The 125,971-nt window shown below is 46.2% G+C and overlaps 1 protein-coding gene across 1 annotated transcript; it reads left to right on the forward strand.

Annotated features, from left to right (window-relative positions):
• The first annotated feature begins 57,460 nt into the window (after nucleotides 1-57,460).
• NACC2 (NACC family member 2) lies at nucleotides 57,461-121,578 on the forward strand. The gene is made up of 5 exons (XM_054998328.1): nucleotides 57,461-58,356; nucleotides 82,928-83,095; nucleotides 96,465-96,570; nucleotides 97,071-97,168; nucleotides 114,844-121,578. The coding sequence occupies exons 1-5, from the start codon at nucleotides 57,492-57,494 to the stop codon at nucleotides 115,341-115,343; spliced, it is 1,737 nt and encodes a 578-aa protein (XP_054854303.1). The 5' UTR covers nucleotides 57,461-57,491; the 3' UTR covers nucleotides 115,344-121,578.
• The last annotated feature ends 4,393 nt before the right edge of the window (nucleotides 121,579-125,971 follow it).

Raw genomic sequence — 125,971 nt, forward strand, 5'->3', positions numbered from 1 at the left:
AATGGCTAGGCAGAGCGTGCATATTACTCGCATTCTGCAATCATTCCACTGGCTACCTATCAGTTACCAGGCTCAAGTTAAGGTTTTAGCTATCACATACAAAGTTCTTCATGGCTTTCTACAGGATCGCCTGATATTTACAGGCAGCTTCTCTCATCTGAACAGGACCTTCTGCAGGTAACACCCTGTAACTGAGCAGAATCAACATCTGCCTGCACATATGCATCCTCTGTTGTGGTCCCCACTTGAGGAATGGCCTATCCGATGAGGTCAGGAAGGCTCCCACTCTCCTGGTTTTCCACAACTATGCAAACCTGAATTATTCAGGAGGGCTTTTTGACCCAGGTAGGAGGACTGTACTATAACGAAATGGTTCGGAAAGATGTTTGGCTAAATGGACAAGGACTGTAGACTATACTACTGCATGCCACCCATTGCTGTATGTATCCTCCTACTAAGTAAGCTATGGATTGTTTAACATCTCATGTTTAATTGCATATGTTTTTTTTCCAGCATGGTTTAGCTCTGTTATCAGATTTCTGCTTGTTTTCAAATTTTATGTTATCCCAACCCTATTGAATTGTTTCTTGGATGTCCCATTTGTAGATCACATTGACTTACAGTATGCCTTTTGCATTGAGTCTCAGTGAGAAAGCCATAAAAATAAATTGCATCATGGAATCTGATATAAATCATGCATGGTATGTGTTATGTATCGCTTGAGTAGAACAAAGGCTCCTGAGGCCTAGAAAACTATTGGCGCTTGGGTGTCGGCGCGGCCAATCAGAACTGTTGCTTTGTAGTCCAATCGCTGTGCTCAGAAGTAGATACTTGTATATAGTTCATGCAAACGAAGGATTCTAGCTGCTTACGTTGTATTGGTTGTTGTAAAAGTGGGAGTGGTTACTGTTGAGCCTGAGTCGTCAGTCCGTCTGCTTCCAGTCTCCAATAAAGATGTTTATTATAATAAAGAGCTGTTCATCTCAATATACAATAGTATGTACGGTTAAAGGTTCTTTAAAAATGTGTGCCAGTACTTGCCTTGGGGACCCCATTTGGATGGCAGGCAGTATAGGAATGTTTTAAATAAATAAAGGAATTAACAGAAAACATAGTTCTTTTTCTATCGTAAATGCTCTTGTATAAACACACTTGCTTATATTACTAGAAATCCATAGAACAAGTTAGGGGGTACATGCTTCATATTCCGTTTTCAGTGAGATGCATGGACAGTTCTGTATTACGACAACTCAGTGAGACAAGCAGACTATAAATCACCAGTAAATACAGATACGAAAGCAGGCCAGACCAGCTTCGTGTCTCCAGTCTCTGCAAGATCCACAGCAGTGCAGAGCCTTTTCTTTGGCCAGATTTAATGTTGTGCCATCTGCAATCCTATATGGAAGATTTCAAAAGGTTCCGTATTCAGCTAGATATTTTCCCTGTAAGCTAGGTTGCATTTAAACAATCTCACATATTCTTCTCTATTTTTCCTTTTATGTAGAAATTTGTAGCACATATATTTCTGCAACGTGTTATTAAGCTGCGCTCTGATAAGATACCAAGAGCTATTCGGATGGTATATTTATTTATTTGTAACCCTAATGCAGTCTGTCTATCATCTCACCAGGTCGCCTTAAGCAAAACACTCTTAGCATCATCCCCTCCCATCTGCAACACGGACATGATAATACTGACCTCTCCAAGTTAAAACAACTCTGAAAGGGCAACATACATCAAGTCTCATGAAGGCTTTAAAGAACTGTATGAATGCGAAGAAGATATAATTTGCAAGACTCGTGCAAGTCATCAGACATTACTGTACAATGTTTTATTAGCCCATCTGTTCATGGACTAGTCATTTGTGGTCCACCGGCAACTTGCAAGGGAGAACTCCTAATTCCTTGCCCAGTTATGAAAAGTTCCTGCCTATTGTTCATTATGGAACTCGATCAGCGAATGTCCTAGCTGTTGATTATACTGTGTGGCACTTGCATTGTGTAATCCGCTTTGGATCTCAGTGAGAAAGGCAGATTATAAATGAATTCTTAAACAACAAAAACAATAGCAATAATGATGTCTCACTTGCTTCACTATATGTTCTGTTAGTCTTTCAGGTTCCACAAGATGGTTAGATTTTTTTAGAGCCGAGGGAAGTTGGCTCTGATCCATGAAGGTTAAAACTGAAATATGTGTGTGTGCGCGCTTCAGATGCCACTATCTATGCCTCTTTATTTTTTCTGCAACAGACTGCACATTCCTTCTGGAATAACTTTTCAACATGTGAAGTTTGGTCGCACATTTAGGCCTGCCATCACCCCTGCGCCCCCCAGTCCCACTCACCCAGACAGTAGGAGGGAAAGGCACGAGGAGATGGTGGCACGCACTCCCACACTCCCTTGTTGCGGGGCACGTTGAAGACGAGCTCAGAGACCACCATCCCTTTGGAGGCAGTTTTTACCGAGCTCGGCTTCAGCATGCACTGTGACTCCTGTGTCGCACTCATTTTCCAAGACGATGGAGGACACATGATGCGCTGAAGCTGAGCTCAGTGAAACTGCCTCCAAAGGGGTGATTTGCACAAAGTTAGGTGTGCACCTTGACTCCTCTGTTGTGCTGGAAAATGATATGTCTAGCGTGATGGGGGGGGGCATGGGAGCACATGCATGTGCGGGCAGTGAATACCCCTTTGCCCCCCTTCTCCCAGCATACTCACTTGGGCCCCTGGGGCCCCTGTCAACCCTACAACCAGAAGTGCCGTGGTCACTCTTTGGGAGACTGGCCGAGAGAGGGAGCAGCTAACGTTCTCACAAAGGCTCTGATTGGCTGCTGCGATGATCCATCTTGACCATAGAAGTGAAGGAAAGGAATGGCTCCATGGGAAAGTGGAAGTTCTTACAGAACTGGATACAACACAAGGGAGAAAAGGCTGTAGACCCTCGTCCATAAATGGTGGGTGCATAAATTTTGGGGGTGGGGGGGTAATGCAGTATAGCAGCACAGACAGCCGAAGCCACGCTGGCCTAAGAAGTCCCAGTATAGCATACCAGCCTATACTGCCTGAAAAAAAGTCCGAGTTAAAGGTCTGATTTCATTATTTAGCATAAATCACCCTGCAACACTTGAGCAAAGTCTGGGTTCAATAGTATTTTAGAGACCAACTAGATTTGCAAGGTGGAAGCTTTCAGGAGTCAGAGCTCCCTTTTTCAGATCCAGAGGGTGGAGGGGTGGGAGTAGGAGTCTTTGTAATCCAGGCAGAGGGTGCTACGGGTATTACAAATTACAGTTTCTGGCAGATAGCTATAACACATCGGGGTGATGGAGAATGGGTGTGAAGTACAATCGGCATCTGTAGTGTACGAAATATGTTCTGATTTAACCCTTGGGGTCTATTAATCTGAATTTGCAAATAGACAGTTTTGCAGTTGCAAGTTTCCTTTGAGGTTTCTCTGAATAGGTTGCCTGCCAACGCTTATGAGAGAGCAGTATCATTGTCCGGCATAGGATGCAAGTCATTAATGATGTGCTGAACTGGTTTGAGCTGGGAACTGTATATGACCAGCAGTGGCACTCTATTGTTGTTCTGTTTGGGCTTAACTTGTAGCAGGCCATCCCTTGGTATCAACTGGCTTTCTAGATCTGTTTTCTTACTACATCCAGTGGGTAAATTCAGACATTTCTGTGGTAGATCATGGTATAAGGTGGTTTTACTCTTCCTGGTGTTTAGAAAATGTACTTCTTGTGTAGATTCATGGGCAGTTTGATGGTGGAGCAAAATCTTAGGCCTCCAATTTTTTTTCTCAATCTCCCTTCACAATGATTCTGTAAGACTGGCACAAATGATCTGTCCGGCTTCGTATCCGGGGCAGGGAAGGGGCATGGTTGGAGGCTCTCCTTCCGTTTGGGGCTCTGTTTGCCATTGGCTTTATTTGGCTTGGGGGGCTTCTGTCTCTTCTCCAGTTTGGGGGAATGTTGTTTCAAAGACTCTCAGGCTTGGAAGGACAGGAACGCAAGCTCTCCAGAACTCTTCCTCGGGTTGGATGTTTATTATTAAGCCTCTCCAAAAGGATAGGGGAACGATTTTCAGGCCATAATCTTGCAGCTACACTGAAACATCATTGCCCCACCCCCTTCGGGGATGGTTTTTTTTAAATAACATGCATTTAGCCTGATGAAGACTTCTGGAGAACATGGCAGGTAGAAGGGCACGAATATAGTTTTCGCAAAAATTGGGAGTATTGGTATCATTTCAAAGATCCATTTCGAATAAAATTTGGAGGGGTTGGGAATATCAGACCTATTAGTTCCTAGGATGAAATAATAAACTCAGCTTCTGAAGTGGCTATTTTTTTAAAGAAAATGGCACCCCTAAGATCCAAGTTAATTGGACAAAGATGTATGATCCTATGAACCCCTGAAACAGGTGCCCCCCCCCCACCCCCAGACATCCTTGTCTTCATTGTTTCCTGTGGGGAAAATACCATGTTTCCTCCAGGTTGCCTCAATGGAACTCTTCAACCCATTGTGCTCAAAAGTGGAGGAAATGTAGTCTCCCCTCTCTAATAAAGACTCGCCAATTTTCCAAAATTTTAACAAAGGACATCTTCAATAGAGTGCCCCAGGGACCCTTCGATGGAATGCCCCCTAGGAAAATTATTCTACCTGCATGTTCTCCAAAACTGTTTGTTAAAAATATTTAGTAGCTGCCTTTCCACCTTAAGAGGAGCTGAAGGCAGCTTACAATATGAAACAAACATAAAAACACACTTAAAAACACTGTTAAAAACTACCCATACATTAAAAAGTGGCCAAACAAAAGCCATCCTACATTTAAAAACGGTTCAGCTGTCTCCTGAAGTTAGAAAATGAGGGAGCCACAACCAAGAAGGTCCTCTCCCGTGTTGTCACCCGCCTTATCTCAGAAGACAGGGGCATCCCAAGTGGGCTTCTGAAGATGCGCGCAGCGGTCAGGTAGGTTCTGGTCATGCTAGGTGGGATTGCAGGGACAGTGGGACAACGTCAGTCCAGCGACTGGGTTGCTTGAGTGACTGACCGACTTGGGCGAGTTCGACTAAAAAAAGAGTTGCCGCTTGCTGACATTCGCTGGGCTTGTCATTGAATTACTGGAGAAGGCTGCCTTGTGAAGAGGGCTGCTGAGTTTCTGGTTACTGTCCCGCAAGCAAGAGCCCATTACTTGTGGCCATGGGGGTGAGAGAGCTCCAGGGGCTTCTGGGAAAGGGATGTCATCATTGTGCTCTGTGAGGCATTCCAGCAGTGGTGCGTTCAAGGAAACTTCTGCCCGCTTCAGGGGCTTCTGCTCAGCTTTACTAGAAACCCCACAAACTAAAGGAAATACAGATAATGTTGCAAGCACATTTTGAGCCAAATAAGAGTTAAAGAATTTTTGTGCAATAACAACCTTCGAGTTATATACCACCCTTCAGGACAATTTCATGCCACACGCAGAGCGGTTTACAAAGTGTGTTATAATTATCCTTACAACAATCACCCTACAAGGTGGGTGGGGCTGAAAGAGCTCCCAGAAGCTGTGAGGGACCCAAAGTCACCCAGCTGGCTTCAAGCAGAGGAGTGGGGACTCAAACCCAGTTCTCCCGACTGGAGTCCTGCCGCCCTTCACCACTACAGCAAACCGCAGAGTGATTCTTAAGGGGCTCTCGCCCCCCCCCCGCCCCCACGAGAGCCCACAGGCAGCCCGTCGCCAAGGCTGCTGGCCAGCGGCAGGTGACCGTAGGGCAGCCCTTCCTCTCCTGCCAATCGCCCGGTAACGTCTCCCTCCACTGCTAGGCGCCTGGGAATCCTGACCAACAGTCCTAGAAGGAAAGGGAAGCTTATTCTCCCCACCAGCTGCCGTGTGAATTTCTGCTGGGTTTGGGTAGCATCTGTGGCTCGCGGTGCAATTCTTTTGGCGCCACAAGGGCAACTACTGTGGGCTTATCCATTCCGCGAGGACGTGGATTGACGCTCCGCAACCCGGGCCCACGTTTTGCGCAACAAGGGCAGCACCACCAAGTCGCAGGCAGAACGGCGACGTGTCGTGTGAACTGCGCAGCGCGCCAAGCTCCCCTGCCCCCGGGCAGCACCGGAGCCACGCGGGGCAGCCGAGGAGGGGCTGCAGCGCCCGGGGGCGGGAGGGGGCCTCTCCAGCGGCTGCTCCGGCGTCCCTGGGCGCCAACGGAGAGGGGCTGCCCGGCGGCGGCCGCCCGCCTCCCTCCCTCGCTCGCTCCGGGCCCCTGCAGGCGGGCCCCGGGCGGGAGCCCCGCCGCTCTCTCGGCCGCCCTGCGGCGCGGAGGGGCGGGCGGGCAGGCAGCGCCAGGGAAGCCGCCGCCTCCCCGCTCGCCCGCCCGCCCTCACTTCCTGCCGCCGGCCGGAGCCGCAGCCGGGAGGAGCCGGCGGGGAGGAGGCCGGGCGCGCCAGGCCCAGGGAGACCCACCGCCCCGCAGGTAACCCGGCGGAGAGCGCCGCCCCGGCCCCGCTGCCCCTCGGCCCTCCTCCTCCTCCTCCTCCCAGCCAGAGGCGGCCGCCGCCCCGGCCCCACCGCAGTCCCCGCCCCCGGCGCGCCCGCCCGCCGGGAGAGGCCGAGGAGCGGCTGCGGGCGGCCTCGGGGCCCGGCCTCGGGGAGCCCGGGGCGCTTCTTCCGCCCGCCCCGCCCCGCGGCTGGCGGCGGGAGCTGCGCGGGAGGCGGCGTCCCGAGTCGGCCGCCCTCCGCCGCGTCGCGTCCCCGGCGCAGGGCAGCGGCCGGCGCGGAGGGGCGAGGGCCGGCCCGGGCCGTGGGGCAGGCCCCTCGCGGCCGCAGCGCCCTCCCGCCGTGCCCCAGAGGCCCCTCGCGCGGCCTGGCGGCTTGTCCGGGCCCGCCCCTCCTCCGTGGGCAGCCGCCTGTTCCCTCTGCGGGGGCTCTGGAGGGCCGCTTCCCGCAGGAGAGCGACCTGCCCCCGGCGCGGGTTACGCGGCGCGCGGTTGCGGGAGGGCGCGTTGCTGGGCAGGCCCCCGGGGGTGGGGGGGGGGTCCCGGTTGCCGCCCGCCCGCCCGCGCGCGCGCGCGCGCGCTGCTCCTCGGAGTAATCCCCGCGGATGCGCGCTTCTGTGTTGGTAGCGGCCGAGGCGGCGGAGGACTTTCTGTACTTCCGCTTCTTCGTAGGAAAGGGAATCTTGGCAGGAGCCGCTTCCCGCAGCGTTTTTTCCCACGCAAAGGACTCGAGGCAGCTCACGAGCAGATGAGAGCCACGCACGAAAGCAGCCCTCATGAAAACACACACAAACAAACGAGTGCCCTTAATGTAAAAGGGAAGGTCAGCCAGCATCGGGCTAAAACAGCACAAAGCCCCGCAGAGAGCCGCTGTCAGGCGCGTTTCTGATACCGGGTGTCTTGCAAGCCTCATACCAGAGACTCGGAGGGGCCGCTCCACAGAGGTACCCACTAGGCCTCAGGCCTCCAAGAACATGCCAGGGTCTCTGGGGAAGGTCTTTTTTTAAAGATACAAACAACAACAGTAACAAATGCAACAAAAAGGGTGGCAGGTGTACAAGTAAGTTTCTATGGAAGGCCTCCAAATATGTAAAAATAAATCCATACGCAATTTTCGTCTGATGCCATACGTTTGTATGTTGATAAGTTTTAAGGTCCTTAATCCGTTGGATTAGGGGAGGTGTAATATATCAGTCTGGCAAATAGTTTAGAAGAATGTAATGTTCAAAAATCAATGAGTATTCTAAGACCAAATTAATATGAGTAATAATAATAATAACATTCGATTTATATACCTCCCTTCAGGACAACTTAATGCCACACTCACCGCGGTGTGCAAAGCGTGTTGTTGTTATCCTCACGAATAGTAACTTCTACCCCGAAAGACCCAAGAACTGGACACATCCAAACTGTTTTCTTAAGAGACGCGCCCTGCAAGTGACAACGCCAGCACTTAATCCGTTACTAAAAAGGCACTGAGGCATCCAACGTACTCTAAATGTCATTTTTTGCTGAATATGTCACTGGTGCTTAAGATCCATAGGCGGCATAACAGGTACAAACCCGGAGGCCGTATCCCATTGCTTTGGCAAAATGGGATGATCATCTAGCTCTTGAGGAAAGTCTTAAAGAACATGCCGTTTTCTACCCATATCATATAATGGTCAGAATGCTGGATGAGGACCAGGGGAAAATGGATTCCAATGTCCACTTGCTCTGAAGCTTGCTGAGCGCCCCTGGGCCAGTCAACTCTCTGTCGGCCTAGTTTACCTCACAGGGTTGTTGTAATGGTAAAACAGAGGAGGGGGAAACTGCCTATGCTACCCTCAGCTCCTTGGAGGAAGGCTGAAATAAAAAAGCACCAAATAAATAAATAACGAGAAGCATATTCAAGTGTTGCAGGAGGGCCAAAAAGCCACCCCTGCCAAACGTCCTCTTTTGTAAAACAGTTTGTGATACTGGAACTGCAGTGATAGAGTAGATGTCGTTTAAGGAACTGGGGGAACGTTGCAGGTCCATAGCTGTGTAAAGTCTCGTGAGAGGCTGGCGGCCGGATTTGCAATGGAGAAAATGAGGTTGAATTGGGTAACGTTTACAGTGCAGTCCTATGCAGAGTCACTCCAGTCTCAGCCCATGGATTACAGTGGCCTTAGACTAAGCTACCTCTGTTTAGGATTGCACTGTTAGACACTCACTTCTACGGAAAATTCATGATGGCTTTTTCATAGATTTTTCTGCATCCTACAATCTTAAAAAGATCTCTTTGCCTCTCAGAAAAAGGTCAAGATTAATTTGGAATGAAAATATTACTTGATTTTGATTTCTGGTCTCTCAGTATTTGATTTGCGCTGGCCTTAATGAGCTTGTATGTTTTTAGTTTAGGAATAACGGTAAACAGTCTTTTCTCTTGAGAAGAAAATTGTATAGTAGATGTCAAAACTGGTTTTGGGAGAGTAGTGTACGTTGATTTGTATGCTGTTCCAGCTGATCAAGAAGATCTAGGGCATAAGTATGCTCCCTTACTTTGTGTGTGTACGTATGCGGGCGCCCGAGTGTCCTTTGGTTTACAATGCGGCAAGCGCCTTTCCCAACACTGGGGGGGGGGGGGTCCTGAACGTGCTGTGTTTAAAAACGCATTTGGTGCCTTCAGGGACTCCTCCAAATGGCCTGGGCTTCTGTGGGAGAGTGAAGTGGCAGGAGTATACTATGAACTTCACTGTGGGAGGGTTTGCATCTCTGCAGCTACAGCAGAGTGTGGGAAAACTTAAAAATGACATGTCCGTTATATGCTGTTTCATTAAGTGGAATACTTGGGTGTTTCCTCCTTTTCAAAAGGCGTTTAGCAAGGCTAGATGGATTAACGTACTGGATGCTTGCCAAGGGGTTTTCGTCTGACCTGGGTAATTGATGCGTTGGTCGACATTTTTAGGTTTGCCAACTGAGATATTAAAAAGCAGTTGAGTTTTGTAAATAACACAGAATTTGTGTCAAAGCCACCTTTCTGAATTATACTGTCATGTACTTTCTAGGTCCATTTTGCACATTAATGTTTTATATTTATATCCTGTTTGTTCTGTGCTCTAAAAATGCTTTCCATACATCTGAATGAGTGCTTTATACAAAAATAGGGGTGTGCGCTTCGGGTTCCCAGTTCGGGAAAAAAACCTCGAACCAGGCCCGATTCGTAAAGATTTGGTATTTCTGAATCGGGGCCAGTATGATGGCCCTGATTTGGAAATACCGAATCAAAGCTTCCTAAAGCCATTCGGATTGCTTCAGGAAGCTTCAGGGCCGTTTTAAAGGGCACCCACCCTCCCACAACCGCCCCACACCTGATGGTGGAAGCAGCGGCCTTGCTTGCTCCCTTGCCAGCCACCACAGGGGTTGAAGTGATGGTGCGGGCGGCACCAGAGCTTGCTGCCACCCTGCCAGCCGCCATGGAGGCCGAAGTGGCGGTGAAGGTGCTCTCTGCTGCCCTGCTAGCCACTGCGGACGCCAAAGCAGCAGCCAGTGGCAGCGCAGGTGGTCGCTGCTGCTCTGCCGGCCACCACGTAGGCCGAAGTGGCAGTGCGGGCAGTGCTGGCGCTGGTGCTCGCTGCTGCCCTGCTAGCCGCCGCTGCCCTGCTCTGCCGGCCGCAGCATAGGCCGAAGTGGCGGCGCAGTCGCCGGCACTCGTTACTGCCCTGCCAGCCGCCGCGTAGGCCGAAGCGGCAGCCCACACCACCGCTCTGCCAGCTGCTGCAGAGGGTAAAGCCGCGGCACGGGCGGCAGAGGCACTGGCTGCAGCCTTCCCTGCTGCCCTGCTGGCCACAGCGGTGGCCCAGGCACCTGCTGCAGCCCTTGGGAAAGGTAAGTGGGGTTGGGGGGTTTGGGGATGGGGGGCTCGGGGGAGGTGGGGATCACTTCGGTATGCTCTGAACCATTTCAAAGCACAACGAAGCGATTTCCAAATACCTGAACCCGAAGCGGGTTATTCTGAATCGTTTTCCCGCTTCAGGTAAACTGAAAGCGGGAAATCGAAATATTTCCCCGCTGCACACCCCTATACAAAGGAGGCCCTGGATTCTGTGAGTTTCATTTTGATGGAACTTGCGTCCAGGTCAGATTGCCCAAATTCCAGTGTTAGTGGTGCTTGGATTAAAATTAATTAATTTAGAGTCTTTAGCTAATTAATTTAATCAGCCAAATTTCTATGATGCTTACAAAAATGAGGTGGTAGCAGCATGGACATTGTGACAGTAATCGTTTTTACAGATGGGCTTGAGATTGTGGCATGATATGCCTGAAGGCACAGAAGCTGGAAAAAAACTTCTCTTGCAGTTCGCCTCTTTCTAGGCAACAGCAGAAAATGGACCATCCAGGTGCCTTCTGAAGGCGGGCGACTGGGTGCGGGTGGCAGCTGCACGGTGCACAGGAGTGAGGGATCCCTCGCTAAGGCCAAATATGTGGCTACGGCTGTGGTGGAGTTAACCTGGACTGTCCCCAGAAAGGGCTTATGAGGCAGCTCAGTGCATATCTTGGGGGTTTCAGACATCCTGTGGCTAAACCTCTGCGTGGCGACATGCTGCCTCTGGCCATGTTGTGTGGAGACCACTGTCCTGTCAGCGAAGAAAGAAGGAGCCCTTCTTTCTACACACTGGAAGCTGTGAAAACGAAGTCCTGGTTGAGGTCAGTGATGTGGGTTTTCTGGGAATATTTTCCAGTTGAAATTAAAACATTCTGTGTATTTCAAAAAAACATCCATATAGCAAATTGGCCTTTAGACAAAAAGTGCAAATTAGTACAAACCTAGTTAAAAACTTAAAGCCACTGCAGAGTATGCACAAGTACATACAACTGTATATGTTACCCACTTGCAGGTAAACCTTAAGAAGGCATTGCTCGCATGAGCACAGGTGTCACGGTGAGAAATATTTCAAGAGGCAGGCTTGCATGTCTGTGAGTCCTAGGCCATGGAGGACTTCAGTCAGTAACCAGTGGAGCAACAGCAAAATATGCATAGCATGCATACTTGCCTGCTTTCTGATAGTGGTTGTGTTTTATGCCAGCTGGAGTTTCCAAGTTGTTTTTAAGGGCAGACGCATGGAGAGTACGTTGCCATAGTCTAGCCACGTGGTTACTGTGGCATGGATCTGCACGGCCTGCCAGAGGGAGGCATCCTTCTGGCTAAACCAAGATGGAAGAAAGCATTTTTCACAGCTGAATTAACTTGCTATCACCAGCGGTAAGGCTGTGTTAACTGAGTCAACTGAACCTATCGAACGTGGGAAGCAAAGTACCCCCCAAGACCTCAGCTCTTCACTAGCATCACATCTGTCTTGTGAGGATTTATTTCTAACTTGTTACCATACAGCAGTTTAACTAAGCCAGATCTGGCTCAGGAGATCTACCGCAGTCTCAGGTGATCTAGACAAAAAAAAAATCAACATATTTGATGCCACCAAAATCCAAATCCATGAATGATTTCTTGCAAATGTTTTATGTAAAGATTAAACATCTTCACATAATCACAAGAGTTGGAAGGGTCCATAGAGACCATCTAGTCCAACCCCCTGCCCAATGCAGGATGAGCCTAAAGCATCCCTGACAAATATTCATCCAGCCTCTTCTTGAAAACTGCCAGTGAGGGGGAGCTCACCACCTCCCTAGGCAGCTGATTCCACCTTTGAACTACTCTGACCATGAAAATGATTTTCCTAATATCCAGGAGGTACCTTTGTGCATGTAATTTAAGCCCATTGCTTTGGGTCCTACCCTCTGCTGCCAACTGGAACAGCTCCTTGCCCTCCTCCAAATGACAGCCTTTCAAATATTTAAAGAGAGAAATCATTCCCCCATCAATCCTCCAAACTAAACATTCCTAAGACCCTCAGCCTTTCCTCGTAGGGCCAAGAGCCAAGCTACAAGTGACGCCTGACACAGGTTGGACACTTGTCAGCTTCCCTCAAGTTTTGATGGGAAATGTAGGCATCCTGGTTTTACAGCTTGGCTCTCCATTACAGCTGCAAGACCAGGATGCCTACATTTCCCATCAAAACTTGAGGGAAGCTGACAAGTGTCCAACCTGTGTCAGGCGTCACTTGTAGCTTGGCTCTCAGTCTCCCGACCTCTTATCATTCTCATTGCTTTCTTCTGCACCCTCTCAATTTTGTCCACATCCTTTTTGTATTGAGGCTTCCAGAACTGCACACAGTACTCCAGGCGCAGCCTGACCAAGGCAATATATAGAGGGATTATGACCTCCTGCAATTTCGATGCAATGCCCCTTTTGATACAACCCAAGACTGACTTTGCTTTTTTTGCCACCACATCATAGTGACTGCTCATATTTAGTTTACAGTCCACTCTTACTCCAAGGTCTCTTTCGCATACACTACTACCCAGAAGTATATCCCCCATCCTGTATTTGTGCTTCATGTTTTTGTGGACCAGATGTAATACTCTGCACTTATCTATGTTGAATTGCATCCTGTTCACAACCACCCACTTCTCTAGAGTATTCAGGTCTTCCTGAATTTTAGCTCTATCTTCTTAGATGTTTGCCACTCCTCCCAGTTTGGTATCATCAGGAAATTTAATGAGTAGCCCATTTACCCCTTCATCCAGATCATTGATAAAAATATTGAAAAGTACTGGGTCTAAAACCGAGCCCTGCGGCACCCCACTGGACACCTCCCTCCAATCTGATGAAACGCCGTTGACTACCACTCTTTGGGTGCGGTCCTCTAACCAGTTCCCTATCCACCGACCGGTCCTATAGTCCAGTCCGCAGTTTTCCAGTTTACCCATTAGAATGTCATGGGGAACCTTATCAAAGGCTTTACTGAAATCCAGGTTAATCATGTCAACAGAGTTCCCACGATCCAGTAAGCTCATCTCTCGCTCAGAGAAGGAAACCAGGTTGGTCTGACAAGATCTATTGGGGACAGAACCATGTAGACTTCCCCGGATCACTAAGCAGTCCTTCAGATGCTTACAGATCGATCTATTTAAAATCTGTTCTAATATCTTCCCAGCAACAGAAGTCAGACTGACCGGCCTGTAGTTTCCCAGGTCATCCTTCTTCCCTTTCTTAAAGTTTGGGATAACAGTCACTCTTCTCCAATCTTGTGGCACATCCCCAGTCCTCCAGGAGGCCTTGAAGATGATGGGCTGAGGCTCTGCAAGTTCTCTAGAAAGTTCTTTCAGCACTCTTGGGTGCACCCCATCCGGCCCAGGGGATTTGTATTTGTTCATTGCAGCCAGGTGTCTCTTCACAACCTCTCTGTCAATGTCAACTAGCCCCCCAGCTGTCCGGTCATGTATATTACCATCTCTAGATGGGCTCAAGTTTTTCTTCTATTACCTTGCGAGATAAAAAACTGAGCCCTGTAGCACCTCGCAGAAAACTGATGGCAGCTGGTCTCTAATAGCAGCTCTCTGAGACTGGTCTGTAAGGAATGATTTTAATTTTTTTATTTTATTGCATGAATATCAACAATACAAAAGGAGTAGGGTAACAATCATAATAACGGTAACATTGAATTATTGTACACATGAAACTTAGCAAGAACATTATAAGAGCTGTATATAACTGTCAATATAAAGATACACTGAAGTAAAAAATTAGTATATTCTGTTAGGTTTCTTTCTCATTGAGTTGTATCATAGCAATAACAGATATGAGAATGCCAATAGTGATGTAGCTATATGGAGTTTCTCTTCTATGGGAATTGGGCTATGTATCAAATACAGCTTGGTATAGCAGGGTAGGGGCTTACAATTCTTTCTCAGTGATGTATTCATAAAATGAAAGTGTAAGGAATTATTTAAACGAGTCTAATGTACATCGCTTGATACCTATTTCTACCTTCAAACGTATTGGTATGACAGCATGTTAAAGGCTTGCAGTAAATCCAGTAATAGTAACAAAGAAATGCGCTCCTTGTCTGTATTCAAGCAAAGACCATCAATGAAAGCCACCAATGTCATCTCCATCCTACAGCCTAGCCAAAGCAGTTGTGCCATCTAAGAAGTCCTGGAGTGGAATCGCCACCAGAAAGGGCATATTAGAGTAATTGTATACTACATCATTCTTTTCCACAATGTTTTTTAATGGAATGGACAAATAATTGCCTTTCATAATAACCAAAGAAAGATTTTATTTTCATTTTACAATATTTATGCCCCATTTTCTGCCCTTACAGGGGCTACCAAGGTGGCTAACGAATTACAGCATACATAATAAAATTGCAAATAGTCCTTACAGGCCACACTAGTCAAGAAGATCCTGGATGCAGCATTACGAACCAATTGAAGTTTACAAATTCTCCTCAAGGGCAGCAGGCGGTAGAGTGCATTGAAGTAATCTAATCTAGATGTAACCGGGTCATGCACCACAGTGGCCAGATCTTTTGTGCCCAGATGGTTAAGCAGGCAGAGCTGGTAAAAGGCACTCCTGACCACAGCTGCCTGGTCAGACTTTCTGCTCACCAGTAGCACTTCCATCTTGTCCAGATTAAGCTTCAGCATATTAGTCTCCCTGCAATCAGCTGGAAACATGAGATAGAGCTGTATGCCATCTGCATATTGCTAGCAACTGAGCCCATATCTCTGGATGATGTCACCCAGCGGTTTCATGTTGATGTTAAAAGAGCATGGGGAAACAATGGAACCCCCTGTGAGACCTTGCAGGCCAAAAGCCAAGGTGCTGAGCAGCATTCCCTCAACACCACGTTCTGCAACCTATCTTCCAGGTAGAATTAGAAGTATTAAAAAATGGTGCCTCCCAATTCCAGCCCAGAAATGCAGTCCAGACGGCTACCATGGGTGATCATATCATAACTTCATAAAGCCCTCAGAGGTCCAGGAGAATCAACAGAGTTGCGCTCCCTCTGTCCATCTCCCAGTGCAGATCATCCCCAGGGTATCCAAGATTGTTTTCATTCCATAACCTGGTCTAAAACTAGTTTGGAATGGACCTAAACAATTTGCCTCAGTCAGGAAAGCTCAAAGAAGTCCAGCGACCTTCTTTTCAATCATGTTGCTCAGGAATGGAGCATTTGACTGAATAAGCTGAAAAGCATATTAAACTGCTGGACTGATTGGCATTCTGGCACCATCTACCTCATCACTGCTATTGTAGAGTCCAAGTCGGAACAGATGCAAAAGATTTTATCTGCAAGGTGCTGAGCAAAATGGTCACAGCGAGCCACAGAGCAATCCACCCCCACAGGCCTCTGACCGCGCAGAACAACTCTGCTGGTCTGTACTGTGAAATGGTGAAGGGAGATGCAATGTTAGCCGGGAAGTGTAGTATAGTGAAGTTTGAAAAGACAGAGCCCGCAAAGATTGCTCCTCAGAGGGATTGTTAATTTCATTTTCACCTCCCTGAAGGCTCAGTCAATTTCACCTCCCCTTAGGGGAGGCGAAGATGAAATTAAACCCTCTGAAGCGCAATCTTTAAAAAGACAGAGCCAGCAAAGATTGCTCCTCAGAGGGATTTTGTTAGTTTTAGCCCAGTTTTCCAGCCTGTCATCCTGAATCTTGATTCTGTCTTCTACTTTATTGCTACCCCTCCCAATTTAGTATTATCTGCAAATTTAAAGAGTATCCCTTCTGTTCCTTCATCCAAGTAGATTATAAAGATCTTGAACAACAAAGAGTCCAGGACAGATCCCCGAGGCACTCCACTTGTCACTCTTCTGGCACCTCATCTGTTCTCCAAGAGTTTTCAAAGACCAAGGCACTGTAATTACATCAGCAAGTTCCTTTAGTATCCTAGGATGTAATTTCTATTGCTCTGAGAACTTGATTTCATTCAAAGGAACTAAGTATTTACATACCACCCATATGTGTATCCTAGCAACTCCCTTCATCATAAATTCTTTTTTTTTTTGCCAGATTGAGAAGACCAAGGCAAAGTAGGAATTGCAAAGTTCTGTGCTCCCTTAATGCCATGCTAAAATTTCACTTTCCTCTCCCTGCAGGAGGCCTAATGCTTCCTTGTTCCTTTTCTTGCTTCAAACGTAACTAATGAACTTTTTTTGGTTGCGTCTAGCATCTCTTGCTAGTGTAAGCTCATACTAAGCTTTAGTCTTTCTAACACTCTCTATACAAGCATTGGCAATTTGTATTAATCCTTGGTTATATGGCCTCCTTCCATTTCATAAATGTGTCTTTTTAAAATCTCAGATCATTAGCAAGCTGTTTATGGAGTCACCCACCCTGGCTTCTTTAGGTTCCTCCCATTTTTCCTTTTCATAAAAATTGTTTGTGATTGTGCCTTCAATATCTTGCTTTTAAGAAATTCCCACTCCCTTTTCCTTAAGTATTTCTGACTGGGATTCTATCCAGCATAACTTTGAGCTATTTAAAATTAGCTTTTCTAAAATTCAAACTATATGTCTGACTGTGTTCAGCCTTTTCTTTTCCCATGATCTTAAATTCCAAAATTACATTGTCCTTTGTCCACTACTTTTGCCTCATCGGCCACTTCTTCTCTGTTGGTGAGAATCAGGTCCAAGATAGCAGATCCCTTTGTTTCCTCCTCCACCTTCTGGAAGATGAAGTTGTCAGCAAGACAAGTCAGGAATTTGTTAGATCTTTAATTTTTAGCAGCGATATGAGAATAATTGAAATCTTCCATGACCACTCTGTCCTGTCACTTTGAAAATTTTGTAATCTGGTGTAGGAGTGTATCATTCAAGTCCTCTGCCTGGCTGAGTGGTCTATACTAGACCCCCCAGCATAGCATAGCATAGCATAGCATAGCATAGCATTATTTCTTATTTTATTTTTTTCCCAGGGGCTCTCAACTGAACATGTTCAACCATGCTCAGATTCATGGATTTCCTCACAAGTATATACATCTTTGACATATAATGCTACTCCTCTTCCTTCCTTATCAGTCTGTTATAAGCAAGTTGTATCCCTCAGTCCTAATATTCCAACTCTGTGTTTCATCCAACCAAGTTTCAGTAATGCCTATTAGGTCAGCATCCCCTTCCTGTATTAGGACTTCAAGTTCCTTCTGCTTGTGTCCCACGCTCTGTGCATTAGTACAGAGACATCAGAACCCATGATCTGCATGCTCCAAGTGCTTCATTTTTGCCCTTATCTGCAAATTAATTGCATATGTATCCTTCCCTGCTCATCGTTAGTGCCCTTATCTCCCGTAATTGGCATCATGCTAGCTTTGGGTTTTTTGTCTCCACCCCCCACAGGGTTTTGTTTAAAGCCCTCCTTATCAGGTTTGTGAAGCTCTTGCCAAATACGTTTTTTCCTACCCTCGTGTGGCACAAACCGTCTTCAGGCAAAAGTACTTCATCCCAAAAGCATAGTCCATGATCCAAGAATTCAAAGATTTCCTGATGACACCATCTGCATAGCTGGTTATTTATTTCTAGTATTTTTCCCTCTCTTCCTAAGCCACAGCCATCAACGGGAAAAAGTGACGAACTCACAACCCGTGCTCCCAGGTACTTCACTTTTCCCTAGAGCCTCATAGCCTCTTAATATGATTAGGGTGGTGCTGAACAGTATCAATTGTTCCCACATGGATGAGCCAGGAGGGATAATAATCTGTGGGCTTGGTGAGTCTTTCCAGCCTCTCTGTCACATCCTGAACGCAAGTGCCTTGTAAACAACAGACCTCTTGAGAGGTCAGCACACTTCAGCCTCTATTCCTCTCTCTAGGGAGTCCCCAGTCCCCAGGAGGGGTGTGCATAATAGGAAAAAAATGAGCCAAAAATACACCCAGAAATAACTGTTTTGTTTTGATTAAGCAGCTTCTGGAACATTGAATGAAATCCGAGATACTAAATTGTAACAAGCTCCTCACACCAAAAAGTTTGTATGTTTTGTTTAATTCCTTGCATCAGCAGGCAGGCACTGGGCTCACTTCAAGGGGGGAGAGCCCTTACTTTATTAATTAACTCTGATGGAGGGAAGGAGGAAGCACAATGTGTAAGAATGCATCTCCCCTCCACCCAGTCGTTACCTGGGAAATGACATTGTTTCTCTGCAATCAGGTTCTCACAAATGGTGACCCTTCCCCTTCCTGCCTATCAGCTTTAGAAATGTTTGGAAGGGAGATTTCACGCATAGGCTGCAATTTGAAAGACCCTTCCCTGGGAGTAAGCACTGTTGAATAACGTGGGACTTACATCTGAGTAGACCTACTTGGCACATCTTGGTTTGTCTTGTCTTGTAGGGCTACCCAAGCACCTGTCTGTCTACCCCCATTAGGACACTTGGGATCACTGTGAAGAAAAGTGCTATGAGGGGGGTGTCTGTTCAATCAATCAAACTTGAAAAAAGCCCTGAACATCCTCAATCATACTCAGCAATTCTAAGACACTTCCCTAGGAGCAATCTCAGGGAAACTGAGCACCAAAGGGAATAGTTTATTGGCAATGTATTAAAAAAAGGAAGAAAAATCAGGATTGATCTTAATGCTGCTATCTCCCCCTGCCCCGCCACCTTTCCCTTAGCCAGCCAGTTGCTCACCATGTGCAACTCTTGACACTCGCCTTCTTCAGGATCTGTTGTTGTGTGTGTGGTGTAATTGAGGGAAAACTTGGTGGGTCAGTGGTTTAGAGGACGCACTGTGTTCTGTGTGATTTTGTTGCTGTTCAGTGCAATAACAGCTTCCTCAAAGAGCCTGGAAGCCTGCGTGGCAAAGCATGGGGCTGAAACTCACGGTACCGGAAAAAACCAAGCCAGGAATGCCTCATCTGGGAAAAAACAGTAATGTTGGATAGTTGGTGTGAAATCTGAAAATGAAACCATTTTTTCACTGTATGCCCCTCGTCACCCCCACACGTCTCCTCTTACTGGGGCAGGGGGCAGAGCAGAGTCCTCTTATCCACAGGGGCCTGAGAAACTTCCTTTGAACTCTGTAGAGCCTGGGGCAAGAGTCCTTGTTCCAGTAGTCCAGAGTCAGTATCTGAGGGGTGGGGGTGGGTGGGGGGTGGTTTATTGCTTAGCAGCAATAAAGTTCTTACACTGGGGACAGAAGACAGGAGTCAGTATCTGAGGGGTGGGGGGGTGGTTTACTGCTTAGCAATAAAGGCTCAGTATGCCTCCTGTTTTTCCTACTCTCGTGGATCACGTTCTTCCACTTGCCCTCTTCCTCTGTTTAGTGCGCTTCCTTTTTCCGAGTTACCTTCTCTTCCTCCTCCTCTTGTCCTACCAAGAGTGTTTCATGTGTTTGTTCCAAGAACTCTTCACTCTCTCCAGTAGAGCTGCCGGCTTACACTTGCTGCAAGTATCTGAAGAAGTGGGCTGTGGCTCACGAAAGCTCATACCCCACCACAAATTTTTGTTAGTCTTATAGGTGCTACTGGACTCTTGCTCTTTTCTACTGCTACAGGTAGACTAGCACAGCTACCTATCTTGATCTAACTTGCTACAAGTGTAACTTCCGTTACCTTCAGGTAAGAAGACAAACATGGCACAGACTTCACACGTCACTTGATTATTACATGTTTTTGGCCTGAATGCATGTTCCAAGGTCCCCCTCCTTTATATTTTGTTATAAAGTGATTGGGTGTACTGCCTCTAGCCTGGTGTTTGCATGAAAGCCTACAAAGGAATGCTAGTCCCTTGGAGTGGAAGAGGCAGAGATGTTTCTTGGATTAAAGTAGCTTGGGAAACTGTGCCACATTCACTGCACTTTGTGTGCAATTGGTATTGTTGGCAGGTATAAGTGATGTTTAAATTTTCTGTGGGGACCTGTCAATTTGATCAGAAGTCTGATGTGTTGTTTTCTCAGTCCCTACAATCAATATTCCTTTGTGCTTTTGTTGTTGCCATTTTTCCGTTTCCTTTCCTTTCCTATTGTAACATTGCAGAAACTCTCTGAAAGGAGATCATCCAAGGCTGGCTAGCTTGGACTCTTACCAGTCCTAAGAAAAAACACCTTTTTGTAAACAAAAAAGAGCCTACAACTTTTTTTTAGTTTTTGCTGTGTCCTGTCTTCTGTCCCCAGTGTAAGAACTCGGTCCAGTTATAGGCCAGGAACTTGCAAAGAGACTAATTGGCAAAGCTCCCTGATGCTGTATGTTCACTTTGAACCAAGTGAAGGCATGACTGCGTCTTTATTCACATAGCCACGTACAGCATTTGTGATGAGGTTCAGTTCTTCTCCATGGTGACTCACTGAGTCTAGGGACTCCATGTTGAGTTCTTATTTGAGACAAAAAGCAGGATATAAAATTTAAAATCAAACAACACTTAAGCACTCTTTAAAAACCCAGCAAAACATTTTCCCTTGACTGTCATATTTCAGTTGATTTAGGGAAAAAGAGGAAGATGCGTATTATTCTTTGGAGCTGGATCAAAGGAGCCAATGCCTGTTGGCAGACGAGAGAGAGAGAGAGAGAGAGAGAGAGAGATTGGCCCTGTTGCGGGGAGGTGGCGAGCCCCAGCATGTGTCTTTGATTCTGGATACGTGTGCCTCCTCTTGAGCCGTCCACTCCAGCAGACACCCTCTTGAAGCGCTACTGCTATCCACAGTTAAAGGGGAGAGAGGCAAGATTGAGCATTTGGCTGCCTGTGAAATGTTGGCGTTTTTTCAGCTCTGCGAAGGACAGGCAACTAAGCACTTGAACCCTTTTCATCACCCTGTAGGAAGATTAGGCCTGCCAGAGCTGGCTAGCTTACAAGCTTATGCACGGAGCCCACAAAATGGCTCTTCATGAAGACAATTCGTTTGAGGGTGGGAGGGGTGTAATCCTTCCTGCCTTCTCTCTTTGCATTATTTGTTAAATTCTGTTGCTTTGTTAAATTCAATTGTTAATCAAGGAGGACACAGAAGTCTTGAACAGGCAACTATTTTCAGTGTCGTAGGGAACAACACTTTGGCAAGTGATATATAGGCTGCTGTTACAGTGCAACATCTCTACTGTGGGGGAGGGGGAACAATTGCTTTTTTTAAAAGATACATGAAAACAAAGGAGTCTGTCTGCTTTAAAGCAGAGCTCTAACCAGTAAACCACATCTGTTTTTAAGATAGCTGTTGTCTTCCACATTTTAGCTCTTAGAGGATAACAGCTTTCTAACTGGAGGGCCAGAAATGTATTTTTATGCCAAATGTAGTGAACACCATGTATCCCAGCCAGTAATCACTTAGTGTAGACTTTTATTTAAACTCAATCTTGAAACCGTCAAATATACACAAATCACAGATATACAAATCATAAGTACCATATGTAAAAGATTACAGAAGCAGATAAGCATCCGTGTCATAATTCCGTTTCCTTTTCTGTCTTAGATCTAGAAGATAAAATGCCATTTTAAGAATTTCACCAAATCATGTCATGTCTGCATACCATTCATCCATGCCATTCATATATTCTCTGCTCTCCGTATTGATCTGATCACTGTATGGATATCCTGTGTGCCTGTGTGCTTTCATGTCATGCTCGTATAATGTAACCATTATAATCATGCCATCCTTGGTCTGCCTAAAAATGAAAGTACTAATGCTGAGAGAAAGTAGTCAGCTTGTTAGCTCTAAAAGTATGCTTGACCTTGCAGCTGTACTGTAACTTTCCACAGGAGACAGAGGGAGTTTGTTTCCTTGTAATCTTCTACCTTTCTCTGCCCAGACAAAGCTATTGTGTTCTCATGGGACTTTGGGATTTTCGCACCTAGTTGCTAACTGCTCGAGGGGATGGGGGAGTCATGCTCCTTATATCAAAGTGCAGATGTTTGTATCCCCATTCCTGCCAACTTACCCATCTATGGATGTACCCATGAACTTACTGGATCTCTAAAATAAAACCTTTTCATCCAATGCACTGGAGTGCTTGCTGTAAGGGGTTTTGGGGGTCTATCTGCCATGGACTGCTGTCCCTAGAACTGAAATTTTGGCAGGAATCCTCCTTGCCCTCTGTACCCGACACCTCTGGAGTTTGGCTACCGGCACCATGTTGATGGAGTTGAACCCGAGGACCACGAAGCCAGAGGACTCTACTAACCACCCAGACGTTTAGCTGGGACCAGGTGCAAATCCCGGAGGACATTCTAAAGCGCTGGTGCCAGCACCTCAACCGAGGCTGGAATATCTAATGGACGTAAATGTAGCAGAGATCTGTGGACTTGGAACTTTGGGGACCCTCCTGAGATACAGCAGAAGAGAGGGACAATGTACTGCCGTCATTCCCTCACAACAGAGGAGTACCTCAGTGAGGAGGAAATTGACCACTCAATGCTAGGGCCCATAGACCCCCCCCCCAAAGGCCCAGGAGATGGGCTCAACAGGGGGTATACCGATAGACCCCATGTGGACTAGGATCAGCAAGTATCATGCACGAGTTATTGGAGGATATACAAATGCTGGGGCCCCAGGGATTACACCCTGGTACCGCAAAGGAAGTAGACCCCTGGGACTTGTGCGAATTAGGCGCTGCGGCTGGGCTAAGCCCATCGGGGGGCCAGATGCCACAGCTGCCAGCACCAGAAGGGACGGTGGGTCTGGATAATGCCCTGCCGAGTAGACCCGCTGCAGAGGCTATGCAGAGCAGTTTCCTGTCTGCGGAATTACAATCCCTCGAAGCCCAAATGGGGAGGATGAGACACGAGTTGAGGAAACCACGCAAGGGGTGCAAAAAATGATGAGCCTCCCTGCAGGACCTTCTAAGCTCCCAAATGAGCAGCCAGTGGAACGACTACAATTACTGCCACTACCCCAAGCACCTCCACTGGGACCAGATGCAACTCCCCCTGTCACTACAGCAATGTGGAGTGCAATGGGGTTGACTTCCTCTGACCGGTGTGGACCAGTCCTACCCCCTGGCCATGACCCTCCTGCCAGTTCATCAGGGAGGGGAAAGGTACTACCAGCACCAGGGAACTTCGTGCCAGTTACTAGGACCCTGAAATCGCCTGTGGAAGGGCTGACGGGGATTGGAACTGCACCAGGAGTGGCGCCATTCTTGACAGAGACACGATCACAAACCACTGGGATTGGTGTGCTCAGAGGCACCACGCAACATGTGACTTCCCCCCCCCCCCGCTGACAACCCAACAGACAGTAACTGGTCAGCCGGGAAGTGGACAATATGTAACTACAACCCCGCTCATAGTAACGAGTGTGGGAGTACCGGTCATTCACACCGGGAATGGATTGCTGAGGAGCTCTCAGTACCAGGGAGCCCCCACCCTTCAACCCCCACACTCAACAGCGACTTCCGTCCTGATGGGAACAGGACTACAGACTGGCCACCCCTATTTGGGAGGTCGTACAGTATACCCCCCCCCCCTCAAGTAACATTGGGGGTCCAAGCACCACAACTTCAACCAGCCCCTTTTATTCCATCACAAAATGCTCCAGTTGGCCACAGGAACTATGCTGCATACCAAATGGCTCATGGGGTACCGAGAGACCAAAGGCAGCAGGGCCCTGCAATGGTCCCAATTCCAAGACAAGTGAGAGTCCAAAGAGTTGAGGTTCCACCGATGGGGGCGCCACAAGGGTGGTTCAAGTTAGAGGCCCGATTTGATGGGAACCCAGAAGACTTGGGGTTCTTCATTGTACAAGCCATGGAATTTTTCAAGGACTGGGGGCACTTGTTCCCAAACTAACATAGTAGGGTGAGCCACTTAGTATCCTGAATGGTACATAACCCTCTATGACATGGGAGCGCCCGAATTACATGAATTGAATGCCTTTGTGTATGCCTCAAGAGCCCAATTTGAAGATCCTGTGGATGAGGAGAGGGCCAGAACAAAGCTAAAGACAATAAGACAAGGGCAGAGACCCATCTGTAAATATGCAGCCGAGTTTAGGCAATATGTAGCCAAAGTACGGGACTATCATGAAGGGATTAAAATTGAATTTTTCTGTAATGGAATAAATGCTGATCCAGTAGCCAAAACGTTGGTGCAAGACGATCCCAGAACACTGCTGGGGTGGATCCAGTTGGCGTGTCAGGTTGAAAATCGGGAGCAAGTAGTGAAACTTGTGCGAATGCAGCAGCAAACTGGAGCTCGTAAACTGCTCTCAGTACCCAGAGGGAGAGGACTGATAGGGCCCAGGCACCCTGCACCCGAAACGGAGAGAGCCTTATGTTGGAGACAAGGCTTGTGCATGCAGTATGAAGGCACTGGACATTTTGCATCCCAATGCCCAGGGAGAAAAGAACCTGTGGGGAGAGGCCAGCCCCCTAGGAGAACGGTGGGGCCACCTAAAACCCCAAGCAGGAAAGCACCACCAAAATGCCGGCTTGGAAGCTACCAAACCGCCTGAGGAGGCGACGGAAAACCAGCTCGAATAGCCGTCGGGAAACGAGGAAGACCTGCCATGAAAAGAGCCCACCGGCAGGTCCCCCAAAAAGCACCACCAAGAAAAGTGAGAGAAAAAGGGGCTCTACTGTTTCTACCAGTGACTTTAGTTAACCCTCAAAAGGGAACCCACATACGAGTGCAGGCGTTGATTGACTCTGGTTGCACTCGGAACTTGATAGCCCCAGCACTGGTCACAGGATTGGGGCTTGATGTAATGGAACTAAATAAACCCATAGTGTTTGAGCAAATGGATGGATCTAACATGAAAGACCATGTCACCTATCAAACTGAACCAATCCCCATGGGCATGGGAAACCACTGGGACTCCAGAATCCTTATAGTTAGTGCTGTAGTTAACTACCCGCTGGTGTTAGGGAGCCAATGGCTGTGGGACCATGATCCCCACATTAAATGGAAGATGAGCAAGCTATATTTCTGTAGGGGGGGAAATTGTACCGTAGGGGGGGGGAATGCAGTTGACTGACCACAAATGAGGAGACGGACCTTGTTCTAAGTGAAGGAGGTGGTTCTTATGATCCTCTGAGTGTGAAGGTAAGGCTTAGTGCAAAACACACACCTCCCTGGAGAACGGCGAGATCCAGGCTCGTGTCAGGCTTCCTGGGGAAGTACAAAGTTTCATAAGTGCTAACTGACAAGCTGGGAACTTGGAGATTTGAAATGAACAGAGTACTATGGAAAGTTCCCATTTGTTGGTTATGCATGTTTTCTCGGTCATTTTTTCTATTTATACCTGTTAGCCCAAGCGTACTCAGGATTTGGAAATGGTTACAGATTTTCACAATAAGGCAGCTAACTAAACTGTAACTATGCCAGCATTTGTGAACCAGTCTAGCTACATAATTTCCACCTTGTCATCCTTTCAAAGATTTCTGTATCTTTTAAAGTTGTGTATTGATGTGTGTGTATTTATTATTCAGTGACCAGAATATTTATGTAGATTTCTGAAATTTGCTTCCTTATTTTTATCCTGCTTCCCCCCCTCCCCCCCAAGAAGCTCATGGCAGCTTACCTCCTTCTCCCCTCCACTCTCTATTTCTAAATCTTTGGAGGCTGGCCTATAGCTGGAGTTGCATTATATTGCACAATGAAACTATTTTTAATTGCAAAAAAAAAATCAAATATAAGAACTCTTCAGTTCCGCTTAAGAAATCAGCATTCCTTATGTGCATTGTATAAGAGGCTAGGGTATTGTCTGCTGAGAATAAGAATGAGTTCATGTAACATTTCCTTTTTAGTGTTTAAACTGTCCTAACATCATGCATTTGCTCTGAAGTTTTTGCTACTGAATACGAACATTTGGCTGAAGCTCTAACACTGAAGCTGTAGTTGTGATAATAATAAAAAGGGAATCTGAATTGAGACTTGTACAGCAACAGACATCTTACCTTGCACATACCAGAGTCCAGGAGGTATTTTCTAAATAAACTAGTGATGCTGTCCGATAATTCTCTGCTGTAGATAGTAGTTCTAATTAATTCGTCCAAAGGAATTTCTCACAACAAAATTCATGAAATAGCCTCCATTTAGACAAACCAAATGAAACAAAACAGTATGCAGTCTTTTCAGTTCTCCAGAGCAGTGTTTCCCAACCTGTGGGTTGGGAACCAAAACTGGTTTGCGAAGCCTCTAAAAGTGGGTCCCAGGCCAGCCATCCCTAATGGTGACCCTTTGCGGCCTTCTCTCCTCTCCTTTCCTCCCTTGCCACCTTTCCACATTCTCAACTCACCTTTTATGACAATAGTGAGGGGAGGAGAAAGGTGTCTGGCAACTAGTAACTTTAGAATAGTAGGTGGAAGAAGGGGGAGAGGCTGCAGAGTAGGCAGGAGCTGTTCAGTGCATAGAAAAGTGAGAGGAGAGAAAGGTGTGAACAAGTGGAGGCTCTGCCCTGATGCTGCTCCTTCAGCATCCCAGCCTCTTGTCCAGCCCTCTTCAGTGTCTCACTGCCCTCTGCCTGCTGTGGGAGATAAATTACACGGAGCCACTTGGCACCAGCCTCTTTGCCAACATCTGCCATCTTCCTGCATCCCCTCAACCCCTGGATGAGTCATCGTACAAAGTAAATCTGGACTTGTGAGTCACCATATCAAAAAGGTTGGGAACCACAGCTCTAGCTTCCGCAGCTGGATGTGGCTGAGGCGGGAGGGGGGGGAGGGGAGGGGGAGGGGGCGTGAGAGAGGTTACAAGCCCAGGGTTTTCCCCCGCCCCCCTCCCTTCTGGCCCCGTACCACTTTGATTTATCCTACATTATGCAAGCTTTTTTTTTTTTGCCTTGACTTATTTGGTACAGACACACACCCCGTTTTTTCTCCCTAGTTCTTTGAGCCCACATTTACCCTAATCTTTTTTCTGGAAGCTGGTTTTTAGTTGATTTTTTCCCCTTGTGTCATGGCTCTTTCTGTTTTCTTTGTCCTGCCCATTCCCACCCATCTCCAACCCACTTTTTGCTGACTGCATGTTCAACATCAGGGAACCATTCTTTCCCACCTTCCTGGTCTTGTTTTGATCTTTTTAAATGAGTTTGCTCTCACATTGGTATGTTACTGCCACTCCACTTCTGTCCATTGTCCACCAATGGCTCTAGCATATTCTTTCTGGAGGTTCAGAATCTGTGGATTTCTTCTGGATCTGACAGCCCTCTGATAGGTGTCTATCTAGTTAAATCAAAAAGAGTCCAGTAGCACCTTTAAGACTAACCAATTTTATTTTAGCATAAGCTTTCGAGAATCAAGTTCTCTTCTTCAGATGCCTGATACAGAGCTGTCTCTGTATCAGGCATCTGAAGAAGAGAACTTGATTCTCGAAAGCTTATGCTAAAATAAAATTGGTTAGTCTTAAAGGTGCTACTGGACTCTTTTTGATTTTGCTACCACAGACTAACACGGCTAACTTCTCTGTATCTAGTTAAAGAGACTGCTAAGCAATGGGCCAGTTTTTAAGGAATAATCATTTATATAGGAGGTTGTGGTTTGCACAATTAAACGATGCTTGTTTTTCACCACCTCCAGGATGTATGATGTCTGTGATCTCTCCTGTGATTTAGATTCATGATCAGGGCGGGCTTGAGCACATAGCAAGGTGGAGCAGCAGCCAGGGCTTGTGGTTTGTGGTGGGGCCCACTGCTGCTAATTCCCTATTCATGCGTCTCCTCTGACGGCTGCACTCGGACCCTTCCACTGCCTGCTCAGGAATGCTTTGTCACCTCTCCTCCCAGCTGCATATGCTGCTTAGTGCTGCTGGAGAAAGGCATGTGGGTGATGCGCAAAGCATCAGTGTTCCTGGTGGCCATGGCAGGGGCACTTATAGCTGCACCTAGCACCATTGGGGGAAAAGGTGTGCAGGCAGTGTGGGCAGCCGTGACTGCAGGTGGTGAGAGAGCTTGTGAGCAGGCAAAGGAAGGACACACAGGCTGGAAGGGACATGTAGGTGGGAGGGCAAGAAAGGGGGCCTAGTAGTGGGCATGGGGGGCCCTGAGCATTCTCTACTCAGGACCCCCCAAAACTTGAAACTGGACCTATTCATGATTTTTTATCAGTGAGAGTTGATGAAAAGAATCTAGTAAAACGTAAGCAGTAAAGCTCTTATATCCTCCAAAATGTAATTTGTGAAAAGCTGTGTAATGTCATGCTTTCTCTTATGAAGGAAAACTCTTTAGAAGAGCTGGAGAGGAATTTACATAATAGTATTTGCAAGTTAATATCAGCTTTTGGTAATGATGCCTCTATAAGGTAACCTTTTAGAAGTCTGTCGCAACACTAATCATATTTTAAATTGTTTCCCTGTAAAAGAAGATATTACCTAAATGCATTCAAATGTAGACTCTATCAGCTGAAGTCCTGCATAAGCTCCTGACTTCCTTCCCACTCCTTTTCTCTTTCTGATTGCATCACTTACAGCAATTCTTTAAAAACAAGTTACATTTCCACGCTCTGGCTCCTCCCCGCCTCCTTTCCCTCCCTCCCTGTCCCTTCTACTTGATTTCGTGAGTGGTCCTTCTATGCAATGCCAGCTTGCCAAAGTGCACATCAGGGCCGAGCACAGCATGCAGGCCTGCCAGGACCAAGCACAGTGCTGACCCCTTCCTTGCTAGGCTTTCCTTGTGAGGCGTTGTGGGTTTCGTCTCAACAGGTCATTCGTAAATGTTGCTCAAAGAGGATCCTTAAGGTGAGGCTGGGTCCCCAGTGTCCTTTTTGAGCAAGAGAGAGGAGTAGTGCTCATCCCCCACAAATTGGATTTAGGAAGACCAAAACTTTAAAGAATTGGCTTGTGTCCTTGGATTTAAGATCAGCAGATAGACAACATAACTACCCACAGGGTCATTTTCCTTGTGGGGATTGTAATGTTTGTCCTTTAAGTGTAGACCTTAAACAACTTAAACACCCACGGACAGGAAAGAGGATGTTTTCCAGAGATTTTTCAACTTGTGCAACATCAAATGTAGTTTATGTTATAATATGTACGTGTGACCTCATGTATGTTGGAAGTATGACACGATCAATCCGCACAAGAATACAGGAGCACTTATCAAAAATCAGAACTCGAAATAATGAGGCTCCTTTAACACAACATTTTGAGTTAAAACACAGTCATGAAAGGGAACTGTTGTTTTCTGTGCTAGAGGTAATTCACCCAATTGAAAATCAGGATGCACATCACGTGTTGTTAAAGTCAGAAGCTAAACGGATTTTTAGAATGAACACACTTACACCACATGGTCTAAACAATGAAATTGATTTTGTGCCATTTTTATGGGGAAATAAGGTGTATTTTTGTAAAATATTTTATATAAATTAATTAAAGAGATAATACTGAATTATTTATTGAATTATTTATTTATTTATTTATTTATTGAAGTATTTATTAAGGTAACATTTACCCGAATATTTTTTGTCTGTAAATAATCTTGTATGTACGGGGAAATATTTACCTGTAAAACAACAATCAACTATGAGGAAATAAGTTGTGTTTCATTCTATGTAATATGATTTTCCATCTTAAGAAATACGGATTCTCTGATGTGCTACTCCCCCCGGGGGATGAGCACTTTAAGAAGCTGAGTAGGTCAAACGAGCATTTAATTTAATTTAATTTAATTTAATTTAATTATAAATTGTGAGTGGAGTTAGGGCCGTTACCCCACTCATGACGATTATCTTGAAGTCTTGACGAAAGAGAAAGAAGAATTATCAGAAGAAATTGTAAGTAGAGAATTGGTTCCTTTTTATTGAACGCAAGGTAAAATCCTAAAGATGCTCTGTAGTTAGAAATTTTATTATTAATCACACAGAATGATTGGCCAGAAGAAGAGACTCGAAACGAGCCTTCAAAAAATGAGCCAGCGGAGCTCGTAGCCAACCTAAGCAACGCCAAGCACAAACAATGCCTTGTGACGCTGCATTTCACTGCTAAGTTGCTGTTTGAAACGCCGCGGTCCGTCTACCCATCCAAGAAGACGAGGGTAGTGTGTGAAATTTTCCACCAATTTCTGGTGAACTCTGAAATAAAAAGGAATTATTCTGTGAGGACAATATACGGGACTGTACATTAGATACTGGGAACGGAACTGTTCTTCACTGCATGTATTTGTGATTTACTATATGAAGTAATGAAATATTGAATATACATAAATGCAATGAAATGATGGATATGGAATTATAGTTTTGTAGAATTACTGTACTGGTTTCTGGGCGCCTTTTGTATTCCCAAGCATTATAGATCACCAAAATTCTATGGAAGCTGCCTTTGGGAGATGGGTTGGGAAAACTGTAATGTCAGGTTTTTTCTCCCACCTGGACTAAACTTAATAACATTTTGGATGCCTTCCCCCGCTGAAGGAGAACGAAACATTGGACTAAACCTGAAGGTTTCTTCTCTTCAGTGGAGTGAAGGCATCCAGTTCTCCCACCTCTGTTTTTGAAGAAGTTACCATGATGGGTTAATATTTTAACTCATCTACTAGTTGTTACAGTTTGGGGGTTTGGCTTGATTCTAAGCTTTCCATGGACAAAGGCATCCATGGTGGCTAGAACTGCATTTTTCCATCTTTGCCAGGCTTGACAACTTTCCCCGTATCTATCTCCATGCGACCTTACCACATTGATCCGTGCAATGGTCGCTTCTCGTCTAGACTGCTGCAACTCACTCTACATAGAACTGCCCTTGAAGATGCTCCAGAGACTTCAGGTAGTGCAGAATGCAGCTGCTAGTTTGCTGACCAAGTCACCATGGTCAGCTCATAAAACACTGATTTTGAAGCAGCTGCACTGGTTATCAAGTAGCCTCTGGATACAATTCAAGGTGTTGGTCCTCACCTTTAAAGCCCTTCATGGTCTGAGACCCTCCTACCTTCATGTTTGCTTCTCCCATTATGAACCCCTCTACCTACTTTGTTCATTTTCGCAGGGCTTGCTGGTGGTTCCTGGCCCTGGAGTGCGGGGACATGACTTTGTTCCACCAGGAAGAGGGCCTTTATGGTTGTGGTGCCCTTCCTTTGGAATGCACTGTTGGAAGGCACTTGTGCTCAGCAGGACCTGTTGATGTTTCAGAAACTCTGTAAGGCAGAACTATTCCAGTGTGCCTTTGCTATCTAATATGCTTTTGTGAGGCAAAGCAAATTGCTGTGCATTTTTATCTACCTGTGATTTCTATATTATTCACAGGTTAAATTGGCTGGAATTGGGACAAGAGTGGTTCTTAATTATTTGTATTAAGCTGTTTTATTGTGATTTTATTGAATATTATATTTTTGTATTGTTTTTAACCATTTGTAATTGTTGTGAACTGCTTTGATGATGATGACGAAAACAACAACAACATTAAATTTATATACCACCCTTCAGGAAGACTTAACACCCACTTTACAAAGTATATTATTATTTCCACAACAATCACCCTGTGAGGTGGGTGGGGCTGAGAGAGCTCCAAGAAGCTGTGACTGACCAAAGGTCACCCAGCTGGCTACAAATGGAGGAGTGGGGAATCAAACTTGGTTCTCCAGATTAGAGTCCCGCACTCTTAACCATACCAAACTCAGATCTTAATTGAAGAAAGTGGTATAAAAATTGAATAAATAGATAAATTAGCTATAGGACTGAGGCAGGAACCAAACCAAAGGGATGAGCCAAATGTGGTAGGGAGAATGGTGGTAGTGGGTAGTAGCCAAGTTAGGCTGGAAAAGAGGAAAGAGAAGGCATGAGAGAATTTCTGTGGTAAAGGGTGGTTCTACATACCATGATTGCTTATGGAACATTGTAAGATTTGATGGCAAGAAGGAACTGAGACTGACTGGAGGAAGAGAGAGAGGGCAATGGATTTGAGCCTCTTTGTTGCAAGCATGTGCACTGAGCATTGGAAGACCAAGTGATGGCTGAGGAGGAGGGAAGATAAGGAAGAGCTTTTGTGGAGAAGAGGTTTTATGAACCTGCCTGTGCTATGAAGAATCCACCCCTGAGCAACATCAATTTACTGTCCTACTCTTCTCAGAAGGGCAGAGCAGAGGAATGGTGTCGCTTTTTCTATAATTGTGCAGTAGAAGGAGGTCCTTACCGAAAGCAGCAAAGAAGTCATCTCTATATGGGTTCTGTAAGCCATTTCATTTCCTTTATTTGTTGGCTCATTTGACCAAAGGTCTCAAGCTCAGAACTTATAACACACATACCCACAATTTAAAACAGCCTACAGCAGTACATACATACAGAATCACTACAACAAAATCATTACAAATCATCATCTTAATAGAATATGAGAGCAGAGATAATATATAAATTACATACTGCCCAGATACCATCCAGCATATAATTTTGGAATGCCATTTATATGATAAGTTGCAGAGAATGCTGTTTGAGAGGTTGCCAAAACGTATCGAACACCAGAACAATCTATCTTTTTGTCGTTTTCTGTTAAAGGATAATGATACAGCGATTTCTAAAGTGGTTGCAAAGTTTTTAGTGGGTGTGCTCAAGATTCATACAAGTTTTGTATAAATATATTGACTTCTGATATTTTATGTAATTTTATAGTGACCTGTTTGCTGTCTTAGATCTTTGTATGCCATTAAAGGTATTTGAATTGAATTGAACTGAATATAAATTACGTAAATAATTATTCAGAACAAAAGATATAAATATATAAAATTTTTAAAACCAATACATTGAATATGTATAAAACAGAGTAGGGAAATATAAATACAGGCTTTTCCTATTCATTCCTAAGTAATGCAAGTAACATTTCAATGTTGTTTAAGGGATATTACTATTGTTATATATTTTGCCGCATAGAGTGTTAATGCTGGGTCAGAATCTGCCAACAGTGGGGCTATTGCCCATGATTCCAGAGGAAGTTGATTTTTAAGTAATGCAGGAATAATTCACTGGGACCTCAGGGCTTCCTATTGGTGGCAGAATAATATAAAGTGGTCCAGTGTCCCTATTGCACCAGTCACACAGTGACATAAATGTTCTGAATATGGAGTTTTAGCAAAATGCCCCTTCAGCTCTGCAGTTAGGAAGGAGTTTAGTCTAGTCTGTGTTTAGGGATTGTAAGAGAACTCATGTACAAAGGAAGAGTCATAGGAGGAGGGATCCCAAGTGAAAGGGTAGAACATACTTGCCTCGCGCAGGCTAGAGTGCTGGCCCAGACTAGATTGAACACCCTTGATCTTATCAGCTTCATTGCTTCAATGGAGTTTATATTCTTGATCATTGGTGGTGAAAGACCAAGCAGTGTAAATTTGTTATTTATATATCTACCCCATATGATTCTATGGCTGTCTTCCTTTAACATTAGGTGCCAAATAGTAGACCTTCATTCTCAATTTGAAGGCAGCAAACCAAGCCCTGGCCTCTAAGGAATGTTGTACAAATTCTGCTCTAAGCACAGGCCCAGCAACACAGTTAGGCACTCCTGCCATCTGACATAAAAACCAATGGAGTATATTGTCTAAGGATTCAGTAACTTCTCTTTTCCATATACCAGCCCCAAACAAAATCTGAGGGATTATTTTAGCGGTGAAGGCTGTGATAGTCATTGACCACCTTTTGAGTAGTGGAACCTTAGCTTTTGAGTTGGTTCTCGCAATTTCCGAAGCTATATTAATGAGGTTTCCAGGACAAATTATGGCTAAATACCACTCTCAAGTACTTAAACTGATTTACCTACTCCATTTATCCTCCCTTAAAGATCCATGTCCTATAGCTTGAAAAGAATTTTTTTAAAGCGTAATTTTCAATTTATTATAAATTATGGAAAGTCCCTCTTGAGAACAATAGTCGGCAAATACATTTAGTATCTTGTGTAGACCCACTTCAGTCCTGGACAGCAGCCCTGTATCATCTGCGTAGAGAAGGACCGGAATTTTGTATCCAGCTAATGTGTCAGTTTATGGAATTCAAGTTACTCTGATTTCATCTCCCATCCCTTGCTGCAAGAAATCCAAGGTCTCTTGGTTCAAAGGTTCTTTATTGAAAGACTATATTCAAAGTACAGGTGTCCATAATTAATCCAAAGGCATGAAAGCTTCTGGCTAACGATGAAGCTTTGTTGAGAATGACGTGTTAGTTACAAAGTACAATATATCAAACCTCCTTCTATTCTCCCCCCCATTGCCCGGCTACAATAGATGCCTGGGAAGGCGAGGGACGCTCCTCCAAGGTCGATGTCTAGTCCTGGTAGATAAGGCCTTCCTGCCTCCTTGGTAACACACCTGGTTCTCTGTGAATCTGTGGACAAATAACACTGGGAAACTACCGCATGAGAAAGCATCAGAAAACAATATGGCGTTACTGTGGCTAGCAGGCCTGACATTCTGCCCCCCTTAAGGCCCCCCTCACCCTTCTGCCCCCACCTTTTCTGGGTATTTACGGTGAAATTTGGCTAAAAGCTTGGGAGCATTTACATGGGATGCCTCTACCCACTCTCTAAAGCTATCGTCAAAATCCTTCCACTTGATAAGATAAAATATTTTGTTATGTCTCTTCTTGGAGTCCAATATTTCCTCTACCTCATAATGTATTTGTCCATCTATAACGGTAGGGTGGGGCACCGCTTTTTCAGGATGCCACTCATCTGGGGGGGTGCCTTTTTGAGGAGACTGAAGTGGAACGTGGAGTGCATTTGGCGTAGATTCTTTGGTAATTCCAAATCTACTGTCACATCATTTATCACTCGTTTGACTGGAAAAGGTCCCATGTATTTCAGTCCCAGTTTTTTGCTTGGTTGTTTGTTTCTAAAATGTTTGGTGGAAACGTACACTTTATCTCCTGGTTGCAATTTCCATTGCTCCACATGATGGTGATCAGCATACTTTTTGTAATCCTCTTTGGCTTTGTTCAAAGTTTGTTATATAACAGTCCATTGTTTTGCTAGGGAGGTCCACCATTCTCCTAAGTCTACAGGTTTTTTAGATTCTATGTTAATTTTGAAGGGGATGGCTTGTCCTTCATATCCGTGTACAATTTTAAAAGGGGACTCCCCTGTAGAACTGTGGATCGAATTATTGTACGCATATTTGGCATAAGGAAGATAATTTGTCCAATTGTCCTGTTGGTAATTAATATAACACCTGAGGAATTGTTCTAGTACTTGATTTACCCTTTCCGTTTGTCCGTCAGTCTCTGGATGATGTGCGGAGCCTATTCCTTGCTCGATGCCTGCTATTTGCAAAAGCTCCCGCCAGAAGTTGGCAACAAACTGCACACCCCTGTCAGAGATCACCTTGGTGGGAAAAGAATGAAATCTTACTATGTTTTTCATGAACAAGTTGGCCAACTTCTTCGCTGTGGGTACGGCGGCACATGGGATGAAGTGAGCTTGTTTGGAAAATAGATCGATCACAACTAGGACACATGTGCACCCTTTGGAGGGGGGTAAATCCGTTATAAAGTCCATAGAAATCACCTCCCACGGTCCGGATGGGGTTTCTAGTGGTTGTAGTAATCCCGGGGGCTTTCCCCTTCTCGTTTTGGCCATTATGCAAGTAGGACATGAGGATACGTATTGGGAGACATCTCGCCTCATATTTGGCCACCAGAATTGTCTTTGGACTAAGTGGAGGGTTTTTAGATAGCCAAAATGGCCTGCAAGTTTTGCATCGTGGCAATGTTGTAGCACTTCTTTTCTTAAGCTACAGGGGATGTACAGTTTAGACCCTTTGATCCATTCTCCTGCCTCCATTTTGGTGAGTTCATTTTTGGGTGCTTCCTCCCCCTCTTTTTTCCACCTCGCTTTTCACTTTTGCTCTCCACCCACTGGGATCAGGTTGCTTGTTCATTTGTGCTTTGGTTGCTTGGCTCCATGTTGTCACCGCTCCTCCCAATTGGGTGGGTGAGAAGACGGTGTCTACTATCTCCTCCCTCCAGCTCTCGTGTTGGGGCATGCGCGAAAGCATGTCCACTAAGAGATTGGACTTGCACAGCAAGTAGTTCAGGGTGAAGTTAAACTTCGAGAAAAATTCTGCCCATTGGAGTTGTTTAGCATTAAGCCTACGGGGGTACGCAGCGCTTCTAGGTTTTAGTGATCTGTCCACACTTTGAAGGGGTGGTGAGCTCCCTCCAATCACTATCTCCAAGTGGAAAGAGCTAATTTTACAGCAAATGCTTCCTTTTCCCACACATTCCAATTTCTCTCTGCGCCTGTGAATTTTCGTGACAGATAGGCACACGGACGCAGTTTGTTATCCTCGCCCTGTTGCATTAGCACCCCTCCTATGGCCGTGTCACTGGCGTCCACCTGCACAACAAATTTCTTGCTTTCATCAGGGTGTTGTAACACTGGCTCGGAGGTGAATTTGCTTTTCAAGCCATCAAAGGCTTGCTGACAATCTGGGGTCCAATTTAACTTTGCCTGCGGTTTCATTGCCGGGTCTCCCTTCCCTTTGGTTTTTAGTAAATTTGTTAAGGGCAGGGCTATTTGAGCAAAGTTTTCTATGAAGGGCCGGTAAAAGTTAGCGAACACTAAGAAGGATTGTAACTGTTTTCTGGTTGATGGAGCCCTCCAGTCATTGACTGCTCAGATTTTAGCCGGGTCCATTTTCAATCCCTGGCCAGATATACGATAGCCTAAGTAGTCCAATTCTTGGTTGTTGGGGGTTTTCCGGGCTGTATTGCCGTGGTCTTGGCATTGTAGTTCCTGACGTTTCGCCAGCAGCTGTGGCTGGCATCTTCAGAGGTGTAGCACCAAAAGACAGAGATCTCTCAGAGATCTCTCAGTCCAATTCTTGCTTGTGAAAGTCACATTTGGACAATTTGACTGGCAATTTGTGCTGCATTAATGCTTTCAACACCTTCCGGACTAGCTCCACATGAGAAGCTTTATCTTCTGAATAAATCAAAACATCATCTAGATAAACCACGACCCCTTTATATAAATATTCATGTAGAACTTCATTTATGACTGTCATGTAAACAGATGGGGTGCCTTTTAGCCCAAAAGGCATCACTAGGTATTCGTATTGTCCTAAGGGCGTATTGAATGCAGTTTTCCATTCATCCCCCTCCCTTATTCTTACATGGAAAAATGCATCTTTGAGATCTAATTTTGAAAAGATCTTACCCTGCGCCACCACGCTGAGAAGGTCTCAGATCAACAGGATGGGGTAGGCATTTGACATTGAGACCGCATTGATGCCACGAAAGTCAGTGCACAGTCTTAAGTCCCCCATCTTTTTTCTTGACAAACAGCACAGGAGCAGCATGAGGGGAGCTAGCAGGGCGGATAAAATCTCTTTCCAAGTTCTTGTCAATGAACTTCCGTAATTCTTGGCGTTCTGCTGGACTCATCGAATAAAGCTTCCCCTTAGGTAATTTCCCCCCCGGCACAATCGGTGGTGCGATGTGGGGGACATCCATCAACTTCCTCTTTACTAAAAGCTTGAGCCAAGTCTTTGTATTCCGGTGGGATCATGGTTAATTCCTCCTCCATCTTCTAAGGGGGAAGGCACTTCTTTTCCCCAGTCTGTTTTCCAATCATGGTGTTGGCACTGCTCTCGGCTGAACACCATCATCCCCTCTGACCATTTAATATATGGGTTGTGATCCCAAAGCCAGTGGCTACCTAATATCAGAGGGTATTTAGTGACTTGGCTGACAATGTAGGGATGAGCCTCCCAATGGTTCCCCATGCCAGTTGGTATCGGCTCCATTTCCCAGGAGGCTGGGTTCATATTGGAGCCATCCATTTGTTTGAATATTATGGGAGTTTCCAGTTCATGAGTTTCCAACCCTAGCCCATTCATTAATACAGGGGCTATGATATCTCGAGAGCAGCCAGAGTCGATTAACGCTTGTACTCTAATGTGCATTCCCCGTTTGGGATTCACCAGTACCACTGGCATGAGTAGTATGCCCCCCCTTTCCCTCACCTCTCTTGGGTTGGGCATCTCCTCGATCTGCCATGGGGGCCTTTTTACGACAGATCCTCCACGTTTTCCGACTGCATGTACACAACTTCGGGCTCATGGGTTTGGTAGCATTTTCATCACTTACTTCTTCCGCTTCTAGTCCGGCCTTGGATCATCCCCTCCTGGCTGGGGTTTTCCTCCCTACACGGCCCGTGCGAGGGGCTGGTACCAGCCTGGCAGTAGTAGGTTGGATGGGTGCCCTGAGTGGGCACTGAGCGGCGAAATGCCCACTACTTCCACACTGGAGGCACAATCCTTGTCTCCAGCATGTATCTCTTGTCCTTCAAGCGAATCCAGGCCCTCCCGTGCCTCGGTCTCTACCAGAGAGTGGGGGAGGTCTCCTGACTCCCGTCGACTGATGTTGCTTGACCAAGCGGACTACTTGTGTACAATTTTCCACTTCACATGCTAACTGGATCCACCCCAACAGGGTGGGGGGATCATCTTGCATTAAAGCCCGGTCCAGCAATTCAGGATTCGTTCCATTGCAAAAAAGTTCAATCTTTACTCCCTCATGATAATCTGGGCACTTGGCCGCCAGCTGCCGGAATTTGGCCTCATACTCCCTGACGGGTTGGGAGCCTTGTCTTATTGCTCCTAACTCCGTGCGAGCTCTTTCGCCTTCTAGGGGATCTTCATATTGTGCCCTTAGGGCCGCTATAAATGCTTGTAAATTCCACAGTTCAGGGGCCCCCATATCGTAAAAGGTTACATACCATTCTGCTACTATTCCCTCTAACCTGGACACCAGGTGAATTACGCGGCTTTGCTCTGTGGGAAATAGGTGTCCCCACTTGTTGAAAAATTGCAACGCTTGCACAATGAAGAATCCCAGTTTTCAGGGCTCTCCGTTGAACGTAGCTTCCAGCTTAATCCATCCCATGGGAATTTCCACTCCTCTTCCTTCCGCAGGTGCTGGTACTTGGCGTTGAGGAGGGTGATGCACCGGTATCTGTGGCACTGGCCTCCAGGGTACTTGCGGGGCGGGATGGGTTCCCCTTCTTTGATGGGGAATAGTTCCAGCCATCAGGGGAGCCGGGTGAACTCCCGGTGGCCTCACGGGTGGCACTGGCCAAGGTTGTGTCCTGGGCCTCTGGGCTCCTTGCACCACTGGGACTAACGGGCCTGCTCCTCCTGTTTGCACCGGAGGCGGTTGCTGGACCACCGCCAGTGGTGCCGGAACGGCAGGCACGGCTGGCATTGGGACTGCGGGAGCTGGCACTGGGGTGGGGATGGGAAGAGGGGCAACTGCAGGAGCTGGGGCAACTGGAGCTGGAACTGGTGCCGGGGCTACGGTGGGAGTAGGCGCTAGTGGAGCGATTGTTGTGGCGGCTGTAGGTGTCACCAGTGCTGGCGGGGAGGTAGTGGCCTGCACTGGGTGAGCCTGCACGGGTTGAGCCGGGAACCCCATGGCTCCTTGTACCATTAGTCCCATGATATAGGCCGCTTGCGATAGATCTCCTCTCATAGCCTCTACAGGGCAGCATAGCGATCATTGTCCAGTCTTCTCCTATCTTCCGCTGCTGCCCTCTCCACGTTTCTGCGCAGGCCCTCTTCCCACGCCTGTTGCCTTTGTTGGGCTTTTTCCACTTCTCCTTCCGCAAAGCCAGTGATGACTCCTGCTCCCAGGGTCAGCATCGGATACAGTTCTAAGGGTTGCTGTTCTCCCACATCATGATAACATGACGTTGATGATGTTGAGCCAGGGGACTCCCCTACTTGCTCCACTCCCTTCAGTCCTTCCATCAGGGATGATTGCCCCTCCCCAGGAACCTCCTGGTAGAAGCCTTGAGCCTCTGATGGTGAGATCAGGCGTTGGGCCTCCAACGCACTTGCTGTCAAGCCTTTAGTGATGCCTATAACTGCTAACAGTTCATACTACATTATTTTTACTTTCTCCAAGAGTACACTTCACTGGTCCCCAGTGGGCTGGAGAGTGTCACTTCCCCACGTTCCAATAGAGCCTACATATGCATTGTCCCAGCTCAGGAGCTCCGTCTGGGGAATGGACCCACCTTGGGACCCATCCTCTTCAATCGCTACTTGATACTCCACCAAGCATCCGGCCTCTTCATCCCACCAAAACTGGGGAATTGTGCTAATCCTGCCGGCATTAGCAGTAGCAGTGGATGCTTGCAAGGTCTCCCACACCGGGTCTTCTTGGATACCCGGGACCGCTGCGACCGGGGATAGCGCTTCTTGGGCACTCGCTTTGTACATGCGGCAAACATCGTTCCAAAGCGCCACTCCCTGCTTTCTCAGGGTCAAGGTCCCCACTGCTTAGGCATTGGTACAGAGATCACAGGCGGTATGCCTCTCCCTATACTACTTTTAGGGCGGGCATCAAGCGCGCTCCACTGTACTCCTCCAGCGAGGCCCGACTGGCCAACACCGACATCAGGTAAAGATTTATTCTAAACAAAATGTCAGTTTATGGAATTCAAGTTACTCTGATTTCATCTCCTACCCCTTGCTGCAAGAAATCCAAGGTCTCTTGATTCAAAGGTTCTTTATTGAAAGACTATATTCAAAGTACAGGTGTCCATAATTAATCCAAAGGCACGAAAGCTTCTGGCTGACCATGAAGCTTTGTTGAGAATGACTTGTTAGTTACAAAGTACAATATATCAAACCTCCTTCTATTCTCCCCCCCATTGCCCGGCTACAGTAGATGCCTGGGAAGGCAAGGGGCGCTCCTCCAAGGTCAATGTCTACTCCTGGTAGATAAGGCCTTCCTGCCTCCTTGGGAACACAGCTGGTTCTCTGTGAATCTGTGGACAAATAACACTGGGAAACTACCGCATGAGAAAGCATCAGAAAACAATATGGCATTACTGTGGATAGCAGGCCTGATATAATGTGCTGAGTGCTGATTTTTGTATATATAAATAATAACAATAACAATAACATTTTTTATATACTGCCCTTCAGGAGGACTTAACACCCACTCAAAGTGGTTTACAAAGTCTGTTATTATTATCCCCATAACAAAACACCCTGTGAGATGGGTAGGGCTGAGAGAGCTCCAGAGAACTGTGACTAACCCAAGGTCACCCAGCTGGCTTCAAGCAGAGGAGTGGGGAATCAAACCCAGCTCTCCAGATTAGAGTCCCACGCTCTTAACGACTACGCCAAACTGGCTCTAAAAAGCAGAGAGACTAAAAGGCAACCTTGCTTAACACCCTGAACATTACCGGTAAATTGCCCCTCTGGGCTGCAATGAATTTATGCAGTAGTGTTCTCATACATCTTGACAATTAACCAAAGAAGCCTTTTATCTAATGTTGTTCTGGCCAATTTAATCCAGCAGTGGAATCTAAGGACAGAGTCAAAAGCTGCCCTTAGGTCAATAAAAGCTGCTTATATGTGACCTCCTGAGAATAAGGAATACTTCTCCACTAGATGGTGCAATATAAGACAGTGATTGAGAACTGAGGCACCTCTCCTAAATCCAGCTTATTCCAGATATAATATACCTTCAGATTCTACATGTAACCAATTGTTGAAAGGACACTAATGGGCCAGTAATTTTCAGGGTCAGTTTTAGGACTTTTTTATAAGTAGGGAATATCGCTGCATGATTCCAGGATGCAGGAGTAGTACCTGAGATGTTAATTTAGGTAGAGTGGAGCCAATAAATTACTCCATCAACATAGATTAGTTTTCGGATTCGGTTTCGTTTTCTCAGCCATGCCGGACGCTCCTCTCGGCTGGTCCGGGAGGAAACGACCGGGCACCCTGACCGGGCGGCTGACCCGCAAGGATTAGCCCCCAGGACTCCCAGGGAGGGAGCCAGGGTCCGGGATGCGGCGGGAAGAACTCCCCGAAATCAATGCGGGGGGGGGGAATTGCCCGTTTGTCCCTATGGAGGCCGGCAGATGTGCGCGGCGCCTCGAGTGCCGCCGGGCAACGAGAAACGGCAAGTAAAAGAAACAGGCGGAAGCCTGTAAACAAGCGAATCCCTTCTGTTCTACAAGCGTTTGTGAAGGAGAGGTTGATCTGAAGAAGACTCGCTCTTCCCCTTCGTTGAGTTCCAGAATTTTGTTGGCGCCCCCCCCCCCCAAAATGGCAGCAAGGAAGCAAAGTCCCGCTCTCGGTAAGTCAATCTCGGCTACCTTGCAGAAGGGGGAGTCGCTCGAAGAGTTGGTACGCAGGGCGGTGGTGGAAGCTATAAAACCCTTTGTTGACAAGCTGAACGAAACTGATCAAAGGGTGGGCTCAATCGAAAGCGAGGTGAAAACCATTAAGGCAGCAGCGGGGGGGGCAGAAAAGTCTGCTCTGGAAAGTGCGTCACTTGTGAAGGCTACAAAAAAGGAGCTGAAGTTGGTGGAGAACCAGCTGATTGGGCTACAGGTGGAACGAACGCAGACAATTTTGCGTCTCCAAAACGTGAAAGAGGAGGAAAATGAGGATTTGTGGGATTTGGTCTCGGAACTACAAGATCCGGGACACCATCCTATATAACTCATACAATGCGGATTTGGACTTTATGGGTTTGAAAGTCAAGATTTTGAAGGACGTTCCATTTCTAGTCCGGAAACGGCGTTTTAAATATAAAAAGTTTGCAGCACTTCTGAGGGACCATGGAATAAAGTACAAATGGTTATTCCCGGAAGGAATATGGTTCAGATATAAAGATCAGGCCTATAAGATATTATCAGAAGATCAACTAAAGGATTTTGAGAATAAAAACCCAGAACTCTGCTGCACCAAGAACGAAGAAAAGGAGGAGCCGGAGGGGGGGGGGAGGAGAGCATCGCAACAGCAGTTGCACAGAGAGAATTGCGTCCGGGACCTAGAAGGGGGAGGAAAGTTTAATCAGAATTTGAAATGTTTATTCTCTGTATGATTAACCACTCCATCATTATTTTATGGAGCTATTTTTGTATTATGACAGTATGAAGGGAAACATTGAAGTGTAGTGTTTAGTGTTTGTAGTTCATTCCCCCCCTTTTCTTTTTCCACCCCCCCTTTGTCCCTTCCCTCTCCCCTTTCCTTGTGATAGTTTTGTGTAGTGTTTTGTAGCTATAAAAAAAAAAAAAAACATAGATTAGTTTTCAAGAGATCTACAGGTGATTCTGGTGATTCAAATGCAAGCAGCCAGCAAAGTAATGCTCCCAGTTGCTCCGAAGCAATCCAAATCGCTTCGGAAAACTTTGCTTCAGTATTTCCGAATCGAGGCCAGCATACTGAATCTTTCTGAATCAAGCCTGATTCGGGTTTTTAACCCAAATCAGAATCCCGAAGCACACATGCCTAAGGTGCTCCCCTTTGAGATGAGGCATTTCCTCTAATGGCTCTTTGGCAGAGTATTTTCTTGTCTAACTTCCCCTTTGGAGAGCATTATGCTAGCTTGTTTTAATGTCCTTCCTTCTGCGGTATTGTATGGGAGGTTTAAGAAAATTCCATACTCCTCTAGGTTTTGTGCCTGTGGTTTGAGGGATATAGAAAGCATTGATCATATTCATGGATCATGATCAAGGAGCGAGTGAAGGGTGGGCCCTTCTCAAACACGAGCTTTTGCAAGCTCAAGCCCTCACTATCCCAGCAAGACGGAAACATGGTAAGGGCTCCAAGAAACCGAGGTGGATGTACAGAGAGCTCCAGAATAAGCTAAGGGAGAAAAAGGAAATGTTCAGGAAATGGAGAGAAGGACAGACCTCTAAAGAGGGTTACTAGGTACTGCAGATCAGCCATCAGAGAGGCCAAAGATCAGTACAAGCTGGGTCTGGCCAGGATGGCTCGCTACAATAAGAAAAACTTCTACAGATATGTGAGAAGCAAATGCAAGGTAAAAGAGGCAATTGGACCGCTGTTGGGAGTAGATGGAGAAACTCTGATGCAGGACAGAGAAAAAGCAGACAGGCTTAATGACTTTTTTGCCTCTGTTTTCTCCCTGAAGAACTCAGGCACATCTAGAGATAGTAGAAAATGTGGCAGGACACCTGAGTGGCTAATTGACATTGACAGAGAGGTAGTGGAGAGGCATCTGGCTGCACTGGATGAATACAAATCCCCTGGGCCGGATGGGGTGCACCCAAGAGTGCTGAAAGAACTTTCCAGAGAACTTGCAGAACCCCTGTCCATCATCTTCAAGGCCTCCTGGAGGACTGGGGATGTGCCACAAGATTGGAGAAGAGCGAATGTTATCCCAATCTTTAAGAAAGGGAGGAAGGATGACCCGGGAAACTACAGGCCGGTCAGTCTGACTTCTGTTGCTGGGAAGATATTAGAGCAGTTTTTAAAGGGATCAATCTGTAAGCATCTGAAGGACCGCTCAGTGATCCGGGGAAGTCAGCATGGTTTTGTTCCTAACAGATCTTGCCAGACCAACCTGGTTTCCTTCTTTGATCGAGTGACCAGCTTACTGAATCTGGGGAACTCTGTTGACGTGATTTATCTGGATTTCAGTAAAGCTTTTGATACGGTCCCCCATGACATTCTGATGGGCAAACTGGAAGACTGTGGAGTGGACTATAGGACAGTTCGATGGATAGGGAACTGGTTAGAGGACCGCACTCAAAGAGTGGTGGTCAATGGCGTTTCATCAGATTGGAGGGAGGTGTCCAGTGGGGTGCCACAGGGCTCAGTTTTGGGCCCGGTACTTTTCAATATTTTTATCAATGATCTGGATGAAGGAGTGGAAGGGCTGCTCATTAAATTTGCTGATGATACCAATTTGGGAGGAGTAGCAAACACCCAAGAAGATAGAATTAAAATTCAACAAGACCTGAATACTCTGGAGAAGTGGGCAGCTGTGAATAGGATGCAATTCAACAAAGACAAGTGCACAGTATTACATCTGGGCCACAAAAATGGGAAGCACAAATACTGGATGGGGGATACACTTCTGGGCAGTAGTATATGTGAAAGGGATCTTGGGGTAAGAGTGGACTGTAAACTAAATATGAGCAGTCAGTGTGATGCGGTAGCAAAAAAGGCTAATTCAATCTTCGGTTGTATCAAAGGGGCCATAGCGTCGAAATTGCAGGAGGTCATAGCCCCTCTCTATACTGCCTTGGTTAGGCCACACCTGGAGTACTGTGTGCAGTTCTGGAGGCCCCACTTCAAAAATGATGTGGACAAAATTGAGAGGGTGCAGAAGAGAGCAACGAGGATGATCAGGGGTCTGGAGACTGAGCCCTACGAGGAAAGGCTGAGGGCCTTGAGAATGTTTAGTTTGGAGACGAGGAGGTTGAGGGGGGACATGATTGCTCTCTTTAAATATTTGAAAGGCTGTCATTTGGAGGAGGGCAAGGAGCTGTTCCATTTGGCAGCAGAGGGTAGGACCCAAAGCAATGGGCTTAAATTACATGCAGAAAGGTACCGGCTGGATATTAGAAAAAACTTTTTCACGGTCAGAGTAGTTCAAAAGTGGGATCAGCTGCCTATGGAGGTGGTGAGCTCCCCTTCACTGGCAGTTTTCAAGAAGAGGTTGGATGAATATTTGTCAGGGATGCTTTAGGTTGATCCTGCACTGGGCAGGGGGTTGGACTAGATGGTCTGCATGGCCCCTTCCAACTCTATGATTCTATGATTCTATGTTCTCCTATATTGCTTATTTTATTGTGATATTCATGCAGTTTATTTAGAACCTCTTCTCCAAAATTATGAAGGACATTCTGACAATGGTAAGACTCTCCTCCTACTATCCACTCATAACGATGAGATCATTGAGTCTGTGGCTAAATTTCTTTGCTGTGCGTCTAAGAGGAGAGGAATGGTTTAAGTCCTGGGGCAATGCATTTTTTTTCTGTATCCTTGCTGACTGTGCATGTTAACCAATAAAAGTATTTGATTCGAGATCTACTTGGTATCAGGTCGGCCCTGGTGCTTTGCCTGAACACATTTGTTTAATTAAAGAACTCACTGTCTCCAGAAGTATAGGCAGCCAGAAATCTGGTTTTGGGGGGAGGGGAGGGGGTGTTCTTCAGGTTCCCTCTGATCTTGGATTTAGGATCCAATGCAAAAATTTGTGGCAAAATATTGTTCCCATATCCTGGGGGCAATACATGGAATGCTTACTACTGCAGAGAGGCCTCTATTGACTATATTCCAATAGGTCTGCGACTTGTTATTGATAGCTGAGATGAGAATGTCCCAGTTTTACAAAGTGCAAGCCACTTTTTGTGCTTTATCAAAATTCTAAACTCCTTCTTCAAAGATATCAACTCTTAATTGGTGATCATGTGAATTAGTACATTTAAATAAGTGGAGTTTGGTTCTAATTATTCTGATATGTCCTCTACACTCCTCATTGATCCAAGCATTTTTCTATTCGTGTCTAGAGGGGAATAAGGGTTTTGAATAGACTGGCTTTAAAAGATCCAAGATAATAGATAATAATTCTATCATTCTTACAATATCCCTCTGTTTCAAAAATTCCACTAAGATAGACTTGCATTCATTAGAAGAAATTACATTCATTACTATAGGAGCTAATTCAGGCAACTATCTAATCGGTCTTTTACCCATTTAAGGATTGCAACCGATGGTCTCAAGGACCACTGGCTTACAGTTTAAAGCATTATGATGAAGAATTAAGACACGTGTGATAAAGATAGAGGCGGACAGAACAGACTGAATCTGAGAGTGGAAGACAATGTTGAATTGGAATAAACAAGACTTGCACAAAAAGAGATAAGGTTGAGAGAGAGGAAAGGATGTTGATTATGGATTGATATTAAAAAGTTATAAATGTAAGGAAAAATCCTTTCCCTCTCTCTCACCCCCCTTCAGCCCCATGCTCAGGGCCGGCGCGCCCATTGAGGCCAGGTAGGCGGTGGCCTCAGGGTGTGGAGAGGCACTGGAGGGGGTGTTGGGGGCGAGGCACGCGTCGCAGAGCTGGCGTGGCTCAGCGCTGCCCCACGCCCCCAGCCGGGCGCAGCAGCCATGAGCTGCTGCTGGGGCGGCGTGCAGAGCACGGAGTAGCCTCCACCCACCACCCCAGCCATCCACCAGCCAATGCCCCTGGCTTGTGCTGTGTGATGTCATCGCATGATGACGTCATAACACAGTTCATGGTGTGCATGCTCTGCACGCAGGTGCGTGCACGGGGGGTTGCCACAGGCACCAGAAACCCTGGTGCCGGCAGTGCCCATGCTACCATAACACTTCTCTTGTTGGCCTTAGAACCTGAGTTCTTGGCTTCATTATGTCCTACACAGTCTAGGCCACTTATGGACAGAAGGTCTTTCCAATTACAAGTATTTATTTATTGTTTTATTTTACTTCATTTATACCCCACCTTTCTCCTCGATGGGAACCCAGGGTGGCCTACATAATTCTGTCCTCCGTTTTAGCCTCACAACAACACTGGGAGGTAGGTTAGACTGAGAGTGTGTGACTGGCCCGAGGTCACCCAGTGAGCTTCCGTGTCAAATTGGGGGTTAAAACCTGGTTCTCCCAGATCCTAGTCTGACACTCTACTACACCCAACTGACTTTTGTTCCAGGAGTCAGAAATAAGAATTTAAAATAGAGGGAAGGATGTGGGGATTATCAGGCTGAGGCCACAAGACAAGCCCTACACTGATGGCAAGTGGTCTCACACAGCAATCATAGAATCATAGAGTTGGAAAGTACCTCCGGGATCATCTAGTTCAACCCCCTGGACAATAAAGGAAATTCACGACTACCTCTCCCCACAGCTCCATGTCCAGAAAATGGTAAAAACCCTGCAGGATCCCTGGCCAAACTGGTCTGGAGAAAATTGCTTCCTGTCCCCAAAGTGGTGGTCGGCATTACCATGGCCGTGTAAGAAGGGGCCTTGAGAAATAGGCACTGAGATAACCCTTCCTGCCCTCCGTCTTCTGAGACTTGCCCATAAAGAACAGTTTAAACCAATCCAAGGTACATCCCTTAATCCCCATTTCTACCTCCAAGGCCTCAATAAGATGGCATGGTTCATAATATCAAAGGCTGCTGATAAATCTAGTAAGAGAAACGGAGGGACAACCCTTGTCTACATTCAATCAGAGATAATCAACTAAAGCTGCCGCCGCCACCACCTCCATTCTGTAGCCTGGTTTGAAACCAGAATTAAAGAGGTCTAGAGAAGATGAATCATCTAAGAAGACTTGAAGTTGTTCTGCCACTGTGCTCTCTGTCATCTTGTCCAAGAAGAGCAAATTAGACATTGGGTGATAATTGACAACATCATTCTTATCTAGCGATTTAATGAATTGGACAGAGGACTGACTATTTGAGTGGCAAAGCAGTAGTGGCCTGAGTCTGTTATCCTTACATGATTTTAGTAACCAGAATAGACAAAGATTCCAGGATCCTGTTGACATCCATCAGAGTGATTGGATCAAAATGATCCATAAATAGACCAGATAGTATATTGGACATTTCTAGTTAGGAATGTGCACCCCAAAATTATTCAGGTTTCCCTGAATTAGGAATAACCCAAATCCCGAAGAACCCCTTTTCGTGCTACTCGCATCAGGTGAAGAAAGCAGCAGGGCGTTTGAAAGCACCCCTTTTCTTGCCGCTTGCAAGCAGCATGAAAAGGGGCATGTTTAAGTTTCAAACACTATGCCGTTTGCTTCAGCTGATGGGAGGGGGAGCCTCCCCCCATCAGGTGAAGCGAGCGGCACGAAAAGGGTGGCTTTCAAACTTCCCACCCTGCCACTTTTTCCTGCATGGGAAGGGGAGGAGGGAACCCCCCTTCCCCTCCCATTGGGGGGAGGGGAGTGGTGGGGCGGGAAGTTTGAAAGCAAGCGGCACTTTTTTGCTGTCTGCAATGCAAGCTAGAAAAGTGCTGTGGGCTTGGCTGTTGCTGCTTTGCCCGAAGCTTCCCGAAGCAATACAAATTGCTTTGGAAAACTTTGCTTTGGGATTCCCAAATTGGCTCAGCAATGCTGGGGCCGATTTGGGAATCTCGAATCTTTACAAATCGGGCCCAATTTGGATTAAAAACCCCAATTGGAAACCCAAATTGCACATTCCTATTTCTAGTTTCTCAGCTATATTAACAACCAAGAATAAAAATTACAATGTATTTGAGATAAATTTTTGGCAAAAAAGTATGCAAAAGCCTCACAACCAATAATCAGTTCCCAAAAATTTAAAGAGCAAGATTTAGGTCCAGTAGCACCCTTAGAGATAAACCAGATTTTAAGGTGCTAATGGACCCAAATCTTGCTGTTCTGCTACAGACCAGCAAGGTTACCCACCTGAAGATGAACATTTAAAGACTCAGAATTTGGAGTTAATAAGTACCAAACTACTTTAAATGACTGAGCTGGACACAAACTAGCTGATGTAATGATAACAGAAAAGTAAGATTTCTTTGCCAGTCACCACAGCCTCACAGGTCTTTCAATTAACTTCTCAGCACATTCTGTCAAATCCAGTTCGAGTTTTCTGTTTTCAAGACACTTCTCAGCCATCTTCAAGTCAGCCAGATGCATAGTAAAATAAGGTCGCAGATTGTACCTTGAACGTGGGAGATTATTTGAACCCTCAAATCATCAAAGTTTGGCTTCCTCAAGTGGGGGGAGGGGGATCTGCAAGAGGAGGTGGGGGGGAAGCTCTAAGAAAGGCAGAGTATGCATAAATGAATAAACAAACAAACAAATAACACTCCTATTCATGTCTGTTTATTCTATAGTTCACCTTTCTCACTGAGTTTGAAGGGGGTTTACTCAGTGCAAGTCAACACGATGGACAGCTGGGACATCCAATAAGCAATGCGATCGGGTTTAGATTGCAGAAATCTGAAAACTTGCAAATGCTTGATATGGAGCTGAAACAAGGCATAAGCAATTAAACATGACATGTTAAATGATGCATAAATTACCTAATAGGAACATACTTACAGCAGTAGACAGTCTACAATAGTATCCCTTTGCAATACTGCTCTCCGACTTGTGTTAAAAAGTCCTTGTGAATTAATTCAGATTTGCAAAGTTTGTGGAAAAACAAGGGAACGGGAGGCGCCCTGATCTCATCAGGCAGGCCGTTCCATAAGGTGTGTGTGTGTGGGGGGGGTCACCACCACAGAGAATGCCCATGAACAGGCAGTTGTTGATTTCCCCCATTTTTAGGGAGAAACCTACAGAAGACCCTGTTCAGTTGAGCAAAACTGCCATGGTGGAGCATAGGCCGTCCCATAGTTAGGAGGCCATGAAGGGCTTAGTATGTGATAGAAAATACCTTGAACTGAACCCAGTCACTGAAGGGTGACTAAAGCAGTGTCTGCGGAATGGGAGTAATATGCGTGCTCCGCTTAGCTCTTGACAATAACTGAGCTGCAGTGTTCTGCACTAACTGAGGTCTCTGAGTTGACTTTGAGGGGAGACCTATTCATTCAGCAAGCAGCGCGTTGCTAGCCATGGATCACAAAGGCTCTGAACCATTTTTTCAATCCTTGTGCAATTTATAGTCAGTTGATCATATACACGCTGGTTTTGCTCACAGGTGCCACCTTGTGGGCTCCGTGGCTCTTCCTTCTAACCTGAAGAAGGGAATGGAAGTGTGTGGACAATTGCTGCTTGAGACAGACTTTTTATTTATCAGAGATCCAACCAATTTATTAAAATATTTACACTTAACGCTGATCCTGTCAGGGATCAAAAACAAATAACGCTAGGGGCGGGGGGAGTTTGTAAAACAAAGTAATGTTTAATATTGGGCATCAAAAACACCATGTAAAAAGCCAAAAAGCCAGTATGGCAATTTCCAGCGTTTATTTCAAGCCCCCCCCCCTTTTTTCTTCATTCCAGAACTCGGGGATATTTTGCACAGGACTGCAAACCATGACCCAAAGCTTATGTTCTTTCAACAATCCTTACTTTTTTGAACTGACTTCCAAAGCCATTTGCGAGGGACAGACGACATTCATTTTCCACTAGGGATTTGGTTAATGTGGGTGTGTTGATTTGGATAGTGTTCCATACTCTGTTTTAGTAAGGCCAGTTATTGATTACAGAATCACAGAGTTGGAAGGGACCATACAGACCTTCTATTCCAACCCTCTGCCCAATGCAGGGTGAGCCTAAAGCATCCTTGACAAATACTCATCCAGCCTCATCTTGAAAACAGCCAGTGAAAGGGCTGTTTCCCTAGGCCGCTGATTCCACCATTGAACTACTCTGACCGTGAAAAAGTTTGTCCTGATATCCAGCCGGTACCTTTCTGCATGTAATTTAAGCCCTCTGCTGCCAACTGGAACAGCTCCTTGCCCTCCTCCAAATGACAGCCTTTCAAATATTTAAAGAGAGAAATCATGTCCCCCCTCAATCTCCTTTTCTCCAAACTAAACATTCCCAAGGCCCTCAGCCTTTCCCCGTAGGGCTCAGTCTCCAGACCCCTGATCATTCTCGTCGCTCTCCTCTGCACCCTCTCGATTTTGGCCACATCCTTTTTGAAGTGAGGCCTCCAGAACTGTACACAATACTCCAGGTGTGGCCTGACCAAGGCAGTATAGAGAGGGGCTATGACCTCCTGCGATTTCGATGCAATGGCCCCTTTGATACAACCCAGGATTGAATTAGCCTTTTTTGCCACCTCATCACACTGACTGCTCATATTTAGTTTACAGTCCACTCTTACTCCAAGATCTGTTTCGCATACACTACTACCCAGAAGTGTATCCCCCATCCTGTATTTGTGCTTCCCATTTTTGTGGCCCAGATGTAATACTGTGCACTTATCTATGTTCAATTGCATCCACAACCACCCACTTCTCCAGAGTATTCAGGTCTTGTTGAATTTGAACTCTGTCTTCTTGGGTGTTTGCCACTCCTCCCAGTTTGGTATCGTCAGCAAATTTAAATGAGTAGCCCCTTTACCCCTTCATCCAGATCATTGATAAAAATATTGAAAAGTACTGAACCTAAAACCAAGCCATATGGCACCCCACTGGACACCTCCCTCCAATCTGATGAAACGCTATTGACCACCACTCTTTGGGTACGGTCCTCTAACCAGTTCCCTATCCACCAAACTGTCCTATAGTCCAGTCCACAGTTTTCCAGTTTACCCATTAGAATGTCATGGGGAACCTTTTCAAAAGCTTTACCGAAATCCAGGTAGATCACGTTGACAGAGTTCCCATGATCCAGTAAGCTGGTCATTCATTCAAAGAAGGAAACCTGGTTGGTCTGACAAGATCTGTTGGAGACAAAACCATGTTGACTTCCCTGGATCACTGAGATTACTAAGCACATTATTTTGTATACAACTTTGCTTCAGAAAAGGAGTATAGAAACTTCTAAGTGAATACAAACCAAACTTAACAAGATGAGCTAGTAGTGTGATTAAGGAATCTTTATACTCTGAAAACAGCATTCAGGCAGATTGAAAACAGGACTAGGCAACAAAATAAAGCAAGAGTCCAGTGGAACCTTAAAAGTAGCAAGAAATTTTGTGTATCAGAGCTCACTTCATCCTGTTTCATGCTGACGTTGCGGATACAAACTCTCTTTCTGGAATTCTCAGGAGTGGGCGCTGCACTGCAGGAGCAGGCTGTAGCCTGCAGGCTATTTTCTTCCTTCCCTTCCCAAACACTTTTAGTGTGTTTAAAAGTCTACAATTAATGTTGAGGAACCAAATCAAGTTTCCTGTCCCTCCAGCAAGGACAAAGACACTCACTCAGATAACAGGGCTGTGCGTCTGAGAGAGATCCTTTGGGAAAGTGACAGGGACTGTAGAATATACTGCTGGGTACTGTGTTGATGTAGATATGCTCCTACTGGATGATTTTTGTGTCATTTAAAATGGAACAGCAAATTTAATTTATCATGTCAAATTACTTATGTTTTATTTCAGCAGTGTTTCATCTCTGTATTTGAAATTATGCTTGTTTTCAAAATTTCTGCAAATTTTCTGTATTTATGTGCAATCTGCCTTGAATATTACAAAGGCAAAATTGCTGATGATTGCTTGATTGGCAGTACTAATCATAATAGTTAGATTAGCAGTGTTAATCATATAATCAAAATGTTCAAGGTCTGGCTTCAGTATTTTACATCTGAGGGTATCAATTTTGTATAAAAAAACATGGGATGCAAAAAAGCACAAAATATGTCTGCTGACTGTAGTTTGACTAATCTGTGAAAACAGGAATATGCAAAAATGTCATGGCCCTACAACTTGGGTATTGCTGAAGTGCCACAAGGCGCTGAACACACGAGGTTCTTGTTTTCTTCTCCACCACGGAAGGCCGGCAATCTGCAGAGTTGTGCAAGTGGGGTTTTTCCACCTGTGGATCCTCATTTCTCCTGAAAGTTCTACATTCTGTTCAAGAGACAGACTATTCTCTGATAAATGCCTCTACGGTGTGCGTGCGTGCGTGCATGAGTGTGGAATTAGGATTTTCTCAGCCCATCACAATGCAGGTGGCTGTTAATGCTATAAAGAAAACATCAGTTGGCTAGCAGACGAGATCGCATAGGCAGCTGATCATCTGATGGGAGTGTATCCCATTATTTTGTGGTTGTCTCTCAAGAATTTTCTGGAAAGCATTTCTCTGTGATGACTTGTGATGTTTTTTTGTTGACACTGGAGGAGGCCAAGATCTTTTTTTAAAAAATTGTTTGGGATGGATCCAAATCTCACCAGCCTTGAGGTTAGGAATGGAGGTTAAGAGAGGGTTTAAAAAAAATTTTTTTTAAATACTTCTTTATTTTGTCAGACTCCACAGCAATAGTAGTTCAGGTTTGTACAACAGTGAAATAGAGAGAAAACAGCCCGTCCAGCCAAACGTGCACATCAGCACCGTCTGCTCAATCCCTGCTCATGACTGAAAGGAACAGCCTTTCTGACAAAGGTCTGGACTGGTCTCAGGGCCTGTGAGTGCTAAAGCACCTCCCTGCTCGTTGCCGCACTGGCTCTATGGTGTTACACTCTCCCCTTGCCAGGGACGGGCAGCCTCCTTGCCACCTTGATGTGATGGCCACTCTTCCTCGAGGGCAGCAGCATGCCTCTGTGAGAGGGACACAGATCGGAAGAAGGGGTGGACTGGCAGGGCCTTGGCTTCCCAGCCTTTACTGTGGCCCTGGAAGGGGCCCGAGCTGCTGGCCGGGGAAATGCCGTTTGGGACTTGGTGGAGGCTGTTCTGCTGTTAGGGCCTTTGAATGGGGAATGGCAGGTATGGAATGGGTCCCCTAGCACCTTAAAGAACAACTAGATTTCTGAGCGTTTGACAGTCAGAGCTCCCTTCATCAGATATGATGCCTGGAAAAAGGAAAGAGTTTTATAATCCAGGCAGAGTGGGAAAGTGTTATAAATTAGAGGGTCAGGAATGTCGTAATTAGCTTGATAGAGAAGGGGTGCAAAGGACAGAAAATGAACATCTGCAATGCAAGAAAAATCCTGGTTCCCGATTCAACCTGGGGTGTGTGTGTGTGTGCGTGTCCATTATTCCAAATCTGCAAATATACTCAATTTCAGCAATCTAGCATTGAAAGTTTCTCTGCTTGAGAAGTGATACTCTTAGGTCAGCAGTAGCAGCAGCAGAATGTCCCAACAGATTAAAACATTCTCCCACTGTTTTTTGAACGTTGTGATTTTTGATAACGGATTTATGTCCATTTGGTCTTTTGCAGAGGGACTGACCTGTTTGTCTTATATAGAGAGTTGAAGGGCATTGCTGACACTTGATGGCATATATAACGTTGGAAGACGAGCCTGAGGTGGTATAGCTGGTGCTGTTAGGCCCAGTGATCGTGTTGTTGGAGTGAATATGGGGGCAGAGTTGGCATCTTGGTTTATGGCAGGCCCTGGTCCCGGAGTTTGTGTCCATGCTGGGACGTGCATTGTTGTGAGTGAGATTTAAGGTTGGGGGGCTGTCTGAGGGCAAGGTTTGCCTCCCAAAGACTGTGAGACAGCAGTATCCTGGTCCAGCACAGGTTGCAAGTTATTAACGATGTGTTAAACTGCTTTGAGCTGGGAGTTGTATCTAACCGCCAGTGGTATTCTGTTGTTGTTCTATTTGGGCTTATTTTGGGCCATACCTTGGTATCATTCTGGCTTTGTTGATCTGTTTCCTTACTACACCTGGTGCGTGTTGTAATTCCAGAAATCTCTGTTGTAGATCACATAGGTGAGAATCTCTGACAGCGTTTGGAGCAGATGCTGCTGTAGGGTACAGCTTGCCTGTAGACAATGGATTCTTTGGTACGTTTGGGATGACGCCTAGAGGTGTGTAGATACGTTTGGCAATCGGTTGGTTTTCAGTATAAGGTGATTTTTATGTTTCCATCCTGTATTCGTAGAGTCGCATCCAGAAAATGCACTTTCTGTGTGGATTGGTTGACGGTAGTTTCGTGGTGGGGTGGAAGCTGCTGAAAGCCTGGTGAAGTTTCTCCAGAAGTGTAGCCAGATGATGAAAATGTCATCAGGGCATGCGAGCGGAGGAAGCGCAGCTGCAAGTCAGCCGACTTCCCGGCGGCCAGGCGCTGGGGGTGGGCCGCAGAAGCGCCAGGGCCCCTTTTCCTGGCGGGGCGAACAGGAACAGAAGCAAGCCCAAGCGACGCGGACGGGGCTGCTGCTCGGGGTGCGGTGAGAGGCGGCCAGGCTGCGCCCCGTGGGCCGCGCCGCCGAGGGGCAAGGGGAGCGGGGCGCCTCCTCGGGCGGGGAAGGGCCCCCGGGGCCGGCGCTGCGCGGGGTGCTGCCTGTGCCTCCCGGGAGGCGCGGCGTTTCCAGGCCGCTTCGCCCGCAGAGCGGCGCCTTCGCGCCCGCCCCCCCTCCCGGCCCGCGCCGCCGTGGCACTCCATCAGCATCCCGGCCGGTCTTCCTGCCATCTTTGTTTGCATCGCAGTGACTCATCACAAGCCGGCTCGTCCCGCCGCCCAGCGCAGCCCTCCTCCTCCGACTGCAGGCCCCGCTGGCCTCGCCTCGCCTCGCCTGCCCCGGCCCCGTCAAAGGGCTCCATTCATTGAGGGAAGCGGCCTGAATGCTAAGGCGCCTCCGGCCTGTTCATTGAGATGCGCGGCGCGGCGGACTCGGCCGGCAACGGGAGCGCCCGGCTCCGCGGCTGAGGCGCGCGGGCGGTGGGGTGGGGGAGCCCGGCCCGGCCCGCCAGTTTGCCTGGCGCTGGAGCGGGACTGCCTGCGAGGAGCAGCGCTGCGGCTCGGCCTGGCCGAGGGAAGGAAGGAAGGAAGGCAGGAAGGAAGGTAGGGCGGGCGGGCGGGCGGCGCGCAAAGAAGTCCCGGGATGCGGCGGGCGTTGCGCTTTGGCGGGCGGAGGGCAGCGCGGAGCCCCCGTTGCGCGCCGGACTGAAGGGCGTGGGGGGCGACGGGCCGGGCTGCCGCTTCGCGAGACCCGGCTCGTCCCGCCTCGCTTCCTCGTGCCCCGCTTCGGTGCATGACAGGAGAGGGCCGCCGCCCCCCCCCCCCCCGCGAAGGGAGGCCGAGGCCCGGCAGCCTCTCAGAGGGCCGGGGGGGGGCGAGTCCCGCGCCGGGGGGAGGGGGGGCTCTCTGCCCCCGAAGGGCGCCCGGGGCGTTTCCCGGGGCGGCGCTGGGGGCCGCTCGCTCCCTCGCCCCGTTCCACGAGCGGAACCTGCTGCAGTGCCCCGGGGGTTGGTGGTTCAAGCGTGCTGTAAACGGAAGGCAAATGTCTTGGGAAGTTGCAGCAGTTTTCACATATTTGCCCATCTTTTATCATCGTTTCAAAGCTCTCTCTCTCCCCCCCCCCTCCTCCCCCGGCCAGGCGCTTGTAGAGAAAACCTTGCTTGTTTTAAGACCAACATTTTAAGGTACATTTCCAGAGGGGTCCTTTTAAGGGCTGGGAAGTTCAAGATAGTCAAATGGGCTCAGGCGTTGATTAGCCGTGACATTATTTGGTTTGAGAAGGGTGAGACTCATACGTGACATAGTTGTTGGAAGCATGTTCCAGGCAGTCTCGTTTTTCAATTTAGAACATCTAATGAAATAAAACTGAACTTCTCTTTCTTAGGAAATATTCTTAGGACAGAGAATTATAGCGGCAGTCTCCCCACCCCCCCTCCCCCCTCCCCCCTCTCTTAGAGGTGATGAATTTTCCTGGGACAGCCCAAAATAATGACAAAGGACAATTGCAGCAAGAAACCCGTTTGTTTGGTGTGTGGAATTCATGACAGGATTTTCTGAAGCCCGTTATCTTAAATTCTGCCCCTTGAACGGGTATTCTTCACAAAACATTTTAGGAACAGTAGGGTGCATATTTTCTTGCACGCTGCGTTTGTAAGAGAGGGTCTTTCTGGAGCTTCTGCTCTGTGGCTTTTTTGTTTGTTTGTTTTGATGCTGTATTCTTTTTCTGTCCATTTCTGACTGTGTACATTTTCCCTTCTCCCCACAGATGTGCTGTCTTTTGGATTTGTAAGGATTAGCGGAGCCATGTCACAGATGTTGCACATAGAAATTCCCAACTTTGGGAATACTGTCTTGGGCACCCTGAATGAGCAGAGGTTGCTGGGGCTCTACTGTGACGTCTCCATTGTTGTGAAAGGACAAGCTTTCAAGGCACATCGGGCTGTCCTGGCTGCCAGCAGTCTCTACTTCAGAGATCTGTTTAGTGGGAACAGCAAAAGTGCTTTCGAGCTCCCTGGTTCGGTGCCCCCTACTTGCTTTCAGCAAATCCTTTCCTTTTGCTACACGGGGAAGCTAACCATGGCTGCGAGTGAACAACTTGTTGTCATGTACACAGCAGGTTTCCTCCAGATCCAGCATATTGTGGAGAAGGGAACGGACTTGATGTTCAAAGTGAGCTCTCCGCACTGTGATTCCCAAACCACCATGATAGAAGATCCCAGCTCAGAACCACAAAGTCCTTGTAATCCATTACAGGCCCCTCCTGTGCCCTGCGTCATGTCTCCTTCCATGCCCATCCCACTACTCACTCGGATCAAGCATGAAAATCTGGAGCTGCAGCCCACAGCGACGCCAGGAGCAGCCACCAAAAGGTCCCTGGAGGCCAGTCTGCGGGACACTACTGGCGGGAGCTCCTCCAGCACAGCTTCTCTGAAGTTATCTCGCGTTTCTTACTATGGGATGCCCAGCCTCGCCACTCTTCTCCCAACCATCCCACCAGTACAGTACTCGCAGGGGGAGCGGACCAGCCCTGGGAGCAGCAGCATCCCGACGACCGACAGCCCTACATCCTATCACAACGAAGAGGATGAAGAAGATGATGAAGCTTATGATACCATGGTGGAAGAGCAGTACGGGCAGATGTTCATCAAATCCACAGGTGGCTATACAGGTGAGAAACCGACAAGAGCGTTACTTTCATTTAAGTGTCTTTTTTGTTTTTCACCCCTAGGTAACCCCTTCTTTTAGTCTTGACAGAAGCTGGTAGTGTTAATGTCAAGAATTTAAACAGAACCATTGACATTAGGTCGTGTTAATTTTTATTATTTTTATATAAATCTACTTAGAAAATACCAATAGAAAACATACCAAGACCAAGTTACAATTATCGATAAGAATACACAGTTTAGTTACATGTAATACGTGTAGCAGAACAACCAGTTAATCTGTTCCATATGATATGTTTGTCCTAAGACAATGATTATTCTTAGGTTGTTATATTTGGCCCAAATAAACACAAGGTACAACTTAATCCTGGCTTTTTATCATTCCAGTATATTTTTTTACCTGTTGGGATTGCTGATTTCTGACTAACATGTTGATTTGAAAAATGGGTACGATAGAGTTTATTTCCATGGGGAGATTTAGAAAGCGTAGGAAGTGCCCCCTAACTCCTCTCTTCCATCCCTGTTAATGGACATGGTACATTAGTGTACATAGTAGAGTAGCAGCTGAAGGAGAAGGCTGGTTGGTTAGAAAGAGAATGTAGATCAGTGGTACTCACTCCACCTCATGGCAAGCCACATCTGCAGTTGCCATCAAACATGTTCTTTAATTGTCCGTTTTATAGGGAGGTTTATCTCAGATTCATTACCCCATTACTTGATATGATCCCCGGTCACATAACCACCAATAAGGGAAGGCTCCATTTTTTTTATTAGATAAAAATGTTAGGATTACATGTCAAGTTGCTAAATTTTGTGCATTAATTTTTAAATTTCGGGCATTGTATCTTCTTAAAGTTGATCTTTTTTCCTTTTAATTGTATCCTTGCTTGATTAATTTGTATGCTGGTCTTAGGACCGTAATGAATGAATGGATGGATGGATGGATGAGTGGATGGATGGATGGATGGATGTGGATCAGTGGCACTCACTCTGTCTCATGGAGAGCCACATCTGCAGTTGCCGTCAACCAAAAGATCCACATTTACTTCTCTCTCTGTCGTGAAGCCTGCAGTTCAGGGATGCTCTCTTGCGGCTTGCCCGTTCCCCTGGTGGTGGATGTTTCAAAGTGAGAACTTCTGGCCAACCCCAAGCCCAGCAGGCAAGGGCATTGCCCACTTTCATGAAACTTGAGGCAGGTGCCACACTGAGGATTAGTGTTCAAACGAGCCACAGGTAGCTCCCAAGTCACTGGGTGGGTATCTCTGATACTCGGCGCTTTTCTGGATGATCCACTCTTGACATTGAAGATTACTTTTGAATGGATGGCTGTGGAGGTGGCCTGGCCTAAGCCCTAGTAGGCAACCATTTTGGGGTCCCTTCCTGACCAGGGTGGCATTGCCTACTGACCAGTTACTAAGCCCAGCAGATGGCATGCAGCCATATTTTGGAAACATCACCTGAATGGCAAGATGTACCAACAACGCTTTCACGCTTATTTTCTGGCCAAGGGAGAGATCCAGTTTGAATCTGTTTATTTATTTATGTTATTTATAGTGTGCCTTGCTCATTCAGAGTCAAGGCAAATTATGCAGTGTAATTCAATCTGATCAATGGCTGGGACATTGAATAAACAATAAAATAGAACAAAGGAGGCAAATATTTGAAAACAAGCAGAAATCTGATAGATAGTTAAAACAGTGTTGAAACAAAAAATAAGCAATCTGACATGAGATAGTAAACAACAATAACAGATAGTGCACAGTAGTATAGTCTACAGTCCCTACCCCTTTATCAAAGCATCTCTTTGAACCACTCCCTTAAAGCACAGCCGTATTACTTATGTGAGAAAGACTTCCTGAGCAATTTGATCTTGCAGAGTTTGTGGAAAGCCAGGAGAGCAGGCGCTTCCCCGACTTCTTCAGGCAGGCTGTTCCACAATGAGGGGCCACCACAGACAGCACACACGTATGGGCAGCTGTTGTCTTTGCCACTTTGCAGGGTAGCACCTGTTCAAGTGAGCGAAGCTGCCATGGTGGAGCATAGAGAGAGAGAGAGGCACTCCTGCAGATATGAGGGACCAAAGTCATTAATAAGGGCTTTGCATGCGATGGCCAAAACCTTGAATTGAGCCTGGTAACTGATAGGTAGCCAGTGGAATGACTGCAGAATGGGGACAACGTGCATGCTCTGCCTAGCTTCTGATAATGACTGAGCTGAGGCGTTCTTCACCAAGTGGAGTCTCTCAAGTTGACTTTGAGGGAGACTATGTAGAGTGCATTACACTAGTCTAGTCTCGACGTGAACCATTCCATGGATCCAGGTAGCCTGATTGGCTATGTGCAGACTGGAAAAGCTGCCCCCCAAATAATTCCAGTTTGAGGGCCCTCAGGCAAACTAAGTGATGGACAAAGTTGTAAGAGAACAGATTTCACAGTTGATGCCCAGTGGTAGGCATGCCTGAGCCCTTTGCCAGGGTCAAGGATTTCTGGTTATCAGAAGTGACTGTCTCTTCACTCAGCACACCGGCCTGAACAGGCTGGAAGGAGCTCAGAGATGAAGTGGCCAGAGGTTTGAAGTCCTCAGTCAGAGTGGAGGAACCAAGACTCCTACAAAGGAACTGGCAAGCAGGACGCATCTCCTGGAGCCACCCACTTCCTATTCATGCGGAGGCTCTCTTGAGGAGACATCCCACAGGATCCCCTTTGGACTGTAATGGGGACCCCAGCCCTGCTTGAGGTGGATGACGCTGGAGGAACACAGACCACTTCTACCTAGGGAGCCTCTCCCTCGAGGATCATGCTTTACTTATGGGGAGGTAGGACATACCTGAAAGGAATGGTTCATGTGAAGATTTTTGGATGTGAAGTGGCTGTCCTTCTGTATACTGGTAGAACAAATACCATCATCCAGGCTGAACTGTACCTCCACGTCTATGCAGCATCGCTCCCCATACCAGCAGGTGTGTTCGTGGGATCTGAGAATTGTGGGAAACTGTTTTGGTGGTAGTCCAGGTTCAGAATCTGGAGGCCTCCCTGATGACAGCTGTGATCCCACCGTTGCTAATCAGCTTCTGCCTGTCAGCCACAGCTTCCCTCAGTGCCATGTGTTGGTGCAAGGGGCACGCACTGTTCAGGGGCGAGATGTGCAGGTTGAAAGTGGCAAAGGGTAAGCTAGAGCTTCAGTGGAGACTTCCCTGCCCGTAGAGACCCTCTGTAGATTCTGTTCTACTAATTCTGTGTTTCGAGCTTAACAGGAGTCTGATTCCACCTAAGACAGGATGCATGAGCACGTGGCAATGGATGATGGAAACGTCTGGAGACCCCAAATTCAAGTTGAGAGTAGGCTTGCTTTGGAGAACCCCAGCTCTGGATCCAAGTAATATGGCCCAATCGATAGTGCCTTGACAGCAATGCAGATAACTCCTCCTTGAAGCCTGTGACAGTCCCTGGCTGGACATCTCGGCAAAGGGAAAAACATTAGAACAAATACTTGGGGGGGGGGGGTTGCCTTCCATAATTGATGTACAGACACATTCATAGAATCATAGGGTTAAAAGGTACCTCTAGGGTCACCTAGTCCAACCCTTTGCATAATGCAGGAAATTCACAACTATCTCTCCTCCCCATACCCCCAGTGAACCCTGCTCCATGCCCAGAAGATGTCCAAAAAATATAGTTGTGCATGTCCCCATTGCCAGGAGACGATCTGCACCCCACCACCTGCCCCTTTAGAACCTTTACCCATCATTTTGGAACCATTTTCCAGAGTGGTCGAGGATTTTGTAGTGCCTTTGCCTTACACTCCCAGAGGAACTAATTTTATCCTGGTTCTCCTAGATTAGGCCGCACCTTTCCCTGAAGCAATAGTCCTCCATACAACGAGATGCAGTCAAGGCTTTAATCTTCTTTTTTGCTGGAGTGGGAGCCCCCAGAGCGGTTTTAATAGATTATGGTCCGAGTTTTATTTCTCTGCTCTTTTAGCAGGTATATCAGACCCTGGGAGCCCACCACCTCGAACAACAGTCTTATCACCCACAAACACAAGATCTCATAGAGAGATTTAATCAGGCTCTTAAGGCCATGCTGTGCTATTGCAGTGAAGAATGATACAAAGATTGGGACTTTTTCTTCTATCTGTAATTTTTTTGCTGTTGGAGAAATCCAAAACCGTGTACTAGAGAGTCCTCCTCCTGCCAGATTTTCCGATGACATCCACATAGCCGCTTGGCCATTTTGGCTGAAGGTTGGACCAGGAAAACAGCCAGTGAATCCCTCTCTCAACCATAGGAGGGATTCAGTGTCAGAGCAATTGCAAGATCATCTCCAGTTAGCCTATGATGGGACACATGAGCATCTCCAGTTAGGCTCAACTTTATCAAAAACAACATTATGCTCTTAAAGCACAGATTTGGCCCTTTGTGGCCGGAGTCCTTGTCAGACCACGCGCCTGTAAGTGTCCAAGGTAGTGACCCCTGGAGAGGATGTTTCCCCATTCTCCGTTCTTAGGGAAATGCTACTTATGAGGTGTAACTGAGCTGCACTCGAACCAAGTGGCCATGGGAGGAGAGACAGATTTTTGAGGCCTGCTGATGAACTTCTAGAAGGGGAGGAGCTGCTGTCATGGCAAGATAACCCACCTTGACTCCCAGACCAGGGGTGGCCCATCCCGTCCAGCGTCCTGTCTCACACGATGGCCAGCCAGTTACTCTGGAGGGCCAACAGTGGGGCGTGGGGCCAAGGCCTTGCCATGATGAGAATAAGGAGAGCCAAGGCAGGGTAGTGGTAAGCGTGATGGGCCAGAATCTGGGAGACCCAGGTTCACATCCCTGCTCTGCCACGGAAACTCACTGGATGGCCTTGGGCTAGTCACACAGCTAAACCTACCTCACTGGGTTGGTGTGAGGATAACACGAAGGAGGAGACTCGTGTCAGTTGTTTTGGGTCCCCTTTGAGGAGGAAGGTGGGATATAAATGAAGCAAATAAATAATAAATAGTGCTGTTTCCTGTCTCTGGTATTAAGGTTAATTTTGATACTCCCTTCAGTCACCATGGCTAGTAGCCGCTGATAGACCTCTCCACCCTGAATTTTTTTTTTAAAAAAAATTCTATTCATAGAATTAAAAGCCCAATAAAAAGGGCAGAAAGCAAAATAAAGAAAAGGATAGTAAAAAGCTTACAAGAAGAAGAAGAAAAAACAGAACTCAGAAATAAAAGAAAACAAAGGATCTGTCACTGAATCTGTCTAATCCCCTTTTAAAACCATCTGTGACTGTGTGATGATTTCAAGATAGGTACAGATCTTCAAATGTTTATCAAAGGACTCAGACACAGACTTCTTCCCTCAGCACATTTCTCACCTGTCGCCACACAGACTTCCCCACGGACTCACTGAACTAGACGGGCCGCTTCCCTTCAGCGCTCTGACTAAAGGCTGCAGCTCCCTCCGGCAAGGGTACAGCTTCTGCCCTGTCACGGCGTGCTTCATTCACCCATCCAGCCCCCTTCCTTCTTGAGTTAGAAGCCTGCTTTTTTAACTACAGTAAATGTACATTCAAAACCCCACATTTCTTAAAACACACGCAAAATATTTACATGGCAAAACATTACAGTGGCCATCACTACATCCTCAGACTGTGAATTCCACACTTTAATCACTCGTATAAAGAAGTTTTTCTTTCTATTGTCCATCAACATCATTGGATGCTCTCAAGTCCTTTGGAAGTGAGAGAAAAGTTTCTGTCTCTACCCTGTGCATAATTTTATAAACCTCTGTCCTGCCTTCCTTAGTTGCAGACTTCTCCCAGCGGCATGCTGCTGGGCTGCCGTCCTCAGTCTTAAGTGGGGGGCATGGGAGAGGCAGCAGCCCCCACTAGCACCGTCAGGAGCCTGCTCTCTCCCCCCCCCCCGCCCAACTTATGAGACAGAGAGAGAAACAGGAGGACAATGCGTGGGAAGAGGCTGAAGAAAGCAGCAGGTCCGCTACTATAGACTCAGCAAGGCCCCACCAATCTGCCCACTCCTGGGGAGGGGGGCTGCGGGAGCTCAAGGATGGCCTCCTGCTTTCCCCTGCCCACCCAGAAGTAGAAATGGGTGGGTAGAAGGGGACAAAGATCTACCAGTGGCAAGGCCAGGGTTCAGCACGAGTCAAGGAGGGCACGTCATGGCAGTGGGGAGCAGAAGAAGAGACCGAGAGGGACAAAGAAGGCAGGAATAAGGATGATGGAGGAGAAGGATGGAGAGAGGAGGAGGCAGGAGAGAATAGGCTGCAAACGAGAGGAGTAAAGGAACAAAGAGAGGCCTCAGGAGAACAAGGAAAGAGTAAGAACAAAGGAGGTGACGAGGGGAAGAAAGAGAAAAAGGAGAAAAGAAATAGACTCTGAGGTGGAGCAGAGTGGGCTCAGCTGGGAGGCCAAGGGAAACGATCCGATGGAAGCTGCCCCCCATTACCTGGAGTTGCCTGTCAAGGGCCCCAACACCATTAGTCTTTGGCGTACTCTGAGCTAGCTGCTGAGACGGATCACATAGTATGAAACGGGAGAATAATCTTCTAAAAATATTTACTTCATTGATGCCCCTCCTTTCTGCCCAGTTGGGACTCGAGGTGCCCTACATCATTCTCCCCTCCTCCACTTTGTTCTTGCAGATACTTTGTGAAATGGAGCAGGCTGGGAGAGCGTGACTGGCCCAAGGCCACCCAGCTGGCTTCCGTGGCCGAGCAGGGAATCAAACCGGGGTCACCCAGATCCAAGCCCGTGGCTCTAGCCACTACCCTACATGGGCTCTCTGAAACACTCATTGTTAACCACTACGGGGCATACATGTTTTTCTGCCTCCCTAAGAATCTTCACAGGTGTGTAGAAATATTTGGTACTTAAAACAAGTGGATGCATTTCTTGGGAGAATAATAGTAAAGTCTTTTTCTCAAAATAATGTCATGTTATATATGCCCCAAACTGAAATCCTTGCAAATCAGAATTTGAAATTAGTTCATAATCCAGAATCTGACTTTTGAGATATTGCTATGTACATGCATGTATATCAAATACTAAAATCAAAAAGAGACCAGTAGCACCTTTAAGACTAACCAACTTTATTGTTGCATAAGCTTTCGAGAATCACAGTTCTCTTCGTCAGATGCTACTACAGACTAACATGGCTAACTCCTCTGCATCTATCAAATACTAGTGATCAAAGTGCTGAAAGGTCATCTAGCTTTCTTACCCTCATGACTACATGAAGCCACCTTCTAGTAAGGGAGAGACGGTTGGTCTGTCAGTGTCAGTCCTGCCCTCTCTTACTGGTGGCAGCTGTCCAGGGTCTCAAATCGAGGTCACTTGCTGCCTTACCCTTTTGAAAATGCAACCAGAGACCGAAGAGGAGCCCTTCTGTGTGCAAAACAGATACCTTGCCACCCTGCCATGGCTCCTCCCCTGGATTCCCTCTCCTCGCCCATCAACCAATAGCCGAGTCACCGCTTCAAGGCAATTCCAAGAGGCAGGGAGTGGGGGCACACGAACAGATGTGGAGCATGAGAACATCCCATGCTTCCCAGAGCCCATGATGCCTTCTAATGGAGCATTCGTGCTTCTTCCGTCCCCCTGAGTGCCTGTGCTCCTGCAGTAGCTAGAAGCTAAGCCAAAACGCTGCCTTTCAAATAATTAACATGATTTGAACGTCTTCTTTGCCTTTGGACCTTATTGTGGATGTGGCTACAGTGGTCCGTGTTCCTAAAATAAGATCAAACTGCCCCACCCCCAAAGTCCAACACCCTCTTTTTTGTTTCACTTATCTCAAACCATCCCTCTGTTTTTTAAAAGGCGCCCAGAGTGGCAAACAATCTACAAAATAGGATTCAGTCCAACAAGACCAACAAAACAGGAGCTCACAAATCAGCAAAAAGATCAATGTAAACCACAGCAGTGTCAAAGACACGTGGAACGTTTTGGGAAATGCATGTCCCGTAAGTCCCCGACGTAAGAATCTGCTTCATGCTGGAAATTTGTGGTTGAGTGTTTGGAGCTCTGAATATGTTTTCCCATAAAGGCCCATGTAGCAGATGACAGTCAAGTCCCCAGGTTAGCCCACAGAAGCCTGTTTAACTCATCAGGTGGCTGAAGTATATTTTCAATGAGGAAAAAAAAGCGGGGGGGGGGGAAGTACTGTTGTAAGACTGAACAGTAATTTGTACAGTAATTAAAGAAGTACAGTAATTAGAGAAGGTACAGTCAGTACAATCAGAAATGTTTGATGTTCCTTGAATGCTGGAGCTGCAGAAGGTCAGTTATTTCTTTAACTCACTTCTGAAGCTAAAATGCTTCAAGCTTTTGGATTCTTTCAGAAGCAGCTCTTGAAATAAAAGGGAAACGGTGGCCAATTCAACATAAATCAAAGGCTTCCCCCTTTTTGAGTGTCCCTCAAAAGCCTCTCTCCACTCCGCTTGCCTGAGACTCTCTTGCGGGTCTCTACTGCTTTTTGTTTGTAACTTACGAGCATCCTGTAGTGTGTTCTTCTAATGACAGAAAGCAGAAGGAAAAACAGCAACTGAAGGCAACGTTTACTTGGATGAGTTAAGTTGTTCACAGTGTCATAGAGTTATGCCCTTTTAAGCCAATTGAAATCAGTGCTCTGTTATGTTCAGGATGACACTGTCACTTACTTTATTAAAAGGAGTGTAAACTCATAAAGCTGAAATGTTAGCATCCATGGTGGTTGTTCAGCTGATGCCCTGCTGAGCTGGTACATGCTGGCTTTGCCCACTGACCTCAAGTGGTGGCAGAAGTGAAAGGGTGCCCACCGTGGAAATGAAAGAGCCGAGCTGAAAAGGAGTGTTCCTTTTTTGATGTCAAAGTTTTGCTGGTCTAGGCAAGACTTTAACTTGTCCTACATGCACACTGGAGACTCCGTCTCTGGGGAAAGGTGGAAAGAAAACAGCATGCTGTGCCGGGTCTTCTGAGCGGAGCTCTTTGTTATTTGCTGAATTGTTCTTACGAGCTAATATCACTGGAGTTGGCCCGTGTTAGGGAAGAGGAAAGGACCCCAGAGCATCCCTGGAAACAGCCCACTGCTGCTACCACCAGCTGTCAGCCAATCTCGCCTTCTTCACCCACTAGGAAATAGTTGGCGTCATCGTCTGCCCTTCGCAAAGCGCAGCACTTCCGCCCTTTGGGATGTTGCGCCAAGGGCTCTGGCCGCCAGCAGCATCCAAGCAGGAACTGTGAGTGAGAGCCTGACTTGTAAGACCACCACAGAACTTTGGGGAGAGGTCTTAATTTTGCAAACTTGGGGAATAGTTTAGTATATAGTTCTGTTCAATGTTGTATGTTTTTCTGTTTCAGTTAAATATATGTGTTTTGTGCTATCAAGATGTATGAGTGGGAGGTAATGTGGTGTTTAAATGAAGGTCCAGGTGTCCTGGGTAGGGGCTTGGAGTTGCAATAAACTGTCTCCTTCAAAAGTTAACTGAAACAGGAAATGGTGCCAGATGGACCTTCTTGGGGAGAAAGTTGTACAACCTAGGAGCCCCTTTTGAGAAAGATCTGCCCCTGAAAACCATCAGCCTAGCCTCTGAGAAAGTGAGAACACAGATGAAGATGCCTTACGATGGCTTCCCATTATGTCCCCTGCAGGGCGTTGCGCTCTACACACAAGCAACTCCTGGTAGTTCCTGGCCCAAAGGACATCCGTCTGGCCTCAACCAGGGCCAGGGCTTTTTCTGCCCTGGCCCCGGCCTGGTGGAATGCTCTTCTGTTGGACATCCGGGCCCTGTGGGACCTGTTACAGTTCCGCAGGGCCTGTAAAATGGGGATGCTCTGCCAGGCCTTTGGCTGAGGACCAGCGGGTGTCCCTTCTCTTCCACCTAAGACCACCACTTCTTCTGGGGCTGCCCTCAGCCGTGTGCTATGCCCATGTGTATGCCTATATACGGACTCCCGACTCTTCATTTAAGTAGCCTGTGGATACCGTGTCTGGACCATTTTAATGACTGTTTTAAGATTATTATTGATTTTATAGATTTATGATTAATTTATTGTATTTTATTAAAGTTATGAGCTGCCCTGAGCCCATTTGTGGGGAGGGCAGGGTATAAATCAAATAAATAAATAAACAGCAAATCAGGCTAGGTTTATATAGGAATAAACAGTCCTCAGGGTATTTTGGTCCCAGGCTGTGTTTTAGGGATCTAAACCAGCACTCGAATTGTTCATGGAAATGAACTGGAAGCCGGTCAGGTCTCTAAAGGGTAGTGATGCATGCTTCATGGAGTAGGCAACAGTAAATTGGCTGCTGCATATTGAACCAACTATAGTTTTCCAGGGCAATCTCATATTTCAGTGATCAGGGTTTCCACGGTATGTATAAGAGGGGCAAGGTCCAGGCCTCCAAGGAGTGGCACAGCCGGCAAATGCACTGACAAGAAGCATTCTTGACCATAGGTCCAGTCTATGCATCGAAGGATAGAGCTGGGGACATTCAAGCTTCGGCTGATTTTCTCCTCACTTGCCTTATCAGTGCCTTCAAGCATGGATTCAGAGCTTTGACAGAGCACCTTGTGTTGGAAGAAGAGGAAAGAGCAAATGCTGGCTACCATTTCCATGCTGATGGGCACCAGTCCCATATTCCCTGAGGAACTCACACAACAGTTTAATGCATTTGAAATGGAATAATGAATCCCGATGAAATCCTGTGATGTTGCATTTCACAAGATAAACACAGGGTGGGGCAGCTACTCCCCAGGACTTTCCTCTGGAAGTCAACTGCCAGACAGGAGCAGACTCACTGTCGTGTGTCTCAGTCCTCGACCAACAAAAGTGTCCATAGTCCATAATGTTTGAACTGCTGTGAGAAACATCCACAGGGCTGCACAGCTCCCGTCTATGTCTGGCCTTTGGCTGTCAACCAAGTTGTCTTTTCTGTCTGACATAAGATCACTTCATTTTAGTTGCTCTTCTCTGTGCTGCTGGTGGTCTGAAATTGTCCTTCACTGGAGACTTCCCCCTTAGGGGGTAGTGACCATGTCCTCCTTGAATTCCAGTTGCTGTGAGGGGCCAAGGAAGTTCGTAGCCAGACTCGTAGGTTAGATTTTCGTAGGGCCAACTTCAATGAACTCAGAGGCTTGATGAGAGTCATTCCGTGGGGGACTGTGCTGGAAGGGAAAGGAGCGAGTGAAGGGTGGGCCCTTCTCAAACATGAGCTTTTGCACGCTCAAGCCCTCACTATCCCAGCAAGACGGAAACATGGTAAGGGCTCCAAGAAACCGATGTGGATGCACAGAGAGCTCCAGAATAAGCTAAGGGAGAAAAAGGAAATGTTCAGGAAATGGAGAGAAGGACAGACCTCTAAAGAGGAGTATATGAGGGTTACTAGGTACTGCAGATCAGCCATCAGAGAGGCCAAAGCTCAGTACGAGCTGGTCTGGCCAGGAGGGCTCGCTACAATAAGAAAAACTTCTACAGATATGTGAGAAGCAAACTCAAGGAAAAGGAGGCAATTGGACCGCTGTTGGGAGTAGATGGAGAAACTCTGATGCAGGACAGAGAAAAAGCAGACAGGCTTAATGACTTTTTTGCCTCTGTTTTCTCCCTGAAGAACTCAGGCACATCTAGAGATAGTGGAAAATGTGGCAGGACACCTGGGGGGCTAGTTGACATTGACAGAGAGGTTGTGAAGAGGCATCTGGCTGCACTGGATGAATTCAAATCCCCTGAGCCAGATGGTGTGCACCCAAGAGTGCTCAAAGAACTTTGTAGAGAACTGTCTATCATCTTCAAGGCCTCCTGGAGGACTGGGGATGTGCCGCAAGATTGGAGAAGAGCGAATGTAATCCCAATCTTTAAAAAAGGGAAGAAGGATGACCCAGGAAACTACAGGCCGGTCAGGCTTCACCCCCGCGTCACTCTTCACTCCCTCCTCCAGGTTTTTGTGGTTCTCCTTCCACTCTCATCTCCGTCACCCATCTCAGGCACCTCAAAATGATTCTTGAGCTCCAGTGGACCAGAGCGTCGCCTTAGTCCATGTCTTCCGGTTTGTATTGCAGAACTGAGAGGAGTCTCAGAAGGGAGATCGACTCTCCCTTCTTGCCTTGGACTTATTTCTTCATGCTTGTGCAGAGCCCCCAGGCTGTTGTCAATAAAATCCTCTCCCTCCTTGATTTCCTGAAGGGTGGTGATCCTCTCCTCCAGGCTCTGAATCTTCTCCTCCAAAAGCCTGAGCAGCTTACACTTCTGACAAGCGAAGTCCGTCTTCTCTTCCTGGAGGAGAACAAACATGGCACACTCCATGCAGGTGACAGGAAAGGGGCCTTCCGTCGACATCATCGTCTTCCAAGTATAGCTGCAGGTCCCGTTCCTTCTCCTTCTCAGAGCCCAGATGGCTGTGATGTGCCTCTTGTGAGGAGGAGCCTAATTCAATCAGTCAATCAAGGCTCACTCAGTAGAGGGTGGGGCCAGCAAAACAGACACTCTCCAATTAGTAAAAATCCCCCTCTGGAATCAGCCCTAATCCAGGCAAAAAAGACAAGCAGAAACACTTAATCCAACTGGCACCACTTTACAGCAGGCTCTACACACTCACGCAGCCCGAAAAACTGTCCTCCCACACAGCAAATTCCCCCAGCAGTTAAGGCAGGCAACAGAAAAAGACTCCCTACTGCTCTAGTAGCTCCCTTTCCTGCTCCTTCTCAGAGCCCAGATGCTTTAGGCTCATCCTGCACTGGGCAGGGGGTTGGACTAGAAGGCCTGTATGGCCCCTTCCCACTCTGTGGTTCTGTGATACAGCGCTTGGTCCAAGGAGAGCAAGCCACCTCAACAAATGGAACAAAGTGTCACATTTTTGCCAGTCAGCATGTATGCAGTCACGGGAATCTGGTAATTAATTGAGTAGAGCCCCACGCACTCTTCTTTCCACTCGCGAAAGTGTTCTGTGGGAACATTAACATCTTTTAAAAAGGAGGAGGGAGGACGGACGGACGGATGGATTCCAGGTAGCTGCTTCTGCCAGGAATGGAAGTCTGCTGCCTTCATTGCGAATGTCATTGTGCATATGTTACATGCAGGAACTCCTCATTTCTCCCTGAATCCACTTCACCTTTATTATCTATTCCCTACCTTTCTCCCCAATGGAGACACAAAGCAACTTAAGTCATTCTCCTCTCCTCCATTTTTTCCTCACAACAACCCTGCGAAGTAAGTTAGGCTTATCTCATCCAGCAAGTTCTCAAGGGACTGCCCTGCTCATCACACGGGAGGCAAGTCTCAGCAACAACAGTAGCGGTGCTAGGGTTACAGTCCAAAGTCAGAGCCTGTGGTCAGGTAACGTAATCCAGACACAGAGTCCAACATCTCAGTTCAGGAGCAAGCAACCTATTCCAGAGGCGCAGTCCAAGGGCTAGACGGCAAGGTTCCAAGACTCAGTACCCGGCAGGTCAGGCAAGCAAGACACACTGTGGACCTGGAGAGGTAGTTTCCCTTACAGGTGATGCTGGACCCCACCTTAGGCTTCTTTCCAAAGCCGAGTTCACTCATGAGAAGAAGTGGGGCCCAGTTCCTGTAATGGGCTCTCCTGGAACTTCCTCAGCAGAGGGGAATCCTTGGGCCATCAAGCGCACCCTCCTGTGCTTGGTACAGACCTAGGCCCTAGCCCTTCACCTTCTCTGCTCACGGGGTCCATCAGGAAACAGTACTGGGTCCAGTGATGGGCAGGTGCGTGCTAGTTCAGGGGCTGGGTCCCTTCAGGGGAACCTCAAAGAACTTGCCTCACAGGATGGGTCTGCCAAGATGGGGCTTGAGGGCAGGTGGTCCTCCTTTGATGAGGACTAATCTTTTTACTTGACTCTAGTGTGGCCCATGATAAACGAGAGTCGCTTCATTTGCCCCATAATCCCTTCCCCACGCTGTTTCATCTTTCTTCCTGGCTGCCGCCGCCATATCCTCTCCCCCTTTCCCGCTTCTCTCCTTCCCGTTCAACAACCAACCCAGTATTCAGCTCTATTTATTCTTTATTTACTTCACGTTTACCCCCCACCGTTCTCCCCAATGGGGACCCAAAGCAGACCGTATCATTCTCGTCTCATCTGTTTTATCCTCATAACAACCCTGTGAGGTAGATTCGTTTAAGAGAGAATGATTGGCCCAAGATCACTAGCAAGCTTCCATGGCACCGTGGGGATCTGAACCTCAGTCTCCTAGGTTTGAATCTCTATATAGTCACAACCCACTATACCACACTGGCTCTTTTTTCCCCCTCCTTTCTTCTCCCAAGTTACCTCTTCCTGGAAGAGTCTGGCCAGACTGCAAAAGCCATGTGATAGCAAGTCACTCAGTTGTGCCAGTCCTAGCCAGGTTGTGCTAATATGAAAGCTACCACAGGGACCAGGTTTGCTGTGTGACATCAAATCATAGCCCCCTGGGTTAGTTGTGCAAATTGCATGGCAGCAAGTTGCCTAGTGGTTGCTGCTCAGTCTGGCCTAATAGGCCCTGCTTCTGGAGCAGAAGGGAGGAGAAGCAGAAGCGGACTGGGAGGCCAAAATAATCCTGGGAAGGACCCTCTCCTATGTCTTTTACTAGCAAAACCCAAAGTTTGAAGGCTGGCAATATTATTGTGGTTGCTTAGCAACACTCAAGATGGCCATTGTTATCTCAGACAGCACCCATTTCTTAAAGATACAGGCACTGCTTCTATTATTTGTAGTGGTTTAACCCTCTCCCCTTTTTTAAGATTTCAGGTTTTTCTGAAAATTTGGGACTTTTCTCAAGTTTGTAGTAAGATTTGTCTTGGCTCCAGTCTGTTCATGGCTCCAGTCTCTGGATTTAAGTATTCACAAATGGGGCCATATTGAGCATTAAATATATTGACAAGTGGGAACTTGCAAGGATGGGTAGTGGGCATCTCATTTCCCCCTCCCCCACTATTTCCCGTTTCCCATTCTTGGAAGCCCCTTGTGGAATGGCCTGCCTGATATGGTAAGAAAGGCAGACTGTAAACAACATAAGTAAAATAGCCTTTCTCCCCCTTTTCTACCTGCTTCTCTCCTTCCTGCCCACCAGCCAACCTACTTTTTCCTCATCTTCAGTTTTCCCTGCTTCCCTACCCATGGCACCCTCTACCCAGGAAAACTATGGGCCAGTTGCATGGTGGGAAAAGACTTGTGGGGGCACCTAATTTCCCTCCATATTATTTCCTTCTTCCTGGCAATGTATACATATTTACCTTTCCCTGATTCCATCTCTCCTTCCCCCCACTCACCTACCTTTTATCTGCCACCCATCTTAAGCTTTATTTAATATTTATTTCATATGTATGGCACCTTTCTCCACTGCAGAGACCCAAAGCAGATTACTTTATTCTTCTCTTCTCACAGAACAACCCTGTGAGGCAAAGGAATGAAAAATTCTGCAAACCCCTCCCCCAGATTTCCCCAATCCCTCCCAAAGGAGGGAGGGAGAAGCAGCCTGCCTAACCCGTTGGCTGGGTGCCCCTTTGTGGGTGCCTAGGACCAGTTTGGTGTAGTGGTTAAGAGCGCGGGACTCTAATCTGGAGAGCCAGGTTTGATTCCCCACTCCTCCGCTTGAAGCCAGCTGGGTGACCTTGGGCTAGTCACAGCTCTCTGGAGCTCTCTCAGCCCCACCCACCTCACAGGGTGTTTGTTGTGGGGATAATAATGGCATACTTTGTAAACCGCTCTGAGTGGGCATTAAGTTGTCCTGAAGGGCGGTATATAAATCGAATTATTATTATTATTTTCATCTTGTGTGGGGCTTGGGCAGGCAGGGTGCCACCTCCCTTGCCTTGTGCTGGGCTCCAGTCAGGCTCCAGCCAGGCTCCGACTTCTTCCCCACCTCAGGCCAGGCTTAGGCACCTCACTTGCCTCAAGTGGGCTGGGCCCATTTTTGCCTCCTGTCTTACCTCAGGTCAAGTGCTGTTGCCTCCCTTGCCTTCTTTTGCGTACCAGGTTCCACCACCTCAGTTGCCTCGTGCAGGGATTGGGTAGGCTGGGAGTTGTCACCTCCTCTGCTTTCTGCGGGGCTTGGGGTAGCTGGGTTCAGTCCTTCTGTTACAGGGCTGGCCCGACCTGGATGGGCGGTACCCGGGTGCTCTCAATGGCCAACCTCTGTCACACACCCCAGTCCTGTTCTTCTGCCGCCTGGGAGGCAGGAGAAGGGGGCTGACACCTTCACTCACCCTGTGCCAGGTTCAGCCCATGGGCTGAAGCCGGTGCAGGGTCTGCCAAACTGACAGCCCCCATTCTCCTGCTGCCCAGGGCAGCTGAAAAGGGGGAGAGTTTGAAGGAAAGAAGGCTCCCCAAGCCACTTTCTCCAGCCAACTGGAAAGGGTCCTTCCGCGTTTCACCTGGCCTTCACCCAGATGGAGTTTAAAGGGCCAGCCACAAACCCTGCCAAGCAGCTGATCTGCTCAATGAGGTTTGAAATTCTCCCCTCGTGGCTTATTTCACCCGATGGGAGGGAAAAGAGGGAGTTCCCTCCTCCCCCTCCCACTGGGTGAAATAAGCGGGAGAGGGGAACCTGAATTTTTTTTGCACACCTCTAGAGCTGTCCCGGCGCGGGTGAGGGAAGCTGTCAGCCCCCGTTCTCCTTCCGCCCAGGGCAGACCCCAGTTTGACAGACCCCATGCCGGCTTCAGCGGGGGTTGACAGCTTCACTCGCCATGCGCCAGCTTCAGCCCATGGGCTGAACCCAGCATGGGGACTGTCAAACTGACAGCCTCTTTCTTCTGCTGCCCAAGTGGCAGGAGAACGGGGCTGTCAGCTTCACTCACCCCGCACCGGCTTTGCTGAACCCAGCATGGGGTAAGTGAAACTGACAGCCCTGTTCTCCTGCCGCCGGAGTGGCAGTAGCAGCAGAAGAACAGGGCTGTCAGCTTCACTCACCCCGCACCAGCTTCAGCCCATCATCTGAACCCAGGACAGGGTCTGTGAAACTGACCGCCCCCTTCTCCTGCCGCCCTGGGCAGCAGGAGAACAGGGGCTGTCAGTGTGACAGACCCCGTGCTGACTTCAGCGGGGGCTGACAGCTTCACTCACCCCGCACAGGTTTCAGCCCATGGGCTGAAGCTGACCTGCAGTCTGTCAGACTGACAGCCCCCGTTCTCCTGCCACCCAGGGCAGTTGGAAAGGAGGAGAGTTTGATAGGAAGAAGGCTTGCAAGCAGCACGGGGAACTTTGTTCCCTTCAAACTCTCCCCCCATTCCTCCAGCCAGCTGGAAAGTGGGAGAGTTTGAAGGGAAGAAGTTTCTCTGCTCCGCTTTCTCCAGCCAGCTGGAAAGGGCCCTTCCGCACTTCACTGGGTCACAGTGGGTTTCCCCCGCAACACAGATGGAGTTTAAAGGGCTGGCCACAAACCGTGCCAAGCAGCTGATCTGCTCAATGGGGTTTGAACTTCCTCCCTCGCAGCTTATTTCACCTGATGGGAGGGGAATTCCCTCCTATCCCTCCCATTGGGTGAAATAAGTGGGAGAGGGGAACCGGAATTTTTTTTTCACACCTCTAGAGCTGTCAGCTTCACTCACCCCATGCCAGCTTCAGCCCATGGGCTGAACCTGGCGTGGGGTGAGTGAAGTTGTCAGCCCCCATTCGGGAACGGGGGCTGTCAGTTTTACAGACCCCATGCCGGCTTCCGCAGGGGCTGACAGCTTCACTCACCTTACGCCAGCTTCAGCCCATGTGCTGAACCTGGGGTGGGGTCTGTCAGACTGACAGTCCTTTTTTTCCTGCCACCCAAGTGGCAGGAGAACGGGGCTGTCAGCTTCACTCACCCCGCACCGGCTTCATCCCATCAGCTGAACCCAGTGCAGGGTCTGTGAAACTGACAGCCCCATTCTCCTGCCCCCTCAGCAGGAGAACGGGGCTGTCAGTTTCACACACGATCAGCGGCGTCAGCCTGTATGGCTTTACAAACAGCTGATGACTCGCATGAACCAGGTAAAAAAAGTTGTGGAGGTCGTGGAAAATGCGGTCCCACGAACCACGTTTTCACGAACCACAAATCGGCCTGTTTTGTGCGGTTTTTTGCTTCGTATTGTGATCTGTGCCCACCTCTATTCCCAACCCATAGGTTGCGTTCTTTGAACTCTTCTTCATGCTGTTTACCCCATTCCTTGAAATTAGAAGAGATGGAAGTATCCAACGAGACCCATTACCCATTTAACTTTCCACTTTCCTATAGAACCGGCTGATACCCTAGTTTTCTGTGGAAACAAAAGGGCTCTGGTAGGACTTGTGGCCTGGTTTTCAGTGAGTTTTTGTATAGCATTTAAAGCATGTGGCTGAGCTGTAGTAGCATTAGAACATCGGAATCTTGCTGCCATGTGTTTAATTTTGTTTGAAACAAAGAAATATGGGGACGTGTTTCTCCAGGAAGCATCTCCAAGTGCACTGGCAGGGCAAAATGGCCAGTGACTCAGTGCAGCACTGGATTGGAGTCCTTGTATTGCATTCTAAGTTTTAGCAGAGATATGTATTTATTTATGACTTACACAAGATAACATGAATTCCTCTTACAATTGGTTCACCCAGGCACTGGAACTGACTGACACCAGAACTAGTGATGGACAGCAGTAAATGTAAGTCAGAAGTAGGTTTCCCTCTGTAGGTGGCCAGGCGTCGTTGGAAGGCCTGGCCTCTTTCCTTCCCATCTTGCTGTTTGTTTTTTGTGATGTGGTCATTAAATGTAAGATAATGACTTGAAGAAATAGTTCATATTAGAGTTTTCTGCAAGTGGAATTAATGTAGCCAGTTAGAATACATTGGCAGGAGCGGGCGGTCAAGGATTCCCGTTTTTTTTAAAAAAAATTGGAATCACTGAGAGCCGATTTGTGGCTTTATATGAAAATGGTGGTGAATCTATAACAGTGTCCTTCCTTCTGTGACCCTGGACTTCATATATTTGTAAAAGAGGCCACAATTCTGCCAAATAAATTGACCCTATAAGTATTTCTCAGACATTCCCACTGTGTGGGAAAGGGGAAACAAGACAACAGAAGCCCCAGTATAATCTTCCTCCATGGCAGTGCTTTGGAAGGGAAGGAAGGGAAACATCTCTGAGAGATTATGAAGGGCCTCTGAAGCTGTCTGCTGCTGCCTCTTGTTCCAAGGTCTTTTCCTGCGCAAGGATTTTTCTTTGCAGCTCAGAATTCCCCTTTTCACACTCAGTGTGAATTTTCTTGCAGCAGAATTAACCTGTAAATATTGCTTATCTACCAATAAAAGATCTCTATGCTGTCTGATGGAGCGAAGGTAAAAGTCTCAAGCTGAAGATTAGGGGTGTGCACCCCCTCAAAAAATGTGGTAAATTTGCATCCAGGTTTAAAGGAACCCCCCCCCCCCCCAAATTTGGGATTCCAAAACTCGGGGAAAGATTCTCTGATCTGGTTTTGGCAGACTAGAGAATCCCAGACTTATCCTGTCATTATTTCCTATGGAGAAAAGTATACCAGGGGATGGGGTTGGGGGGGGGATTTTTCAAGCAAACTTCATAAAATTTCCAGGGAACGTACTCCTGACTGTCCACAAAAGAACCCCCAATTTTCAGAAAGATTGGACCCCTGGGTCCAATGACCCCTGAACAAGGTGCCCCCCCGCCAGTCTCCATGGTTTCCTATGGGGGAAACATTTCCAAGGAAGCTCACAGGTAGAAACACACAGGAGCAAGGCTGCCTCTGGCCAGAGGCACCCTTCCAAATGCAAGTTCAACCCAGAGAAAGTCCAACAAACTGAAGCAAGAAAATGGATGGAATCCACCCCAGATCCAAAGCGAATCAAGGGGACCAACTTCAAACCAGAGAATCACATCAAAACAGAGAATTCTACCCATACCGAACTAAAATGAGGGGACACGGTTGCAACTTAATCCAACAGAAACAGTGTTACTCATAACAGCCAGGGAGAACCCAGAGCTAGTAAGGAAACACCACAGAACAGAACCAAGCAAGTACCCATCCACAGACACAAGGCAATGTGGAACAAACACAGTTGTTGCAGCGTAGTATAAGATGGATCCCCCTTGGCTTCAGAAGGAAAGTTGAGAGGGAGGGGTCATTTCAGAAAACTGGAGTTCTCCTCTCCCTCTGCAGTGTAGCCTATAATGTAGCCTACAACGCCACTCCCACTGGCTCAGGGGAGCCTCAAGTTGCAGGTTGTAGCAACCCTTCATCACTGGCCAGTTCTCCCACCCCTACAATGAGAAAAGTAAACATTGCACACAAGAACAACATATACTTGCACAACAGCATTCTGTAGCTTCATTTTGGGTGTTTCTTAGGGTTTGCCCCACAGGTTTGGGTGTTTCTCTGCTTTCCTTAACATCTCTCTCTCTCTCTCTCTCTCTCTCTCTCTCTCTCTCTCTCTCTCTCTCTCTCTCTCTGACTCTTCCTGTTCCAGTGGTGAGAGACACTGCTTGTCTTAATTTTCTGCACAGATTTGTGCCAAGGTGCTAGCTGGGCTGGTGTTTTCGGAGTGTGGGAGGCATGTTTCCAAACTGGAGTTTGAGAGCCAGTTTGGTGTAGTGGTTTAGAGCGGCGGGTAATCTGGAGAACTGGGTTTGATCCCCCCCACTCCTGTTATTTTATGCTGTGCCAACTGGATCAAGTGTCCCTCCTGCTGGTTTTCTATCTAAAGTTTGACTTTTGGAAGAGTGCTTTTCCCCACCTCCCCAGCACAGGCTGACAGAGGATGCAGGCCACAGGGTGGGCTCACTTCACTCACTCAGAGAGTCCAGAGCTGGGCAATCAAAGAGCGGCAAGTTGATCTGCAGGGAGACCAGCTGCTCAGCTCTTCAGGCAAGCAGGCAACGTCACCAAAATGGAAAAAGATGCGCTTGCTCTGCAACTTGTCAGAGAGTGTGAGAGGAGCCTTTGAGCCTCAAGAGGGAGGTCTGGCCAGACCGCCTCTTTGTTGGCCCAGTAACTCAGAAGACAGGTGGAAATCAGCTCTCAGGGCTCTGAAACATAGCCCTGACCATGGCCTCCGCCAAGTCCTGGCTCATGCACCTCCCATTTCCAGTGGGGCCGAGTGCATGCCAGATCCAGGGATATTTCAGGGGTGGCTGTGGGGGGAACCTGCTGAGAAGGGGCCGTGCAGGGAACAGCAGAGCTGGTCCCCCACCCCCACCCATTCCCTCTGCCTCTCCCGACCTGTGTATGCCACATTCTCAAGCTGGTGAACTTCCCCGGCCCACTTGGGGAAGTGCCATTGATGCAAAGGTCACACATGGTCACCAACATGTACAGCTCCTTCTCAGTGAGAGGTTGCAGCTGGGACATGATGCTCTTTTGCAGCCTTCTCACAAGCACGCACAGTACTGGGACAAGGACTGCGTGTCCTGCACCTGAGTCCAGGAAGGAGATCACCATACGAAGCGTCTGCACCAGAGGAGCGACCAGACTCAGGGTCGCTGTATCATACGAGGCCGCGACAGGGTATTTCTTAAAGGGCCTAAGAATCTCCACTGTTTGAGAGATGGCCAGCCAGGCCTCTTGGCTAAACTCACTCTTCCCCTTCCAAGCATCACTCTCCCAGGGCCATCATGTGAGGTGGCGGCTGCTCCACCAAATGATCAAGCATGGCATGAGTGGAGTTTCAGCAAGTGACCATGCTCCAGGCAGTGCTCCAGCATGCCTGTCCTGACCTGCTTCTGGGGCAGTTGGTGAGTTGCTTTCATGCTGTGTGAGAAGTGACCCATGAGACGCCAGCATCTTTGGGGTAGATCGTGCTCACGAGTCACAGTGACCTGTCCAGGTTCTTCTGTAGAACCCAGACCCAGCACACCATAATGAGGTGAAGTTTGTGGGCCACGCAGTCAATGCACTTGAGGCCCAGTTGCCCTGCTGCTGCCTTGATGTTTGCACCACCATCAGTAACCATGTATCCTGTGGGAATGTCCCTGCCTACCTGACCCAGTAATTGCCTCTCAGGGGAGGCAGTGACGTTCTCTGCTGTGTGTGCCTCATCAAGAACCTCAGCATGGAGCGAAGCCTTTCAGTAGCTGGCCCAGTGCCCCCCCCAACTGACCCTGCCTAGCACTGGTCATCCCACCCCCACCCAGAAGGCCATTGAGTTGCCACCAGTTCACAGTCAGAAGTACGTGTGCTCCAACAGACTGCAGGTCCAGACGTTGGATGTTTTCCCATAAGCACAAGACAGCCGTGCCTGCACATGCTCCATGGCAGCCCTGTAAGGGGAGGGCACCACAGTTCTGCTCCACATGATGCAACCAGGGGGCTGTGCCAAGGACAGACTTCTTGGAGCAGCCCATGGAAGCTGATGTTGTTGACCAGGGAAAAGGTGATCATCGATGGTGATCATCTTGGCAATTTTCCAAGTGACATGCTTCATTCCCCTCTGGATCCCCCTCTTGGCACACTCCCAGCAAACATCTCCCTCAGAGATGCTTGACATCCCTTCCCTAAAGAAGACTGGGGTGGGGGAGCGCCAGAAGTGGTCATGGAATGACCCTCCCTCTGCTGGTGGTTGTGTGGCACCCACCTCTCCCCTCTGAAGAAGCACTAGCTGGTGGTGCTTCTTCAAGTGGTACTTGAGGTTGGCCATTAAGAGATGATGGAGGTCTTTCTCTTGACTGACCCAGAACTTACCATGCTAGTAGCATAGTGGGGGTTCTGTGTCATCTGGAAGTGCTCCCAGATGTCGGAGGTGTAGGGACACTCACATTGCTCTGCATCTGCGGGCATCCCAGGAGCCACCTCCTGTGAGGCACTCAGGACAGATGCACTGTGTCAAGGGGGGGGCAGAAGGAGATGGCCACGGTTGAAGGGGTTGAGATGTGGGGGTCAATTCTAACATCTCTTCCTCTTCTTCCGCCATCCTCTCTTCCTGCCTTGCCTTGAAAAGCCTGCTCCGGGCCTCAGAGGAAACTGGAGAAGCGCTCACTGGTGGTGGGTCCCTCTGCCAGTCCCTCCAGAATCCTCTGAGTCCTTGGGGCGAGCTCGAAACCCAGAAAACTTAAGTCCCCCAAAGGACACCTCATGTTGCTGCTGCTGCTGCTGCTGCTGCTGCTGGGTCTCACGAGGCAAAACAATAACTATTAATAACTAGTATAACAATTACAAAAGTAGTGCAGTGCAACAGCATACCTCTCAGTGAAATGCCATTCCTCCCCCCCCCCCCCCGCCCCTAAAAACACAACAGTCTCAGGAACTCTCAGCTGGCAAACAGCAATTCTTTTCTCTTGCCTTGTAGGGAAAACAAGTCGCAACAAGAAGAAAGAAAGGCTGTTTCCCCTCACACAGAAAGAACACTAACAGTGAAATCCTAAGCAGAGTTACTCCAGTCTAAACCCATTGAAACCAATGGGCTTAGACTGAATGGACCAAAGGGCTTTGACTGGAGGAGCTCTCCTTAGGATTTCATGGTTAGTCTCTCAAAAACGGCAAGCAGCAGCTGCTCTCTCCCTTTAACCAGCATGCAAGGAAACAGGATAAAAAAGACCAGTCAGCCAATACAAGAACAGCAACTAAGATCAATCAAACAAACCATAAAAAGCCAAAGTGCCCCTGACCCACACAGACACACACACACACACAAGAGCAAAAGCAGTTTTTAAAACTGTTCGACTGTTACACACAACTTCTCCACCCATCCCTCTATCCTTTACTTCCCAGCCACCAGGTCAATCTGTCTTCCCTCAAAAGAAAGAAAAAAAATGAGTCTACAACTCTCAAACCAGGTAGAAGTCTTCCATCAGGCAGCATGTAGATCGCTTCCTACAGGTGGCGGCAGCAGCAGGCAGTAAATCCACTGGTGGTGTGCATAAATCCCAGGCCCAAGAGCCACAGCAGCACTCGGTCAGCAGTCTTTCCAAGGTCAGACCGCACAAAATGATGCTTTCCTTAAGTGCTTGTAGGCAGTTTGCAAAACGCTCTCTCCTTGTCCCAGAATCCCATCTGCCAGTTGAGGGAAGATCCTGCAAGGATGGACCACTCACTCCCCCTCCCTTCTCCCCTGTTGGGGGAAAAAATGGGAAAGTCCCAGGAAGGAGCCAGCCAAGGCTGAAGCTGTATTCCTTTCCCAGATCAACCCAGATTAATAATAACTAATAATATTTATTTATTTATATATTTGGGTGTCTCAATCTAGGTTCCTGAATCAAACCTAACTTGAACTGAGTAAACCAGATTTTAACAAATTGGCATGAATCCAGCTTTGAAACCTGGTTCCTGGAACCCGATTGCATACCCTTTCTGAAGATTTGATTCCTCCTGTTTCCTTTGGGTTGTAGCTGTGGCCGCTTGGCTTGTTATCCTTCCTGAATGACATCTGGTTTTCTTTCCGATGTCCCGCAAGGTAGTTCTTCTGCAAGCACAGGTACCTCATCAGCCGTATGTTGCACATGCAGGCCTTGGAAGTTTAAGGGGAGCTGGCACTGCAGGTTTCCAGCTGCTTCCTCCACAGACCAAGAGTAATTTATAGCCGGCTGTAGGAGACGATCACTTCCCCAGCCGCCTGACTCCCCGCTCTACTTGTCTCTAGAGCAAAGATCTGAGAGTAGCAGATTCACACAATATGTCATGTTGCCTTAATGCTCCTGCTTCTTTTTTGTGCTTCATTCCAAGGACCTCCAGAGAAACCAGAACAGGTGCCCCTAGAGAGCCGCTCCTGTGTACTTATTCGACGAGACTTAGTTGCTCTACCTGCGAGTCTGATCAGTCAAATTGGATACCGGTGCCATCCAAAACTCTACTCAGAAGGAGATCCTGGAGAGAAACTTGAACTTGTTGCAGGTAATGAAATAAAACTTCTTTTTATGTCCGAAATAGTTTGGTGTGGAAACCTAGAACTCTCATAATCTTTGATTAGTTGTATGTCATTATACACAAAAATTGATGTTCATTGTCGGTCTTCTGTGCAGTCCCACGTGGGACTGCCCATGCGCTGGCCTGCCAGCCAGAGGGATTTTACAGCTTTTTTCTCCTCTGGAGGGGGCATTCTCCTCCCAGAGGGCCTGCGCGGCAATTTCTCGCCAAAAACGCCCACTCTCTGGAGGAGCGCCCCCTGACCCTCAGCTCCTTCTTTGCCGCTGACCAGTTAGGATCGGCAGTGAGAGCTTCTCCCCTTTGTGCAAGTTGCTGATCCCCTTCTGTGGAGAGACAGAAGGAGAAAGAGAGCAAAGTAACTTCCTCGTGGCTGATAGAGCCTTATTTAAATTAAAATGCACCCAGTGTGCAACAAAATGACGAGGATAGGAGCTTCTCCTGTTTTCGTGAGCGCCATCGTCACTGTTTTTTCCTTCTGCGGAGAGACAGGAGAGAGAGCAAAGTCTCTAACTTGCTCACGGCTGATGAAGCCTTATTAAAACACATCCACTGTGCAACAGAAATGATGAGTGTCATCACTAGGAGCCTTTCCTGTATTTGAGAGCTCCGTGTCGCTGTTTCCCTTCTACAGAGAGATGGAAAGAGAGAGAGAGAGAGAGAGAGAGAGAGCAAAGTTTCTGACTTGCTCCTGGCTGATAAAGCCCTTCTATAAATACACCCAGTGTGCAATAAAATAACGAGGACGCACAGATACTCGCTCCACTCATTTGCCTGGAGAAGACCGCAATCTGAATTTCTCCTAGGCAGAGTCGAATGAGCTATCAGGCTTGTCACAACTGGCTGAAGCCCAGGGAAGCTCTCTGTAGGCTGCCACCACTCTGGCACAAGTTTCCTTGGAAGAGCCCAGAGCACCCTTCCGTTTACTTTTTTCCCAGTAAGATTGATTTATTATGTGAGGCATGAGAGCCCAGGCAGAATAATAAATAACTTTATTTAAAAGATTTATTAATAACTGGTGTTCAAAACTTTGTAAAGTAAAGAGAATATTAAAGGTTAGTGAACAAATAAAACTATAACACCCAAACGCGTCTAACTAGACTGTTCTTAACTGTCTCCTGGCGACTGGCTTCCAACTGTCTCACCCCTTCTGGATGAGGGGTGAGAGTTGAAGCCTCTCCTCAGCTCTGCTCCCTAGGAGTGAACACCCTCCCACTGTGGGCGAGGCCTTTTATCCCTTCTCTCAGGCACCATCCCCCTACTTTCCTATTCATGCGATTTTCCCCTCAGAATCCCCTCTTACCCAATCACAGGGGTCAAAGGGAACCTGGGAAATGTAGGCTCTGTGGTCACTTTAGTGCAAGCTTCCCCAGAGCCACTAGGCCTCACTAGGCCCAGGCTCATAACAAGGCTCAAAGCTATATTGTGGGAATGGGCACTGTTGACAACGACCAGCCCAACAGCAAATCCCTCTGCACTTGCAGAGCGTGCTGAACATCTGGATCCGACCTCAGAACCGAGCAATGCCAACCACTGCAGTGGCTTTGGATCCGACAGTCTCCCATTGAACCCAACAGGCCCCCTTCGAAGGGCCCGTCGGAACCGTCCAGCAGGGTTCAGTCCTCAACTCCACCCCTCCGATCCAACAGTCAATCGGTTGAGATCCTTGGAATCAAGAGAGGCTACACACAACGCCCAGAGCCTCTTAGGTAAGAGGCAGGATCAAAGTTGAAACACTTTGAAAAGGAGGAAGAGCCCTAGACAGGGGCTAGTTGTCGATGTCAAAATGCTAGTGGTGGTGGAGGTTGAAACCCCACAAATGCCCCCACCTCACTCAAAATTGTTGTTATTCCTCTGAAGAGAAAGGCATGATTATACATCCCCATTTAGATCCGGCGCATCCAAGGGTTTGTAAAAACCATTTATCGGGAGTAATGCCATACAAGGGTCCTTCCCAGTACCCATGGGAGGGGCTTCCAGCAACAGGCACTGATTGGGGGAGATGTGTATCACATGGAGTCGATCGGATCCATGTTTGAATATCGGGCCCTGGCACATCCCTGACCTCATTTGATACTCAAATCAGCAATGAAAAGGAGCCCAAGGCACTCCTTCTGACTTTTTGCTGGCATAGCTGTTGGGGGGACAAGGAATCTCTCTTTGCAGAGCAAAAAAATTGAGCATGGCAAATCCTTAAATATCAACATATCTTGTAATACTTGGACTCTGACAACCCGGTCAATGTCACCTTCCCCATGATTGAAGGGTTTCTGGATGTAGTGACCACCTTGCTTGAGAAACCAGCTCTAATCCCATTGACCTCTTAATAAGACTGAGGGACTGTATAAGACAAAGGAGTGTATTTATGCTTCCCTTCTATACACCCTCCATTTTTCTCATGAGTTGCAGAGGCAGGGGCAAGGACCTTATTCTATACCCACCGACAAAGAGGGCAAAGATGATTGATGCACTGGGCAGGAAGCTGTATGCTTCGACAACTTTAAAATAGTGAATTATGCTGCTATTATCGGAGTCTACTTAATATTCCTGTGGAATAGAATGGCTGCTTACAATGAGCACTTACACGAGAATTCGAAGGTACTTTCTAAAGTTATCTAAGAGGAGGCGATAAGACCTCCAAAACAGTAATTTAATGCTAGTCGGAACATGGCTAATTCCACAACAAGAGCACTGACATCAGCGATAGCTCTCAGGAGGCACGCATAGCTACTGTCTACTGCCTCACCTATATAATCCTGGAGACAGGACAGAGGACCTACCCTTCAAGGGGCAGACTTGTTTTCTAAAACCAATGACTACCTTTCGCAGAAACAGAAGGATCACTAGGCAGCCAGATTATATGGTGTTCTTCCCCAGCAACTCAGCTTGAGGCCATTTACCAAATATTAATACCAGCATTACCACCAGTATCCTCAGAGTTGGTCTACCATGACTGATCGGGGCAATATCAGAGATACACAAACTCACATGACCACTAGCAATGGGAACCCGGCTTCCGAGGCCAGAGATGTGCTGCAGAGTCAGAAACAACTCTGACTAGGATAAGGTGCCACAATGGTTGGAAACAGACTCATTGAACACACTTGCAAATGAGAGTCTATCTCTACTGATGTTTAGGCCTTGGAAATAATTTCCAATGGTTATAAGACTGAGTTTTTCCTGTCTCTGATTTTATTTCCTAGTAAGGAAATGCGCGCATCACCACAACTAGTGTTGGAGCTGCTAACACTAATCAGAAAAGGAGCGGTACAAGAAGTATCAGAATCAGAATCAGGACTAGGATTCTATTCAAGAATTTTTCCTTAAGGAGATGGGAAAGAAGACCCATATTACACTTGAGATTTAAACAAGTCTATCAGTGTGTGCAAGTTCAGGATGGTAATTCCCCCAGATTCTACAGTTAGAATCATAGGGTTGGAACTTTAGGGTCATCTAGACCAACCCCCTGCACAATGCGGAAATTCACAACTACCTCTCCCCTGATTGCCCTAGTTATGCCTGCTTCATGCGCAGAAGATGGCAAAACACCTCCAGGATCCCTAGCCAAACTGGCCTGTGGAAATTTGCCACCTGACCCCAAGGTGGTGATTGGCACCCCCCTGGGCATGTAAGAAGGGCCACGAGAACTAAGCACTGATGTAACCCATTCTGCCCTCCCACTCATGATCTGCCCAGGTTCACAGAATCAGCATTGCTGTCAGGTGGCCATCTAGCCTCTGGTTTTCAGCACTTGACCCTAGAATGCATGTTTCATGTCTCAATTCATGAGGATTACAGGAAATCCTTGAGATTTCAGTTCGGAGATAAGATCTATTAATATCAAGTCTTACCCTTTCGTTTGGCAACGAACCCCAGTGTATTCACTAAATATAGTGGCATTTCTGAGAACTCAGGATGTTCCATCCATATTTATCTAGATGGTGGGCTAACCACTGCAAATTCTAGACAGGCCTTTCAGGCTTATATTAGTTTGATGGTCAGGACATGTCAACGTTTGGGCTTCATTAATAACTTTAACAAGTAGCTCTTGAACCCAGCAAAGGGTACAATTCATAAGGGCTGTTTTAGACGTTGAGCAATGGAAGCACTTGTACCCTTGGAGAGGGCTGGAAGGATACAGTTATGAGATATCCCCTCCGAATGGAGATTTCAGTCAGCATTAGAACCAGGCATGATTAGACCAGATGGCAGAGACTACAGCAGCCACTTCATGGGCAGAAATGCATATGGGACGGCTACAACTTTGGTTCCTGTCTTTTTATAACCTAGATTAACCGTAAGTCACTGAACTGGTGGCTTTCTGACTTTTATCTTTTCAAAGGAATTGAACTTGGCCCTGGGCCAATGGAAACTTCTATCACCTCAATGCTTCGTTAGAAGACGGGGGGATATATTGCCAGAACTTCAAAGTCATGGCAAATCACTATGGGAAGAAAGAAAGCTCCACACCTATGTTTGAAACTAAGGGTGGTTCGATATGTACTTCTCCCTTGCGGATAGGTTAGGGAACAAAAGTGTACCGATAACCACATATGGTGGGGATTCTCAGAGCTAAACCTCTTCACTTGAAAAAACAACAGCAGCATGGCTTCCATGTCCTACTGCAGAATGGGGTGGGACACAGCCTTCCTAGGGATAACCCTTCCGGATCAGTTGGTCAGGACACCGATTTATGCATTTACACCTATTCCACTGTTATCGATGGTGGAGAAAATGCAAGCAGACCAGACCACATGTATTGTAATAGCACCTTTCTTACCACTGCATCATGATTTCATCAACTGCTGGAGAGGGCCAAGGCCAATATCTTCTGCTTCCCTAAGTATTGGATCTCCTTTCTTATGAAGGAATCAAGTACTGTGATGTTCCCAGACTGAATCTGACAACAAGACTAGTTGACCTGCCTGACGAGGTAATAGAACTTACACTCAATGCAAACTAGTCTTACTGGGGAATGGTCTAGGCTTAAAACTTGGGCAGGAGCTACAGGAATTACTCCTTATACTTGTGCCCTGTCTACCATATTAGAATACCTTGTGGCTTCCCCAAAGGGAAGGCTTATCCAACACCTCTGTTAGGTTCACAGGGCAGCTATTTCTGCCTCCCACTCCACAGTGGACAGAAAACTGTATTTTTTACATTACATGCCCACTGTCCCTGTAGGAATTCAGTAACATGTCCACCAAATACTTAAATAGTACCACAGTGGTCACCAAGCGGATGTAGAAACCTTTCAAGCCTTCAGCCAAATGACCATTGAAAATGTTGCCTTGCAAGGTAACTTGTAGTGGTGATTATGCCAACTAAACAGTGAGTGAGCTAGCAGCTCTGAGAATGGACCCGCCATTCCTTGAAACATACCAGGAGAAAATATTCCTCAGGCCAAGCCTTGAGTTTCTTCCTAAAAGGTTTCCAAATTCTACATGATACAAGAGACCAGGGCTCATTTCGAGGGGGAACGCACAGGAACGCAGTTCCGGCAGTTCCCCAAAGAGGTCACATGTTAGGTGGCCCTGGCCATCTGACCCTCAGCCATTTTGGGCCCCATTTCAGCCTGGATTGGGACCAAAACAGCCCGGTTTGGGCCTCTGACAGGTGATGGATCACTGTCCTACTCAGCAGCGGCCCGAGCCCCCTTTTTGCCATTTTGGGCCCAACTTTGGCCCTGAATGGCAAGGATTGGGTCCAAAACAGCCAGGATAGGTGATGTCAGGGGGTGTGGCATATGCAAATCAGTTATGCTAATGACACACTTCTGGTGATGTTAAGGGGCGTGGCATATGCTAATGAGTTGTGCTAATGATTTCCTCCAGCTCTTTTTCTATGAAATAACGCCTGCAAGAGATGATACTACTGGTGCTCTTCCTATCATCTCCTTCAGGGGACTTCATACACTGGATGTCAGAAGGCCCTTTTGTTCTATTTAGATAATACAGCACAGTTAGAACAGGTGCCCATCTGTTCACTTGTTATGCAGGACCTAAGAAATGGAAAAGGACAATTTTTTGCACACTTGGGAGTTGAGTGATATAAATCATCAATTTATGTCATGTAAATTCTGTGTCTTGTCCATTGGAAATCCATAGACATACCACCAGGTCTCAAGCGACATCGACAGCACTTTTAAGGTGTGATACGCAAGTTGTGCAATCATGTGATATGCAAGTTGCAATAAGACATCCACTGATACTGTTGTGAAGCACTATGCCCTGGATGCTCATCAAAAGAAGCAGTTTGGCAAGTCTTGTTTCAGTGAAGAGTCAACCCTTCTCCTGATAACAGGTTGCTAAACTGCACAGAAGACTGACCATGAAAACAGGGTTGCACTTACCTGTAACTGTTGTTCATTGATGTCTTCTGTACAGGCACACATACCCACCCTCCTGCCCTGCTATATACTCTTCACTTCTCACACGGAGAGTCTGGCAGCAGAGAAGAAACTGAGGGTCAGGGGGTGCACTTCCCCAAAACATGGGCGTTTTTGGTAGGAAATCGCCACGCAGGCACTCTAGGAGGTGAATGCCCTCTCTAGAGGAGAGAAAAGCTGTACAATCTGTCCAGTTGGCAAGCCTGCACATGCGCAGTCCCACCTGTGCCTGCACAGAAGACCTCAATGAACAACAGTTTCAGGTAAGTGCAAACCTGTTTTTTTCCCCCTAGGATTATGAGCAGATTACTTTGTTGAGGAGAGCTGGGCTTTTGGTAGCCAGTGATTCAAACTTTAGAAGTTTAGAGAGCAGGGGCAGGGATGACTGTTGTGAGGACATCATGACTTACCTGCCTGGTGTGAAGGTTGCAGACATCACACACTGTCTAGACAGGCTGATGGATACTGTGGAGAAAGAGTAAGTGGTCAAGTTGGCAGCAATGGTATCGGGACAGTTGAAGATTTGTAACAACCAGAGACGGGGCTACGGAAAGCTATCAAGGGCCCCTGGACAAAGGTTCCAGCCGCCCGCCCCGCATGACTCTGATCTAGACCAAATATCATAACAAAACAAATCACTTGGTTCATTATCATGAATCTATAAGAATTAAAAGATCTGTGTGTCTGTTCATCTGTCTATTTGTCCATCTGGAGCAAGCAAAATTTCTCGGAAAATAAAGCTAGGAGTCTGAAATTGGCTGCCATCTTCAGGCTGACGGTGGGAATCTCAGTTTCAAAAAAAATGTAATTATTTTTTTATTTTATTCATAGAATTAAAAACCCAATAAAAAGAGTAGAAAGCAAAAATAAAGAAAAGGATAAAAAGAATAAAATACAGAACTTAGAAATAAAAGAAAACAATAATACGTATTTCATTTCCGTTCTTCTCTACAACACATCTTTTTTAACAAACATCGTACTTAAAATTTAATTTCTCAAAACTTTTCTGCTACTGCCTCCCTTCTATTTGTTTTTTCCCAGATTTATCTTCTTAAAAATCAAAGCCACAAATCATCAAATCATTTTTCCTTGTTTCACGCAGAAAGTCAATAAGGGGATTCCAAAAAAGTAGACAATGTTATCTCTGATCAAAGCTGCAAGTTTAGCCATCTCCGCTAGCTCTGTCATTTTCATAATCCAGTCTTTAGTTGAAGGCAATTCTGTGCTTTTCCATTTTTGCACATATAAAAAGCCTTATAAAAGAGCCAGTTTGGTGTAGAGGTGAAGAGCACGGGATTCTAATCTGGAGAACCGGGTTTGATTCCTCACTCCTCCACTTGAAGCCAGCTGGGTGACCTTCGGTCAGTCATGGCACTCTCGGAGCTCTCTCAGCCCCACCCACGTCACAGGGTGTTTTGTTGTGGGGATAATAACGACATACTTTGTAAACCGCTCTTAGTGGGTGTTGTCATCCTGAAGGGCAGTATATAAATTGAATGTTGTTGTTGTTGTTATTAGCTGCTATAGTCATATACAAAAATAAAACCCCATGCTGATTTTCCAACTGTTTGTCCATTAATCCCAACAAAAAGGCTCCTGGCTTAAAATGTATAGTAGTCTTTAAAATGTTTTGTATTATCATATGGATTCAAATCCAGAATTTTCTAGCCTTACGGCAAGTCCACCAGAGCTGATAGAATATTCCTTCTTGTTTCTCACATTTCCAACATTTATTCGACATACCTTTACTCATTTTAGTGAATTTGTCAGGAGGCATATACCAGCGATACATCATTTTATAAAAATTTTCTTTAAGTCAAAGTAAATGTAAGCCCCTTTATCCACATATTTTCCCACTGATCCATCATTATATTACACCCAAAATTTTTAGCCCATTTTACCATACCATAATTTTTTATCTAATTTGAATCTTTCTAAAAGTTGAGCATAGGAAAACCGTTGACATTTATAACCTTAAGCTATTAAATTCTCCCTTGTCTTCAATTTGCAATCTCCCTGTGAGAACTCTAGTAAATCTCCTTAAGCCAACCATCCCTGTCTCTCTTCTATAAAACGCTTCCTGTGTTGAAATCCAAAGTGGGGGTCTTCTGTGTTAGTCTCAGTTTATATTTGTTCCAGAGTCTCAAAATGGCTCTCCTGATATAATGATTTTTAAAGTCTGACCTTTACTTTGTCATACCACAAATAGGTATGCCATCCAAATCTCAGGTCATGACCTTCCCGTGTCAGGAGTCTCTCATTTCTCAAAAGCATCCATTCCTTCATCCACACTAGACAGGAGGATGCATAGTACACTTTCAAGTCTGGTAGACGAAGGTCTATCGGTTTCAAAATTTTGAGGGGAATTGGAACATCCTGGCAAACGTTATCCCACCCCCCACCCCCCACCCCACCCCCCGCATGCCCTTTCAGTGAAAGTAAAGTCTTCCGAGAAGGCAGCCTTTATAATTGTGTAGAAGCAGCAGCAGCAGTTTCCCTCACCTTTTCCCAGCCAAGCCATTCCTGACAAAATTGCCTTCCTTTTGGAAACTTCCCTGTTCTCTCTGTATGAGCTTTTGGGGATTCCCAGTATATATTTACTTAGTTTGCATAGCCTGCGCGTCTCAATATTTTCATCTTTAGATATATGTCTAATTTTGTAACTTTATATTCACACACACATGCATGCACACATACACGTGAATATAAAATAGGATACGCTTCTTATATCTGATGAAGCGGGCTCTCGTTCACAAGTTTCATGTCACACTAAATCTTTAGTGAATAAATCACTAAGAACTCTATTTCAGTGGACCCTTGCACCTTTACCTAGTACAAAGGCAAAGAGAAAAGGATGTGTGTAGTGGTGCTGGTTGAGAGGTTCTGGGACCACAGGGATTGATTTTGCTTAGATATTTTTGGAAAAGGTTACATCATTTGTCATATAACATGAAGGTTTAATGCCTATAATAGCAAAGTATCATTTAAAAAAGGATATTTGATGTCCAACCAATGCAATCAGCTCAGTCTTCCCAGAATTCAGAATTCTCTGGTACCCCAGTATACCAAATCCAGATTTACCAGGAAAAAAATGGTGCACGCCCCTAGTAACAACAACCGACTGCTTAAAAAGCTTGAATGTAATTAAATAATTTCTAATCTTTGGAGGGAGGGAGAGGGGGTTTGAACTTCCGTCCCACATTTATAATCCATGCATATAAAGGGTGAATGGCAGAAATTGCACCCCTTTACTATGTTGATATATCATGGAAAATATTAAGTTTGGCCCCCTTCTGCACATAATATTAACAAAGGTTCTAAGTCCCCCATCAGGACAAATATGAGAAAGAGGGAGAGAAGGAAGAGCAGAAAAGGGCAAGATCTGGCTGGGTAGACAAAGTATTCAATTTAATTTATTAAATTTCTAACCCGCCCTCCCCATGAACGGGCAACACTGTTAGATTACAATAACAATAAATGCAGTATAAAATTAATAATACAGTAGAAAGTAAAAAAATACAATTTAAACCCATAAAACCTTATCCAACAGCGTGGATATGGAGCTAGGTGGACCAAAAGTAGGGATGCCAGCCCCTCAGTGGGGGTGGGGAATCCCTTGCCCCTACTTTTCACCCCCTGCCCCCCCTTGCCTGGCCAATGAGGGAGGAGGAGGAGAGAGAGAAACTGGGAGCTCTGGGACATCCAGTGAACAGGCACATGCACGCACCCCCGTGGCCCCAGCAGCAGCATTCTGGTGTAAAACAACAACACTGTGCATTTATATACTTCCCTTCTAGACAGATGAGTGCCCCACGCAGAGTGGAGAACAAAGTCAGTGTTATCATTACCCCCACAATGCAGCTGGGGAGGTGGGCTGAGAGGAGGGGCTCACCCAAGGCTGCCTGCAGAGCTCATGGCAGGAGTGGGATTTGAACCAGCAGACTGCACTTAACCACTATGCTTCAGAAGATTTGGCCCCAAAGAGACAGCATTGTTTCCAGTTTTATTCCGAAAGTGCTGCCACTGGGCCTTTGGAGCTCCCACTTTGCGCACCTGTGAGCAGCACAGATTGGGGCCTCCCCCTCCCCCCCATTCCCTGCTTTCAAGGTAGGGGAGGCTGGCAACCCTAACCCCAAGGAAGAGGGAAATGATGGGCTGCACCTCACCATGGTCGGGGTTTGCTGGAGACAAGAGGGAAGGGAACTCGCAGGCAAAGTTAGTTACTGGATTGTTGGCTGTAGCAGCAAAGAGTTCTGAAAGGCATTTTCCTGCTGGAGGCAACAAGCTTGTTGCTGTAACAGCCATCTGTTATGTGTGATGGTCTCACTTTGCTCCAATGCTGGCGTGATCGATCAGCTTAACGGCGCCTCATGGCAAGAGGTAGGAGGGACCTCACTGCCTGCTGCGTGGGCCCAACGAGGCCATTCTGACCTATGGAAATTCACTGGGACCCTGTGAATGTGCTGACAGATGGAGGGCAGCAGCCTGGGATATCCCAGCCAGAGGGAGTGCCAGCCAGCTCCCTTCTGGGGCTCACGGGTATAGTTGGGGAAGCCCCATTACCCCTCAGGAGGAGGGAAGAAGAGGGCTCATAGGAACAGCGTCGTCTGCTGCCTAGTCCATTTGAACCCATTCAAGTCTACAAGAGCCATTTGAGAGTCAGGTCTTGCCCGGTATTTCCCCCAAGCACTTCACTGCATCACTCAGGTGTATGAGTTAAAGTTACTTTATTAAAGAAGAATACCAGTATGAAGAGGGTCAGACAGGTAGCAAAGGAAGGTTAGTTATAGGGCAAACTCCCCGCCCCCAATGGGAAAGAAAGTCCGTTGGGATTTTGGCCTGCTGAGTCAAGGAGCCAGGAGAGAGGGGAGGAGGGAAAGGATGAGCTCTGCTGGAACTTCAAGGCCACATTCACAGGCCGTCCAGGAAACGGTAACCAAAACACCTGCAAGATAAGCAGCTAGCAACCAGTCAGCAAAACGGGTTCCCTCTGCATGTTCTCAGAGGTACACTACACACTGCAGCAAGAAATCCATAACGGCGTATCTGACAGCAGAGGCCAATGGCCTGAGTTAGTTTTGTGAGTTAGCTGGTTTTGGTTTGCTTTTCCCATTCTTTTTGATTTTGAGATCCTCTCTATTAGAAATTTAACCTCAGTGGTTTCTTCCCTCATTCATTGCTTTCTTCACCCCTTTTGATTTAGGGACTCTCCCTGTGTGGAACTTGGACTGTGCAAACTGGAAGAGGTTGCTCTTGTGTATCTGTTGGAAGGCGGCAGTTTGGGATTTGGAGCACCTGTGAAGAGTCTATGTTATGACTTGGAGAGATGATGAATGAACTTGGGGGAGGGGCTAAATTTTGAGCAGGTAGAGATTATAAGACTAAAATCTAGAGGATAATTTGTAAAGTTAATTTTTAGCTCAATAAATTATTTTGCTAGGTTAGAGTAGAAAAATTGTGATTAATCACAATTTTTAGTCTTAATCTCAATTTTTCTGTGGCTCCAAGAAAAGTTTCTAAAGAATCCAAGGAAGGTAAGGTTTCCTCAGAGAAAATTACTGGCATTGCTAAAATCTTTACTGATTAATGAGTAAAAAGATATGGAAGAAAGTTTGAGTAAACATGGAGAACTGATAGAGAAAAAATCTGCAAACGAAACTGAAGGATCATAGTGCAAGAATAGAGTCCCAGGTAATTGACATCGTTCAAAATAATAACATCAGATCAGTCCTTTTCATCTTTCCTGGGTGAGCTAATGCAGCCTCTAAACAGGTGCCACCAGTTTCAACAGATTCAGCCGCTTGGGTATTATTACTCATGCTGAGCGATCTCTCAATGAGACTATTGCAATGCACTTAATAGCTTAATAAAGTTAGAAATAACGGATGCCAAACTATGCTGCTAGTCAGGTCTGCTTATAGATCAGCAGGGTCATATCCAAACTTGTATGGATAGCTGTGCTAGATCAGTCCAGCTTAGCTCGGAATCATTAGAGCTTGGGAGCTAAGCAGGGTTGGCTCTGGTTCTTATTTGGGCGGGGGACTATCAAAGAAGACTGTGGTTGCTATGCATAGAAAGGCAGCAGGCGACCACTTCTGCTTGTAGCTTGCCTGGAATGCCCTGTGGACGGTATTGCCACGAGTTGGTTGCAACTCAACGGTATGGTCTTCTGGACGAGATCTGTGAGGGTCCATCTAGTCTAGCGTCCTGTTGCCCTGGAGGGTAAACAAACAGAGCATATTGGAAAGGCCTTCCCCAACGTTGGCTCCTAGCCCCCAGATTCAGAGGTCTACTGCCTCTGGAGTAAAACTTGTTTACTGCCTCACAATATGAATTAAAAAGATATATAAATCCTGGACTCCCCCTATTGACTTCACTTTTTTGGAACAAGAAAGTGACAAATCCTTTATATATGAGTGATATGTTGGCAGCCTGGATCCACAGGGCCAAGGGAGTGGGGTCAAGATGGGTGGAGTTGGTAGAATACCATTTTTGGCAGCTACATCACCTTGCTTCTCCAGCAATAAAGCTGGCTTGAATATCACCTGTAGACTCTTAACCAGGTCTGTGAGACTAAGCTGGACTCCATCAAAACTGGGGAGCTCCATGCCTTTCGGGACCTTGGCCTTGCTAGCCAGCAAGACCTCAGTCTTGTCAGGATTCAGTCTCCGCTTGTTTCCCTTAGCCATTTAACTACAGTAGTCAGACACTGCTTCAGAGTCTTGACTACGTCACCAGGCAGTTTGCATAAAGAAATATCGAGCTTGGTGTCATCACCACATTGAGAACACACTGTTCCAAAATGACGAATGGTTTCTCCTGGGGACTTCATGTAAAAATTGAATAGCATGGTGTGCAAGACTGAGCCACGTGGCACACCCCCAGGACAGGTCCCACACGGTAAAAAACTGGTCCAGGTGTGAATTCTGAGCCTCTCTCTTTCTCTCCTAGGTTCCAGTGTTTACATCACCAGAGGGCAACTGATGAACTGTCATTTGTGTGCAGGTGTGAAACACAAAGTTCTTCTGCGGCGCCTACTGGCAACATTCTTTGACAGGTCTAATGAAGTGCTTTTCTTTCTCATGTTCCGTCAGCCAGTCTGTGTCTGTGTTACAAACAAATCCATTGCTGACCCGTCTCCAGCTGCCAAAGCAGCACCTGTTGGCCCACAAGAGAGCCCAGGGCGTTCAGCTGGAGGTTGCCTCCAGAGGTGCTCAGTAGGCGGTGGGCGTCAGCCAGGCTGCGGGGTGAAGACGTCTGCAGTCTCCTGGTCTCCTGGGTGCCGGTCTGGTCCCGCCTTGGCCTGTGTCCGGAGGCAGCTGTTCCTTCCGTTGCCCAGGCTTCTTCCCTTGTTCGGTTGCCAACGTCTTAAACAGACCAGTATCCTTCTGCTTGCCCCTGTAAATGGTTTTTAACCAGCACCATTTTGAGCCCTTATGTGGGTCCTGAAGAGAGAGGCCTATACTGGTGGGTTGCCCAGTCCAGAGTGCCAATGGGTGTGAGTGGTTTTTGCGAGTGTGCTCTTCAGCTTTTGCCTCCTGCTTGTTCTTGGAACAGGAACACCCTGGCCAACAGCTGTGGAACAGGGATCCGGTCTTCCACCAGTGACCCCAGCAGGAAGCCCCTGGACAGCAGGGTGCTCAACGCGGTGAAACGTAAGTGGAAGGAAGGTGGTGTTGGGTTTCTCTTCTTCTTTTGGGAAAAACCTTTCATTTAAATATTCCTCCCAAAAAGATATTTAAGATTTTAATGAGTAGACTGCCTCTTCCCCCCCCCCCCCAAGTTCAAACCTCCAGTCTAAGAACTGGACATTCGCTGAGACACTGGTGAGGCTGCTGTGCATCCCCCCCCCCTGTGGGTTTGGTCTTCTGAGAGGACTGCAGTCAGCCCCAGCGCGCACACACACACACGACAGTGACAGCCACATTTCCTCCTTCTGTACCACTTTGCATGTACCCACAACAAATTACTCAGTCTGAACCATCATTTGCTGAGGAATGTTGTGGCATCCATTTATGAAAATGCTGATGTATCAGGCAAGATACACCCAAAAAAGAGGCTCCCTCGGATCCAATGCACAACCAGAGAAGGTAACCACCAACCGAGAGGTAAAGTAATACAGTAATGTGAAACCTTATGAAAATATTTTTGCATTTTTATCAAAAGGTGCAAAAGTACAAGTGCTATTAATAAATATACACAATAAATAGATTCACCTACAAAAGATATACAAAAATCCAGTCTAGAGTATCAATAGTCACTCTCATATAAGAGACAGTATAATATACAGCCACAAAAGTCCCTTCCAATTGGTCAATTCAGTCCAATAGCATGAATAATCTTTCCTACTTGCAGGTGCTTCTGGCCTCTTAGGGAAGATAATTTCATGGAGTTGAGCCTGGGGCCAGATCTGTCCTAATCATCCTGAAGGATGAGATAACAAAATGTCCATTTACAGTCTTCAGTGCAGTCCCACACAAGGGATCGTGTCGCACAGGCCAGCCGCTTGGAACAGGATTCTTCAAGCTTTTAGGCTATTCGGGGGGGGGGGACCCTCCCGCGGGCCGCTCTGAGCCAGTATTTCCCACCAAAATGGTCACATGGCAAGAGATCACCCCTGTTTTTCCTTCTGTTTTTTGCCACCGTAGAGAACAGATGCTTCTTTTCTTCAGGCTTGTTTTGCGCAAAGGTTTTTTTCTTGTTATCGTTAGCTAAAAAAAAGAGTTTGTAGTTATAGTTATAGTTAGTCATAGTTCTAGTGTGAATATAGTTAGTCTTGTACATAGTTAGTGTTGATATTGTTGGATTAGCGGCATTGGACGTCATGGCAGACAAATCGCTATTTAAAAAATGTGAGACCTGTGGCACTAAGATGGCAAAGACGGACGGCCATTCTCTGTGTTTGGCATGCTTGGGGGAAGGACATGTGGTCAGGCACTGCAAGCACTGCCAATTATTTACCCCCAAAGTGCAAGGGGATCATGCAGCAAGACTTAAAGCTCTGCTTTGGGAAAGAGCAATGTCCAGCTCCACACGCCTGGCAGCAAAGAAATCTGCCCCGGCAGAGCACCCTGCACATCTGACTGCTGGAACTGTAGCGGAACAGATGCAGACCTCGGATCCAACGTCTGCTGGATCGCCATTGGATCCGTTGGTTCTGAGTGCTCGAAGCCGACCACGCTCTTGGTCCCGAGAGACGACAGCCTCAGCGCAGTCAAGGGCCAGTATCTTATTAGTGGAAGGAGACCTCCTGACTCCACGGAGCAGAGGATCTAAGTCTTTGAAGCAGGCTGGGCTGGAAAAGAGCATTCCCAAGCCTCGCAAGTATAAAGACAAAAGCAAGCACAAGGCTCGGCAGTGAACAGCGTCACCCACTCTGAGTCCCTCGCTGGATCCGAGTTGGCAGGCTTCTCCATGTCCACTGTCATTGAGGAAATCAAACTCTGTCTCACCAGCTTCAGATAGTGGAACATTGGAGGCAACAGTCAACTTCCAATGAGAGAACTCAATATCACCACCCGGGAGCTTCGTGGTACCTGCTCCGGGTTCCTTCTCCGGGTTACCCACACGACTGGGACTATTATTCTACATACCCCTTTTCAGTTCTGGGTGCTCCAGGTTGGTTCCAAGCAAGTCCCATGCTTCAGACCGTAGCTTCACAGTGGATCTGTCACTGGAGGAGACGGTGGGAGAGTCGAAACGGAAGTACCCAACCATTGACAAGCCGTACACTGAACAAATGATGCAGCTGGCAAAGTCTTTAGATATCCATGTCTCAGGTCCACAACCCAAAGCAAGAGATAACATCTTGAATCACATTTATGCTGACACACCTGAGGTGGTTGCTTTTCCCGTGATAGAGAGATTCATTGAAATAAAGGATGAGCTTCAACAAAAACCTGCTTCGATTCCAGCTACAATGAAGAAGGTTGAAGCTCTTTATAAGGTCAAGAAGGATAAATGTCCTTACCTTTTTCTCCCATCTGTGGGCTTCATCCGTGATAGCAGAGGAACTGCAGGCACGGCAGAGGCAGGGCAGCTTCTTTACGCCAACAGACAAAGAGGGAAAGAATCTGGACGCAGTGGGAAGAAAGTTCTATTCGGGCTCTTCTCTCACTATTAAAATGGCCAACCCAATTCACACAGAGATTGTGTGAATTGGGTATGTTCAAGTGTACAGTTCATATTTTGTTGGTGTTTGTATGGCTTATGGCTTCGGCCGGAAAAGCAATAAACATATTATTATTATTATAAAATGGCCAACTTCTTGGCCAGCATGAGTAGCTATCAAATATTTTTATGGCAAAAGATGGCATCATATATGGGGGACTTACCTGAGGAGAAAAGGCCATTGGCAAAGCTGATTCAGGATGATGTCACCATCATCTTGAAGCAACGAATCAGCATAAGCAGAAACATCCTGGATACAGCTACCAAGGCTTGAATACGGCTGTCACTCTACAGAGACATGCTTGGCTACGAGCCATGGCTCTGCCCGTGGAGACCAGGAACAAAATAGAGGACATGCCCTTTGAAGGAGTATTTTGTTCTCTGAGGCAACAGATGAATACTTATCAAAGAAAAAGAAAGACCAACAGACTGCTAGGTTGTATGGCATTCTGCTTCAGTAATCAGCTTCAACATCATTCTATCAAAGCCCTGGGAGAAGAAATTACCAACCCAGGAGAGACTAACGGTCATGTAGGTTCCAACCCTACAAGAAGCAGTATCAATACTAGTCTCAGGGCCAACCTAGGAAGAGATCAATGGGAAAGGTAAATTCAAACCATCAAGCGCAATCCCAGACGGACCCGTCTCAGGGTCGTAGGGAACAAGTATGACTAGACAACCAGTCAACACTTAATAGTTTATCACAGTTTTTTAATGTGTGGCAAGTTATCACTGAAGACATTTGGGTTCTTTCCATCATTAAAGAAGGTTGTCGGTTGGAGTTTAATATGTTGCCTCCTACTTGTTTATTGAATCAGGTCCCGATGCATACACTCCCTGAGCTAAAACAGGAAATTGAGGCATTATTGAGTAAAGGGGCCTTGCAAAAAGTACCTGCTACAGATATTCCCACTGGATTTTACTCTTGTTTCTTTTTGGTAGATAAAAAGGACAGGAGCAAGAGACCTATTTTGGACCTGCGGGATCTGAATGATTACCTACAGGTATCAAAGTTCAGGATGGTGACCCCTACCTTGGGTAATTAATATGATTTCCCCAGATACATGGGCCATTTCCACACGTCCCAATTATAGTGTGCACCTCGTGCATACTTTCGCTCTCCCCCCGCTAGAATCTGAGAATACCTGTCTTATCCCGGTTCTGTTTATTCCACGTTGTTCCGCATTATACGCAGTTGGTGGAAACTTCTGAAGACGATTCTTAACTTTTCAGGATGTTCCGCCATTGTGGAAGCCTGCCCCCCTTTTCCTTTTGCCGGCGGGCAGTCCGAACAAATTTTTTTTTTAAAAAAAAAAAAAGATGGATTTTGCACAATTACGCAATTATGAGTTGATGTTTTTTTGGAGTGAATGACCTAATTTTTTTGTTTATTTTGTTTATTTACTGTGGGTGCCTGGCAGTTTGCATAGTTCTGCCTATCTCTATTTGATTCCAAACCCCCCCCCTTCCTTTAACAAATTCTAGCAGGGGAGGAAAGAGAACTTCCTCGTGCATTTTCAAAGTACCTTTTTGAGGGTGGTGGGAAGGAGATCCTTTTGCACGGCTTTTTAGCCACAGGGATCGTAGCAGAGCAGCACCTAATATGGATGCTTGAGACCAAGGAGCAGGGGGGAGCTGTATTCCCTCCCCCTTTTTCCCTTTCCAAAATATTTGCTGTACTTACACGGGCTTCATGCGCTGGACCGTCTAAATTCCGATTAGCAGGTATTTACCAGGGTATTTGCAGTGTTTCCCTGGCCAAGGCTTTAAACTAGCAGAGGAATTTGTTATATAATGGGGCTGTTTCGTTTGGGGGGGGGAAATTGCCTCGCTGTTTGGTGCCATTGGGTTAGGAAGATGCAGCAGTGGCGGGCAGAGGGGGTCATTTGAGGAGGCCAGGGCGATGGTTTGATCTGCCTGCGGGACCAGTGGGCGGGTCTCCTCGGAGGTGCGGAAAGAAGAGGCTGCAGGAGTCGGTCCCTTCTCTAGTCAGCAGCACAATGACTGACCGAAGCCAGCCCCTCCAGCCACCCACTCCTTGCGAGGGATCTGGTGCAATCTGGCGCTGGTCTCCTTGCGTGCAAGGAAGGAAAGGCAGGTCATTCAGGTAACTCTTTCGCCTACCAACCAGTGCAACCAATTGCCTTCGAGAAAAATTTGCGGGCAAAAGAGCAGGCCTACCACAAGCCACCTTGTGGGATGTGCGTCAGATTGACCAATTGAAATTGTGAAATTACGCAAAACTCAGTCTCCAAACCAAAAAAAAAGGCGGAGACGGGGCAGTAAGGCCCCCAGCATCAACCATGATGGGGGCACTCACTGCCCACTCCCCCACGATTTCTGACGCCAGTGTGAACTGCTGGGAGCGAAACAATGTGGCACGATGCGGGACGATGTACAATGAAGCGGGTAGCCAGTAAGCGATTCATTGTGCCAAACTTGCGCAACTTTTGCCCGTATGGAAATGGCCATGGTTTGCTGTGTTGGACTTACAAGATGGCTACTTTCATATTTCCATTTGTCACGAACATAGATGCTTCCTGCATTTTAAATTTTTAGGTGAAAGTTTCCAATACACAGCATTGCCTTTCAGGTTAGCTACAACCCCGAGGGCATTTACTAAGTGTGTAGCAGTAGTACTATCTCAGCCTATCTACCTCAACTACGGCTGTGGTCCCTCTGGCATGTGTAAGGATGAGAGCTTTACAGCTGTGGTTTATCAGATGGTTCAACCCGCAGAGCCAGTTGCCACAGATTAGATTTTCTATACCCAGAAAGGTATGACGTTCTTTGAAGTGGTGGGCAGATATTGCTAACGTCTACAGGAATACCGTTTGGGTTACCAAGTCATGAGATTACTCTCACTTCAGATGCCTCCATGGAAGGTTGGGGAGGTCATTGTGAGGAGGTAGTTGTTAACGGACTATGGTCAGAGAATGAAAGGGGAGCTCACGTTAACTTTCTAGAATAATTCTAGAATTATTCACTCAACTTGCTTGCAGATATGGTGTCAGGAAAGAAGGTCCAAGTGCTTTCAGACAACATGACAACTGTATTTTATATAAACAAACGAGGGACAGCGTTGACGAACTTGTGTCGAGAAGCTATTCAATTATGGGACTGGGCCATTTCTTGAAATATCACATTGTTTGCACTCCATATTGCAGGTTCCCAAAATACCAAGGCTGACTACTTAAACAGATTAGGGAGCTCTCACCACGAGTGAGTTCTAGCGGACAAGTATGCAGAACAGATTTTCCAGAGGTGGGGGTTCTCAGACATAGTCCTCTTTGCCACTCAAAAGAACAAGAAGGCACCGAGGTTTTGCTTGAGAGGGGGCGTTAGCAAGGAGGGAGATGCTTTTCAGACAATGTGGTTCGACAGCCTTTTTTACGCTTTCCCTCCGATCCCCTTAGTCCAGAGGACCGTCTGCAAGGTATGGATAGATTGAACCAGGCGCGTACGAATAGCCCTGTTCTGGCCACGACAACCTTGGTTTCACACTCTCAAGAGCTTGGCCAAAGGGCATGGCAAAGAAAAATTTCAGACTTTGTGTGGGCAGGCAAGAAACCTCGAGTGAAAATGAAGGTATTACAAGATGCAAAGGAAAGAGGTGGTCTGCAACTGCCCAACATAAGGTTATACCATGAAGCAATATGTCTGGTATGGCTGAAAGAATGGATGATGTTAAAAAACCGTAAGCTTCTGGCCTTGGAAGGACACAAAAAAATATTCGGTTGGCATGTTTTTGCATCATCATATTCGAAGAAGCCTCTTCACGGTCTGGAAGAAATACAAGGCGTATATGGAGGAAAGAATTCCTTCATGGGTGGTTCCGTATGAAGTAATAGATCTGAGAACTGTTGATAATGAACAGCAATGCTTAACGTACAAGGAGATTACACAAATACAATATTCAAAGCTGAGAATAAAGACAGAAGAAGAATTGTCTCCTTGTTATGGATGGTTCCATTACAGACAGATCAGAGATCTTTATAATGCGGACTGCCTGAGAGGAGGTATAAGATTGGAAAAATCGGAGCTGGAGGAAGTGTTATTACAAGAAGGCAAGAAAGAAATATCTAAAATCCATAAATTACTTCTGAAATGGCATACAGAGGATGAAACAGTAAAAGTCCAGATGGTGAAGTGGGCAATAAACTTTCACAAAGAGAAAACGATGGAGGCGTGGGAGCATCTATGGAAAAACACATTGAAGATTTCAACTTGTACGAACATTAAAGAGAACGTGTATAAAATGATTTACAGATGGTATTTAACACCAAAGAAAATTGTGCTAGGAAATACCAATATGTCGGACAAATGCTGGAAATGCAGAAAGCATGAAGGATCATTATATCATATGTGGTGGACTTGTGAAGTGTCTGTGCCGACACTTTCACTCTTTAATCAATGCTAATTACAAGCAGGAATTACAGCTACTTGGGACTCGCTATTGGTGCATTAGCTACTTATTGATACTTATATACTGGACTTACACGGGTCTCGAGCCTAGTCCTATTGTATGGACTTCAGCTGTGTTCATATATAGTGTGGGCTATCGTATGACCTGCTTGTAATTAGCGTTGATTAAAGAGTGAAAGTGTCGGCACAGACTGACCCACCGGAAAACTGAGCTTTTGACTGTTATGATTATAAGGTGGCCAAGAAGAAGGGTTTCCGAAACGAGCATTTGTAGCTGGCAGGCTCGTTGCCATCTGCCGGGAGACCCAGAGGGGGCTCTGGCACCTTCAGCGCGGATCCAGCCGCTTTGAATTTTACGCACCATTCGTTGAGAGTCCCGACCGGGGCTCCTACACACGTAGCGTGGCAGCAGTCGTTTTGAAATTTACACAGGAATTACAGCTACTTGGGACTCGCTATTGGTGCATTAGCTACTTATTGATACTTATATACTGGACTTACACGGGTCTCGAGCCTAGTCCTATTGTATGGACTTCAGCTGTGTTCATATATAGTGTGGGCTATCGTATGAATTGCATATTATCACATGAATTGAATTTGTATTTTTGTATGAGCTAAATTTGTATTCTTATAGAATGAGATGGATATCTGTGATTAAAGTTGTTTGATATATCTTTGTCAAATGTGAGGTTCCTGGGGTTTCCCTCATTATATAGCTTTGATTGGAACCTGTCCCGTCTTATATGTAACTGTGCCACATTGGTGGCATGGCACACAGTAGGGGTTTTATAATACATATTATATTGATAGCGGTATATTTGATAGAATATATGTTTAAAAGAAATAGAATATGTTTAAACTAAGATTTTTGTTATATATTATACTATATCATACTGGTCTGCTATATTGAGGGGTATAAGATGTATACTATATTGATAGTATAACTGATAGATGTATACTATATTGATAGTATATTTGATATATATGATAGAATATCTGGAAAAAAATTAGAATGTGCTTAGAGTAAGGGATTTCATTAAGTAATAAGAGGGGTTAAGGGTTGGAAAGCTGTTGGAAGTCGACAGGGAGGGGGGAGGAAAAGGGTGGGGGATAGGGTTAATTAGATATTAAGTGAATGTATGTATTAAATCTGAAAGGTATACTCACCAATAAAAAATTTTTACAAAAAAAAAAAGAGCTTGGCCAAAGGGCGTTACATGCACCTTCCTCTGAAGCCAGATTTATTGTATTTTGGGCGAACATGGCACCACGACCTGAGCAGGTTACATCTGATGGCGTGGTTCATAGAGCATTGAACGCATAATTCTCAGAAGCAGTAGCGAACATTATCCTGAATGCTTGTAAGCCCTCAACTAGAACTTCATATACTCTGAAGTGGAACAGATTTGTGTTATGGGCTGAATTGAGGGGGCTTGTCCCTGAAACATGTTCACTAAGTAATATATTTGATTATCTTGTAACACTACAAGCTGCAGGACTGGCCTCAGCATCTATCAAAGTTCACATGGTGGCAATCTCTGCTTGTCACGCCACTGTGGACGACGTCGGTGTTTTCCCATGTCCTGTCAAAGTTGTTCTTGAAGGGGTTGTCTAATTTGTACCCTCCAGTACAGTGCAGATAGTACCACAATGGTCACTGTCCCTATTATTGTCTAGCTTGATGCTTAAACCCTTTGAGTCCCTGACTATGTGTAGCATAGCCTTGCTGTCAGTAAAAGTAGCATTCTTCCTGTCAATTACTTTGACTAGGAGAGTGAGTGAGTTGCAGGCATTAAGGGCGGATCCTCCATTTTTGCAAGTCTTCCCAGACAAAGTAGCCTTCAGTTTTTACCTAAAGTAGTCTCCAAGTTTCATGCTTCCCAAGGCTTGTCCCTACCAGTACGTTTTCACAATCTCACTTCTCCACAAGAGCAAACACTCCATATACTATATGTAAAGAGAGCAGTTTTATTTTATGTAGACAGAACTAAGACATTTCGTAAGACTCAGGCGTTCTTTGTGTGTCATATGGGTCAGAATAAAGGGAAGGCTGCGTCCTCATAAACCATTTCTAGATGGATGGTGTCAGCTATCGGGCTTAGCTACAAGATGGCACAGGTTCCGTGTCTGTTTACTCTGAAAGCTCACTCAACGAATGGACAGGTGGCATCCTCAGCTTTCTTGCGTGGAGTCCCATTGGGAGACATCCGTAAAGCCATGACATGGTCATCAGAGAAGACATTCGTGAAACACTACGCAGTAGATGTCAACTCATGAAGAGAAACTGCAATGGGACAGGCAGTTCTATAGTCACTCTTCGCTTGAGAACATCACCCCGCCTCCTTCGTAAGTAGCTTGCAATTCTCCCTATGTGGGACTGCACTGAAGACCGTAGATGAAAACAGAGTTGCACTTACCTGTAACTGCTGTTCATCTAGGTCTTCGTGCAGGCACACATTCCCCTCCCTCCTGCCCTGCTGTGAACTCTCCAGCAGTACTTATATAAGTGGAGACTTGCAGTGGCGCAGGAGAACTAAAGGAAAAGCAGGGGTGACCTCTTGCCATGTGACTGTTTTGGTGGGAAATACCGACTCGGAGCGGTCCGCAGGGGAGGTCGCAACCCCCCCCCCCAGCCGAAAAGCTTGAAAAATCCTGTTCCGAGCGGCTGGCCTATGCCAGCACAGTCCCCTGTGTGTGCCTACATGAACACCTGGATGAACAGCAGTTACAGGTAAGTACAACTCTGTTATCTTGTGGTGAGGAGCACAGCTGTGGCCTGGATTCATGTGAAGGGAGAGGGTCCCTTCAGTCTCATGGGCTTAGTAGGAAGTAGGGTTTCTGAAACAATTACACAGCTCTTGTGTGACGTGTAAATCCTACAAAAACAATTTTGTATGTGTGGTTTGCATTTCTTTTCTTGCAGGACAGGGCAGACAAACTTTGCAGACCTGCTGAAAGGATCTTCCAGTGTCTCAGGGTTGCAGCTGAGAAAGCCAAATATTTCTATAGCCAGTTAGGTGGATATTGATAAGAATTAAATGGGCCACACCATGGTGACACCTGACTCCATTAGGACCATGTACCAGGGGGGGGGGAGTGGGGGGGAGTCAAAATGCCACTTCTCAGCTGTTCTATGGACCGAGAGGCAGCATTCTCACACAAACACACACACACAGAGGAAATTTCTCCATTGCATCCCAGGGGTCATTTGCCTGGGATTCAGCAGAGAAATGGAGAATTTTCTTTCTTTTTTTTGGATAAATTTTTATTGGATGGGTTAACATACAATCAAATTAAAAGCACCTACATTTCTTTTCAGTTCCCATAAGTATATGTTCCCCACCCCCGCCCCTCCCCCTTTTCAATGTTGACTCCCAACAGCACTCCAACCCCCCCGTTTTCTGATCACATTTCTACGCTATAATTATTAGTCTGTTACTATTGGTAAAGATCTAAAATATATGTCTTATTTAATATACTTCAAAAGACCACAATTGTCCCTTAACATCCCATTTTCTTTCTAAGTACTTTCTCATTTTCTTCCAGTCTTCGAAAAATCCCTTTGGATCTTGATCTCTCAGTTTTCTCGTTAATTTGTCCATTTCAGCCATGTACAACAGTTTTCGTATCCATTCTTCAATTTCAGGTGTTTCTTCTCTCTTCCAGTATTGTGCATATAATATTCTTGCTGCTGTTATCATATAGTACAATAATATCCTATCATTTCTATTAACGTCTTCCAAATGTAAAGATAACAGCAACATTTCTGGATTTTTAACAACATTATACTGGAGAATTAAAGACATCTCAGCACATATTCTAGCCCAAAAATCTCTAGCCTTGCCACAAGTCCACCACATATGAAATAGAGAACCTTCATGCTCCTTACGTTTCCAACACTTGTTAGACAGCTGTTTATTAGCTATGGCTAATTTTTTCGGTGTTAAATACCATCTATATAACATTTTATAGCCATTCTCTGTAATACTGGTACATGTTGAAATTTTTAAGGTATTTTTCCACAGTTGCTCCCATGCCTTATTTCATTATTACAGTTTATCGCCCACTTTATCATTTGAACCTTGACTGTCTCATCTTCTGTAAACCACTTTAATAACAGTTTATACATTTTAGAGATTGCTTTATTATTATCCCCTAACAAAAGTTCTTCTAACTCTGAATTTTTAGTTCTAAAACCTGTCTTCCTTTGATCTGAGTCAAATAAATCCTTGATCTGTCGATATTGTAACCAGCCGTATTTGAATGGCAATTCCTCATTTGTTTTGAGTTTTAGCTCCTCATCTTCTGTTTCTGTTAATTCTTTAAAGGTAAGTTTTATGACCTGTACTTTCTTTGGGGTAGATTTTTCTTTTAATCTTCCCCTTACACCCTCTGGGTAGTTTGCTGCCACCAGGAATATATTATTCCAAAATATTTTATTCAAATTTCCCCTTTGGTAACGTGTTTAAGCGTCAGGCTCCTTCGTGGTTCTATGTGGCCCTGAGGATATGAATGGGATATAGCAATGACAGCTACACTGGGATATAACAAAACAAAACAAATGTTTATTTTTCAAGAAGCGTATTGGTTTCATAAAAGTAGTTCTTAGTTCTTAAAGTTACTTCCTATAAACTCATTCACACAGATCTCTTCTAAGGCTTCACACACAGTTAGCCTACTTCACTAGACTCAATAGTTCTCTCACAAATACTTCAATATACTCAGGCAGCACACAGCCTCTCTTTCTCTAACTCTTTCACAGAAATATGAAACCTGCTCAGGCAGCCCACAGCCGGCCTCCCTTTCCCTGACTGAGTGTCCTTTCACAAACATGCTCAGTTCAGGTTCCACACAGGTTATCTTTCTCTCATAAACACTTCAGTATACTCCGGCAGCACACAGCCGGCCTGCTTTCTTCTGACTGAAACCTTTCTCTCTGCACTGTCAGTCTAAACTGCCTTCACTCCGCCCACCATCTCAGTCATCAACCAATCATATTGCTCACTCATCCCTCTCTCACCCCCACTCTTCACCTAGCTCAAACCAAGCATTTAAAGACACATGCACACATTTACTTGGAATCATTACAGTAAGCCATTCTTTTCCTTTGTATTCCAAATTCGGGTTAATCACTTCAGCTGGTACAATTCACAGTGGCTTCTCCTGATCAATGTATTTTTTATATTTCAGCCAGGTTAAAAACAAAGTTCTTCTCAAATAGTGGTGTTGGAACATTGCGTCCATTTTGTGTTTATCGTACCACAAATATGCATGCCATCCAAAAAGTTTATTGTAGCCTTCCAATATTAACAGTTTATGATTGGATAAAGACACCCATTCTTTTAGCCATACTAAACATATTGCCTCATGTTATAGCCGAAGATCAGGTAACTGCATTCCACCTCTTTCCTTAGTGTCACAGAGTACTTTCATTTTTACTCTAGGTTTCTTTCCTGCCCACACAAATTCCAATATTTTCCTCTGCCATTTTTCAAATTGTTTTTTGTCTTTAACAATTGGTATCATTTGCATTAGGAACATAATTCTAGGCAACACATTCATTTTAACTGTGGCAATCCAACCTAACCATGATAAGTTTAATTTGTTCCATTTTATCATATCTCTTTCAATTTGTGTCCAGAGCTTTTCATAGTTATTTTTAAATAAATCAGTATTTTTGGCTGTCAGTTCTATTCCCAAATATTTAGTTTTGTGTACCACTTCACATTCTGTTACTTCCCTCAATTCTTGTTGCTGCTTCTTTGTTATGTTTTTGGTTATTATTTTGGACTTTTTTATTTATATAGAAACCTGCCAAGTCTCCAAATTCTTTAATTCTGTCCAGAAATCTTGGCAGAGTTTGTAGTGGATCTTCTACTATAAACATCACGTCATCTGCAAAGGCTCTTAACTTATATGAAGATCCCTTTATTTTGATTCCTTTTATATTCTTATCCTCTCTAATCTGCCTTAATAATATTTCTAAGACCATAACAAACAACAACGGTAATAGTGGACTACCTTGTCTTGTTCTTTTTCTTGTTTCAAACTTCTCTGTCAAGTCGTTGTTAACACAAATTGTCGCTCTTTGTTCTTTATATATTGACTTTACTGCCTTTATAAATTCTTCACCTAAATCCATCTTCTCCATCAATGCAAACATGAAGTCCCAGTTCAAACTGTCAAAGGCCTTCTCTGTATCTGCAAAGAAGAGCCCAACTTCCTTATCTGGACATTTATCAAAATACTCAATGGCATTTATAACCACCCTTAGATTGTCTTTTAATTGTCTATTTGGTAGAAATCCAGCCTGATCCTCTCCTACAAAGTCCATTAGCCATATTTTAAGTCTATCTGCCAATATTCTTGCAAATATTTTGTAATCATTGTTTATCAACGAAATTGGTCTATAATTTTTGACATCAGTCAAGTCCTGTAATTCCTTCGGTATCAAGGCAATACTCGCTTCATTCCATGTATCTGGAAGTCCTTTTCCTTGCAATATATCATTCATTATAGTTTTTAATACTAGTTCAAGGTCTTCCTTCATTACTTGTAAAATTTAGCTGTTATCCCATTCGGTCCTGGTGCTTTACCAATCTTTGCTGCGTCTATTGCTTGTGTAATTTCTTCTTCTGTTATTGGAGCATTTAACCTCTCCTTCATATTCATTGGTATCATTGGTAAATGTATTCTCTGTAGATATTGATCAATACTCTTCTGAGTTACTGCCTTACTTTGAAATAATTTCGCATAATATTTATAAAAGGCTCACTTAATTGTTTAATAATCTTTTAGTTCTTTTCCTTCTTCGATTATTCTGTTAATTATTTTATTCTCTCTTTTTTTTCAGTTGCCATGCTAGGTACTTTCCTGGCTTATTTGCTCCTTCAAATGACTTTTGCTGTAATGTCTTCAATTTCCATTCTAATTCCTTATTTGCAATAGCTCTTATTTGCTCCTGCAGTATTTTGATTTCTTGTATTATTGTTTTTTCCCTCGTTTTTTTCTTTAATTCTTGCTCTTTTTTATGTAGTTTTTCCTGTATCTCTTGCCATTTCTCTTGTTTTTTTTTCTTATCCTTGTTATTTAATGTAATTAAAATTCCTCTTACTACTGCCTTGTATGCATCCCATACCACCTGGGTTGAAACTTCATTGTTATTATTGATTTGAAAGAATTGCTTTGTTTCTTCCTTTATATATTCCATATTCTCCTGGTCTTGCAATAAATACTCATTTATTCTCCATCGCAGTTTTTTCTGCCCCATTGTAGCTTTCCATAGTATTGGATTATGGTCTGAACTTACTCTTGGCATTATTTCCACTTTTTTTGTCCATGGAGCTAACTCTTTTGTTGTCCAAATCATGTCAATTCTTGAAAATGATAGATGTCTCGCAGAGTAGTATGTATAATCTTTACATTTAGGATTTTCTTTCCTCCATACATCCTCCAGCTTTTCTTGATCAGTTAGTTCGAAAAAAGATTTTGGTCATTTCCTAGATTTCTGTTTACCTCCTTTTGTCTTCCTGTCCAATTGTAAGTCCACAACTCCATTAAAGTCTCCTACCATTATCATCTGATCATACAGATCTTGATCCAGTTTGTCTGTTCTTTCCCTATAAAACTGGTCCTTTGCACCGTTGGGTGCATACAGGCCTATTACCAATATTTTCTTGTCATTTACATTGATTTCCACAGCTAGATATCTTCCATTCTGATCTTGAAAAATTAATTTAGAGTCCAAATCCTCCTTAATATAAATTACTACTCCTTTTTTCTTTTGTTTTGTTGATGTTATATATTATCTTCCTAATTGTTTGTTTTTTAAATATTTAACATCTTGTTCCTTGATGTGTGTTTCTTATAGACAAATTATGTTACAATTTTGTTTCTTTAGCCAATGAAAAATTGCCCTTCTTTTTTGAGGTGAGTTTAGTCCATTTACATTCCATGATATTAATTTGTACTCCATAATGTTACTTTCTTAATAGTCTTGGAAAGTCATTTGCATTTTCTTCAAAAAACCTTTCCATTTCATTTCTTGTTTTAATTGTGACTCTTAAACCGTTGAAGTAAAAGCTGAGCCCTTCTGGTAGTTTCCATCTGTACCTGATATCTTTCTCTCTTAATCTCCTTTCTTGGAGAATCCTTCTAGGCATCTCTTTCATTATCTTGATCCTGGTTCCCTCCAGTGATAGGGGACTTTCAAAGTGCCTTTCAATGATTTCCTCTTTCATTCTTTTTGTTATTAGCTGCACAATAACATCTCTTGGTAGATTCTTTTGTTGTGCATAGGTGGAATTGACCCTGTATACTAGATCCAGATTTGCTGTAATTTCTTCTGGCTGTTTATTCAGGAATTCTGCTAAAATATCCGTCATTTGTTCTTGCACACTTTGCGTAGTCGATTCCTGCACATCCCTAAATCTTAATTGCCTTTCCATCGCCTTACACATTCCGTCATAGCCAGTCTTTGCTGCAACACTTGGTTTTCCAGCTTTATGTCTGTAGCTAAGTCCTTAGTTTTCTGCTCCACATCTTGCACTTTATTATTTGTTACATGTAATTCATTTTTGATTCCTTCCACATTCTTGGCCAATTCCACTACTTCCGCCCTAATCGTATCTTTCATATCCTTTAAGTCTTTTGCCAAATTTTCATGCATTTTTTGTAACAATTGATTCAGTTCTTTATAGCTTTCTGTGACTTTTTTCCCTATCCTTCAATCGCTGCGTCTACTGAGGCTTGCCATTCCTTATCAACTTTCCCCCCCACCATCGTAGGACTTGGCTTGGTGCCGGCCCACGTATCTGCTCTCCTCCTTAAATCCGTTTTGCCTTTTTTTAGTTTCTTCTCTTAATATATTTCACTGTCTCTGGTTTCACAATTAAAATTGTTTTTTTACCTTAGTTCCAAAATGTCGGGTGCTATTTCTCTATGGTTACTGGAATCGCTTCTTCCCTCATATGAGATGGCGTGCTTCCTGTTCCTCCAGTCCCTGCAGCCTCGCGATGTTTCCTTTGTTTTGCTTCCGGGTCTTCTTTCTTCTTGCTGTTCTTCCTGCTTCCTGTCCTTTCCTGCCTACTCTAGGCACCGAGTTGTCTCTTCCCTCCGTCTCGTCCTGCTTCCCCCAGCCCCCTCCTCCTCTTCCATGCTGGTTATCACTCTTCTAACCGCAAGTATGCATAAACAATATTTCTCATCACTTTTTTAGTCCTTAAAATCCCTCCAGTATTAAATTTTTTGCTTAATAATTGTTCCTTATTGTTTGCTTTCTTATATTAAGTCTTTTTGATATTTTTATCTTGGTCTTTTTGCCTCATTTTTCAGTTAGAAAGTCCGATATCAATCTTTACCTTAAGCTGCTTTTGCGGGTTTTCTGTGCTGTTTCCTTCGCTTATAGATGGTCAAAGCTGTTACTGAAGCTTGGTTTCTGACAATCTTATGCCAATTTAATGACTCCAGAGGTACTGCAGAGTTAGTAGCTCGCCCTTCTCCAAGGGGACCTCAAGGTGGTTGGGAGAATCCTTGATTCAGAACCCCCCCCCCTCCACCGAGATCACACTCTCTCGGGGCCACGTAGCGTTCAGGACCCCCTTCTCCCTGAAGGGGGGTTGGTAGCAGGTGTACAGTTGTCTCGCTTTCCAAAAAACAGTGCCTCAGATAGCCCAGATCTCTAGGCTCCTTTAGATCGCCATTAATCCCAAACCGGAAGTCCGAAATGGAGAATTTTCTCTGTTGCTTCCTTGAACCTTGTAATTGAAAAGCAACCACTGGGGGGGGGCAATAGTGACATTTCTCAGGTCAGAACAGTGCCTTGCAGCGGAGCCATCACTCGAGAGGCAGTGTCCTGAATCCCATCCCCCCCCCCCAGCCGCCAAGTCTTCTGCCACATCCCTAGGACACAGCAAGAAGTGGGAGGAGGCATTCGGAATGCTGCCTCTCAGCTGACAGGCAGCATTCTGGCCCCTCTCTCAGGAACTCTGGTCTGCAGGGAACGGTTTCCCACTCTCCTGGGGGACAGACAAGAATGCCGACTCTTCTGGTCCACCCCTCAGGGGCGTGGGGAGCTTTTCCCCATGCCCCAGAGCAGGGTCACACTACGGTTTTTTGAGAGGGGGGCAGAGTTAGCATTCTGATCCTTTCACTCCAGAGGAGTGGCAGACTTTCTCCGGGGGAGGGGATCGAATGCTGGCTCTCAGCTGAGGGTCAGCAATGGGCTGCACACCATGGCTCACCATATTTCGTGTGGCCTGTGAGCCATATGTTGTGCACCCTTGCTCTTAATAGCTGGCCAGATATAAGAGATAATGGAAAGGCTTGGGGCAGTCAGAGGCTGGAACGTCACCAGTCAAATTGGCTGTAGGAGTCAAACTCTGAGCTGAATTGCTGCAGGCAGATTCCTGGTGGGTTGAAATGGTGGTATTTTGAGTGGGTAGTCTGTATATTTTTCTGAGGATGGGTGCAATCCAAGTTGTGGAGTTCAATGCAGAACGCATCCCATCTTTCATTTAAAGAACTGTAATCATTCCAATAACCCTATCATGCTTCCAGGAGGCCTCCAGGAGGCTGGTAGTCGTCATGATAGTAATCCATTTGGGATGATACAGCCAGGCCTTTGTACCACCAACTTTTGGGGCATAGGTGAGAAACTATGGTTGCATAGATGACCAGTCCACTCATTGATGCCTTCAATGGTCTTGGCTTTAAAAAAACATCCCTGTCTTTCCAGTGTATTGTCAGAATTTTGCTCCAAGTTTCAAGGAAAGTGAAATGAACGTCATTGCTGCTGATATGTGCACAAATGCCCGACGAGTTCGCAAGCGCTGGCTTCCAAAGATCAAGTCCATGCTGCCAGAGGGGATGGAGATGTATCGCTCCGTTATGGGTTCCACCACCAACAGTGTCCCTTTGGACCCTGAATTCCAGCCCTCTACTGTTCAAATGTTTGAGCAACGCATCTTTGCAGAAAGGAGGAGTGATTCGGGAACAATTGTGGCGTTGAGAACTAGCACTGCAACTGCAGACCAGAACAACGGATCCAGCCCATTGTTTGAGCCAAGTGATGATGCTGAAGGGGCCGGCTCTGTCATTCAGGAGTCGGCTGTCCCTGAGTCGGTGGCTTCAGATAGCCAAAGCACCACACAGCCTTTTGAACAAGGATCTGGTTCCACCAGCCGGCCAGAAACTCCTGGCAGACGGCAGGAAGGTACATATGGAGGGACTTTATGAAAAAGAAGATAGCACTGGGCTTGACCTATATAATACTAAAAAGCTGCTTGCATGCATTATTAATACAAAAATGTGATCCAACCATTTACCTACTGACCCGCTACTGTTGCCTGAAAAAAATGTGATTTTTAAAATTCTGCTCATGTTTAAGATTTATGAAGGAAATATCACATTCGTTATACTGTAGCAACTCTAGGTCTAAGGCAACCTGCATATGGAGAACAAAGCAAATAACCGTCAGCACCTCCTTTTTTTTGAAGTCAGTCTAGAGATTGTAGCATTTTCTTTCCAACAAGGTAGATAATCTCCTCCTCCCCCATTATCACTACCTTTAGCGGCCCGTCACCGTCATTCCACATCAATGCCGCGTTTTCACCAGGGGATGAGGGCACAAGCACGCAGCCTCCTCCCTTGTGTTAAGTGGGGCTTGAAGAAGAAAAGGAATGGACTGGTTAGCGCGCAAACCCTAAACACTTCCGTGTTGCTAAGCACGATGCTGGACCAAGCTCAGAGGTCCTGAGAGTGTCAGGTGTTGTTAGAGGGGGCGGGGGGGGGCGGGGCGTGTTTTTGCATGAGTTCATTGTATGTTTTATTTCATTAGTGGCAAGGAATAACTTCAGGCACAATATTTTTGGAAATCTATCCTGTGCAAGAACCGTTGAACAGAATGTCCAGACATACCCCCCCCCCCCCCCAGTAGCTGGTGACTGAAATTATTTGGGCTAATAAAACCATCTGATTTCAGACCTCGGAACGTGCTTCTTAAGGGTAGTGTGTAGGTTAAGGTTGCCAGCCCCCCAACTTAAAATGGGGGGGATGGGTGGCAGCAGGTGGGTGGCAGCCTCCAAGCCGTGCTTCTCATGCATGTGCGCTCCAGCGGCCCTCTGGCCCACTTCTAAACTTGGAAGCAACAGAGGCTCTTTGGGGCCAAATTGGCTTCAAATGTAAAATTGTTACTATGTTTGGGGCCAGTATGGCCTTGCTGAGACCCCAAAGTTTCCAGTTTTAAACCAGAAGTGACGTTATCAGGGCCTCCTGAGCATGCACCATTTCACCACATGCTCCAGGGCTCCCGGCCTGCCTCCCCCCTCATCTCCCCCACTGGCCTGGTGAGCAGGGCCAGGGGGTGAAATGTGGGGGGATGGGATTCCTAGTTGGAATGCACTTATTCAGAAGCCTTCCCTGGCAGAAGAGGGAATGTAGGAGATGTAGTTAGCATGAACAGAACATGCTTCAGTCTTCAGCTATTATTTGAATTTTCTGAAGATGGGAGGGAGAAGCTCCCTCTAGATAGATCGATGAAACAGGCCATCCCGGGCAAAGAATCCGGGGTGGGAGAGTCCAGCCAGCCCAGCCCTGCAGCATCACTGAGATTCTGACACCCGGAGGAGAAGGCAGTTTGTTGAGACCCCGTTGAGCACACACCCCAGGCCAGCTTCTGTGCTGACCCGCCTCTCTCAGTGCCTCCATGTCTTCCATGCTTTCATCCCCTGCCCTCAAGCTCTGCCATCATGCACAGGAAAACCTGTCTCAGGAAAGGTTGTGGACAAAGCAGATGTGGGAATTGTGTGCGTAGGCTAAGTTGCAGCTGGCTTGTGTGCATGTGATGGCTGGGGGCCTCTGGAAGGAGGACAGTCTTCTTTTCTCTGCTGATTTTGGAGATACTTCTAGTTAGCAGTCTAATTTCTGATTAGATCAGAGGAACTCTGCCATGTCAGTAAACTTCTTTGGGATCCTTTTTCCAGACGTCCCAATGCATGTACAAGTTGTTGGGCTAACGTGTGCCTCTTGGCTGCATTATAGACTCGATGTGTATTTCTAAGGCCATAAATCCTGGGTTGTTGTTACTCATTCACTCAGTGTACTTTCACAGATATGCAGAACAACTAGAACAACCAAACACAAAATTGCAAGAAAGGGGAGTTATTCCTCCTTTGCCTGGTTTTTTAGCTGTGTGTCTCTGGTGAGCTTTGCATTGGGCTCTTCCCCGAAACTTCTGGCTTCATTCCCAGCCCTCTTCAGTGCTCTGTTTCCCAAGTATCAGAATTTTGGCTTCACAAGGTCACCGCTCGAATCCAGCCATGCTCCGTGCCTGTGAAATGCTCAGTTTAAATCCTCGTCTCTAATGTGGCTGAGGAGCCTGCAGACAAAGGCTGCAGCACGAGGCTTGCTTGGTGAAGAGTTCGGTTGTGCTCCTCCAGGTAGGACCTCTCTAGTCAGGACTAGGGGGAGCCATGGACGTGCCGGGTGCTCGTTCAGTGACTGCGATGGCAGGTGGACTGAACTGCACTGAGTTGGGGATGCCTTTCAGGTTCAGGGGCTTGGGGGGGGTGCCTTTGGAAAGGCTTGATGATTCCTGCTTGAAGTCCAGGGGTAGGAGATGTGATCTCTGAATAGGGCCAAGAGCACAACGAAGAGTAAAAAGATTTGGGATTTTGCTTTTAGCAGGGAAGTCCTTGGCATAAAAATTTCCTTTTGCATAAAAAATGCTGAGGTGTCAGAGGCAGTTCTTGAAATACTTGAAACTCCTTTCTTACTAATTTCCTACCCCCTGAATGGAACAACTAGACTGGCACCTGTTCCATCCTCGGTGGGAATAATTTCAGAATCTTCTGATTAGGATGAGATGGGCTCTTCAAGACTTCTACAGGAGAAGGAGCAAGAGGTGGGACTTCATACGCATTTGTTTTGAGGAGCGCAAAGGGTGGTCCTCTTTCCATGAGGTGGCCTCTAGAACTGGGATAGCCTTCATAGCACAGGATTGCATTCCTGCTGGCGACGATCAGCTTCTCTTGGCTTTTCCCGAAGTTAGAATTCTGCCCTGCATTCAAGGAACTTTCCACGCTTCTCCTTGTTTGCCACTTGCTTGGTCTCATCCTCTGAAGATTGGCCTTTTCATCTGGATAGTCAAGGTCACATAGAAATAATGCCCCCTCCTCCCAAGTCCATAGCACCTTTGTTCTGTGCCTAGGCTTTATTCCAGAAAATACATTTGTTGGTGTTAAATTTTAGGTGTGCCCGCTTCAGCTGGAGGCCCTGGAAATGACCATCACTCTGTGGCTTTGTGCTCTCCTCACATGCTTACTATGCCAAACTGGATCAGCCAGCTCTTTGGCTGAGAGAGAGCAGGAAGGTGGACCATGTCTCACCTTGCTTTGCCCAGCTGTTGGGAGCCTCTCGGCCCAGTGCAAGCTTAAAGAGGCCTGCTGAACTGCAGCCTTGAACTTCATTTTGAGGAGGAGACCAAGAGTTCTTGTCTCTTTTGGGGGGAAACCAGTGATGGGGTTTTCTTCTTGGGCTCTGCTCAAAGTAATTGTAGTCTAAATTGCACTTGCTGTACTGGAGGTCCTGGAATACAAAAAAGGACAAAAAGGAATACTTGAATGGTTAGAAAAGAACACCTGAAGACAGCTTCACGTTGCACAATTAAAATGTATTTTTTATATAGAGCACAGTATCATATACATTTTTGTTTAGGGATGGGTTTTTGCTTTAGTTGGATTTTTTTTGTTCATTTCTTTTTACTTTATCTTTAGAAAATCAAGAACTGTAGGTGAACTTGAAAATGTGAAAGGCTTGTTTGGAGGAGGGGGGGACTTCCTTATCTTCCAGATGAGGGCTAGTTTTTGCACTAAACCTGTTCTGTGTGTGGAGGATTTGTGACAGATTTCAGAGACAGCTGTGTGGATCATGATTGTATCCTTCCAAAGGAGAGGGAAGATTGTTAAAAATAAACCCTTGGAAATAAAGAATGTAATGTTAAAATGAAGCCCATAAGGGTCAGGGTTTCCTGAGTGCCTTAGCCTTTTGGGAGTGCTGGTTTTCCTCGAGGGGGTGGGGGAGAACTGATAAAAGAATATCAGATCACAGGAAATCCACTCCTCCTCCCCCCCCACTTCCCCTCCTTTGTTTACAATACTGTGAGAACTATCACTAGAGTTTGGGAGCTGCTTTCTAACTGTAATAATACATAATGTGAAATGGCATTCCTCTAGACCTAACATAGATGCAACCAGAAGCATAAGTATGTATAGTATGTCTGCACCTTTATTCTTAATGCTTGACTATTAGCAATATTACATGTGTATATTATATATCTCTGAGTAATATTAAGCACCTTTTTAAAGAGAGAAAATTATAAAACAAATCTTGAATGGGTTTAAGAGTTGCTACATGATAGCATAGGGAATGACCCCTCTCTCCTTTCTTTCCTTTTCTGGAATGGAAGCACCCCAAATTTTGCCGTTGCTTTGTAGGATAGCATGGCTTTTGAAGGCCGCTTTATCTAGTCCATGGTTGATATAGCGCAATTCCATGGTTATTCCCTCAAAACAAAATATGGAGCACAAAACAATTCCAGAAATGTAATTTCACTGCAAAGATTCAATAATGTAAGCCATACTTTTGTCATTTTTTTTCTGCTGGAGACCTTTTGGCCATTCCTTTGCCAGCTTTTCTCTTCTTTATTTGGACTGAAGTTTCTCGTGGTCATTGAGGGGATCCGAGCTATGGAGAAAACCTCTGCTGCCCACAACTTCCTGTTGTTCCAATGCTTGGAAGTCCACATTAGACAGTGGTTTTGTCCACCTGGAAACTGTGGTGCACCTGTCCCCGTTCTGGCTTCCCAGAAATGTCCTCTGCACAACTGCAGCATTTTGATTTCTCTCTCTCATTCTAATTGTGTGCGATAAAGCATCCTGCCTAGAAATTGAATTTATAATCAGATATTGATAGGAGTGTTGCTCTGACTTGCCTTAGGTTGCCATTCTTGCTCAGTGTGTCCTTTCCTGAGACTTTATTGGCATTCCTATAAGGGAATAAATTTACGGCTTTTTCTTGCACCTTCTTCCTTGCTGCCGAGCTGTGCTTTAACTCGGGAAGCAGGCCGTTAAGGCCTTTCAGTGCAACATTTTAAAAAAAAATAACATTCAGCAATGCAAAACTGGGAACTAATCCCTATTTAGAACTCCTTAAAAGAGCCACAGCAAGTCTGAGCATGGAACGTCTGCAGAAGACAAATGCTTTCCCACATAGTTTACTACAAAGGCTTCTTCTTTATTCGAAAGACTCTTTGTCTGGGAATGGCTGTTAGACAATTGAACACGGAGTCCTGCTTTGTCTGAACTGCAAAGTTCAAATGCCAGGTGGAAGTTCCGGAGGTGTCTTGGGCAACAGCTACATTGCCAAAGTGTTGCAGCCTCGTGCAGTGTCCTTTCCAGCCTGCTTGGGCTGTTCCAGCCTGTGATGGTGCAGTGCCCACAGTAAGGTGGCCAGGATGTGAAATAGTGATGTGAGAATTAGTGTAAAGATCGGTGCCCAGCATTTCCAGTTTCCCATGACAATGGAGCTGCAGAAGCCCCTGGAAGGGAAGGCCTGTGCCCGGTGCTGAGCCACAAGAGAGGCCTAGGCCACTGGGCAGCACCTCTGTTTGGGCAAGGAGATTCTGGCTTCTGAGCCAGTGTTGTGCAAAGGACTTGCCGTGTCTCCTGTCCTCACAGCAGAGCTGCCTTTGTAGTGAGAACAGTGAACAGTGAACAGTTCTCTCTCGTCCCCAAAGATATTCAGAGCTTGAGAGGAGAAATTGCTGACATTTCTACAGTCCTCTACCAGATGTTTTTCAGATGATTCAGTCAGTTTCTTCCGCCCTATATTTTTTGCACTTTGGTGACTTTTGTGTATGAGATCGAGAGAAAAAAAGCCAAAACTTGCAATACTGTTTTAAGTGACACAAATTATACAGAGAAATAGACTAAGCATAAATGTACAAATATTTTTGACTTGAATGTTTGGATGGCACTTGATTCAAATAAAGCATTAATATTTTGAATTGCCTGAGAAAAGTCATAAAAGAAGAAGACTGTTCTGTGTTGAACTGCTCTATAGTACTGTAACTTTCGACTGTTAAGACAAGACTCCAGCACTGGAAGAATGACCTTCGTAGTGCTGGAGAGTTCAGCTACAAAATATGGCTACTTATGCATTTGTTGTTGGTATGTGCCACTTCTCGTCTCTGCTTAGGACTGTTACTTTGCAGCCATGGCTGACATCTAGGTCTGTCTGTAACCGAAACAGAGGAATGGGGCGGGGGGGGGGGGGGCTGCAAAGGCTTCTCTTCATGCCCCATTCCCAGGAGTTCAAAGTGTGCTCATAGCTGTTTCATAAAATGAAAAAAATCCATTTGAAATGTGATCATTAATGGCAAAATGCCTTGTAAAATCCACATTTACAAAATAATAAAGCCAACTACAAAAAAAACTTGTCTTTCTGGAGTAGAGAGGGTGTGTTGCCTCTGAGGCTCGGGCTGCATGGTGAGGGTGGGGCGGGGGCTGGAAGAGGATGGTCCTTCAGGCCTCGGCTCAGAAGGAGCTCCCTTTGCTCCTGCTCACTGGACTCATTCCTTTTTACCTTCAAGGTGCCTTTAATGTGCTGCATTTTACAAGCGTCTCCCTCACCCCTTTTATAAGAGAGCCAGTTTGGTGTAGTGGTTAAGAGCACGGGACTCTAATCTGGAGAGCCAGGTTTGATTCCCCACTCCTCCACTCGAAGCCAGCTGGGTGACCTTGGCTCAGTCACGGCTCTCTGGAGCTCTCTCAGTCTCTCCCACCTCACAGGGTGTTTTGTTGTGGGGATAATAATGACACACTTTGTAAACTGCTCTGAGTGGGCATTAAGTTGTCCTGAAGGGCGGTATATAAATCGAATGTTATTATTATTATTATCATTATTATTCCTAAGGAAGTTTCAGGGTATCTGAAGCATCCCAACCTTTTTAATATGGTGACCCATAAGTCCAAGTTCAATTAGTATGCTAACCCACTTTTAAAAAAAAGATTCATGAATCAATAAAACTGCAAAACCCTGAGACCCACTTTCACAGGCTTTTTGCAACCCGCTTTTGGCTCGGGACCTGTATGGGTTGGGAAATCCCGTCTTCAGCTATGCAGTGATGGGCCAATGAGCTCGAGGGCTGCCGCCTCTTCTGCTGCTTCCAGCCCATCTGGTCTCCGAGACCTTTTTCTCCTGGAAGGACTTGAGTACGCTGAAGAGGTGGCCACGTGATTTCAACAGGACTGCTGCCTCTTTGGAGCTGGCGCTGTGACACTCAGTGGCCCGGGAGTCTCGGGTGGCTCTTCTGAGCACTATTCCCCAATGTGGCACCTACTCCACATTTCAGGAAAGCGGACAAGGCTTGTGAATGGCAGGTGGTTCCCACCCTGAAACAGCCTCACTGGAGGAGCAGGTAAGCTGCAAGCCTCCGTGGTCTGCAGGCCTCATTTCAGGGATTAAAGTAGATGTGATTGTTTTGGTTGATGGTAATTGTGGGTGAGGTTCTCTGTCAGCCGTGGACTGAGCACCAATGGGCCAGAATTTTAGATTTCTGTCTTAGACGGACTTGCAAAGGGTTTCAGTAAATTATTAAGTGCTTTGTAAGTCCCATGGGGCCCTTTTTAAAAACCCCTACACTCCATAAGAGGAACCTGCACTGAGAGAGACTCGTCAGGACAGCAGCCAGAGTTCAAGCCCTGCACAGAGGATCCTCGTCCTCGGAGAGGCTGCCTGCACCGCTCCTTGTCATTCTGCAGAAGCGTCATTAGAACTGTTGAGCCACACAGGAGGAGCCCCCACAGCAGCTCCTGCCCATGCTGGCCCAGATCTCACGTGTCCATGCCCAACTCGGGCTACTCAGCCACAGCTGCATCGAAGTGGGGGAGGTCTGTTGAAGCCACATCATCAAAGTGCTTTAAAGATTAACATAGCAATGGGTGCAGGCAAGGCAAAAATTGTTAAAGTGAATAGTCTTATGCTACAGTACTTGTTGTCATTTTTTTTAAACTCCAAGTCCAATGTTCACTTATACCCATTCACTAACCCTAACCCTAAGGAGCCCCGTGGCGCAGAGTGCTAAGCTGCAGTACTGCAGCCTAAGCTCTGCTCATGACCTGAGTTCGATCCTGGCAGAAGCCGGGTTCAGGTACCCAGCTAAAGGTTGACTCAACCTTCCATCTTTCCAAGGTCAGTAAAATGAGTACTCAGTTTCCTGGGGGTAAAGTGTAGATGACTGGGGAAGGCAGTGGCAAACCGCTCCGTAACAGAAAGTCTGCCAAGAAAATGTCCTGATGCGACGTCCCCCCATGGGTCAGTAATGACTTGGTGCTTTTACCCTTACCTACCCATAGACAAATTACACTGCTACTTTTGTATTTTAAAAGGTGCTGTGTTGTCCTATATACCTAAACACATTTTTTTTGCTGAATAAGTTGTAACTTATTATGAGTCATAGAAGTGACACAATTAAGACCATTACTTGGGCAAAACTGGGTGATCCAACTCCTTATCCCGTTAATTCCTAATTTAATTAACCAACATCAAATATTTATAAACAAATAGTGTTGGTTTCATTTTTTGCATGCATTCAATACAAATTTCCAAAAGTAGGGGAGACTGAAAAACTCAGTGCTGAGGGGCCATACTTGGATACCAACTAATGTTGTAGGTGTATATGTTGCCATTCAGCAGAAGCCAACAAGCCATTTGCAGCTGAGAAAATGACAAATGAGAAAATGACAAAACTCGTCAAAGCCTATTGCTTGATCCAAAGTAAAAATCCCCCTGTCTGCCCAAGCCTTCCACAGAAAAGTTTTTCTCCCAATTTTAAAAACTGGATTGGCCCATAATTTTAATATAGTATGTGAAAATGGGTCAAATTGATAGTGTTGTGACATTATCTGCCATAGTTCTCTAACTGCGGAAATTACTCCATTTAAAAGGGGAGATCAGACAAGAAGCATCCAAAACCACCCAAAATGAACAACAACAACATTCAATTTATATACCACCCTTCAGGACAACTTAATGCCCACTCAGAGCAGTTTACAAAGTATGTTATTATTAGTTGTTGTAGATTTTCCAGGCTGTATGGCCGTGGTCTTGGCATTGTAGTTCCTGATGTTTCGCCAGCAGCTGTGACTGGCATCTTGAGAGGTGTAGCACCGAAAGACAGTGAAGCTTCCTCCCATTAGCATTCCACACCCTCGGAAACTCTTGCAGGATGACTCAACCCAAACCCACCTTCCTGAGTAGATATAAATTACCTGCTAACATCTTCTCCACACATTGACACTGAGAGAATTCTGTCTTTCGGTGCTACACCTCTGAAGATGCCAGTCACAGCTGCTGGCGAAACGTCAGGAACTGCAATGCCAAGACTACGGCCATACAGCCTGGAAAATCTACAACAACTAATGTTCTCCAGCCATGAAAGCCTTCGACAATATATGTTATTATCCCCACAACAACACCCTGTGAGGTGGGTGGGGCTGAGACAGCTCCAGAGAGCTGTGATTAGCCCAAGGTCACCCTGCTGGCTTCAAGTGGAGGAGTGAGGAATCAAACCCAGCTCTTCAAATTAGTGTCCTGCACTCTTAACCACTACTCCAAACTGGCTCTCCACCTGGGAGGAACAGTCCTAATGAATACTTAACAAGCATGCCTGATGGTATAAACTAAAATCAGGAAAGCCAAAGCTAGTCCTCTTTAAGGAAATCCAAAATGATAAAGATCCAGAGGAGTTAGCCGTGTTAGTCTGTAGTAGCAAAATCAAAAAGAGTCCAGTAGCACCTTTAAGACTAACCAATTTTATTTTATTGTAGCATAAGCTTTCGAGAATCAAGTTCTCTTCATCAGATGCCTGATCCGAACTGGTCAAATACAGAAGAGGAGGGGAGGGGAAAGAACAGGACATATATCACAAGAAGACAGGATGCAATTAGTGTGAAGGCAATCAAAACATTCCTTTGCTTGTAAATGTAAACATCTCCTTTTGGTGTGGAGTCAGTTTGCCGCAGTGAAGGTATACAATTCCTATGTAGTATAAGCCCTCGATAACCACAGCTCTCCCTGCCAGCTGCATCTGACAAAGAGAACTGTGGTCCCCGAAAGCCCACAGGCACTCAGGCTGAGATAATTGACAAACAAAGCCCACACCAGGCGTCTCTGGGCTCCCCCAGACCACGCCTCTGTAAAGGAAATCTGTTACCTGTGATAATGTGATAACCATTCATAGTCTCTATTCAGTCCCAGCTTGACAGAGTCAAATTTGCATATGAATTCCAATTCAGCAGCCTCCCGTTGGATTTTGTTTTTGAAGGGTTTCTGTTGAACCACAGCGACTTTTAAGTCTTTGGTGGAATGTCCTGGTAGATTGAAGTGTTCTCCCACTGGTTTTTGGACGTTTCCATTTCTAATGTCAGATTTGTGTCCATTTATTCTTTTGCGTAGAGGTTGGCTGGTTTGTCCAATGTACAGAGCAGAAGGACATTGTTGGCACATGAGGGCATATATCAGATTGGAGGATGAGCAGCTGTAAGAGCCAGAGACAGTGTAGTTGATGCCATTGGGTCCTGTAATTGTATTCCCTGGGTAGATATAGGGGCAGAGCTGGCATCTGGGTCTGTTGCAGGGCCTGGTACCTGTGCTGGTGGCCCTGCTGGCCGATTCATGATTGTAAGTGAGAAGTCGTTTAAGATTGGGGGGCTGTCTGTAGGCAAGGAAAGGTCTTCCACCCAGGACTTCTGAGAGAAAGGTATCATTTTCCAGGATGGGTTGTAGCTCCCTGATGATACGTTGGA

The sequence above is a fragment of the Eublepharis macularius genome, chromosome 14 (assembly GCF_028583425.1).
Source record: "Eublepharis macularius isolate TG4126 chromosome 14, MPM_Emac_v1.0, whole genome shotgun sequence".
Classification (NCBI taxonomy): Eukaryota; Metazoa; Chordata; class Lepidosauria; order Squamata; family Eublepharidae; genus Eublepharis; species Eublepharis macularius.

Coding starts and splice junctions, on each gene's coding strand:
- NACC2 (XM_054998328.1), top strand. CDS start 57,492: ATGTCACAGATGTTGCACATAGAAATTCCCAACTTTGGGAATACTGTC. Junction 58,357..82,927: donor ATCCACAGGTGGCTATACAG/GTGAGAAACCGA, acceptor CTTCATTCCAAG/GACCTCCAGAGAAACCAGAA. Junction 83,096..96,464: donor GAAACTTGAACTTGTTGCAG/GTAATGAAATAA, acceptor TTTCTCTCCTAG/GTTCCAGTGTTTACATCACC.